This window comes from Spermophilus citellus (genome assembly GCF_964194105.1).
Source record: "Spermophilus citellus genome assembly, chromosome: 3".
NCBI classification, from domain to species: domain Eukaryota; kingdom Metazoa; phylum Chordata; class Mammalia; order Rodentia; family Sciuridae; genus Spermophilus; species Spermophilus citellus.
In genome coordinates this window covers 63,363,991-63,508,169 of record NC_138184.1, presented here as the reverse complement: position 1 = coordinate 63,508,169, position 144,179 = coordinate 63,363,991, and positions in this window count along the sequence as shown.

The following is a 144,179-nucleotide window of genomic DNA, read 5'->3' as shown; positions in this document are numbered from 1 at the left end:
TCAAACACGGTTTGTGCTAGCTTCTTGAAACTTGACACAATAAAGCAGTTTCACGTTCTATCTCTATGTTCTGTTTCCTCTTGATGTAGCCCTAAGCAGTGACTGGGGAGAAACACTTTCATTGAAAGGGGTTGCCAAGCTTCCAAAAATTACGAGTCTCCAGAAATCTCAGCAACTATTTTTTCACCCAAACTGGATGATACTTTCACGTAATGATCTGTACACTAAGCCCACTTGGTTCCCCAAATTTCGTTCTCCTATGTTGAAGCGTTCGTTTCCAGTAACAGTTTGAATTTTGGCGTTTCACTCTGTTTTCTCCTATACTGATAGATGTATTTGGAACTCTAAATCAAACACGGTTTGTGCTAGCTTCTTGAAACTTGACACAATAAAGCAGTTTCAGGTTCTATCTCTAAGTTCTGTTTCCTCTTGATGTAGCCCTAAGCAGTGACTGGGGAGAAACACTTTCATTGAAAGGGGTTGCCAAGCTTCCAAAAATTACGAGTCTCCAGAAATCTCAGCAACTATTTTTTCACCCAAACTGGATGACACTTTCAGGTAATGATCAGTACACTAAGCCCACTTGGTTCCCCAAATTTCGTTCTTCTATGTTGAAGCGTTCGTTTCCAGTAACAGTTTGAATTTTGGCGTTTCACTCTGTTTTCTCCTATACTGAGAGATGTATTTGGAACTCTAAATCAAACATGGTTTGTGCTAGCTTCTTGAAACTTGACACAATAAAGCAGTTTCAGGTTCTATCTCTATGTTCTTTTTCTTCTTGATGTAGCCCTAAGCAGTGACTGGGGAGAAACACTTTCATTGAAAGGGGTTGCCAAGCTTCCAAAAATTACGAGTCTCCAGAAATCTCAGCAACTATTTTTTCACCCAAACTGGATGATACTTTCAGGTAATGATCAGTACACTAAGCCCACTTGGTTCCCCAAATTTCGTTCTTCTATGTTGAAGCGTCCGTTTCCAGTAACAGTTTGAATTTTGGCGTTTCACTCTGTTTTCTCCTATACTGATACATGTATTTGGAACTCTAAATCAAACACGGTTTGTGCTAGCTTCTTGAAACTTGACACAATAAAGCAGTTTCAGGTTCTATCTCTATGTTCTTTTTCTTCTTGATGTAGCCCTAAGCAGTGACTGGGGAGAAACACTTTTATTGAAAGGGGTTGCCAAGCTTCCAAAAATTACGAGTCTCCAGAAATCTCAGCAACTATTTTTTCACCCAAACTGGATGATACTTTCAGGTAATGATCAGTACACTAAGCCCACTTGGTTCCCCAAATTTCGTTCTTCTATGTTGAAGCGTTCGTTTCCAGTAACAGTTTGAATTTTGGCGTTTCACTCTGTTTTCTCCTATACTGATACATGTATTTGGAACTCTAAATCAAACACGGTTTGTGCTAGCTTCTTGAAACTTGACACAATAAAGCAGTTTCAGGTTCTCTCTCTATGTTCTTTTTCCTCTTGATGTAGCCCTAAGCAGTGACTGGGGAGAAACACTTTCATTGAAAGGGGTTGCCAAGCTTCCAAAAATTACGAGTCTCCAGAAATCTCAGCAACTATTTTTTCACCCAAACTGGATGACACTTTCAGGTAATGATCAGTACACTAAGCCCACTTGGTTCCCCAAATTTCGTTCTTCTATGTTGAAGCGTTCGTTTCCAGTAACAGTTTGAATTTTGGCGTTTCACTCTGTTTTCTCCTATACTGAGAGATGTATTTGGAACTCTAAATCAAACACGGTTTGTGCTAGCTTCTTGAAACTTGACACAATAAAGCAGTTTCACGTTCTATCTCTATGTTCTTTTTCCTCTTGATGTAGCCCTAAGCAGTGACTGGGGAGAAACACTTTCATTGAAAGGGGTTGCCAAGCTTCCAAAAATTACGAGTCTCCAGAAATCTCAGCAACTATTTTTTCACCCAAACTGGATGATACTTTCACATAATGATCTGTACACTAAGCCCACTTGGTTCCCCAAATTTCGTTCTCCTATGTTGAAGCGTTCGTTTCCAGTAACAGTTTGAATTTTGGCGTTTCACTCTGTTTTCTCCTATACTGATAGATGTATTTGGAACTCTAAATCAAACACGGTTTGTGCTAGCTTCTTGAAACTTGACACAATAAAGCAGTTTCACGTTCTATCTCTATGTTCTGTTTCCTCTTGATGTAGCCCTAAGCAGTGACTGGGGAGAAACACTTTCATTGAAAGGGGTTGCCAAGCTTCCAAAATTACGAGTCTCCAGAAATATCAGCAACTATTTTTTCACCCAAACTGGATGACACTTTCAGGTATTGATCAGTACACTAAGCCCACTTGGTTCCCCAAATTTCGTTCTTCTATGTTGAAGCGTTCGTTTCCAGTAACAGTTTGAATTTTGGCGTTTCACTCTGTTTTCTCCTATACTGATACATGTATTTGGAACTCTAAATCAAACACGGTTTGTGCTAGCTTCTTGAAACTTGACACAATAAAGCAGTTTCACGTTCTATCTCTATGTTCTGTTTCCTCTTGATGTAGCCCTAAGCAGTGACTGGGGAGAAACACTTTCATTGAAAGGGGTTGCCAAGCTTCCAAAAATTACGAGTCTCCAGAAATCTCAGCAACTATTTTTTCACCCAAACTGGATGACACTTTCAGGTAATGATCAGTACACTAAGCCCACTTGGTTCCCCAAATTTCGTTCTTCTATGTTGAAGCGTTCGTTTCCAGTAACAGTTTGAATTTTGGCGTTTCACTCTGTATTCTCCTATACTGATAGATGTATTTGGAACTCTAAATCAAACACGGTTTGTGCTAGCTTCTTGAAACTTGACACAATAAAGCAGTTTCACGTTCTCTCTCTATGTTCTGTTTCCTCTTGATGTAGCCCTAAGCAGTGACTGGGGAGAAACACTTTCATTGAAAGGGGTTGCCAAGCTTCCAAAAATTACGAGTCTCCAGAAATCTCAGCAACTATTTTTTCACCCAAACTGGATGACACTTTCAGGTAATGATCAGTACACTAAGCCCACTTGGTTCCCCAAATTTCGTTCTTCTATGTTGAAGCGTCCGTTTCCAGTAACAGTTTGAATTTTGGCGTTTCACTCTGTTTTCTCCTATACTGAGAGATGTATTTGGAACTCTAAATCAAACACGGTTTGTGCTAGCTTCTTGAAACTTGACACAATAAAGCAGTTTCAGGTTCTATCTCTACGTTCTTTTTCTTCTTGATGTAGCCCTAAGCAGTGACTGGGGAGAAACACTTTCATTGAAAGGGGTTGCCAAGCTTCCAAAAATTACGAGTCTCCAGAAATCTCAGCAACTATTTTTTCACCCAAACTGGATGATACTTTCAGGTAATGATCAGTACACTAAGACCACTTGGTTCCCCAAATTTCGTTCTTCTATGTTGAAGCGTTCGTTTCCAGTAACAGTTTGAATTTTGGCGTTTCACTCTGTTTTCTCCTATACTGATACATGTATTTGGAACTCTAAATCAAACACGGTTTGTGCTAGCTTCTTGAAACTTGACACAATAAAGCAGTTTCAGGTTCTATCTCTAAGTTCTTTTTCCTCTTGATGTAGCCCTAAGCAGTGACTGGAGAGAAACACTTTCATTGAAACGGGTTGCCAAGCTTCCAAAAATTACGAGTCTCCAGAAATCTCAGCAACTATTTCTTCAGCCAAACTGGGTGACACTTTCAGGTAATGATCAGTACACTAAGCCCACTTGGTTCCCCAAATTTCGTTCTTCTATGTTGAAGCGTTCGTTTCCAGTAACAGATTGAATTTTGGCGTTTCACTCTGTTTTCTCCTATACTGATAGATGAATTTGGAACGCTAAATCAAACACGGTTTGTGCTAGCTTCTTGAAACTTAACACAATAAAGCAGTTTCAGTTCTATCTCTATGTTCTGTTTCCTCTTGATGTAGCCCTAAGCAGTGACTGGGGAGAAACACTTTCATTGAAAGGGGTTGCCAAGCTTCCAAAAATTACGAGTCTCCAGAAATCTCAGCAACTATTTTTTCACCCAAACTGGATGACACTTTCAGGTATTGATCAGTACACTAAGCCCACTTGGTTCCCCAAATTTCGTTCTTCTATGTTGAAGCGTTCGTTTCCAGTAACAGTTTGAATTTTGGCGTTTCACTCTGTTTTCTCCTATACTGATACATGTATTTGGAACTCTAAATCAAACACGGTTTGTGCTAGCTTCTTGAAACTTGACACAATAAAGCAGTTTCACGTTCTATCTCTATGTTCTGTTTCCTCTTGATGTAGCCCTAAGCAGTGACTGAGAAAAACACTTTCATTGAAAGGGGTTGCCAAGCTTCCAAAAATTACGAGTCTCCAGAAATCTCAGCAACTATTTTTTCACCCAAACTGGATGACACTTTCAGGTAATGATCAGTACACTAAGCCCACTTGGTTCCCCAAATTTCGTTCTTCTATGTTGAAGCGTTCGTTTCCAGTAACAGTTTGAATTTTGGCGTTTCACTCTGTTTTCTCCTATACTGAGAGATGTATTTGGAACTCTAAATCAACCACGGTTTGTGCTAGCTTCTTGAAACTTGACACAATAAAGCCGTTTCAGGTTCTATCTCTATGTTCTTTTTCCTCTTGATGTAGCCCTAAGCAGTGACTGGGGAGAAACACTTTCATTGAAAGGGGTTGCCAAGCTTCCAAAAATTACGAGTCTCCAGAAATCTCAGCAACTATTTTTTCACCCAAACTGGATGATACTTTCACATAATGATCTGTACACTAAGCCCACTTGGTTCCCCAAATTTCGTTCTCCTATGTTGAAGCGTTCGTTTCCAGTAACAGTTTGAATTTTGGCGTTTCACTCTGTTTTCTCCTATACTGATAGATGTATTTGGAACTCTAAATCAAACACGGTTTGTGCTAGCTTCTTGAAACTTGACACAATAAAGGAGTTTCACGTTCTATCTCTATGTTCTGTTTCCTCTTGATGTAGCCCTAAGCAGTGACTGGGGAGAAACACTTTAATTGAAAGGGGTTGCCAAGCTTCCAAAAATTACGAGTCTCCAGAAATATCAGCAACTATTTTTTCACCCAAACTGGATGATACTTTCAGGTAATGATCAGTACACTAAGCCCACTTGGTTCCCCAAATTTCGTTCTTCTATGTTGAAGCGTTCGTTTCCAGTAACAGTTTGAATTTTGGCGTTTCACCCTGTTTTCTCCTATACTGATAGATATATTTGGAACTCTAAATCAAACACGGTTTGTGCTAGCTTCTTGAAACTTGACACAATAAAGCAGTTTCAGGTTCTATCTCTAAGTTCTTTTTCCTCTTGATGTAGCCCTAAGCAGTGACTGGGGAGAAACACTTTCATTGAAAGGGGTTGCCAAGCTTCCAAAAATTACGAGTCTCCAGAAATCTCAGCAACTATTTTTTCACCCAAACTGGATGACACTTTCAGGTAATGATCAGTACACTAAGCCCACTTGGTTCCCCAAATTTCGTTCTTCTATGTTGAAGCGTTCGTTTCCAGTAACAGTTTGAATTTTGGCGTTTCACTCTGTTTTCTCCTATACTGAGAGATGTATTTGGAACTCTAAATCAAACACGGTTTGTGCTAGCTTCTTGAAACTTGACAAAATAAAGCAGTTTCACGTTCTATGTCTATGTTCTGTTTCCTCTTGATGTAGCCCTAAGCAGTGACTGGGGAGAAACACTTTCATTGAAAGGGGTTGCCAAGCTTCCAAAAATTACGAGTCTCCAGAAATCTCAGCAACTATTTTTTCACCCAAACTGGATGACACTTTCAGGTATTGATCAGTACACTAAGCCCACTTGGTTCCCCAAATTTCGTTCTTCTATGTTGAAGCGTTCGTTTCCAGTAACAGTTTGAATTTTGGCGTTTCACTCTGTTTTCTCCTATACTGATAGATGTATTTGGAACTCTAAATCAAACACGGTTTGTGCTAGCTTCTTGAAACTTGACACAATAAAGCAGTTTCACGTTCTATCTCTATGTTCTGTTTCCTCTTGATGTAGCCCTAAGCAGTGACTGGGGAGAAACACTTTCATTGAAAGGGGTTGCCAAGCTTCCAAAAATTACGAGTCTCCAGAAATCTCAGCAACTATTTTTTCACCCAAACTGGATGATACTTTCAGGTAATGATCAGTACACTAAGCCCACTTGGTTCCCCAAATTTCGTTCTTCTATGTTGAAGCGTTCGTTTCCAGTAACAGTTTGAATTTTGGCGTTTCACTCTGTATTCTCCTATACTGATAGATGTATTTGGAACTCTAAATCAAACACGGTTTGTGCTAGCTTCTTAAACTTGACACAATAAAGCAGTTTCACGTTCTCTCTCTATGTTCTGTTTCCTCTTGATGTAGCCCTAAGCAGTGACTGGGGAGAAACACTTTCATTGAAAGGGGTTGCCAAGCTTCCAAAAATTACGAGTCTCCAGAAATCTCAGCAACTATTTTTTCACCCAAACTGGATGACACTTTCAGGTAATGATCAGTACACTAAGCCCACTTGGTTCCCCAAATTTCGTTCTTCTATGTTGAAGCGTCCGTTTCCAGTAACAGTTTGAATTTTGGCGTTTCACTCTGTTTTCTCCTATACTGAGAGATGTATTTGGAACTCTAAATCAAACACGGTTTGTGCTAGCTTCTTGAAACTTGACACAATAAAGCAGTTTCAGGTTCTATCTCTATGTTCTTTTTCTTCTTGATGTAGCCCTAAGCAGTGACTGGGGAGAAACACTTTCATTGAAAGGGGTTGCCAAGCTTCCAAAAATTACGAGTCTCCAGAAATCTCAGCAACTATTTTTTCACCCAAACTGGATGACACTTTCAGGTAATGATCAGTACACTAAGCCCACTTGGTTCCCCAAATTTCGTTCTTCTATGTTGAAGCGTCCGTTTCCAGTAACAGTTTGAATTTTGGCGTTTCACTCTGTTTTCTCCTATACTGATACATGTATTTGGAACTCTAAATCAAACACGGTTTGTGCTAGCTTCTTGAAACTTGACACAATAAAGGAGTTTCACGTTCTATCTCTATGTTCTGTTTCCTCTTGATGTAGCCCTAAGCAGTGACTGGGAAAAACACTTTCATTGAAAGGGGTTGCCAAGCTTCCAAAAATTACGAGTCTCCAGAAATCTCAGCAACTATTTTTTCACCCAAACTGGATGACACTTTCAGGTAATGATCAGTACACTAAGCCCACTTGGTTCCCCAAATTTCGTTTTTCTATGTTGAAGCGTTCGTTTCCAGTAACAGTTTGAATTTTGGCGTTTCACTCTGTTTTCTCCTATACTGAGAGATGTATTTGGAACTCTAAATCAAACACGGTTTGTGCTAGCTTCTTGAAACTTGACACAATAAAGCAGTTTCAGGTTCTATCTCTATGTTCTTTTTCCTCTTGATGTAGCCCTAAGCAGTGACTGGGGAGAAACACTTTCATTGAAAGGGGTTGCCAAGCTTCCAAAAATTACGAGTCTCCAGAAATCTCAGCAACTATTTTTTCACCCAAACTGGATGATACTTTCACGTAATGATCTGTACACTAAGCCCACTTGGTTCCCCAAATTTCGTTCTCCTATGTTGAAGCGTTCGTTTCCAGTAACAGTTTGAATTTTGGCGTTTCACTCTGTTTTCTCCTATACTGATAGATGTATTTGAAACTCTAAATCAAACACGGTTTGTGCTAGCTTCTTGAAACTTGACACAATAAAGCAGTTTCACGTTCTATCTCTATGTTCTGTTTCCTCTTGATGTAGCCCTAAGCAGTGACTGGGGAGAAACACTTTCATTGAAAGGGGTTGCCAAGCTTCCAAAAATTACGAGTCTCCAGAAATATCAGCAACTATTTTTTCACCCAAACTGGATGATACTTTCAGGTAATGATCAGTACACTAAGCCCACTTGGTTCCCCAAATTTCGTTCTTCTATGTTGAAGCGTTCGTTTCCAGTAACAGTTTGAATTTTGGCGTTTCACTCTGTTTTCTCCTATACTGATACATGTATTTGGAACTCTAAATCAAACACGGTTTGTGCTAGCTTCTTGAAACTTGACACAATAAAGCAGTTTCACGTTCTATCTCTATGTTCTGTTTCCTCTTGATGTAGCCCTAAGCAGTGACTGAGAAAAACACTTTCATTGAAAGGGGTTGCCAAGCTTCCAAAAATTACGAGTCTCCAGAAATCTCAGCAACTATTTTTTCACCCAAACTGGATGACACTTTCAGGTAATGATCAGTACACTAAGCCCACTTGGTTCCCCAAATTTCGTTCTTCTATGTTGAAGCGTTCGTTTCCAGTAACAGTTTGAATTTTGGCGTTTCACTCTGTTTTCTCCTATACTGAGAGATGTATTTGGAACTCTAAATCAACCACGGTTTGTGCTAGCTTCTTGAAACTTGACACAATAAAGCCGTTTCAGGTTCTATCTCTATGTTCTTTTTCCTCTTGATGTAGCCCTAAGCAGTGACTGGGGAGAAACACTTTCATTGAAAGGGGTTGCCAAGCTTCCAAAAATTACGAGTCTCCAGAAATCTCAGCAACTATTTTTTCACCCAAACTGGATGATACTTTCACATAATGATCTGTACACTAAGCCCACTTGGTTCCCCAAATTTCGTTCTCCTATGTTGAAGCGTTCGTTTCCAGTAACAGTTTGAATTTTGGCGTTTCACTCTGTTTTCTCCTATACTGATAGATGTATTTGGAACTCTAAATCAAACACGGTTTGTGCTAGCTTCTTGAAACTTGACACAATAAAGCAGTTTCACGTTCTATCTCTATGTTCTGTTTCCTCTTGATGTAGCCCTAAGCAGTGACTGGGGAGAAACACTTTAATTGAAAGGGGTTGCCAAGCTTCCAAAAATTACGAGTCTCCAGAAATATCAGCAACTATTTTTTCACCCAAACTGGATGATACTTTCAGGTAATGATCAGTACACTAAGCCCACTTGGTTCCCCAAATTTCGTTCTTCTATGTTGAAGCGTTCGTTTCCAGTAACAGTTTGAATTTTGGCGTTTCACCCTGTTTTCTCCTATACTGATAGATATATTTGGAACTCTAAATCAAACACGGTTTGTGCTAGCTTCTTGAAACTTGACACAATAAAGCAGTTTCAGGTTCTATCTCTAAGTTCTTTTTCCTCTTGATGTAGCCCTAAGCAGTGACTGGGGAGAAACACTTTAATTGAAAGGGGTTGCCAAGCTTCCAAAAATTACGAGTCTCCAGAAATCTCAGCAACTATTTTTTCACCCAAACTGGATGACACTTTCAGGTAATGATCAGTACACTAAGCCCACTTGGTTCCCCAAATTTCGTTCTTCTATGTTGAAGCGTTCGTTTCCAGTAACAGTTTGAATTTTGGCGTTTCACTCTGTTTTCTCCTATACTGAGAGATGTATTTGGAACTCTAAATCAAACACGGTTTGTGCTAGCTTCTTGAAACTTGACAAAATAAAGCAGTTTCACGTTCTATGTCTATGTTCTGTTTCCTCTTGATGTAGCCCTAAGCAGTGACTGGGGAGAAACACTTTCATTGAAAGGGGTTGCCAAGCTTCCAAAAATTACGAGTCTCCAGAAATCTCAGCAACTATTTTTTCACCCAAACTGGATGACACTTTCAGGTATTGATCAGTACACTAAGCCCACTTGGTTCCCCAAATTTCGTTCTTCTATGTTGAAGCGTTCGTTTCCAGTAACAGTTTGAATTTTGGCGTTTCACTCTGTTTTCTCCTATACTGATAGATGTATTTGGAACTCTAAATCAAACACGGTTTGTGCTAGCTTCTTGAAACTTGACACAATAAAGCAGTTTCACGTTCTATCTCTATGTTCTGTTTCCTCTTGATGTAGCCCTAAGCAGTGACTGGGGAGAAACACTTTCATTGAAAGGGGTTGCCAAGCTTCCAAAAATTACGAGTCTCCAGAAATCTCAGCAACTATTTTTTCACCCAAACTGGATGATACTTTCAGGTAATGATCAGTACACTAAGCCCACTTGGTTCCCCAAATTTCGTTCTTCTATGTTGAAGCGTTCGTTTCCAGTAACAGTTTGAATTTTGGCGTTTCACTCTGTATTCTCCTATACTGATAGATGTATTTGGAACTCTAAATCAAACACGGTTTGTGCTAGCTTCTTAAACTTGACACAATAAAGCAGTTTCACGTTCTCTCTCTATGTTCTGTTTCCTCTTGATGTAGCCCTAAGCAGTGACTGGGGAGAAACACTTTCATTGAAAGGGGTTGCCAAGCTTCCAAAAATTACGAGTCTCCAGAAATCTCAGCAACTATTTTTTCACCCAAACTGGATGACACTTTCAGGTAATGATCAGTACACTAAGCCCACTTGGTTCCCCAAATTTCGTTCTTCTATGTTGAAGCGTCCGTTTCCAGTAACAGTTTGAATTTTGGCGTTTCACTCTGTTTTCTCCTATACTGAGAGATGTATTTGGAACTCTAAATCAAACACGGTTTGTGCTAGCTTCTTGAAACTTGACACAATAAAGCAGTTTCAGGTTCTATCTCTATGTTCTTTTTCTTCTTGATGTAGCCCTAAGCAGTGACTGGGGAGAAACACTTTCATTGAAAGGGGTTGCCAAGCTTCCAAAAATTACGAGTCTCCAGAAATCTCAGCAACTATTTTTTCACCCAAACTGGATGACACTTTCAGGTAATGATCAGTACACTAAGCCCACTTGGTTCCCCAAATTTCGTTCTTCTATGTTGAAGCGTCCGTTTCCAGTAACAGTTTGAATTTTGGCGTTTCACTCTGTTTTCTCCTATACTGATACATGTATTTGGAACTCTAAATCAAACACGGTTTGTGCTAGCTTCTTGAAACTTGACACAATAAAGGAGTTTCACGTTCTATCTCTATGTTCTGTTTCCTCTTGATGTAGCCCTAAGCAGTGACTGGGAAAAACACTTTCATTGAAAGGGGTTGCCAAGCTTCCAAAAATTACGAGTCTCCAGAAATCTCAGCAACTATTTTTTCACCCAAACTGGATGACACTTTCAGGTAATGATCAGTACACTAAGCCCACTTGGTTCCCCAAATTTCGTTTTTCTATGTTGAAGCGTTCGTTTCCAGTAACAGTTTGAATTTTGGCGTTTCACTCTGTTTTCTCCTATACTGAGAGATGTATTTGGAACTCTAAATCAAACACGGTTTGTGCTAGCTTCTTGAAACTTGACACAATAAAGCAGTTTCAGGTTCTATCTCTATGTTCTTTTTCCTCTTGATGTAGCCCTAAGCAGTGACTGGGGAGAAACACTTTCATTGAAAGGGGTTGCCAAGCTTCCAAAAATTACGAGTCTCCAGAAATCTCAGCAACTATTTTTTCACCCAAACTGGATGATACTTTCACGTAATGATCTGTACACTAAGCCCACTTGGTTCCCCAAATTTCGTTCTCCTATGTTGAAGCGTTCGTTTCCAGTAACAGTTTGAATTTTGGCGTTTCACTCTGTTTTCTCCTATACTGATAGATGTATTTGAAACTCTAAATCAAACACGGTTTGTGCTAGCTTCTTGAAACTTGACACAATAAAGCAGTTTCACGTTCTATCTCTATGTTCTGTTTCCTCTTGATGTAGCCCTAAGCAGTGACTGGGGAGAAACACTTTCATTGAAAGGGGTTGCCAAGCTTCCAAAAATTACGAGTCTCCAGAAATATCAGCAACTATTTTTTCACCCAAACTGGATGATACTTTCAGGTAATGATCAGTACACTAAGCCCACTTGGTTCCCCAAATTTCGTTCTTCTATGTTGAAGCGTTCGTTTCCAGTAACAGTTTGAATTTTGGCGTTTCACCTTGTTTTCTCCTATACTGATAGATATATTTGGAACTCTAAATCAAACACGGTTTGTGCTAGCTTCTTGAAACTTGACACAATAAAGCAGTTTCAGGTTCTATCTCTAAGTTCTTTTTCCTCTTGATGTAGCCCTAAGCAGTGACTGGGGAGAAACACTTTCATTGAAAGGGGTTGCCAAGCTTCCAAAAATTACGAGTCTCCAGAAATCTCAGCAACTATTTTTTCACCCAAACTGGATGACACTTTCAGGTAATGATCAGTACACTAAGCCCACTTGGTTCCCCAAATTTCGTTCTTCTATGTTGAAGCGTTCGTTTCCAGTAACAGTTTGAATTTTGGCCTTTCACTCTGTTTTCTCCTATACTGAGAGATGTATTTGGAACTCTAAATCAAACACGGTTTGTGCTAGCTTCTTGAAACTTGACACAATAAAGCAGTTTCACGTTCTATCTCTATGTTCTGTTTCCTCTTGATGTAGCCCTAAGCAGTGACTGGGGAGAAACACTTTCATTGAAAGGGGTTGCCAAGCTTCCAAAAATTACGAGTCTCCAGAAATCTCAGCAACTATTTTTTCACCCAAACTGGATGACACTTTCAGGTATTGATCAGTACACTAAGCCCACTTGGTTCCCCAAATTTCGTTCTTCTATGTTGAAGCGTTCGTTTCCAGTAACAGTTTGAATTTTGGCGTTTCACTCTGTTTTCTCCTATACTGATACATGTATTTGGAACTCTAAATCAAACACGGTTTGTGCTAGCTTCTTGAAACTTGACACAATAAAGCAGTTTCATGTTCTATCTCTATGTTCTGTTTCCTCTTGATGTAGCCCTAAGCAGTGACTGGGGAGAAACACTTTCATTGAAAGGGGTTGCCAAGCTTCCAAAAATTACGAGTCTCCAGAAATCTCAGCAACTATTTTTTCACCCAAACTGGATGACACTTTCAGGTAATGATCAGTACACTAAGCCCACTTGGTTCCCCAAATTTCGTTCTTCTATGTTGAAGCGTTCGTTTCCAGTAACAGTTTGAATTTTGGCGTTTCACTCTGTATTCTCCTATACTGATAGATGTATTTGGAACTCTAAATCAAACACGGTTTGTGCTAGCTTCTTGAAACTTGACACAATAAAGCAGTTTCACGTTCTCTCTCTATGTTCTGTTTCCTCTTGATGTAGCCCTAAGCAGTGACTGGGGAGAAACACTTGCATTGAAAGGGGTTGCCAAGCTTCCAAAAATTACGAGTCTCCAGAAATCTCAGCAACTATTTTTTCACCCAAACTGGATGATACTTTCACGTAATGATCTGTACACTAAGCCCACTTGGTTCCCCAAATTTCGTTCTCCTATGTTGAAGCGTTCGTTTCCAGTAACAGTTTGAATTTTGGCGTTTCACTCTGTTTTCTCCTATACTGATAGATGTATTTGGAACTCTAAATCAAACACGGTTTGTGCTAGCTTCTTGAAACTTGACACAATAAAGCAGTTTCACGTTCTATCTCTATGTTCTGTTTCCTCTTGATGTAGCCCTAAGCAGTGACTGGGGAGAAACACTTTCATTGAAAGGGGTTGCCAAGCTTCCAAAAATTACGAGTCTCCAGAAATATCAGCAACTATTTTTTCACACAAACTGGATGACACTTTCCGGTAATGATCAGTACACTAAGCCCACTTGGTTCCCCAAATTTCGTTCTTCTATGTTGAAGCGTTCGTTTCCAGTAACAGTTTGAATTTTGGCGTTTCACCCTGTTTTCTTCTATACTGATAGATATATTTGGAACTCTAAATCAAACACAGTTTGTGCTAGCTTCTTGAAACTTGACACAATAAAGCAGTTTCAGGTTCTATCTCTAAGTTCTTTTTCCTCTTGATGTAGCCCTAAGCAGTGACTGGGGAGAAACACTTTCATTGAAAGGGGTTGCCAAGCTTCCAAAAATTACGAGTCTCCAGAAATCTCAGCAACTATTTTTTCACCCAAACTGGATGACACTTTCAGGTAATGATCAGTACACTAAGCCCACTTGGTTCCCCAAATTTCGTTCTTCTATGTTGAAGCGTTCGTTTCCAGTAACAGTTTGAATTTTGGCGTTTCACTCTGTTTTCTCCTATACTGATAGATGTATTTGGAACTCTAAATCAAACACGGTTTGTGCTAGCTTCTTGAAACTTGACAAAATAAAGCAGTTTCACGTTCTGTCTCTATGTTCTGTTTCCTCTTGATGTAGCCCTAAGCAGTGACTGGGGAGAAACACTTTCATTGAAAGGGGTTGCCAAGCTTCCAAAATTTACGAGTCTCCAGAAATCTCAGCAACTATTTTTTCACCCAAACTGGATCATACTTTCAGGTAATGATCAGTACACTAAGCCCACTTGGTTCCCCAAATTTCGTTCTTCTATGTTGAAGCGTTCGTTTCCAGTAACAGTTTGAATTTTGGCGTTTCACTCTGTTTTCTCCTATACTGATAGATGTATTTGGAACTCTAAATCAAACACGGTTTGTGCTAGCTTCTTGAAACTTGACACAATAAAGCAGTTTCACTTTCTATCTCTATGTTCTGTTTCCTCTTGATGTAGCCCTAAGCAGTGACTGGGGAGAAACACTTTCATTGAAAGGGGTTGCCAAGCTTCCAAAAATTACGTCTCCAGAAATCTCAGCAACTATTTTTTCACCCAAACTGGATGATACTTTCAGGTAATGATCAGTACACTAAGCCCACTTGGTTCCCCAAATTTCGTTCTTCTATGTTGAAGCGTTCGTTTCCAGTAACAGTTTGAATTTTGGCGTTTCACTCTGTGTTCTCCTATACTGAGAGATGTATTTGGAACTCTAATTCAAACACGGTTTTATGCTAGCTTCTTGAAACTTGACACAATAAAGCAGTTTCACGTTCTATCTCTATGTTCTGTTTCCTCTTGATGTAGCCCTAAGCAGTGACTGGGGAGAAACACTTTCATTGAAAGGGGTTGCCAAGCTTCCAAAAATTACGAGTCTCCAGAAATCTCAGCAACTATTTTTTCACCCAAACTGGATGACACTTTCAGGTAATGATCAGTACACTAAGCCCACTTGGTTCGCCAAATTTCGTTCTTCTATGTTGAAGCGTTCGTTTCCAGTAACAGTTTGAATTTTGGCGTTTCACCCTGTTTTCTCCTATACTGATAGATATATTTGGAACTCTAAATCAAACACGGTTTGTGCTAGCTTCTTGAAACTTGACACAATAAAGCAGTTTCAGGTTCTATCTCTAAGTTCTTTTTCCTCTTGATGTAGCCCTAAGCAGTGACTGGGGAGAAACACTTTCATTGAAAGGGGTTGCCAAGCTTCCAAAAATTACGAGTCTCCAGAAATCTCAGCAACTATTTTTTCACCCAAACTGGATGACACTTTCAGGTAATGATCAGTACACTAAGCCCACTTGGTTCCCCAAATTTCGTTCTTCTATGTTGAAGCGTTCGTTTCCAGTAACAGTTTGAATTTTGGCGTTTCACTCTGTTTTCTCCTATACTGATAGATGTATTTGGAACTCTAAATCAAACACGGTTTGTGCTAGCTTCTTGAAACTTGACACAATAAAGCAGTTTCACGTTCTATCTCTATGTTCTGTTTCCTCTTGATGTAGCCCTAAGCAGTGACTGGGGAGAAACACTTTCATTGAAAGGGGTTGCCAAGCTTCCAAAAATTACGAGTCTCCAGAAATATCAGCAACTATTTTTTCACCCAAACTGGATGACACTTTCAGGTAATGATCAGTACACTAAGCCCACTTGGTTCCCCAAATTTCGTTCTTCTATGTTGAAGCGTTCGTTTCCAGTAACAGTTTGAATTTTGGCGTTTCACCCTGTTTTCTTCTATACTGATAGATATATTTGGAACTCTAAATCAAACACGGTTTGTGCTAGCTTCTTGAAACTTGACACAATAAAGCAGTTTCAGGTTCTATCTCTAAGTTCTTTTTCCTCTTGATGTAGCCCTAAGCAGTGACTGGGGAGAAACACTTTCATTGAAAGGGGTTGCCAAGCTTCCAAAAATTACGAGTCTCCAGAAATCTCAGCAATTATTTTTTCACCCAAACTGGATGACACTTTCAGGTAATGATCAGTACACTAAGCCCACTTGGTTCCCCAAATTTCGTTCTTCTATGTTGAAGCGTTCGTTTCCAGTAACAGTTTGAATTTTGGCGTTTCACTCTGTTTTCTCCTATACTGATAGATGTATTTGGAACTCTAAATCAAACACGGTTTGTGCTAGCTTCTTGAAACTTGACAAAATAAAGCAGTTTCACGTTCTATCTCTATGTTCTGTTTCCTCTTGATGTAGCCCTAAGCAGTGACTGGGGAGAAACACTTTCATTGAAAGGGGTTGCCAAGCTTCCAAAATTTACGAGTCTCCAGAAATCTCAGCAACTATTTTTTCACCCAAACTGGATCATACTTTCAGGTAATGATCAGTACACTAAGCCCACTTGGTTCCCCAAATTTCGTTCTTCTATGTTGAAGCGTTCGTTTCCAGTAACAGTTTGAATTTTGGCGTTTCACTCTGTTTTCTCCTATAATGATAGATGTATTTGGAACTCTAAATCAAACACGGTTTGTGCTAGCTTCTTGAAACTTGACACAATAAAGCAGTTTCACTTTCTATCTCTATGTTCTGTTTCCTCTTGATGTAGCCCTAAGCAGTGACTGGGGAGAAACACTTTCATTGAAAGGGGTTGCCAAGCTTCCAAAAATTACGTCTCCAGAAATCTCAGCAACTATTTTTTCACCCAAACTGGATGATACTTTCAGGTAATGATCAGTACACTAAGCCCACTTGGTTCCCCAAATTTCGTTCTTCTATGTTGAAGCGTTCGTTTCCAGTAACAGTTTGAATTTTGGCGTTTCACTCTGTGTTCTCCTATACTGAGAGATGTATTTGGAACTCTAATTCAAACACGGTTTGTGCTAGCTTCTTGAAACTTGACACAATAAAGCAGTTTCACGTTCTATCTCTATGTTCTGTTTCCTCTTGATGTAGCCCTAAGCAGTGACTGGGGAGAAACACTTTCATTGAAAGGGGTTGCCAAGCTTCCAAAAATTACGAGTCTCCAGAAATCTCAGCAACTATTTTTTCACCCAAACTGGATGACACTTTCAGGTAATGATCAGTACACTAAGACCACTTGGTTCGCCAAATTTCGTTCTTCTATGTTGAAGCGTTCGTTTCCAGTAACAGTTTGAATTTTGGCGTTTCACCCTGTTTTCTCCTATACTGATAGATATATTTGGAACTCTAAATCAAACACGGTTTGTGCTAGCTTCTTGAAACTTGACACAATAAAGCAGTTTCAGGTTCTATCTCTAAGTTCTTTTTCCTCTTGATGTAGCCCTAAGCAGTGACTGGGGAGAAACACTTTCATTGAAAGGGGTTGCCAAGCTTCCAAAAATTACGAGTCTCCAGAAATCTCAGCAACTATTTTTTCACCCAAACTGGATGACACTTTCAGGTAATGATCAGTACACTAAGCCCACTTGGTTCCCCAAATTTCGTTCTTCTATGTTGAAGCGTTCGTTTCCAGTAACAGTTTGAATTTTGGCGTTTCACTCTGTTTTCTCCTATACTGATAGATGTATTTGGAACTCTAAATCAAACACGGTTTGTGCTAGCTTCTTGAAACTTGACACAATAAAGCAGTTTCACGTTCTATCTCTATGTTCTGTTTCCTCTTGATGTAGCCCTAAGCAGTGACTGGGGAGAAACACTTTCATTGAAAGGGGTTGCCAAGCTTCCAAAAATTACGAGTCTCCAGAAATATCAGCAACTATTTTTTCACCCAAACTGGATGACACTTTCAGGTAATGATCAGTACACTAAGCCCACTTGGTTCCCCAAATTTCGTTCTTCTATGTTGAAGCGTTCGTTTCCAGTAACAGTTTGAATTTTGGCGTTTCACCCTGTTTTCTTCTATACTGATAGATATATTTGGAACTCTAAATCAAACACGGTTTGTGCTAGCTTCTTGAAACTTGACACAATAAAGTAGTTTCAGGTTCTATCTCTAAGTTCTTTTTCCTCTTGATGTAGCCCTAAGCAGTGACTGGGGAGAAACACTTTCATTGAAAGGGGTTGCCAAGCTTCCAAAAATTACGAGTCTCCAGAAATCTCAGCAACTATTTTTTCACCCAAACTGGATGACACTTTCAGGTAATGATCAGTACACTAAGCCCACTTGGTTCCCCAAATTTCGTTCTTCTATGTTGAAGCGTTCGTTTCCAGTAACAGTTTGAATTTTGGCGTTTCACTCTGTTTTCTCCTATACTGATAGATGTATTTGGAACTCTAAATCAAACACGGTTTGTGCTAGCTTCTTGAAACTTGACAAAATAAAGCAGTTTCACGTTCTATCTCTATGTTCTGTTTCCTCTTGATGTAGCCCTAAGCAGTGACTGGGGAGAAACACTTTCATTGAAAGGGGTTGCCAAGCTTCCAAAATTTACGAGTCTCCAGAAATCTCAGCAACTATTTTTTCACCCAAACTGGATCATACTTTCAGGTAATGATCAGTACACTAAGCCCACTTGGTTCCCCAAATTTCGTTCTTCTATGTTGAAGCGTTCGTTTCCAGTAACAGTTTGAATTTTGGCGTTTCACTCTGTTTTCTCCTATACTGATACATGTATTTGGAACTCTAAATCAAACACGGTTTGTGCTAGCTTCTTGAAACTTGACACAATAAAGCAGTTTCACTTTCTATCTCTATGTTCTGTTTCCTCTTGATGTAGCCCTAAGCAGTGACTGGGGAGAAACACTTTCATTGAAAGGGGTTGCCAAGCTTCCAAAAATTACGTCTCCAGAAATCTCAGCAACTATTTTTTCACCCAAACTGGATGATACTTTCAGGTAATGATCAGTACACTAAGCCCACTTGGTTCCCCAAATTTCGTTCTTCTATGTTGAAGCGTTCGTTTCCAGTAACAGTTTGAATTTTGGCGTTTCACTCTGTGTTCTCCTATACTGAGAGATGTATTTGGAACTCTAATTCAAACACGGTTTGTGCTAGCTTCTTGAAACTTGACACAATAAAGCAGTTTCACGTTCTATCTCTATGTTCTGTTTCCTCTTGATGTAGCCCTAAGCAGTGACTGGGGAGAAACACTTTCATTGAAAGGGGTTGCCAAGCTTCCAAAAATTACGAGTCTCCAGAAATCTCAGCAACTATTTTTTCACCCAAACTGGATGACACTTTCAGGTAATGATCAGTACACTAAGCCCACTTGGTTCCCCAAATTTCGTTCTTCTATGTTGAAGCGTTCGTTTCCAGTAACAGTTTGAATTTTGGCGTTTCACCCTGTTTTCTCCTATACTGATAGATATATTTGGAACTCTAAATCAAACACGGTTTGTGCTAGCTTCTTGAAACTTGACACAATAAAGCAGTTTCAGGTTCTATCTCTAAGTTCTTTTTCCTCTTGATGTAGCCCTAAGCAGTGACTGGGGAGAAACACTTTCATTGAAAGGGGTTGCCAAGCTTCCAAAAATTACGAGTCTCCAGAAATCTCAGCAACTATTTTTTCACCCAAACTGGATGACACTTTCAGGTAATGATCAGTACACTAAGCCCACTTGGTTCCCCAAATTTCGTTCTTCTATGTTGAAGCGTTCGTTTCCAGTAACAGTTTGAATTTTGGCGTTTCACTCTGTTTTCTCCTATACTGATAGATGTATTTGGAACTCTAAATCAAACACGGTTTGTGCTAGCTTCTTGAAACTTGACACAATAAAGCAGTTTCACGTTCTGTCTCTAAGTTCTGTTTCCTCTTGATGTAGCCCTAAGCAGTGACTGGGGAGAAACACTTTCATTGAAAGGGGTTGCCAAGCTTCCAAAAATTACGAGTCTCCAGAAATCTCAGCAACTATTTTTTCACCCAAACTGGATGACACTTTCAGGTAATGATCAGTACACTAAGCCCACTTGGTTCCCCAAATTTCGTTTTTCTATGTTGAAGCGTTCGTTTCCAGTAACAGTTTGAATTTTGGCGTTTCACTCTGTTTTCTCCTATACTGAGAGAAGTATTTGGAACTCTAAATCAAACACGGTTTGTGCTAGCTTCTTGAAACTTGACACAATAAAGCAGTTTCAGGTTCTATCTCTATGTTCTTTTTCCTCTTGATGTAGCCCTAAGCAGTGACTGGGGAGAAACACTTTCATTGAAAGGGGTTGCCAAGCTTCCAAAAATTACGAGTCTCCAGAAATCTCAGCAACTATTTTTTTACCCAAACTGGATGATACTTTCACGTAATGATCTGTACACTAAGACCACTTGGTTCCCCAAATTTCGTTCTCCTATGTTGAAGCGTTCGTTTCCAGTAACAGTTTGAATTTTGGCGTTTCACTCTGTTTTCTCCTATACTGATAGATGTATTTGGAACTCTAAATCAAACACGGTTTGTGCTAGCTTCTTGAAACTTGACACAATAAAGCAGTTTCACGTTCTATCTCTATGTTCTGTTTCCTCTTGATGTAGCCCTAAGCAGTGACTGGGGAGAAACACTTTCATTGAAAGGGGTTGCCAAGCTTCCAAAAATTACGAGTCTCCAGAAATATCAGCAACTATTTTTTCACCCAAACTGGATGACACTTTCAGGTAATGATCAGTACACTAAGCCCACTTGGTTCCCCAAATTTCGTTCTTCTATGTTGAAGCGTTCGTTTCCAGTAACAGTTTGAATTTTGGCGTTTCACCCTGTTTTCTCCTATACTGATAGATATATTTGGAACTCTAAATCAAACACGGTTTGTGCTAGCTTCTTGAAACTTGACACAATAAAGCAGTTTCAGGTTCTATCTCTAAGTTCTTTTTCCTCTTGATGTAGCCCTAAGCAGTGACTGGGGAGAAACACTTTCATTGAAAGGGGTTGCCAAGCTTCCAAAAATTACGAGTCTCCAGAAATCTCAGCAACTATTTCTTCAGCCAAACTGGATGACACTTTCAGGTAATGATCAGTACACTAAGCCCACTTGGTTCCCCAAATTTCGTTCTTCTATGTTGAAGCGTCCGTTTCCAGTAACAGTTTGAATTTTGGCGTTTCACTCTGTTTTCTCCTATACTGAGAGATGTATTTGGAACTCTAAATCAAACACGGTTTGTGCTAGCTTCTTGAAACTTGACACAATAAAGCAGTTTCAGGTTCTATCTCTATGTTCTTTTTCTTCTTGATGTAGCCCTAAGCAGTGACTGGGGAGAAACACTTTCATTGAAAGGGGTTGCCAAGCTTCCAAAAATTACGAGTCTCCAGAAATCTCAGCAACTATTTTTTCACCCAAACTGGATGATACTTTCAGGTAATGATCAGTACACTAAGACCACTTGGTTCCCCAAATTTCGTTCTTCTATGTTGAAGCGTTCGTTTCCAGTAACAGTTTGAATTTTGGCGTTTCACTCTGTTTTCTCCTATACTGATACATGTATTTGGAACTCTAAATCAAACACGGTTTGTGCTAGCTTCTTGAAACTTGACACAATAAAGCAGTTTCACGTTCTATCTCTATGTTCTTTTTCCTCTTGATGTAGCCCTAAGCAGTGACTGGGGAGAAACACTTTCATTGAAAGGGGTTGCCAAGCTTCCAAAAATTACGAGTCTCCAGAAATCTCAGCAACTATTTTTTCACCCAAACTGGATGATACTTTCAGGTAATGATCAGTACACTAAGCCCACTTGGTTCCCCAAATTTCGTTCTCCTATGTTGAAGCGTTCGTTTCCAGTAACAGTTTGAATTTTGGCGTTTCACTCTGTTTTCTCCTATACTGATAGATGTATTTGAAACTCTAAATCAAACACGGTTTGTGCTAGCTTCTTGAAACTTGACACAATAAAGCAGTTTCATGTTCTATCTCTATGTTCTGTTTCCTCTTGATGTAGCCCTAAGCAGTGACTGGGGAGAAACACTTTCATTGAAAGGGGTTGCCAAGCTTCCAAAAATTACGAGTCTCCAGAAATATCAGCAACTATTTTTTCACCCAAACTGGATGATACTTTCAGGTAATGATCAGTACACTAAGCCCACTTGGTTCCCCAAATTTCGTTCTTCTATGTTGAAGCGTTCGTTTCCAGTAACAGTTTGAATTTTGGCGTTTCACCCTGTTTTCTCCTATACTGATAGATATATTTGGAACTCTAAATCAAACACGGTTTGTGCTAGCTTCTTGAAACTTGACACAATAAAGCAGTTTCAGGTTCTATCTCTAAGTTCTTTTTCCTCTTGATGTAGCCCTAAGCAGTGACTGGAGAGAAACACTTTCATTGAAACGGGTTGCCAAGCTTCCAAAAATTACGAGTCTCCAGAAATCTCAGCAACTATTTCTTCAGCCAAACTGGATGACACTTTCAGGTAATGATCAGTACACTAAGCCCACTTGGTTCCCCAAATTTCGTTCTTCTATGTTGAAGCGTTCGTTTCCAGTAACAGTTTGAATTTTGGCGTTTCACTCTGTTTTCTCCTATACTGATAGATGAATTTGGAACGCTAAATCAAACACGGTTTGTGCTAGCTTCTTGAAACTTAACACAATAAAGCAGTTTCAGTTCTATCTCTATGTTCTGTTTCCTCTTGATGTAGCCCTAAGCAGTGACTGGGGAGAAACACTTTCATTGAAAGGGGTTGCCAAGCTTCCAAAAATTACGAGTCTCCAGAAATCTCAGCAACTATTTTTTCACCCAAACTGGATGACACTTTCAGGTATTGATCAGTACACTAAGCCCACTTGGTTCCCCAAATTTCGTTCTTCTATGTTGAAGCGTTCGTTTCCAGTAACAGTTTGAATTTTGGCGTTTCACTCTGTTTTCTCCTATACTGATACATGTATTTGGAACTCTAAATCAAACAAGGTTTGTGCTAGCTTCTTGAAACTTGACACAATAAAGCAGTTTCACGTTCTATCTCTATGTTCTGTTTCCTCTTGATGTAGCCCTAAGCAGTGACGGGGGAGAAACACTTTCATTGAAAGGGGTTGCCAAGCTTCCAAAAATTACGAGTCTCCAGAAATCTCAGCAACTATTTTTTCACCCAAACTGGATGATACTTTCACATAATGATCTGTACACTAAGCCCACTTGGTTCCCCAAATTTCGTTTTTCTATGTTGAAGCGTTCGTTTCCAGTAACAGTTTGAATTTTGGCGTTTCACTCTGTTTTCTCCTATACTGATAGATGTATTTGGAACTCTAAATCAAACACGGTTTGTGCTAGCTTCTTGAAACTTGACACAATAAAGCAGTTTCACGTTCTATCTCTATGTTCTGTTTCCTCTTGATGTAGCCCTAAGCAGTGACTGGGGAGAAACACTTTCATTGAAAGGGGTTGCCAAGCTTCCAAAAATTACGAGTCTCCAGAAATCTCAGCAACTATTTTTTCACCCAAACTGGATGACACTTTCAGGTATTGATCAGTACACTAAGCCCACTTGGTTCCCCAAATTTCGTTCTTCTATGTTGAAGCGTTCGTTTCCAGTAACAGTTTGAATTTTGGCGTTTCACTCTGTTTTCTCCTATACTGATAGATGTATTTGGAACTCTAAATCAAACACGGTTTGTGCTAGCTTCTTGAAACTTGACACAATAAAGCAGTTTCACGTTCTATCTCTATGTTCTGTTTCCTCTTGATGTAGCCCTAAGCAGTGACTGGGGAGAAACACTTTCATTGAAAGGGGTTGCCAAGCTTCCAAAAATTACGAGTCTCCAGAAATCTCAGCAACTATTTTTTCACCCAAACTGGATGACACTTTCAGGTAATGATCAGTACACTAAGCCCACTTGGTTCCCCAAATTTCGTTCTTCTATGTTGAAGCGTTCGTTTCCAGTAACAGTTTGAATTTTGGCGTTTCACTCTGTATTCTCCTATTCTGATAGATGTATTTGGAACTCTAAATCAAACACGGTTTGTGCTAGCTTCTTGAAACTTGACACAATAAAGCAGTTTCACGTTCTCTCTCTATGTTCTGTTTCCTCTTGATGTAGCCCTAAGCAGTGACTGGGGAGAAACACTTTCATTGAAAGGGGTTGCCAAGCTTCCAAAAATTACGAGTCTCCAGAAATCTCAGCAACTATTTTTTCACCCAAACTGGATGACACTTTCAGGTAATGATCAGTACACTAAGCCCACTTGGTTCCCCAAATTTCGTTCTTCTATGTTGAAGCGTCCGTTTCCAGTAACAGTTTGAATTTTGGCGTTTCACTCTGTTTTCTCCTGTACTGAGAGATGTATTTGGAACTCTAAATCAAACACGGTTTGTGCTAGCTTCTTGAAACTTGACACAATAAAGCAGTTTCAGGTTCTATCTCTATGTTCTTTTTCTTCTTGATGTAGCCCTAAGCAGTGACTGGGGAGAAACACTTTCATTGAAAGGGGTTGCCAAGCTTCCAAAAATTACGAGTCTCCAGAAATCTCAACAACTATTTTTTCACCCAAACTGGATGATACTTTCAGGTAATGATCAGTACACTAAGACCACTTGGTTCCCCAAATTTCGTTCTTCTATGTTGAAGCGTTCGTTTCCAGTAACAGTTTGAATTTTGGCGTTTCACTCTGTTTTCTCCTATACTGATACATGTATTTGGAACTCTAAATCAAACACGGTTTGTGCTAGCTTCTTGAAACTTGACACAATAAAGCAGTTTCACGTTCTATCTCTATGTTCTTTTTCCTCTTGATGTAGCCCTAAGCAGTGACTGGGGAGAAACACTTTCATTGAAAGGGGTTGCCAAGCTTCCAAAAATTACGAGTCTCCAGAAATCTCAGCAACTATTTTTTCACCCAAACTGGATGATACTTTCAGGTAATGATCAGTACACTAAGCCCACTTGGTTCCCCAAATTTCGTTCTCCTATGTTGAAGCGTTCGTTTCCAGTAACAGTTTGAATTTTGGCGTTTCACTCTGTTTTCTCCTATACTGATAGTTGTATTTGAAACTCTAAATCAAACACGGTTTGTGCTAGCTTCTTGAAACTTGACACAATAAAGCAGTTTCATGTTCTATCTCTATGTTCTGTTTCCTCTTGATGTAGCCCTAAGCAGTGACTGGGGAGAAACACTTTCATTGAAAGGGGTTGCCAAGCTTCCAAAAATTACGAGTCTCCAGAAATATCAGCAACTATTTTTTCACCCAAACTGGATGATACTTTCAGGTAATGATCAGTACACTAAGCCCACTTGGTTCCCCAAATTTCGTTCTTCTATGTTGAAGCGTTCGTTTCCAGTAACAGTTTGAATTTTGGCGTTTCACCCTGTTTTCTCCTATACTGATAGATATATTTGGAACTCTAAATCAAACACGGTTTGTGCTAGCTTCTTGAAACTTGACACAATAAAGCAGTTTCAGGTTCTATCTCTAAGTTCTTTTTCCTCTTGATGTAGCCCTAAGCAGTGACTGGAGAGAAACACTTTCATTGAAACGGGTTGCCAAGCTTCCAAAAATTACGAGTCTCCAGAAATCTCAGCAACTATTTCTTCAGCCAAACTGGATGACACTTTCAGGTAATGATCAGTACACTAAGCCCACTTGGTTCCCCAAATTTCGTTCTTCTATGTTGAAGCGTTCGTTTCCAGTAACAGTTTGAATTTTGGCGTTTCACTCTGTTTTCTCCTATACTGATAGATGAATTTGGAACGCTAAATCAAACACGGTTTGTGCTAGCTTCTTGAAACTTAACACAATAAAGCAGTTTCAGTTCTATCTCTATGTTCTGTTTCCTCTTGATGTAGCCCTAAGCAGTGACTGGGGAGAAACCCTTTCATTGAAAGGGGTTGCCAAGCTTCCAAAAATTACGAGTCTCCAGAAATCTCAGCAACTATTTTTTCACCCAAACTGGATGACACTTTCAGGTATTGATCAGTACACTAAGCCCACTTGGTTCCCCAAATTTCGTTCTTCTATGTTGAAGCGTTCGTTTCCAGTAACAGTTTGAATTTTGGCGTTTCACTCTGTTTTCTCCTATACTGATACATGTATTTGGAACTCTAAATCAAACACGGTTTGTGCTAGCTTCTTGAAACTTGACACAATAAAGCAGTTTCACGTTCTATCTCTATGTTCTGTTTCCTCTTGATGTAGCCCTAAGCAGTGACTGGGGAGAAACACTTTCATTGAAAGGGGTTGCCAAGCTTCCAAAAATTACGAGTCTCCAGAAATCTCAGCAACTATTTTTTCACCCAAACTGGATGACACTTTCAGGAAATGATCAGTACACTAAGCCCACTTGGTTCCCCAAATTTCGTTCTTGTATGTTGAAGCATTCGTTTCCAGTAACAGTTTGAATTTTGGCGTTTCACTCTGTGTTCTCCTATACTGATAGATGTATTTGGAACTCTAAATCAAACACGGTTTGTGCTAGCTTATTGAAACTTGACACAATAAAGCAGTTTCACGTTCTATCTCCATGTTCTGTTTCCTCTTGATGTAGCTCTAAGCAGTGACTGGGGAGAAACACTTCCATTGAAAGGGGTTGCCAAGCTTCCAAAAATTACGAGTCTCCAGAAATCTCAGCAACTATTTTTTCACCCAAACTGGATGATACTTTCACGTAATGATCTGTACACTACGCCCACTTGGTTCCCCAAATTTCGTTTTTCTATGTTGAAGCGTTCGTTTCCAGTAACAGTTTGAATTTTGGCGTTTCACTCTGTTTTCTCCTATACTGATAGATGTATTTGGAACTCTAAATCAAACACGGTTTGTGCTAGCTTCTTGAAACTTGACACAATAAAGCAGTTTCACGTTCTATCTCTATGTTCTGTTTCCTCTTGATGTAGCCCTAAGCAGTGACTGGGGAGAAACACTTTCATTGAAAGGGGTTGCCAAGCTTCCAAAAATTACGAGTCTCCAGAAATATCAGCAACTATTTTTTCACCCAAACTGGATGATACTTTCAGGTAATGATCAGTACACTAAGCCCACTTGGTTCCCCAAATTTTGTTCTTCTATGTTGAAGCGTTCGTTTCCAGTAACAGTTTGAATTTTGGCGTTTCACCCTGTTTTCTCCTATACTGATAGATATATTTGGAACTCTAAATCAAACACGGTTTGTGCTAGCTTCTTGAAACTTGACAAAATAAAGCAGTTTCAGGTTCTATCTCTAAGTTCTTTTTCCTCTTGATGTAGCCCTAAGCAGTGACTGAGGAGAAACACTTTCATTGAAAGGGGTTGCCAAGCTTCCAAAAATTACGAGTCTCCAGAAATCTCAGCAACTATTTTTTCACCCAAACTGGATGACACTTTCAGGTAATGATCAGTACACTAAGCCCACTTGGTTCCCCAAATTTCGTTCTTCTATGTTGAAGCGTTCGTTTCCAGTAACAGTTCGAATTTTGGCGTTTCACTCTGTTTTCTCCTATACTGATACATGTATTTGGAACTCTAAATCAAACACGGTTTGTGCTAGCTTCTTGAAACTTGACACAATAAAGCAGTTTCACGTTCTATCTCTATGTTCTGTTTCCTCTTGATGTAGCCCTAAGCAGTGACTGGGGAGAAACACTTTCATTGAAAGGGGTTGCCAAGCTTCCAAAAATTACGAGTCTCCAGAAATCTCAGCAACTATTTTTTCACCCAAACTGGATGACACTTTCAGGTAATGATCAGTACACTAAGCCCACTTGGTTCCCCAAATTTCGTTTTTCTATGTTGAAGCGTTCGTTTCCAGTAACAGTTTGAATTTTGGCGTTTCACTCTGTTTTCTCCTATACTGAGAGATGTATTTGGAACTCTAAATCAAACACGGTTTGTGCTAGCTTCTTGAAACTTGACACAATAAAGCAGTTTCACGTTCTATCTCTATGTTCTGTTTCCTCTTGATGTAGCCCTAAGCAGTGACTGGGGAGAAACACTTTCATTGAAAGGGGTTGCCAAGCTTCCAAAAATTACGAGTCTCCAGAAATCTCAGCAACTATTTTTTCACCCAAACTGGATGATACTTTCACGTAATGATCTGTACACTAAGCCCACTTGGTTCCCCAAATTTCGTTCTCCTATGTTGAAGCGTTCGTTTCCAGTAACAGTTTGAATTTTGGCATTTCACTCTGTTTTCTCCTATACTGATAGATGTATTTGGAACTCTAAATCAAACACGGTTTGTGCTAGCTTCTTGAAACTTGACACAATAAAGCAGTTTCAGGTTCTATCTCTAAGTTCTGTTTCCTCTTGATGTAGCCCTAAGCAGTGACTGGGGAGAAACACTTTCATTGAAAGGGGTTGCCAAGCTTCCAAAAATTACGAGTCTCCAGAAATCTCAGCAACTATTTTTTCACCCAAACTGGATGACACTTTCAGGTAATGATCAGTACACTAAGCCCACTTGGTTCCCCAAATTTCGTTCTTCTATGTTGAAGCGTTCGTTTCCAGTAACAGTTTGAATTTTGGCGTTTCACTCTGTTTTCTCCTATACTGAGAGATGTATTTGGAACTCTAAATCAAACATGGTTTGTGCTAGCTTCTTGAAACTTGACACAATAAACCAGTTTCAGGTTCTATCTCTATGTTCTTTTTCTTCTTGATGTAGCCCTAAGCAGTGACTGGGGAGAAACACTTTCATTGAAAGGGGTTGCCAAGCTTCCAAAAATTACGAGTCTCCAGAAATCTCAGCAACTATTTTTTCACCCAAACTGGATGATACTTTCAGGTAATGATCAGTACACTAAGCCCACTTGGTTCCCCAAATTTCGTTCTTCTATGTTGAAGCGTCCGTTTCCAGTAACAGTTTGAATTTTGGCGTTTCACTCTGTTTTCTCCTATACTGATACATGTATTTGGAACTCTAAATCAAACACGGTTTGTGCTAGCTTCTTGAAACTTGACACAATAAAGCAGTTTCAGGTTCTATCTCTATGTTCTTTTTCTTCTTGATGTAGCCCTAAGCAGTGACTGGGGAGAAACACTTTTATTGAAAGGGGTTGCCAAGCTTCCAAAAATTACGAGTCTCCAGAAATCTCAGCAACTATTTTTTCACCCAAACTGGATGATACTTTCAGGTAATGATCAGTACACTAAGCCCACTTGGTTCCCCAAATTTCGTTCTTCTATGTTGAAGCGTTCGTTTCCAGTAACAGTTTGAATTTTGGCGTTTCACTCTGTTTTCTCCTATACTGATACATGTATTTGGAACTCTAAATCAAACACGGTTTGTGCTAGCTTCTTGAAACTTGACACAATAAAGCAGTTTCAGGTTCTCTCTCTATGTTCTTTTTCCTCTTGATGTAGCCCTAAGCAGTGACTGGGGAGAAACACTTTCATTGAAAGGGGTTGCCAAGCTTCCAAAAATTACGAGTCTCCAGAAATCTCAGCAACTATTTTTTCACCCAAACTGGATGACACTTTCAGGTAATGATCAGTACACTAAGCCCACTTGGTTCCCCAAATTTCGTTCTTCTATGTTGAAGCGTTCGTTTCCAGTAACAGTTTGAATTTTGGCGTTTCACTCTGTTTTCTCCTATACTGATACATGTATTTGGAACTCTAAATCAAACACGGTTTGTGCTAGCTTCTTGAAACTTGACACAATAAAGCAGTTTCACGTTCTATCTCTATGTTCTTTTTCCTCTTGATGTAGCCCTAAGCAGTGACTGGGGAGAAACACTTTCATTGAAAGGGGTTGCCAAGCTTCCAAAAATTACGAGTCTCCAGAAATATCAGCAACTATTTTTTCACCCAAACTGGATGACACTTTCAGGTATTGATCAGTACACTAAGCCCACTTGGTTCCCCAAATTTCGTTCTTCTATGTTGAAGCGTTCGTTTCCAGTAACAGTTTGAATTTTGGCGTTTCACTCTGTTTTCTCCTATACTGATAGATGTATTTGGAACTCTAAATCAAACACGGTTTGTGCTAGCTTCTTGAAACTTGACACAATAAAGCAGTTTCACGTTCTCTCTCTATGTTCTGTTTCCTCTTGATGTAGCCCTAAGCAGTGACTGGGGAGAAACACTTTCATTGAAAGGGGTTGCCAAGCTTCCAAAAATTACGAGTCTCCAGAAATCTCAGCAACTATTTTTTCACCCAAACTGGATGACACTTTCAGGTAATGATCAGTACACTAAGCCCACTTGGTTCCCCAAATTTCGTTCTTCTATGTTGAAGCGTCCGTTTCCAGTAACAGTTTGAATTTTGGCGTTTCACTCTGTTTTCTCCTATACTGAGAGATGTATTTGGAACTCTAAATCAAACACGGTTTGTGCTAGCTTCTTGAAACTTGACACAATAAAGCAGTTTCAGGTTCTATCTCTATGTTCTTTTTCTTCTTGATGTAGCCCTAAGCAGTGACTGGGGAGAAACACTTTCATTGAAAGGGGTTGCCAAGCTTCCAAAAATTACGAGTCTCCAGAAATCTCAGCAACTATTTTTTCACCCAAACTGGATGATACTTTCAGGTAATGATCAGTACACTAAGACCACTTGGTTCCCCAAATTTCGTTCTTCTATGTTGAAGCGTTCGTTTCCAGTAACAGTTTGAATTTTGGCGTTTCACTCTGTTTTCTCCTATACTGATACATGTATTTGGAACTCTAAATCAAACACGGTTTGTGCTAGCTTCTTGAAACTTGACACAATAAAGCAGTTTCAGGTTCTATCTCTAAGTTCTTTTTCCTCTTGATGTAGCCCTAAGCAGTGACTGGAGAGAAACACTTTCATTGAAACGGGTTGCCAAGCTTCCAAAAATTACGAGTCTCCAGAAATCTCAGCAACTATTTCTTCAGCCAAACTGGATGACACTTTCAGGTAATGATCAGTACACTAAGCCCACTTGGTTCCCCAAATTTCGTTCTTCTATGTTGAAGCGTTCGTTTCCAGTAACAGATTGAATTTTGGCGTTTCACTCTGTTTTCTCCTATACTGATAGATGAATTTGGAACACTAAATCAAACACGGTTTGTGCTAGCTTCTTGAAACTTAACACAATAAAGCAGTTTCAGTTCTATCTCTATGTTCTGTTTCCTCTTGATGTAGCCCTAAGCAGTGACTGGGGAGAAACACTTTCATTGAAAGGGGTTGCCAAGCTTCCAAAAATTACGAGTCTCCAGAAATCTCAGCAACTATTTTTTCACCCAAACTGGATGACACTTTCAGGTATTGATCAGTACACTAAGCCCACTTGGTTCCCCAAATTTCGTTCTTCTATGTTGAAGCGTTCGTTTCCAGTAACAGTTTGAATTTTGGTGTTTCACTCTGTTTTCTCCTATACTGATACATGTATTTGGAACTCTAAATCAAACACGGTTTGTGCTAGCTTCTTGAAACTTGACACAATAAAGCAGTTTCACGTTCTATCTCTATGTTCTGTTTCCTCTTGATGTAGGCCTAAGCAGTGACTGGGAAAAACACTTTCATTGAAAGGGGTTGCCAAGCTTCCAAAAATTACGAGTCTCCAGAAATCTCAGCAACTATTTTTTCACCCAAACTGGATGACACTTTCAGGTAATGATCAGTACACTAAGCCCACTTGGTTCCCCAAATTTCGTTCTTCTATGTTGAAGCGTTCGTTTCCAGTAACAGTTTGAATTTTGGCGTTTCACTCTGTTTTCTCCTATACTGAGAGATGTATTTGGAACTCTAAATCAAACACGGTTTGTGCTAGCTTCTTGAAACTTGACACAATAAAGCAGTTTCAGGTTCTATCTCTATGTTCTTTTTCCTCTTGATGTAGCCCTAAGCAGTGACTGGGGAGAAACACTTTCATTGAAAGGGGTTGCCAAGCTTCCAAAAATTACGAGTCTCCAGAAATCTCAGCAACTATTTTTTCACCCAAACTGGATGATACTTTCACATAATGATCTGTACACTAAGCCCACTTGGTTCCCCAAATTTCGTTCTCCTATGTTGAAGCGTTCGTTTCCAGTAACAGTTTGAATTTTGGCGTTTCACTCTGTTTTCTCCTATACTGATAGATGTATTTGGAACTCTAAATCAAACACGGTTTGTGCTAGCTTCTTGAAACTTGACACAATAAAGCAGTTTCACGTTCTATCTCTATGTTCTGTTTCCTCTTGATGTAGCCCTAAGCAGTGACTGGGGAGAAACACTTTAATTGAAAGGGGTTGCCAAGCTTCCAAAAATTACGAGTCTCCAGAAATATCAGCAACTATTTTTTCACCCAAACTGGATGATACTTTCAGGTAATGATCAGTACACTAAGCCCACTTGGTTCCCCAAATTTCGTTCTTCTATGTTGAAGCGTTCGTTTCCAGTAACAGTTTGAATTTTGGTGTTTCACCCTGTTTTCTCCTATACTGATAGATATATTTGGAACTCTAAATCAAACACGGTTTGTGCTAGCTTCTTGAAACTTGACACAATAAAGCAGTTTCAGGTTCTATCTCTAAGTTCTTTTTCCTCTTGATGTAGCCCTAAGCAGTGACTGGGGAGAAACACTTTCATTGAAAGGGGTTGCCAAGCTTCCAAAAATTACGAGTCTCCAGAAATCTCAGCAACTATTTTTTCACCCAAACTGGATGACACTTTCAGGTAATGATCAGTACACTAAGCCCACTTGGTTCCCCAAATTTCGTTCTTCTATGTTGAAGCGTTCGTTTCCAGTAACAGTTTGAATTTTGGCGTTTCACTCTGTTTTCTCCTATACTGAGAGATGTATTTGGAACTCTAAATCAAACACGGTTTGTGCTAGCTTCTTGAAACTTGACAAAATAAAGCAGTTTCACGTTCTATGTCTATGTTCTGTTTCCTCTTGATGTAGCCCTAAGCAGTGACTGGGGAGAAACACTTTCATTGAAAGGGGTTGCCAAGCTTCCAAAAATTACGAGTCTCCAGAAATCTCAGCAACTATTTTTTCACCCAAACTGGATGACACTTTCAGGTATTGATCAGTACACTAAGCCCACTTGGTTCCCCAAATTTCGTTCTTCTATGTTGAAGCGTTCGTTTCCAGTAACAGTTTGAATTTTGGCGTTTCACTCTGTTTTCTCCTATACTGATAGATGTATTTGGAACTCTAAATCAAACACGGTTTGTGCTAGCTTCTTGAAACTTGACACAATAAAGCAGTTTCACGTTCTATCTCTATGTTCTGTTTCCTCTTGATGTAGCCCTAAGCAGTGACTGGGGAGAAACACTTTCATTGAAAGGGGTTGCCAAGCTTCCAAAAATTACGAGTCTCCAGAAATCTCAGCAACTATTTTTTCACCCAAACTGGATGACACTTTCAGGTAATGATCAGTACACTAAGCCCACTTGGTTCCCCAAATTTCGTTCTTCTATGTTGAAGCGTTCGTTTCCAGTAACAGTTTGAATTTTGGCGTTTCACTCTGTATTCTCCTATATTGATAGATGTATTTGGAACTCTAAATCAAACACGGTTTGTGCTAGCTTCTTGAAACTTGACACAATAAAGCAGTTTCACGTTCTCTCTCTATGTTCTGTTTCCTCTTGATGTAGCCCTAAGCAGTGACTGGGGAGAAACACTTTCATTGAAAGGGGTTGCCAAGCTTCCAAAAATTACGAGTCTCCAGAAATCTCAGCAACTATTTTTTCACCCAAACTGGATGACACTTTCAGGTAATGATCAGTACACTAAGCCCACTTGGTTCCCCAAATTTCGTTCTTCTATGTTGAAGCGTCCGTTTCCAGTAACAGTTTGAATTTTGGCGTTTCACTCTGTTTTCTCCTATACTGAGAGATGTATTTGGAACTCTAAATCAAACACGGTTTGTGCTAGCTTCTTGAAACTTGACACAATAAAGCAGTTTCAGGTTCTATCTCTATGTTCTTTTTCTTCTTGATGTAGCCCTAAGCAGTGACTGGGGAGAAACACTTTCATTGAAAGGGGTTGCCAAGCTTCCAAAAATTACGAGTCTCCAGAAATCTCAGCAACTATTTTTTCACCCAAACTGGATGATACTTTCAGGTAATGATCAGTACACTAAGCCCACTTGGTTCCCCAAATTTCGTTCTTCTATGTTGAAGCGTCCGTTTCCAGTAACAGTTTGAATTTTGGCGTTTCACTCTGTTTTCTCCTATACTGATACATGTATTTGGAACTCTAAATCAAACACGGTTTGTGCTAGCTTCTTGAAACTTGACACAATAAAGGAGTTTCACGTTCTATCTCTATGTTCTGTTTCCTCTTGATGTAGCCCTAAGCAGTGACTGGGAAAAACACTTTCATTGAAAGGGGTTGCCAAGCTTCCAAAAATTACGAGTCTCCAGAAATCTCAGCAACTATTTTTTCACCCAAACTGGATGACACTTTCAGGTAATGATCAGTACACTAAGCCCACTTGGTTCCCCAAATTTCGTTTTTCTATGTTGAAGCGTTCGTTTCCAGTAACAGTTTGAATTTTGGCGTTTCACTCTGTTTTCTCCTATACTGAGAGATGTATTTGGAACTCTAAATCAAACACGGTTTGTGCTAGCTTCTTGAAACTTGACACAATAAAGCAGTTTCAGGTTCTATCTCTATGTTCTTTTTCCTCTTGATGTAGCCCTAAGCAGTGACTGGGGAGAAACACTTTCATTGAAAGGGGTTGCCAAGCTTCCAAAAATTACGAGTCTCCAGAAATCTCAGCAACTATTTTTTCACCCAAACTGGATGATACTTTCACGTAATGATCTGTACACTAAGCCCACTTGGTTCCCCAAATTTCGTTCTCCTATGTTGAAGCGTTCGTTTCCAGTAACAGTTTGAATTTTGGCGTTTCACTCTGTTTTCTCCTATACTGATAGATGTATTTGGAACTCTAAATCAAACACGGTTTGTGCTAGCTTCTTGAAACTTGACACAATAAAGCAGTTTCACGTTCTATCTCTATGTTCTGTTTCCTCTTGATGTAGCCCTAAGCAGTGACTGGGGAGAAACACTTTCATTGAAACGGGTTGCCAAGCTTCCAAAAATTACGAGTCTCCAGAAATATCAGCAACTATTTTTTCACCCAAACTGGATGATACTTTCAGGTAATGATCAGTACACTAAGCCCACTTGGTTCCCCAAATTTCGTTCTTCTATGTTGAAGCGTTCGTTTCCAGTAACAGTTTGAATTTTGGCGTTTCACCCTGTTTTCTCCTATACTGATAGATATATTTGGAACTCTAAATCAAACACGGTTTGTGCTAGCTTCTTGAAACTTGACACAATAAAGCAGTTTCAGGTTCTATCTCTAAGTTCTTTTTCCTCTTGATGTAGCCCTAAGCAGTGACTGGGGAGAAACACTTTCATTGAAAGGGGTTGCCAAGCTTCCAAAAATTACGAGTCTCCAGAAATCTCAGCAACTATTTTTTCACCCAAACTGGATGACACTTTCAGGTAATGATCAGTACACTAAGCCCACTTGGTTCCCCAAATTTCGTTCTTCTATGTTGAAGCGTTCGTTTCCAGTAACAGTTTGAATTTTGGCGTTTCACTCTGTTTTCTCCTATACTGAGAGATGTATTTGGAACTCTAAATCAAACACGGTTTGTGCTAGCTTCTTGAAACTTGACACAATAAAGCAGTTTCACGTTCTATCTCTATGTTCTGTTTCCTCTTGATGTAGCCCTAAGCAGTGACTGGGGAGAAACACTTTCATTGAAAGGGGTTGCCAAGCTTCCAAAAATTACGAGTCTCCAGAAATCTCAGCAACTATTTTTTCACCCAAACTGGATGACACTTTCAGGTATTGATCAGTACACTAAGCCCACTTGGTTCCCCAAATTTCGTTCTTCTATGTTGAAGCGTTCGTTTCCAGTAACAGTTTGAATTTTGGCGTTTCACTCTGTTTTCTCCTATACTGATACATGTATTTGGAACTCTAAATCAAACACGGTTTGTGCTAGCTTCTTGAAACTTGACACAATAAAGCAGTTTCATGTTCTATCTCTATGTTCTGTTTCCTCTTGATGTAGCCCTAAGCAGTGACTGGGGAGAAACACTTTCATTGAAAGGGGTTGCCAAGCTTCCAAAAATTACGAGTCTCCAGAAATCTCAGCAACTATTTTTTCACCCAAACTGGATGACACTTTCAGGTAATGATCAGTACACTAAGCCCACTTGGTTCCCCAAATTTCGTTCTTCTATGTTGAAGCGTTCGTTTCCAGTAACAGTTTGAATTTTGGCGTTTCACTCTGTATTCTCCTATACTGATAGATGTATTTGGAACTCTAAATCAAACACGGTTTGTGCTAGCTTCTTGAAACTTGACACAATAAAGCAGTTTCACGTTCTCTCTCTATGTTCTGTTTCCTCTTGATGTAGCCCTAAGCAGTGACTGGGGAGAAACACTTGCATTGAAAGGGGTTGCCAAGCTTCCAAAAATTACGAGTCTCCAGAAATCTCAGCAACTATTTTTTCACCCAAACTGGATGATACTTTCACGTAATGATCTGTACACTAAGCCCACTTTGTTCCCCAAATTTCGTTCTCCTATGTTGAAGCGTTCGTTTCCAGTAACAGTTTGAATTTTGGCGTTTCACTCTGTTTTCTCCTATACTGATAGATGTATTTGGAACTCTAAATCAAACACGGTTTGTGCTAGCTTCTTGAAACTTGACACAATAAAGCAGTTTCACGTTCTATCTCTATGTTCTGTTTCCTCTTGATGTAGCCCTAAGCAGTGACTGGGGAGAAACACTTTCATTGAAAGGGGTTGCCAAGCTTCCAAAAATTACGAGTCTCCAGAAATATCAGCAACTATTTTTTCACACAAACTGGATGACACTTTCAGGTAATGATCAGTACACTAAGCCCACTTGGTTCCCCAAATTTCGTTCTTCTATGTTGAAGCGTTCGTTTCCAGTAACAGTTTGAATTTTGGCGTTTCACCCTGTTTTCTTCTATACTGATAGATATATTTGGAACTCTAAATCAAACACAGTTTGTGCTAGCTTCTTGAAACTTGACACAATAAAGCAGTTTCAGGTTCTATCTCTAAGTTCTTTTTCCTCTTGATGTAGCCCTAAGCAGTGACTGGGGAGAAACACTTTCATTGAAAGGGGTTGCCAAGCTTCCAAAAATTACGAGTCTCCAGAAATCTCAGCAACTATTTTTTCACCCAAACTGGATGACACTTTCAGGTAATGATCAGTACACTAAGCCCACTTGGTTCCCCAAATTTCGTTCTTCTATGTTGAAGCGTTCGTTTCCAGTAACAGTTTGAATTTTGGCGTTTCACTCTGTTTTCTCCTATACTGATAGATGTATTTGGAACTCTAAATCAAACACGGTTTGTGCTAGCTTCTTGAAACTTGACAAAATAAAGCAGTTTCACGTTCTGTCTCTATGTTCTGTTTCCTCTTGATGTAGCCCTAAGCAGTGACTGGGGAGAAACACTTTCATTGAAAGGGGTTGCCAAGCTTCCAAAATTTACGAGTGTCCAGAAATCTCAGCAACTATTTTTTCACCCAAACTGGATCATACTTTCAGGTAATGATCAGTACACTAAGCCCACTTGGTTCCCCAAATTTCGTTCTTCTATGTTGAAGCGTTCGTTTCCAGTAACAGTTTGAATTTTGGCGTTTCACTCTGTTTTCTCCTATACTGATAGATGTATTTGGAACTCTAAATCAAACACGGTTTGTGCTAGCTTCTTGAAACTTGACACAATAAAGCAGTTTCACTTTCTATCTCTATGTTCTGTTTCCTCTTGATGTAGCCCTAAGCAGTGACTGGGGAGAAACACTTTCATTGAAAGGGGTTGCCAAGCTTCCAAAAATTACGTCTCCAGAAATCTCAGCAACTATTTTTTCACCCAAACTGGATGATACTTTCAGGTAATGATCAGTACACTAAGCCCACTTGGTTCCCCAAATTTCGTTCTTCTATGTTGAAGCGTTCGTTTCCAGTAACAGTTTGAATTTTGGCGTTTCACTCTGTGTTCTCCTATACTGAGAGATGTATTTGGAACTCTAATTCAAACACGGTTTTATGCTAGCTTCTTGAAACTTGACACAATAAAGCAGTTTCACGTTCTATCTCTATGTTCTGTTTCCTCTTGATGTAGCCCTAAGCAGTGACTGGGGAGAAACACTTTCATTGAAAGGGGTTGCCAAGCTTCCAAAAATTACGAGTCTCCAGAAATCTCAGCAACTATTTTTTCACCCAAACTGGATGACACTTTCAGGTAATGATCAGTACACTAAGCCCACTTGGTTCGCCAAATTTCGTTCTTCTATGTTGAAGCGTTCGTTTCCAGTAACAGTTTGAATTTTGGCGTTTCACCCTGTTTTCTCCTATACTGATAGATATATTTGGAACTCTAAATCAAACACGGTTTGTGCTAGCTTCTTGAAACTTGACACAATAAAGCAGTTTCAGGTTCTATCTCTAAGTTCTTTTTCCTCTTGATGTAGCCCTAAGCAGTGACTGGGGAGAAACACTTTCATTGAAAGGGGTTGCCAAGCTTCCAAAAATTACGAGTCTCCAGAAATCTCAGCAACTATTTTTTCACCCAAACTGGATGACACTTTCAGGTAATGATCAGTACACTAAGCCCACTTGGTTCCCCAAATTTCGTTCTTCTATGTTGAAGCGTTCGTTTCCAGTAACAGTTTGAATTTTGGCGTTTCACTCTGTTTTCTCCTATACTGATAGATGTATTTGGAACTCTAAATCAAACACGGTTTGTGCTAGCTTCTTGAAACTTGACACAATAAAGCAGTTTCACGTTCTATCTCTATGTTCTGTTTCCTCTTGATGTAGCCCTAAGCAGTGACTGGGGAGAAACACTTTCATTGAAAGGGGTTGCCAAGCTTCCAAAAATTACGAGTCTCCAGAAATATCAGCAACTATTTTTTCACCCAAACTGGATGACACTTTCAGGTAATGATCAGTACACTAAGCCCACTTGTTTCCCCAAATTTCGTTCTTCTATGTTGAAGCGTTCGTTTCCAGTAACAGTTTGAATTTTGGCGTTTCACCCTGTTTTCTTCTATACTGATAGATATATTTGGAACTCTAAATCAAACACGGTTTGTGCTAGCTTCTTGAAACTTGACACAATAAAGCAGTTTCAGGTTCTATCTCTAAGTTCTTTTTCCTCTTGATGTAGCCCTAAGCAGTGACTGGGGAGAAACACTTTCATTGAAAGGGGTTGCCAAGCTTCCAAAAATTACGAGTCTCCAGAAATCTCAGCAACTATTTTTTCACCCAAACTGGATGACACTTTCAGGTAATGATCAGTACACTAAGCCCACTTGGTTCCCCAAATTTCGTTCTTCTATGTTGAAGCGTTCGTTTCCAGTAACAGTTTGAATTTTGGCGTTTCACTCTGTTTTCTCCTATACTGATAGATGTATTTGGAACTCTAAATCAAACACGGTTTGTGCTAGCTTCTTGAAACTTGACAAAATAAAGCAGTTTCACGTTCTATCTCTATGTTCTGTTTCCTCTTGATGTAGCCCTAAGCAGTGACTGGGGAGAAACACTTTCATTGAAAGGGGTTGCCAAGCTTCCAAAATTTACGAGTCTCCAGAAATCTCAGCAACTATTTTTTCACCCAAACTGGATCATACTTTCAGGTAATGATCAGTACACTAAGCCCACTTGGTTCCCCAAATTTCGTTCTTCTATGTTGAAGCGTTCGTTTCCAGTAACAGTTTGAATTTTGGCGTTTCACTCTGTTTTCTCCTATAATGATAGATGTATTTGGAACTCTAAATCAAACACGGTTTGTGCTAGCTTCTTGAAACTTGACACAATAAAGCAGTTTCACTTTCTATCTCTATGTTCTGTTTCCTCTTGATGTAGCCCTAAGCAGTGACTGGGGAGAAACACTTTCATTGAAAGGGGTTGCCAAGCTTCCAAAAATTACGTCTCCAGAAATCTCAGCAACTATTTTTTCACCCAAACTGGATGATACTTTCAGGTAATGATCAGTACACTAAGCCCACTTGGTTCCCCAAATTTCGTTCTTCTATGTTGAAGCGTTCGTTTCCAGTAACAGTTTGAATTTTGGCGTTTCACTCTGTGTTCTCCTATACTGAGAGATGTATTTGGAACTCTAATTCAAACACGGTTTGTGCTAGCTTCTTGAAACTTGACACAATAAAGCAGTTTCACGTTCTATCTCTACGTTCTGTTTCCTCTTGATGTAGCCCTAAGCAGTGACTGGGGAGAAACACTTTCATTGAAAGGGGTTGCCAAGCTTCCAAAAATTACGAGTCTCCAGAAATCTCAGCAACTATTTTTTCACCCAAACTGGATGACACTTTCAGGTAATGATCAGTACACTAAGCCCACTTGGTTCGCCAAATTTCGTTCTTCTATGTTGAAGCGTTCGTTTCCAGTAACAGTTTGAATTTTGGCGTTTCACCCTGTTTTCTCCTATACTGATAGATATATTTGGAACTCTAAATCAAACACGGTTTGTGCTAGCTTCTTGAAACTTGACACAATAAAGCAGTTTCAGGTTCTATCTCTAAGTTCTTTTTCCTCTTGATGTAGCCCTAAGCAGTGACTGGGGAGAAACACTTTCATTGAAAGGGGTTGCCAAGCTTCCAAAAATTACGAGTCTCCAGAAATCTCAGCAACTATTTTTTCACCCAAACTGGATGACACTTTCAGGTAATGATCAGTACACTAAGCCCACTTGGTTCCCCAAATTTCGTTCTTCTATGTTGAAGCGTTCGTTTCCAGTAACAGTTTGAATTTTGGCGTTTCACTCTGTTTTCTCCTATACTGATAGATGTATTTGGAACTCTAAATCAAACACGGTTTGTGCTAGCTTCTTGAAACTTGACACAATAAAGCAGTTTCACGTTCTATCTCTGAGTTCTGTTTCCTCTTGATGTAGCCCTAAGCAGTGACTGGGGAGAAACACTTTCATTGAAAGGGGTTGCCAAGCTTCCAAAAATTACGAGTCTCCAGAAATCTCAGCAACTATTTTTTCACCCAAACTGGATGACACTTTCAGGTAATGATCAGTACACTAAGCCCACTTGGTTCCCCAAATTTCGTTTTTCTATGTTGAAGCGTTCGTTTCCAGTAACAGTTTGAATTTTGGCGTTTCACTCTGTTTTCTCCTATACTGAGAGAAGTATTTGGAACTCTAAATCAAACACGGTTTGTGCTAGCTTCTTGAAACTTGACACAATAAAGCAGTTTCAGGTTCTATCTCTATGTTCTTTTTCCTCTTGATGTAGCCCTAAGCAGTGACTGGGGAGAAACACTTTCATTGAAAGGGGTTGCCAAGCTTCCAAAAATTACGAGTCTCCAGAAATCTCAGCAACTATTTTTTTACCCAAACTGGATGATACTTTCACGTAATGATCTGTACACTAAGACCACTTGGTTCCCCAAATTTCGTTCTCCTATGTTGAAGCGTTCGTTTCCAGTAACAGTTTGAATTTTGGCGTTTCACTCTGTTTTCTCCTATACTGATAGATGTATTTGGAACTCTAAATCAAACACGGTTTGTGCTAGCTTCTTGAAACTTGACACAATAAAGCAGTTTCACGTTCTATCTCTATGTTCTGTTTCCTCTTGATGTAGCCCTAAGCAGTGACTGGGGAGAAACACTTTCATTGAAAGGGGTTGCCAAGCTTCCAAAAATTACGAGTCTCCAGAAATATCAGCAACTATTTTTTCACCCAAACTGGATGACACTTTCAGGTAATGATCAGTACACTAAGCCCACTTGGTTCCCCAAATTTCGTTCTTCTATGTTGAAGCGTTCGTTTCCAGTAACAGTTTGAATTTTGGCGTTTCACCCTGTTTTCTCCTATACTGATAGATATATTTGGAACTCTAAATCAAACACGGTTTGTGCTAGCTTCTTGAAACTTGACACAATAAAGCAGTTTCAGGTTCTATCTCTAAGTTCTTTTTCCTCTTGATGTAGCCCTAAGCAGTGACTGGGGAGAAACACTTTCATTGAAAGGGGTTGCCAAGCTTCCAAAAATTACGAGTCTCCAGAAATCTCAGCAACTATTTTTTCACCCAAACTGGATGACACTTTCAGGTAATGATCAGTACACTAAGCCCACTTGGTTCCCCAAATTTCGTTCTTCTATGTTGAAGCGTTCGTTTCCAGTAACAGTTTGAATTTTGGCGTTTCACTCTGTTTTCTCCTATACTGATAGATGTATTTGGAACTCTAAATCAAACACGGTTTGTGCTAGCTTCTTGAAACTTGACACAATAAAGCAGTTTCACGTTCTATCTCTAAGTTCTGTTTCCTCTTGATGTAGCCCTAAGCAGTGACTGGGGAGAAACACTTTCATTGAAAGGGGTTGCCAAGCTTCCAAAAATTACGAGTCTCCAGAAATCTCAGCAACTATTTTTTCACCCAAACTGGATGACACTTTCAGGTAATGATCAGTACACTAAGCCCACTTGGTTCCCCAAATTTCGTTTTTCTATGTTGAAGCGTTCGTTTCCAGTAACAGTTTGAATTTTGGCGTTTCACTCTGTTTTCTCCTATACTGAGAGAAGTATTTGGAACTCTAAATCAAACACGGTTTGTGCTAGCTTCTTGAAACTTGACACAATAAAGCAGTTTCAGGTTCTATCTCTATGTTCTTTTTCCTCTTGATGTAGCCCTAAGCAGTGACTGGGGAGAAACACTTTCATTGAAAGGGGTTGCCAAGCTTCCAAAAATTACGAGTCTCCAGAAATCTCAGCAACTATTTTTTTACCCAAACTGGATGATACTTTCACGTAATGATCTGTACACTAAGACCACTTGGTTCCCCAAATTTCGTTCTCCTATGTTGAAGCGTTCGTTTCCAGTAACAGTTTGAATTTTGGCGTTTCACTCTGTTTTCTCCTATACTGATAGATGTATTTGGAACTCTAAATCAAACACGGTTTGTGCTAGCTTCTTGAAACTTGACACAATAAAGCAGTTTCACGTTCTATCTCTATGTTCTGTTTCCTCTTGATGTAGCCCTAAGCAGTGACTGGGGAGAAACACTTTCATTGAAAGGGGTTGCCAAGCTTCCAAAAATTACGAGTCTCCAGAAATATCAGCAACTATTTTTTCACCCAAACTGGATGACACTTTCAGGTAATGATCAGTACACTAAGCCCACTTGGTTCCCCAAATTTCGTTCTTCTATGTTGAAGCGTTCGTTTCCAGTAACAGTTTGAATTTTGGCGTTTCACCCTGTTTTCTCCTATACTGATAGATATATTTGGAACTCTAAATCAAACACGGTTTGTGCTAGCTTCTTGAAACTTGACACAATAAAGCAGTTTCAGGTTCTATCTCTAAGTTCTTTTTCCTCTTGATGTAGCCCTAAGCAGTGACTGGGGAGAAACACTTTCATTGAAAGGGGTTGCCAAGCTTCCAAAAATTACGAGTCTCCAGAAATCTCAGCAACTATTTTTTCACCCAAACTGGATGACACTTTCAGGTAATGATCAGTACACTAAGCCCACTTGGTTCCCCAAATTTCGTTCTTCTATGTTGAAGCGTTCGTTTTCAGTAACAGTTTGAATATTGGCGTTTCACTCTGTTTTCTCCTATACTGATAGATGTATTTGGAACTCTAAATCAAACACGGTTTGTGCTAGCTTCTTGAAACTTGACAAAATAAAGCAGTTTCACGTTCTATCTCTATGTTCTGTTTCCTCTTGATGTAGCCCTAAGCAGTGACTGGGGAGAAACACTTTCATTGAAAGGGGTTGCCAAGCTTCCAAAATTTACGAGTCTCCAGAAATCTCAGCAACTATTATTTCACCCAAACTGGATGATACTTTCAGGTAATGATCAGTACACTAAGCCCACTTGGTTCCCCAAATTTCGTTCTTCTATGTTGAAGCGTTCGTTTCCAGTAACAGTTTGAATTTTGGCGTTTCACTCTGTTTTCTCCTATACTGATAGATGTATTTGGAACTCTAAATCAAACACGGTTTGTGCTAGCTTCTTGAAACTTGACACAATAAAGCAGTTTCACGTTCTATCTCTATGTTCTGTTTCCTCTTGATGTAGCCCTAAGCAGTGACTGGGGAGAAACACTTTCATTGAAAGGGGTTGCCAAGCTTCCAAAAATTACGAGTCTCCAGAAATATCAGCAACTATTTTTTCACCCAAACTGGATGACACTTTCAGGTAATGATCAGTACACTAAGCCCACTTGGTTCCCCAAATTTCGTTCTTCTATGTTGAAGCGTCCGTTTCCAGTAACAGTTTGAATTTTGGCGTTTCACTCTGTTTTCTCCTATACTGAGAGATGTATTTGGAACTCTAAATCAAACACGGTTTGTGCTAGCTTCTTGAAACTTGACACAATAAAGCAGTTTCAGGTTCTATCTCTATGTTCTTTTTCTTCTTGATGTAGCCCTAAGCAGTGACTGGGGAGAAACACTTTCATTGAAAGGGGTTGCCAAGCTTCCAAAAATTACGAGTCTCCAGAAATCTCAGCAACTATTTTTTCACCCAAACTGGATGATACTTTCAGGTAATGATCAGTACACTAAGCCCACTGGGTTCCCCAAATTTCGTTCTTCTATGTTGAAGCGTTCGTTTCCAGTAACAGTTTGAATTTTGGCGTTTCACTCTGTTTTCTCCTATACTGATACATGTATTTGGAACTCTAAATCAAACACGGTTTGTGCTAGCTTCTTGAAACTTGACACAATAAAGCAGTTTCACGTTCTATCTCTATGTTCTGTTTCCTCTTGATGTAGCCCTAAGCAGTGACTGGGGAGAAACACTTTCATTGAAAGGGGTTGCCAAGCTTCCAAAAATTACGAGTCTCCAGAAATATCAGCAACTATTTTTTCACCCAAACTGGATGACACTTTCAGGTAATGATCAGTACACTAAGCCCACTTGGTTCCCCAAATTTCGTTCTTCTATGTTGAAGCGTTCGTTTCCAGTAACAGTTCGAATTTTGGCGTTTCACTCTGTTTTCTCCTATACTGATACATGTATTTGGAACTCTAAATCAAACACGGTTTGTGCTAGCTTCTTGAAACTTGACACAATAAAGCAGTTTCACGTTCTATCTCTACGTTCTGTTTCCTCTTGATGTAGCCCTAAGCAGTGACTGGGGAGAAACACTTTCATTGAAAGGGGTTGCCAAGCTTCCAAAAATTACGAGTCTCCAGAAATCTCAGCAACTATTTTTTCACCCAAACTGGATGACACTTTCAGGTAATGATCAGTACACTAAGCCCACTTGTTTCCATAAATTTCGTTCTTCTATGTTGAAGCGTTCGTTTCCAGTAACAGTTTGAATTTGGCGTTTCACTCTGTTTTCTCCTATACTGTTACATGTATTTGGAACTCTAAATCTAACACGGTTTGTGCTAGCTTCTTGAAACTTGACACAATAAAGCAGTTTCACGTTCTATCTCTATGTTCTGTTTCCTCTTGATGTAGCCCTAAGCAGTGACTGGGGAGAAACACTTTCATTGAAAGGGGTTGCCAAGCTTCCAAAAATTACGAGTCTCCAGAAATCTCAGCAACTATTTTTTCACCCAAACTGGATTCCACTTTCAGGTAATGATCAGTACACTAAGCCCACTTGGTTCCCCAAATTTCGTTCTTCTATGTTGAAGTGTTCGTTTCCAGTAACAGTTTGAATTTTTGCGTTTCACTCTGTGCTCTCCTATACTGATAGATGTATTTGGAACTCTAAATCAAACACGGTTTGTGCTAGCTTCTTGAAACTTGACACAATAAAGCAGTTTCACGTTCTATCTCTATGTTCTGTTTCCTCTTGATGTAGCCCTAAGCAGTGACTGGGGAGAAACACTTTCATTGAAAGGGGTTGCGAAGCTTCCAAAAATTACGAGTCTCCAGAAATCTCAGCAACTATTTTTTCACCCAAACTGGATGACACATTCAGGTAATGATCAGTACACTAAGCCCACTTGGTTCCCCAAATTTCGTTCTTCTATGTTGAAGCGTCCGTTTCCAGTAACAGTTTGAATTTTGGCGTTTCACTCTGTTTTCTCCTATACTGATAGATGTATTTGGAACTCTAAATCAAACACGGTTTGTGCTAGCTTCTTGAAACTTGACACAATAAAGCAGTTTCACGTTCTATCTCTATGTTCTGTTTCCTCTTAATGTAGCCCTAAGCAGTGACTGGGGAGAAAAACTTTCATTGAAAGGGGTTGCCAAGCTTCCAAAAATTACGAGTCTCCAGAAATCTCAGCAACTATTTTTTCACCCAAACTGGATGATACTTTCAGGTAATGATCAGTACACTAAGCCCACTTGGTTCCCCAAATTTCGTTCTTCTATGTTGAAGCGTTCGTTTCCAGTAACAGTTTGAATTTTGGCGTTTCACCCTGTTTTCTCCTATACTGATAGATGTATTTGGAACTCTAAATCAAACACGGTTTGTGCTAGCTTCTTGAAACTTGACACAATAAAGCAGTTTCAAGTTTTATCTCTATCTTCTTTTTCCTCTTGATGTAGCCCTAAGCAGTGACTGGGGAGAAACACTTTCATTGAAAGGGGTTGCCAAGCTTCCAAAAATTACGAGTCTCCAGAAATCTCAGCAACTATTTTTTCACCCAAACTGGATGACACTTTCAGGTAATGATCAGTACACTAAGCCCACTTGGTTCCCCAAATTTCGTTCTTCTATGTTGAAGTGTTCGTTTCCAGTAACAGTTTGAATTTTGGCGTTTCACTCTGTTTTCTCCTATACTGATACATGTATCTGGAACTCTAAATCAAACATGGTTTGTGCTAGCTTCTTGAAACTTGACACAATAAAGCAGTTTCAGGTTCTATCTCTATGTTCTTTTTCCTCTTGATGTAGCCCTAAGCAGTGACTGTGGAGAAACACTTTCATTGAAAGGGGTTGCCAAGCTTCCAAAAATTACGAGTCTCCAGAAATCTCAGCAACTATTTTTTCACCCAAACTGGATGATACTTTCAGGTAATGATCAGTACACTAAGCCCACTTGGTTCCCCAAATTTTGTTCTTCTATGTTGAAGCGTTCGTTTCCAGTAACAGTTTGAATTTTGGCGTTTCACTCGGTTTTCTCCTATACTGATAGATGTATTTGGAACTCTAAATCAAACACGGTTTGTGCTAGCTTCTTGAAACTTGACACAATAAAGCAGTTTCACGTTCTATCTCTATGTTCTGTTTCCTCTTGATGTAGCCCTAAGCAGTGACTGGGGAGAAACACTTTCATTGAAAGGGGTTGCCAAGCTTCCAAAATTTACGAGTCTCCAGAAATCTCAGCAACTATTTTTTCACCCAAACTGGATGATACTTTCAGGTAATGATCAGTACACTAAGCCCACTTGGTTCCCCAAATTTCGTTCTTCTATATTGAAGAGTTCGTTTCCAGTAACAGTTTGAATTTTGGCGTTTCACTCTGTGTTCTCCTATACTGATAGATGTATTTGGAACTCTAAATCAAACACGGTTTGTGCTAGCTTCTTGAAACTTGAAACAATAAAGCAGTTTCACGTTCTATCTCTATGTTCTGTTTCCTTTTGATGTAGCCCTAAGCAGTGACTGGGGAGAAACACTTTCATTGAAAGGGGTTGCCAAGCTTCCAAAAATACGAGTCTCCAGAAATCTCAGCAACTATTTTTTCACCCAAACTGGATGACACTTTCAGGTAATGATCAGTACACTAAGCCCACTTGGTTCCCCAAATTTCGTTCTTCTATGTTGAAGCGTCCGTTTCCAGTAACAGTTTGAATTTTGGCGTTTCACTCTGTTTTCTCCTATACTGATAGATGTATTTGGAACTCTAAATCAAACATGGTTTGTGCTAGCTTCTTGAAACTTGACACAATAAAGCAGTTTCAGGTTCTATCTTTATGTTCATTTTCCTCTTTATGTAGCCCTAAGCAGTGACTGGGGAGAAACACTTTCATTGAAAGGGGTTGCCAAGCTTCCAAAAATTACGAGTCTCCAGAAATCTCAGCAACTATTTTTTCACCCAAACTGGATGATACTTTCAGGTAATGATCAGTACACAAAGCCCACTTGGTTCCCCAAATTTCGTTCTTCTATGTTGAAGCGTTCGTTTCCAGTAACAGTTTGAATTTTGGCGTTTCACTCTGTTTTCTCCTATACTGATAGATGTATTTGGAACTCTAAATCAAACAAGGTTTGTGCTAGCTTCTTGGAACTTGACACAATAAAGCAGTTTCATGTTCTATCTCTATGTTCTGTTTCCTCTTGATGTAGCCCTAAGCAGTGACTGGGGAGAAACACTTACATTGAAAGGGTTTGCCAAGCTTCCAAAAATTACGAGTCTCCAGAAATCTCAGCAACTATTTTTTCACCCAATCTGGATGACACATTCAGGTAATGATCAGTAAACTAAGCCCACTTGGTTCCCCAAATTTCGTTCTTCTATGTTGAAGCGTTCGTTTCCAGTAACAGTTTGAATTTTGGCGTTTCACTCTGTTTTCTCCGATAATGATAGATGTATTTGGAACTCTAAATCAAACACAGTTTGTGCTAGCTTCTTGAAACTTGACACAATAAAGCAGTTTCACGTTCTATCTCTATGTTCTGTTTCCTCTTGATGTAACCCTCAGCAGTGACTGGGGAGAAACACTTTCATTGATAGGGGTTGCCAAGCTTCCAAAAATTACGAGTCTCCAGAAATCTCAGCAACTATTTTTTCACCCAAACTGGATGACACTTTCAGGTAATGATCAGTACACTAAGCCCACTTGGTTCCCCAAATTTCGTTCTTCTATGTTGAAGTGTTCGTTTCCAGTAACAGTTTGAATTTTGGCGTTTCACTCTGTTTTCTCCTATACTGATACATGTATCTGGAACTCTAAATCAAACATGGTTTGTGCTAGCTTCTTGAAACTTGACACAATAAAGCAGTTTCAGGTTCTATCTCTATGTTCTTTTTCCTCTTGAAGTAGCCCTAAGTAGTGACTGTGGAGAAACACTTTCATTGAAAGGGGTTGCCAAGCTTCCAAAAATTACGAGTCTCCAGAAATCTCAGCAACTATTTTTTCACCCAAACTGGATGATACTTTCAGGTAATGATCAGTACACTAAGCCCACTTGGTTCCCCAAATTTTGTTCTTCTATGTTGAAGCGTTCGTTTCCAGTAACAGTTTGAATTTTGGCGTTTCACTCGGTTTTCTCCTATACTGATAGATGTATTTGGAACTCTAAATCAAACAAGGTTTGTGCTAGCTTCTTGGAACTTGACACAATAAAGCAGTTTCATGTTCTATCTCTATGTTCTGTTTCCTCTTGATGTAGCCCTAAGCAGTGACTGCGGAGAAACACTTACATTGAAAGGGTTTGCCAAGCTTCCAAAAATTACGAGTCTCCAGAAATCTCAGCAACTATTTTTTCACCCAATCTGGATGACACATTCAGGTAATGATCAGTACACTAAGCCCACTTGGTTCCCCAAATTTCGTTCTTCTATGTTGAAGCGTTCGTTTCCAGTAACAGTTTGAATTTTGGCGTTTCACTCTGTTTTCTCCTATACTGATAGATGTATTTGGAACTCTAAATCAAACACAGTTTGTGCTAGCTTCTTGAAACTTGACACAATAAAGCAGTTTCACGTTCTATCTCTATGTTCTGTTTCCTCTTGATGTAACCCTCAGCAGTGACTGGGGAGAAACACTTTCATTGATAGGGGTTGCCAAGCTTCCAAAAATTACGAGTCTCCAGAAATCTCAGCAACTATTTTTTCACCCAAACTGGATGACACTTTCAGGTAATGATCAGTACACTAAGCCCACTTGGTTCCCCAAATTTCGTTCTTCTATGTTGAAGCGTTCGTTTCCAGTAACAGTTTGAATTTTGGCGTTTCACCCTGTTTTCTCCTATACTGATAGATGTATTTGGAACTCTAAATCAAACACGGTTTGTGCTAGCTTCTTGAAACTTGACACAATAAAGCAGTTTCAAGTTTTATCTCTATCTTCTTTTTCCTCTTGATGTAGCCCTAAGCAGTGACTGGGGAGAAACAGTTTCATTGAAAGGGGTTGCCAAGCTTCCAAAAATTACGAGTCTCCAGAAATCTCAGCAACTATTTTTTCACCCAAACTGGATGACACTTTCAGGTAATGATCAGTACACTAAGCCCACTTGGTTCCCCAAATTTCGTTCTTCTATGTTGAAGTGTTCGTTTCCAGTAACAGTTTGAATTTTGGCGTTTCACTCTGTTTTCTCCTATACTGATACATGTATCTGGAACTCTAAATCAAACATGGTTTGTGCTAGCTTCTTGAAACTTGACACAATAAAGCAGTTTCAGGTTCTATCTCTATGTTCTTTTTCCTCTTGATGTAGCCCTAAGCAGTGACTGTGGAGAAACACTTTCATTGAAAGGGGTTGCCAAGCTTCCAAAAATTACGAGTCTCCAGAAATCTCAGCAACTATTTTTTCACCCAAACTGGATGATACTTTCAGGTAATGATCAGTACACTAAGCCCACTTGGTTCCCCAAATTTTGTTCTTCTATGTTGAAGTGTTCGTTTCCAGTAACAGTTTGAATTTTGGCGTTTCACTCGGTTTTCTCCTATACTGATAGATGTATTTGGAACTCTAAATCAAACACGGTTTGTGCTAGCTTCTTGAAACTTGACACAATAAAGCAGTTTCACGTTCTATCTCTATGTTCTGTTTCCTCTTGATGTAGCCCTAAGCAGTGACTGGGGAGAAACACTTTCATTGAAAGGGGTTGCCAAGCTTCCAAAATTTACGAGTCTCCAGAAATCTCAGCAACTATTTTTTCACCCAAACTGGATGATACTTTCAGGTAATGATCAGTACACTAAGCCCACTTGTTTCCCCAAATTTCGTTCTTCTATATTGAAGAGTTCGTTTCCAGTAACAGTTTGAATTTTGGCGTTTCACTCTGTGTTCTCCTATACTGATAGATGTATTTGGAACTCTAAATCAAACACGGTTTGTGCTAGCTTCTTGAAACTTGAAACAATAAAGCAGTTTCACGTTCTATCTCTATGTTCTGTTTCCTTTTGATGTAGCCCTAAGCAGTGACTGGGGAGAAACACTTTCATTGAAAGGGGTTGCCAAGCTTCCAAAAATACGAGTCTCCAGAAATCTCAGCAACTATTTTTTCACCCAAACTGGATGACACTTTCAGGTAATGATCAGTACACTAAGCCCACTTGGTTCCCCAAATTTCGTTCTTCTATGTTGAAGCGTCCGTTTCCAGTAACAGTTTGAATTTTGGCGTTTCACTCTGTTTTCTCCTATACTGATAGATGTATTTGGAACTCTAAATCAAACACAGTTTGTGCTAGCTTCTTGAAACTTGACACAATAAAGCAGTTTCACGTTCTGTCTCTATGTTCTGTTTCCTCTTGATGTAGCCCTAAGCAGTGACTGGGGAGAAACACTTTCATTGATAGGGGTTGCCAAGCTTCCAAAAATTACGAGTCTCCAGAAATCTCAGCAACTATTTTTTCACCCAAACTGGATGACACTTTCAGGTAATGATCAGTACACTAAGCCCACTTGGTTCCCCAAATTTCGTTCTTCTATGTTGAAGCGTTCGTTTCCAGTAACAGTTTGAATTTTGGCGTTTCACCCTGTTTTCTCCTATACTGATAGATGTATTTGGAACTCTAAATCAAACACGGTTTGTGCTAGCTTCTTGAAACTTGACACAATAAAGCAGTTTCAAGTTTTATCTCTATCTTCTTTTTCCTCTTGATGTAGCCCTAAGCAGTGACTGGGGAGAAACAGTTTCATTGAAAGGGGTTGCCAAGCTTCCAAAAATTACGAGTCTCCAGAAATCTCAGCAACTATTTTTTCACCCAAACTGGATGACACTTTCAGGTAATGATCAGTACACTAAGCCCACTTGGTTCCCCAAATTTCGTTCTTCTATGTTGAAGTGTTCGTTTCCAGTAACAGTTTGAATTTTGGCGTTTCACTCTGTTTTCTCCTATACTGATACATGTATCTGGAACTCTAAATCAAACATGGTTTGTGCTAGCTTCTTGAAACTTGACACAATAAAGCAGTTTCAGGTTCTATCTCTATGTTCTTTTTCCTCTTGATGTAGCCCTAAGCAGTGACTGTGGAGAAACACTTTCATTGAAAGGGGTTGCCAAGCTTCCAAAAATTACGAGTCTCCAGAAATCTCAGCAACTATTTTTACACCCAAACTGGATGATACTTTCAGGTAATGATCAGTACACTAAGCCCACTTGGTTCCCCAAATTTTGTTCTTCTATGTTGAAGCGTTCGTTTCCAGTAACAGTTTGAATTTTGGCGTTTCACTCGGTTTTCTCCTATACTGATAGATGTATTTGGAACTCTAAATCAAACAAGGTTTGTGCTAGCTTCTTGGAACTTGACACAATAAAGCAGTTTCATGTTCTATCTCTATGTTCTGTTTCCTCTTGATGTAGCCCTAAGCAGTGACTGCGGAGAAACACTTACATTGAAAGGGTTTGCCAAGATTCCAAAAATTACGAGTCTCCAGAAATCTCAGCAACTATTTTTTCACCCAATCTGGATGACACATTCAGGTAATGATCAGTACACTAAGCCCACTTGGTTCCCCAAATTTCGTTCTTCTATGTTGAAGCGTCCGTTTCCAGTAAATGTTTGAATTTTGGCGTTTCACTCTGTTTTCTCCTATACTGATAGATGTATTTGGAACTCTAAATCAAACACAGTTTGTGCTAGCTTCTTGAAACTTGACACAATAAAGCAGTTTCACATTCTGTCTCTATGTTCTGTTTCCTCTTGATGTAGCCCTAAGCAGTGACTGGGGAGAAACACTTTCATTGATAGGGGTTGCCAAGCTTCCAAAAATTACGAGTCTCCAGAAATCTCAGCAACTATTTTTTCACCCAAACTGGATGACACTTTCAGGTAATGATCAGTACACTAAGCCCACTTGGTTCCCCAAATTTCGTTCTTCTATGTTGAAGCGTTCGTTTCCAGTAACAGTTTGAATTTTGGCGTTTCACCCTGTTTTCTCCTATACTGATAGATGTATTTGGAACTCTAAATCAAACACGGTTTGTGCTAGCTTCTTGAAACTTGACACAATAAAGCAGTTTCAAGTTTTATCTCTATCTTCTTTTTCCTCTTGATGTAGCCCTAAGCAGTGACTGGGGAGAAACAGTTTCATTGAAAGGGGTTGCCAAGCTTCCAAAAATTACGAGTCTCCAGAAATCTCAGCAACTATTTTTTCACCCAAACTGGATGACACTTTCAGGTAATGATCAGTACACTAAGCCCACTTGGTTCCCCAAATTTCGTTCTTCTATGTTGAAGTGTTCGTTTCCAGTAACAGTTTGAATTTTGGCGTTTCACTCTGTTTTCTCCTATACTGATACATGTATCTGGAACTCTAAATCAAACATGGTTTGTGCTAGCTTCTTGAAACTTGACACAATAAAGCAGTTTCAGGTTCTATCTCTATGTTCTTTTTCCTCTTGATGTAGCCCTAAGCAGTGACTGTGGAAAAACACTTTCATTGAAAGGGGTTGCCAAGCTTCCAAAAATTACGAGTCTCCAGAAATCTCAGCAACTATTTTTACACCCAAACTGGATGATACTTTCAGGTAATGATCAGTACACTAAGCCCACTTGGTTCCCCAAATTTTGTTCTTCTATGTTGAAGCGTTCGTTTCCAGTAACAGTTTGAATTTTGGCGTTTCACTCGGTTTTCTCCTATACTGATAGATGTATTTGGAACTCTAAATCAAACAAGGTTTGTGCTAGCTTCTTGGAACTTGACACAATAAAGCAGTTTCATGTTCTATCTCTATGTTCTGTTTCCTCTTGATGTAGCCCTAAGCAGTGACTGCGGAGAAACACTTACATTGAAAGGGTTTGCCAAGATTCCAAAAATTACGAGTCTCCAGAAATCTCAGCAACTATTTTTTCACCCAATCTGGATGACACATTCAGGTAATGATCAGTACACTAAGCCCACTTGGTTCCCCAAATTTCGTTCTTCTATGTTGAAGCGTCCGTTTCCAGTAAATGTTTGAATTTTGGCGTTTCACTCTGTTTTCTCCTATACTGATAGATGTATTTGGAACTCTAAATCAAACACAGTTTGTGCTAGCTTCTTGAAACTTGACACAATAAAGCAGTTTCACATTCTGTCTCTATGTTCTGTTTCCTCTTGATGTAGCCCTAAGCAGTGACTGGGGAGAAACACTTTCATTGATAGGGGTTGCCAAGCTTCCAAAAATTACGAGTCTCCAGAAATCTCAGCAACTATTTTTTCACCCAAACTGGATGACACTTTCAGGTAATGATCAGTACACTAAGCCCACTTGGTTCCCCAAATTTCGTTCTTCTATGTTGAAGCGTTCGTTTCCAGTAACAGTTTGAATTTTGGCGTTTCACCCTGTTTTCTCCTATACTGATAGATGTATTTGGAACTCTAAATCAAACACGGTTTGTGCTAGCTTCTTGAAACTTGACACAATAAAGCAGTTTCAAGTTTTATCTCTATCTTCTTTTTCCTCTTGATGTAGCCCTAAGCAGTGACTGGGGAGAAACAGTTTCATTGAAAGGGGTTGCCAAGCTTCCAAAAATTACGAGTCTCCAGAAATCTCAGCAACTATTTTTTCACCCAAACTGGATGACACTTTCAGGTAATGATCAGTACACTAAGCCCACTTGGTTCCCCAAATTTCGTTCTTCTATGTTGAAGTGTTCGTTTCCAGTAACAGTTTGAATTTTGGCGTTTCACTCTGTTTTCTCCTATACTGATACATGTATCTGGAACTCTAAATCAAACATGGTTTGTGCTAGCTTCTTGAAACTTGACACAATAAAGCAGTTTCAGGTTCTATCTCTATGTTCTTTTTCCTCTTGATGTAGCCCTAAGCAGTGACTGTGGAGAAACACTTTCATTGAAAGGGGTTGCCAAGCTTCCAAAAATTACGAGTCTCCAGAAATCTCAGCAACTATTTTTACACCCAAACTGGATGATACTTTCAGGTAATGATCAGTACACTAAGCCCACTTGGTTCCCCAAATTTTGTTCTTCTATGTTGAAGCGTTCGTTTCCAGTAACAGTTTGAATTTTGGCGTTTCACTCGGTTTTCTCCTATACTGATAGATGTATTTGGAACTCTAAATCAAACAAGGTTTGTGCTAGCTTCTTGGAACTTGACACAATAAAGCAGTTTCATGTTCTATCTCTATGTTCTGTTTCCTCTTGATGTAGCCCTAAGCAGTGACTGCGGAGAAACACTTACATTGAAAGGGTTTGCCAAGATTCCAAAAATTACGAGTCTCCAGAAATCTCAGCAACTATTTTTTCACCCAATCTGGATGACACATTCAGGTAATGATCAGTACACTAAGCCCACTTGGTTCCCCAAATTTCGTTCTTCTATGTTGAAGCGTTCGTTTCCAGTAACAGTTTGAATTTTGGCGTTTCACTCTGTTTTCTCCTATACTGATAGATGTATTTGGAACTCTAAATCAAACACAGTTTGTGCTAGCTTCTTGAAACTTGACACAATAAAGCAGTTTCACGTTCTATCTCTATGTTCTGTTTCCTCTTGATGTAACCCTCAGCAGTGACTGGGGAGAAACACTTTCATTGATAGGGGTTGCCAAGCTTCCAAAAATTACGAGTCTCCAGAAATCTCAGCAACTATTTTTTCACCCAAACTGGATGACACTTTCAGGTAATGATCAGTACACTAAGCCCACTTGGTTCCCCAAATTTCGTTCTTCTATGTTGAAGCGTTCGTTTCCAGTAACAGTTTGAATTTTGGCGTTTCACCCTGTTTTCTCCTATACTGATAGATGTATTTGGAACTCTAAATCAAACACGGTTTGTGCTAGCTTCTTGAAACTTGACACAATAAAGCAGTTTCAAGTTTTATCTCTATCTTCTTTTTCCTCTTGATGTAGCCCTAAGCAGTGACTGGGGAGAAACAGTTTCATTGAAAGGGGTTGCCAAGCTTCCAAAAATTACGAGTCTCCAGAAATCTCAGCAACTATTTTTTCACCCAAACTGGATGACACTTTCAGGTAATGATCAGTACACTAAGCCCACTTGGTTCCCCAAATTTTGTTCTTCTATGTTGAAGCGTTCGTTTCCAGTAACAGTTTGAATTTTGGCGTTTCACTCGGTTTTCTCCTATACTGATAGATGTATTTGGAACTCTAAATCAAACAAGGTTTTTGCTAGCTTCTTGGAACTTGACACAATAAAGCAGTTTCATGTTCTATCTCTATGTTCTGTTTCCTCTTGATGTAGCCCTAAGCAGTGACTGCGGAGAAACACTTACATTGAAAGGGTTTGCCAAGCTTCCAAAAATTACGAGTCTCCAGAAATCTCAGCAACTATTTTTTCACCCAATCTGGATGACACATTCAGGTAATGATCAGTACACTAAGCCCACTTGGTTCCCCAAATTTCGTTCTTCTATGTTGAAGCGTTCGTTTCCAGTAACAGTTTGAATTTTGGCGTTTCACTCTGTTTTCTCCTATACTGATAGATGTATTTGGAACTCTAAATCAAACACAGTTTGTGCTAGCTTCTTGAAACTTGACACAATAAAGCAGTTTCACGTTCTATCTCTATGTTCTGTTTCCTCTTGATGTAACCCTCAGCAGTGACTGGGGAGAAACACTTTCATTGATAGGGGTTGCCAAGCTTCCAAAAATTACGAGTCTCCAGAAATCTCAGCAACTATTTTTTCACCCAAACTGGATGACACTTTCAGGTAATGATCAGTACACTAAGCCCACTTGGTTCCCCAAATTTCGTTCTTCTATGTTGAAGCGTTCGTTTCCAGTAACAGTTTGAATTTTGGCGTTTCACCCTGTTTTCTCCTATACTGATAGATGTATTTGGAACTCTAAATCAAACACGGTTTGTGCTAGCTTCTTGAAACTTGACACAATAAAGCAGTTTCAAGTTTTATCTCTATCTTCTTTTTCCTCTTGATGTAGCCCTAAGCAGTGACTGGGGAGAAACAGTTTCATTGAAAGGGGTTGCCAAGCTTCCAAAAATTACGAGTCTCCAGAAATCTCAGCAACTATTTTTTCACCCAAACTGGATGACACTTTCAGGTAATGATCAGTACACTAAGCCCACTTGGTTCCCCAAATTTCGTTCTTCTATGTTGAAGTGTTCGTTTCCAGTAACAGTTTGAATTTTGGCGTTTCACTCTGTTTTCTCCTATACTGATACATGTATCTGGAACTCTAAATCAAACATGGTTTGTGCTAGCTTCTTGAAACTTGACACAATAAAGCAGTTTCAGGTTCTATCTCTATGTTCTTTTTCCTCTTGATGTAGCCCTAAGCAGTGACTGTGGAGAAACACTTTCATTGAAAGGGGTTGCCAAGCTTCCAAAAATTACGAGTCTCCAGAAATCTCAGCAACTATTTTTTCACCCAAACTGGATGATACTTTCAGGTAATGATCAGTACACTAAGCCCACTTGGTTCCCCAAATTTTGTTCTTCTATGTTGAAGCGTTCGTTTCCAGTAACAGTTTGAATTTTGGCGTTTCACTCGGTTTTCTCCTATACTGATAGATGTATTTGGAACTCTAAATCAAACACGGTTTGTGCTAGCTTCTTGAAACTTGACACAATAAAGCAGTTTCACGTTCTATCTCTATGTTCTGTTTCCTCTTGATGTAGCCCTAAGCAGTGACTGGGGAGAAACACTTTCATTGAAAGGGGTTGCCAAGCTTCCAAAATTTACGAGTCTCCAGAAATCTCAGCAACTATTTTTTCACCCAAACTGGATGATACTTTCAGGTAATGATCAGTACACTAAGCCCACTTGGTTCCCCAAATTTCGTTCTTCTATATTGAAGAGTTCGTTTCCAGTAACAGTTTGAATTTTGGCGTTTCACTCTGTGTTCTCCTATACTGATAGATGTATTTGGAACTCTAAATCAAACACGGTTTGTGCTAGCTTCTTGAAACTTGAAACAATAAAGCAGTTTCACGTTCTATCTCTATGTTCTGTTTCCTTTTGATGTAGCCCTAAGCAGTGACTGGGGAGAAACACTTTCATTGAAAGGGGTTGCCAAGCTTCCAAAAATACGAGTCTCCAGAAATCTCAGCAACTATTTTTTCACCCAAACTGGATGACACTTTCAGGTAATGATCAGTACACTAAGCCCACTTGGTTCCCCAAATTTCATTCTTCTATGTTGAAGCGTCCGTTTCCAGTAACAGTTTGAATTTTGGCGTTTCACTCTGTTTTCTCCTATACTGATAGATGTATTTGGAACTCTAAATCAAACATGGTTTGTGCTATCTTCTTGAAACATGACACAATAAAGCAGTTTCAGGTTCTATCTCTATGTTCATTTTCCTCTTTATGTAGCCCTAAGCAGTGACTGGGGAGAAACACTTTCATTGAAAGGGGTTGCCAAGCTTCCAAAAATTTCGAGTCTCCAGAAATCTCAGCAACTATTTTTTCACCCAAACTGGATGATACTTTCAGGTAATGATCAGTACACTAAGCCCACTTGGTTCCCCAAATTTTGTTCTTCTATGTTGAAGCGTTCGTTTCCAGTAACAGTTTGAATTTTGGCGTTTCACTCGGTTTTCTCCTATACTGATAGATGTATTTGGAACTCTAAATCAAACAAGGTTTGTGCTAGCTTCTTGGAACTTGACACAATAAAGCAGTTTCATGTTCTATCTCTATGTTCTGTTTCCTCTTGATGTAGCCCTAAGCAGTGACTGCGGAGAAACACTTACATTGAAAGGGTTTGCCAAGCTTCCAAAAATTACGAGTCTCCAGAAATCACAGCAACTATTTTTTCACCCAATCTGGATGACACATTCAGGTAATGATCAGTACACTAAGCCCACTTGGTTCCCCAAATTTCGTTCTTCTATGTTGAAGCGTTCGTTTCCAGTAACAGTTTGAATTTTGGCGTTTCACTCTGTTTTCTCCTATACTGATAGATGTATTTGGAACTCTAAATCAAACACAGTTTGTGCTAGCTTCTTGAAACTTGACACAATAAAGCAGTTTCACGTTCTGTCTCTATGTTCTGTTTCCTCTTGATGTAGCCCTAAGCAGTGACTGGGGAGAAACACTTTCATTGATAGGGGTTGCCAAGCTTCCAAAAATTACGAGTCTCCAGAAATCTCAGCAACTATTTTTTCACCCAAACTGGATGACACTTTCAGGTAATGATCAGTACACTAAGCCCACTTGGTTCCCCAAATTTCGTTCTTCTATGTTGAAGCGTTCGTTTCCAGTAACAGTTTGAATTTTGGCGTTTCACCCTGTTTTCTCCTATACTGATAGATGTATTTGGAACTCTAAATCAAACACGGTTTGTGCTAGCTTCTTGAAACTTGACACAATAAAGCAGTTTCAAGTTTTATCTCTATCTTCTTTTTCCTCTTGATGTAGCCCTAAGCAGTGACTGGGGAGAAACAGTTTCATTGAAAGGGGTTGCCAAGCTTCCAAAAATTACGAGTCTCCAGAAATCTCAGCAACTATTTTTTCACCCAAACTGGATGACACTTTCAGGTAATGATCAGTACACTAAGCCCACTTGGTTCCCCAAATTTCGTTCTTCTATGTTGAAGTGTTCGTTTCCAGTAACAGTTTGAATTTTGGCGTTTCACTCTGTTTTCTCCTATACTGATACATGTATCTGGAACTCTAAATCAAACATGGTTTGTGCTAGCTTCTTGAAACTTGACACAATAAAGCAGTTTCAGGTTCTATCTCTATGTTCTTTTTCCTCTTGATGTAGCCCTAAGCAGTGACTGTGGAGAAACACTTTCATTGAAAGGGGTTGCCAAGCTTCCAAAAATTACGAGTCTCCAGAAATCTCAGCAACTATTTTTACACCCAAACTGGATGATACTTTCAGGTAATGATCAGTACACTAAGCCCACTTGTTTCCCCAAATTTTGTTCTTCTATGTTGAAGCGTTCGTTTCCAGTAACAGTTTGAATTTTGGCGTTTCACTCGGTTTTCTCCTATACTGATAGATGTATTTGGAACTCTAAATCAAACAAGGTTTGTGCTAGCTTCTTGGAACTTGACACAATAAAGCAGTTTCATGTTCTATCTCTATGTTCTGTTTCCTCTTGATGTAGCCCTAAGCAGTGACTGCGGAGAAACACTTACATTGAAAGGGTTTGCCAAGATTCCAAAAATTACGAGTCTCCAGAAATCTCAGCAACTATTTTTTCACCCAATCTGGATGACACATTCAGGTAATGATCAGTACACTAAGCCCACTTGGTTCCCCAAATTTCGTTCTTCTATGTTGAAGCGTTCGTTTCCAGTAACAGTTTGAATTTTGGCGTTTCACTCTGTTTTCTCCTATACTGATAGATGTATTTGGAACTCTAAATCAAACACAGTTTGTGCTAGCTTCTTGAAACTTGACACAATAAAGCAGTTTCACGTTCTGTCTCTATGTTCTGTTTCCTCTTGATGTAGCCCTAAGCAGTGACTGGGGAGAAACACTTTCATTGATAGGGGTTGCCAAGCTTCCAAAAATTACGAGTCTCCAGAAATCTCAGCAACTATTTTTTCACCCAAACTGGATGACACTTTCAGGTAATGATCAGTACACTAAGCCCACTTGGTTCCCCAAATTTCGTTCTTCTATGTTGAAGCGTTCGTTTCCAGTAACAGTTTGAATTTTGGCGTTTCACCCTGTTTTCTCCTATACTGATAGATGTATTTGGAACTCTAAATCAAACACGGTTTGTGCTAGCTTCTTGAAACTTGACACAATAAAGCAGTTTCAAGTTTTATCTCTATCTTCTTTTTCCTCTTGATGTAGCCCTAAGCAGTGACTGGGGAGAAACAGTTTCATTGAAAGGGGTTGCCAAGCTTCCAAAAATTACGAGTCTCCAGAAATCTCAGCAACTATTTTTTCACCCAAACTGGATGACACTTTCAGGTAATGATCAGTACACTAAGCCCACTTGGTTCCCCAAATTTCGTTCTTCTATGTTGAAGTGTTCGTTTCCAGTAACAGTTTGAATTTTGGCGTTTCACTCTGTTTTCTCCTATACTGATACATGTATCTGGAACTCTAAATCAAACATGGTTTGTGCTAGCTTCTTGAAACTTGACACAATAAAGCAGTTTCAGGTTCTATCTCTATGTTCTTTTTCCTCTTGATGTAGCCCTAAGCAGTGACTGTGGAGAAACACTTTCATTGAAAGGGGTTGCCAAGCTTCCAAAAATTACGAGTCTCCAGAAATCTCAGCAACTATTTTTACACCCAAACTGGATGATACTTTCAGGTAATGATCAGTACACTAAGCCCACTTGTTTCCCCAAATTTTGTTCTTCTATGTTGAAGCGTTCGTTTCCAGTAACAGTTTGAATTTTGGCGTTTCACTCGGTTTTCTCCTATACTGATAGATGTATTTGGAACTCTAAATCAAACAAGGTTTGTGCTAGCTTCTTGGAACTTGACACAATAAAGCAGTTTCATGTTCTATCTCTATGTTCTGTTTCCTCTTGATGTAGCCCTAAGCAGTGACTGCGGAGAAACACTTACATTGAAAGGGTTTGCCAAGATTCCAAAAATTACGAGTCTCCAGAAATCTCAGCAACTATTTTTTCACCCAATCTGGATGACACATTCAGGTAATGATCAGTACACTAAGCCCACTTGGTTCCCCAAATTTCGTTCTTCTATGTTGAAGCGTCCGTTTCCAGTAAATGTTTGAATTTTGGCGTTTCACTCTGTTTTCTCCTATACTGATAGATGTATTTGGAACTCTAAATCAAACACAGTTTGTGCTAGCTTCTTGAAACTTGACACAATAAAGCAGTTTCACGTTCTATCTCTATGTTCTGTTTCCTCTTGATGTAACCCTCAGCAGTGACTGGGGAGAAACACTTTCATTGATAGGGGTTGCCAAGCTTCCAAAAATTACGAGTCTCCAGAAATCTCAGCAACTATTTTTCACCCAAACTGGATGACACTTTCAGGTAATGATCAGTACACTAAGCCCACTTGGTTCCCCAAATTTCGTTCTTCTATGTTGAAGCGTTCGTTTCCAGTAACAGTTTGAATTTTGGCGTTTCACCCTGTTTTCTCCTATACTGATAGATGTATTTGGAACTCTAAATCAAACACGGTTTGTGCTAGCTTCTTGAAACTTGACACAATAAAGCAGTTTCAAGTTTTATCTCTATCTTCTTTTTCCTCTTGATGTAGCCCTAAGCAGTGACTGGGGAGAAACAGTTTAATTGAAAGGGGTTGCCAAGCTTCCAAAAATTACGAGTCTCCAGAAATCTCAGCAACTATTTTTTCACCCAAACTGGATGACACTTTCAGGTAATGATCAGTACACTAAGCCCACTTGGTTCCCCAAATTTCGTTCTTCTATGTTGAAGTGTTCGTTTCCAGTAACAGTTTGAATTTTGGCGTTTCACTCTGTTTTCTCCTATACTGATACATGTATCTGGAACTCTAAATCAAACATGGTTTGTGCTAGCTTCTTGAAACTTGACACAATAAAGCAGTTTCAGGTTCTATCTCTATGTTCTTTTTCCTCTTGATGTAGCCCTAAGCAGTGACTGTGGAGAAACACTTTCATTGAAAGGGGTTGCCAAGCTTCCAAAAATTACGAGTCTCCAGAAATCTCAGCAACTATTTTTTCACCCAAACTGGATGATACTTTCAGGTAATGATCAGTACACTAAGCCCACTTGGTTCCCCAAATTTTGTTCTTCTATGTTGAAGCGTTCGTTTCCAGTAACAGTTTGAATTTTGGCGTTTCACTCGGTTTTCTCCTATACTGATAGATGTATCTGGAACTCTAAATCAAACACGGTTTGTGCTAGCTTCTTGAAACTTGACACAATAAAGCAGTTTCACGTTCTATCTCTATGTTCTGTTTCCTCTTGATGTAGCCCTAAGCAGTGACTGGGGAGAAACACTTTCATTGAAAGGGGTTGCCAAGCTTCCAAAATTTACGAGTCTCCAGAAATCTCAGCAACTATTTTTTCACCCAAACTGGATGATACTTTCAGGTAATGATCAGTACACTAAGCCGACTTGGTTCCCCAAATTTCGTTCTTCTATATTGAAGAGTTCGTTTCCAGTAACAGTTTGAATTTTGGCGTTTCACTCTGTGTTCTCCTATACTGATAGATGTATTTGGAACTCTAAATCAAACACGGTTTGTGCTAGCTTCTTGAAACTTGAAACAATAAAGCAGTTTCACGTTCTATCTCTATGTTCTGTTTCCTTTTGATGTAGCCCTAAGCAGTGACTGGGGAGAAACACTTTCATTGAAAGGGGTTGCCAAGCTTCCAAAAATTACGAGTCTCCAGAAATCTCAGCAACTATTTTTTCACCCAAACTGGATGACACTTTCAGGTAATGATCAGTACACTAAGCCCACTTGGTTCCCCAAATTTCGTTCTTCTATGTTGAAGCGTCCGTTTCCAGTAACAGTTTGAATTTTGGCGTTTCACTCTGTTTTCTCCTATACTGATAGATGTATTTGGAACTCTAAATCAAACATGGTTTGTGCTATCTTCTTGAAACTTGACACAATAAAGCAGTTTCAGGTTCTATCTCTATGTTCATTTTCCTCTTTATGTAGCCCTAAGCAGTGACTGGGGAGAAACACTTTCATTGAAAGGGGTTGCCAAGCTTCCAAAAATTTCGAGTCTCCAGAAATCTCAGCAACTATTTTTTCACCCAAACTGGATGATACTTTCAGGTAATGATCAGTACACTAAGCCCACTTGGTTCCCCAAATTTTGTTCTTCTATGTTGAAGCGTTCGTTTCCAGTAACAGTTTGAATTTTGGCGTTTCACTCGGTTTTCTCCTATACTGATAGATGTATTTGGAACTCTAAATCAAACAAGGTTTGTGCTAGCTTCTTGGAACTTGACACAATAAAGCAGTTTCATGTTCTATCTCTATGTTCTGTTTCCTCTTGATGTAGCCCTAAGCAGTGACTGCGGAGAAACACTTACATTGAAAGGGTTTGCCAAGCTTCCAAAAATTACGAGTCTCCAGAAATCACAGCAACTATTTTTTCACCCAATCTGGATGACACATTCAGGTAATGATCAGTACACTAAGCCCACTTGGTTCCCCAAATTTCGTTCTTCTATGTTGAAGCGTTCGTTTCCAGTAACAGTTTGAATTTTGGCGTTTCACTCTGTTTTCTCCTATACTGATAGATGTATTTGGAACTCTAAATCAAACACAGTTTGTGCTAGCTTCTTGAAACTTGACACAATAAAGCAGTTTCACGTTCTATCTGTATGTTCTGTTTCCTCTTGATGTAACCCTCAGCAGTGACTGGGGAGAAACACTTTCATTGATAGGGGTTGCCAAGCTTCCAAAAATTACGAGTCTCCAGAAATCTCAGCAACTATTTTTTCACCCAAACTGGATGACACTTTCAGGTAATGATCAGTACACTAAGCCCACTTGGTTCCCCAAATTTCGTTCTTCTATGTTGAAGCGTTCGTTTCCAGTAACAGTTTGAATTTTGGCGTTTCACCCTGTTTTCTCCTATACTGATAGATGTATTTGGAACTCTAAATCAAACACGGTTTGTGCTAGCTTCTTGAAACTTGACACAATAAAGCAGTTTCAAGTTTTATCTCTATCTTCTTTTTCCTCTTGATGTAGCCCTAAGCAGTGACTGGGGAGAAACAGTTTCATTGAAAGGGGTTGCCAAGCTTCCAAAAATTACGAGTCTCCAGAAATCTCAGCAACTATTTTTTCACCCAAACTGGATGATACTTTCAGGTAATGATCAGTACACTAAGCCCACTTGGTTCCCCAAATTTTGTTCTTCTATGTTGAAGCGTTCGTTTCCAGTAACAGTTTGAATTTTGGCGTTTCACTCGGTTTTCTCCTATACTGATAGATGTATTTGGAACTCTAAATCAAACACGGTTTGTGCTAGCTTCTTGAAACTTGACACAATAAAGCAGTTTCACGTTCTATCTCTATGTTCTGTTTCCTCTTGATGTAGCCCTAAGCAGTGACTGGGGAGAAACACTTTCATTGAAAGGGGTTGCCAAGCTTCCAAAATTTACGAGTCTCCAGAAATCTCAGCAACTATTTTTTCACCCAAACTGGATGATACTTTCAGGTAATGATCAGTACACTAAGCCCACTTGGTTCCCCAAATTTCGTTCTTCTATATTGAAGAGTTCGTTTCCAGTAACAGTTTGAATTTTGGAGTTTCACTCTGTGTTCTCCTATACTGATAGATGTATTTGGAACTCTAAATCAAACACGGTTTGTGCTAGCTTCTTGAAACTTGAAACAATAAAGCAGTTTCACGTTCTATCTCTATGTTCTGTTTCCTTTTGATGTAGCCCTAAGCAGTGACTGGGGAGAAACACTTTCATTGAAAGGGGTTGCCAAGCTTCCAAAAATACGAGTCTCCAGAAATCTCAGCAACTATTTTTTCACCCAAACTGGATGACACTTTCAGGTAATGATCAGTACACTAAGCCCACTTGGTTCCCCAAATTTCGTTCTTCTATGTTGAAGCGTTCGTTTCCAGTAACAGTTTGAATTTTGGCGTTTCACTCTGTTTTCTCCTATACTGATAGATGTATTTGGAACTCTAAATCAAACAAGGTTTGTGCTAGCTTCTTGGAACTTGACACAATAAAGCAGTTTCAGGTTCTATCTCTATGTTCTGTTTCCTCTTGATGTAGCCCTAAGCAGTGACTGCGGAGAAACACTTACATTGAAAGGGTTTGCCAAGCTTCCAAAAATTACGAGTCTCCAGAAATCTCAGCAACTATTTTTTCACCCAATCTGGATGACACATTCAGGTAATGATCAGTACACTAAGCCCACTTGGTTCCCCAAATTTCGTTCTTCTATGTTGAAGTGTTCGTTTCCAGTAACAGTTTGAATTTTGGCGTGTCACTCTGTTTTCTCCTATACTGATAGATGTATTTGGAACTCTAAATCAAACACAGTTTGTGCTAGCTTCTTGAAACTTGACACAATAAAGCAGTTTCACGTTCTGTCTCTATGTTCTGTTTCCTCTTCATGTAACCCTCAGCAGTGACTGGGGAGAAACACTTTCATTGATAGGGGTTGCCAAGCTTCCAAAAATTACGAGTCTCCAGAAATCTCAGCAACTATTTTTTCACCCAAACTGGATGACACTTTCAGGTAATGATCAGTACACTAAGCCCACTTGGTTCCCCAAATTTCGTTCTTCTATGTTGAAGCGTTCGTTTCCAGTAACAGTTTGAATTTTGGCGTTTCACCCTGTTTTCTCCTATACTGATAGATGTATTTGGAACTCTAAATCAAACACGGTTTGTGCTAGCTTCTTGAAACTTGACACAATAAAGCAGTTTCAAGTTTTATCTCTATCTTCTTTTTCCTCTTGATGTAGCCCTAAGCAGTGACTGGGGAGAAACAGTTTCATTGAAAGGGGTTGCCAAGCTTCCAAAAATTACGAGTCTCCAGAAATCTCAGCAACTATTTTTTCACCCAAACTGGATGACACTTTCAGGTAATGATCAGTACACTAAGCCCACTTGGTTCCCCAAATTTCGTTCTTCTATGTTGAAGTGTTCGTTTCCAGTAACAGTTTGAATTTTGGCGTTTCACTCTGTTTTCTCCTATACTGATACATGTATCTGGAACTCTAAATCAAACATGGTTTGTGCTAGCTTCTTGAACCTTGACACAATAAAGCAGTTTCAGGTTCTATCTCTATGTTCTGTTTCCTCTTGATGTAGCCCTAAGCAGTGACTGTGGAGAAACACTTTCATTGAAAGGGGTTGCCAAGCTTCCAAAAATTACGAGTCTCCAGAAATCTCAGCAACTATTTTTTCACCCAAACTGGATGATACTTTCAGGTAATGATCAGTACACTAAGCCCACTTGGTTCCCCAAATTTTGTTCTTCTATGTTGAAGCGTTCGTTTCCAGTAACAGTTTGAATTTTGGCGTTTCACTCTGTGTTCTCCTATACTGATAGATGTATTTGGAACTCTAAATCAAACACGGTTTTGCTAGCTTCTTGAAACTTGAAACAATAAAGCAGTTTCTCGTTCTATCTCTATGTTCTGTTTCCTTTTGATGTAGCCCTAAGCAGTGACTGGGGAGAAACACTTTCATTGAAAGGGGTTGCCAAGCTTCCAAAAATACGAGTCTCCAGAAATCTCAGCAACTATTTTTTCACCCAAACTGGATGACACTTTCAGGTAATGATCAGTACACTAAGCCCACTTGGTTCCCCAAATTTCGTTCTTCTATGTTGAAGCGTCCGTTTCCAGTAACAGTTTGAATTTTGGCGTTTCACTCTGTTTTCTCCTATACTGATAGATGTATTTGGAACTCTAAATCAAATATGGTTTGTGCTAGCTTCTTGAAACGTGACACAATAAAGCAGTTTCAGGTTCTATCTCTATGTTCATTTTCCTCTTTATGTAGCCCTAAGCAGTGACTGGGGAGAAACACTTTCATTGAAAGGGGTTGCCAAGCTTCCAAAAATTTCGAATCTCCAGAAATCTCAGCAACTATTTTTTCACCCAAACTGGATGATACTTTCAGGTAATGATCAGTACACTAAGCCCACTTGGTTCCCCAAATTTCGTTCTTCTATGTTGAAGCGTTCGTTTCCAGTAACAGTTTGAATTTTGGCGTTTCACTCTGTTTTCTCCTATACTGATAGATGTATTTGGAACTCTAAATCAAACAAGGTTTGTGCTAGCTTCTTGGAACTTGACACAATAAAGCAGTTTCAGGTTCTATCTCTATGTTCTGTTTCCTCTTGATGTAGCCCTAAGCAGTGACTGCAGAGAAACACTTACATTGAAAGGGTTTGCCAAGCTTCCAAAAATTACGAGTCTCCAGAAATCTCAGCAACTATTTTTTCACCCAATCTGGATGACACATTCAGGTAATGATCAGTACACTAAGCCCACTTGGTTCCCCAAATTTCGTTCTTCTATGTTGAAGCGTTCGTTTCCAGTAACAGTTTGAATTTTGGCGTTTCACTCTGTTTTCTCCTATACTGATAGATGTATTTGGAACTCTAAATCAAACACAGTTTGTGCTAGCTTCTTGAAACTTGACACAATAAAGCAGTTTCACGTTCTATCTCTATGTTCTGTTTCCTCTTGATGTAACCCTCAGCAGTGACTGGGGAGAAACACTTTCATTGATAGGGGTTGCCAAGCTTCCAAAAATTACGAGTCTCCAGAAATCTCAGCAACTATTTTTTCACCCAAACTGGATGACACTTTCAGGTAATGATCAGTACACTAAGCCCACTTGGTTCCCCAAATTTCGTTCTTCTATGTTGAAGCGTTCGTTTCCAGTAACAGTTTGAATTTTGGCGTTTCACTCTGTTTTCTCCTATACTGATAGATGTATTTGGAACTCTAAATCAAACACGGTTTGTGCTAGCTTCTTGAAACTTGACACAATAAACCAGTTTCATGTTCTATCTCTATGTTCTGTTTCCTCTTGATGTAGCCCTAAGCAGTGACTAAGGAGAAACACTTTCATTGAAAGGGGTTGCCAAGCTTCCAAAAATTACGAGTCTCCAGAAATCTCAGCAACTATTTTTTCACCCAAACTTGATGACACTTTTAGGTAATGATCAGTACACTAAGCCCACTTGGTTCCCCAAATTTCGTTCTTCTATATTGAAGCGTTCGTTTCCAGTAACAGTTAGAATTTTGGCGTTTCACTCTGTGTTCTCCTACACTGATAGATGTATTTGGAACTCTAAATCAAACACAGTTTGTGCTAGCTTCTTGAAACTTGACACAATAAAGCAGTTTCACGTTCTATCTCTATGTTCTGTTTCCTCTTGATGTTGCCCTAAGCAGTGACTGGGGAGAAACACTTTCATTGAAAGGGGTTGCCAAGCTTCCAAAAATTACGAGTCTCCAGAAATCTCAGCAACTATTTTTTCACCCAACCTGGATGACACTTTCAGGTAATGATCAGTACACTAAGCCCACTTGGTTCCCCAAATTTCGTTCTTCTATGTTGAAGCGTTCGTTTCCAGTAACAGTTTGAATTTTGGCGTTTCACTCTGTATTCTCCTATACTGATAGATGTATTTGGAACTCTAAATCAAACACGGTTTGTGCTAGCTTCTTGAAACTTGACACAATAAATCAGTTTCACGTTCTATCTCTATGTTCTGTTTCCTCTTGATGTAGCCCTAAGCAGTGACTGGGGAGAAACACTTTCATTGAAAGGGGTTGCCAAGCTTCCAAAAATTACGAGTCTCCAGAAATCTCAGCAACTATTTTTTCCCCCAAACTGGATGATACTTTCAGGTAATGATCAGTACACTAAACCCACTTGGTTCCCCAAATTTCGTTCTTATATATTGAAGCGTTCGTTTCCAGTAACAGTTTGAATTTTGGCGTTTCACTCTGTTTTCTCCTATACTGATAGATGTATTTGGAACTCTAAATCAAACACGGTTTGTGCTAGCTTCTTGAAACTTGACACAATAAAGCAGTTTCACGTTCTATCTCTATGTTCTGTTTCCTCTTGATGTAGCCCTAAGCAGTGACTGGGGAGAAACACTTTCATTGAAAGGGGTTGTCAAGCTTCCAAAAATTACGAGTCTCCAGAAATCTCAGCAACTATTTTTTCACCCAAACTGGATGATACTTTCAGGTAGGGATCAGTACACTAAGCCCACTTGGTTCCCCAAATTTCGTTCTTCTATGTTGAAGCGTTCGTTTCCAGTAACAGTTTGAATTTTGGCGTTTCACTCTGTTTTCTCCTATACTGATAGATGTATTTGGAACTCTAAATCAAACACGGTTTGTGCTAGCTTCTTGAAACTTGACACAATAAAGCAGTTTCGGGTTCTATCTCTATGTTCTTTTTCCTCTTGATGTTGCCCTAAGCAGTGACTGGGGAGAAACACTTTCATTGAAAGGGGTTGCCAAGCTTCCAAAAATTAGGAGTCTCCAGAAATCTCAGCAACTATTTTTTCACCCAACCTGGATGACACTTTCAGGTAATGATCAGTACACTAAGCCCACTTGGTTCCCCAAATTTCGTTCTTCTATGTTGAAGCGTTCGTTTCCAGTCACAGTTTGAATTTTGGCGTTTCACTCTGTTTTCTCCTATACTGATAGATGTATTTGGAACTCTAAATCAAACACGGTTTGTGCTAGCTTCTTGAAACTTAACACAATAAAGCAGTTTCACGTTCTATCTCTATGTTCTGTTTCCTCTTGATGTAGCCCTAAGCAGTGACTGGGGAGAAACACTTTCATTGAAAGTGGTTGCCAAGCTTCCAAAAATTACGAGTCTCCAGAAATCTCAGCAACTATTTTTTCACCCAAACTGGATGATACTTTCAGGTAATGATCAGTACACTAAGCCCACTTGGTTTCCCAAATTTCGTTCTTCTATGTTGAAGCGTTCGTTTCCAGTAACAGTTTGAATTTTGGCGTTTCACTCTGTTTTCTCCTATACTGATAGATGTATTTGGAACTCTAAATCAAACACGGTTTGTGCTAGCTTCTTGAAACTTGACACAATAAAGCAGTTTCACGTTCTATCTGTATGTTCTGTTTCCTCTTGATGTAACCCTCAGCAGTGACTGGGGAAAAACACTTTCATTGAAAGGGGTTGCCAAGCTTCCAAAAATTACGAGTCTCCAGAAATCTCAGCAACTATTTTTTCACCCAAACTTGATGACACTTTCAGGTAATGATCAGTACACTAAGCCCACTTGGTTCCCCAAATTTCGTTCTTCTATTTTGAAGCGTTCGTTTCCAGTAACAGTTTGAATTTTGGCGTTTCACTCTGTTTTCTCCTACACTGATAGATGTATTTGGAACTCTAAATCAAACACGGTTTGTGCTAGCTTCTTGAAACTTGACAAAATAAAGCAGTTTCACGTTCTATCTCTATGTTCTGTTTCCTCTTGATGTAACCCTCAGCAGTGACTGGGGAGAAACACTTTCATTGAAAGGGGTTGCCAAGCTTCCAAAAATTACGAGTCTCCAGAAATCTCAGCAAATATTTTTTCCCCCAAACTGGATGATACTTTCAGGTAATGATCAGTACACTAAGCCCACTTGGTTCCCCAAATTTCCTTCTTATATATTGAAGCGTTCGTTTCCAGTAACAGTTTGAATTTTGGTGTTTCACTCTGTTTTCTCCTATACTGATAGATGTATTTGGAACTCTAAATCAAACACGGTTTGTGCTAGCTTCTTGAAACTTGACACAATAAAGCAGTTTCACGTTCTCTCTCTATGTTCTGTTTCCTCTTGATGTAGCCCTAAGCAGTGACTGGGGAGAAACACTTTCATTGAAAGGGGTTGCCAAGCTTCCAAAAATTACGAGTCTCCAGTAATCTCAGCAACTATTTTTTCACCCAAACTTGATGACACTTTCAGGTAATGATCAGTACACTAAGCCCACTTGGTTCCCCAAATTTCGTTCTTCTATGTTGAAGCGTCCGTTTCCAGTAACAGTTTGAATTTTGGCGTTTCACTCTGTTTTCTCCTATACTGATAGATGTATTTGGAACTCTAAATCAAACACGGTTTGTGCTAGCTTCTTGAAACTTGACACAATAAAGCAGTTTCATGTTCTATATCTATGTTCTGTTTCCTCTTGATGTTGCCCTAAGCAGTGACTGGGGAGAAACACTTTCATTGAAAGGGGTTGCCAAGCTTCCAAAAATTACGAGTCTCCAGAAATCTCAGCAACTATTTTTTCACCCAACCTGGATGACACTTTCAGGTAATGATCAGTACACTAAGCCCACTTGGTTCCCCAAATTTCGTTCTTCTATGTTGAAGCGTTCGTTTCCAGTCACAGTTTGAATTTTGGCGTTTCACTCTGTTTTCTCCTATACTGATAGATGTATTTGGAACTCTAAATCAAACACGGTTTGTGCTAGCTTCTTGAAACTTGACACAATAAAGCAGTTTCATGTTCTATATCTATGTTCTGTTTCCTCTTGATGTTGCCCTAAGCAGTGACTGGGGAGAAACACTTTCATTGAAAGGGGTTGCCAAGCTTCCAAAAATTACGAGTCTCCAGAAATCTCAGCAACTATTTTTTCACCCAACCTGGATGACACTTTCAGGTAATGATCAGTACACTAAGCCCACTTGGTTCCCCAAATTTCGTTCTTCTATGTTGAAGCGTTCGTTTCCAGTCACAGTTTGAATTTTGGCGTTTCACTCTGTTTTCTCCTATACTGATAGATGTATTTGGAACTCTAAATCAAACAAGGTTTGTGCTAGCTTCTTGGAACTTGACACAATAAAGCAGTTTCATGTTCTATCTCTATGTTCTGTTTCCTCTTGATGTAGCCCTAAGCAGTGACTGCGGAGAAACACTTACATTGAAAGGGTTTGCCAAGCTTCCAAAAATTACGAGTCTCCAGAAATCACAGCAACTATTTTTTCACCCAATCTGGATGACACATTCAGGTAATGATCAGTACACTAAGCCCACTTGGTTCCCCAAATTTCGTTCTTCTATGTTGAAGCATTCGTTTCCAGTAACAGTTTGAATTTTGGCGTTTCACTCTGTTTTCTCCTATACTGATAGATGTATTTGGAACTCTAAATCAAACACGGTTTGTGCTAGCTTCTTGAAACTTGACACAATAAAGCAGTTTCACGTTCTATCTCTATGTTCTGTTTCCTCTTGATGTAACCCTCAGCAGTGACTGGGGAGAAACACTTTCATTTATAGGGGTTGCCAAGCTTCCAAAAATTACGAGTCTCCAGAAATCTCAGCAACTATTTTTTCACCCAAACTGGATGACACTTTCAGGTAATGATCAGTACACTAAGCCCACTTGGTTCCCCAAATTTCGTTCTTCTATGTTGAAGCGTTCGTTTCCAGTAACAGTTTGAATTTTGGCGTTTCACTCTGTTTTCTCCTATACTGATAGATGTATTTGGAACTCTAAATCAAACACGGTTTGTGCTAGCTTCTTGAAACTTGACACAATAAAGCAGTTTCAAGTTTTATCTCTATCTTCTTTTTCCTCTTGATGTAGCCCTAAGCAGTGACTGGGGAGAAACAGTTTCATTGAAAGGGGTTGCCAAGCTTCCAAAAATTACGAGTCTCCAGAAATCTCAGCAACTATTTTTTCACCCAAACTGGATGACACTTTCAGGTAATGATCAGTACACTAAGCCCACTTGGTTCCCCAAATTTCGTTCTTCTATGTTGAAGTGTTCGTTTCCAGTAACAGTTTGAATTTTGGCGTTTCACTCTGTTTTCTCCTATACTGATACATGTATCTGGAACTCTAAATCAAACATGGTTTGTGCTAGCTTCTTGAAACTTGACACAATAAAGCAGTTTCAGGTTCTATCTCTATGTTCTTTTTCCTCTTGATGTAGCCCTAAGCAGTGACTGTGGAGAAACACTTTCATTGAAAGGGGTTGCCAAGCTTCCAAAAATTACGAGTCTCCAGAAATCTCAGCAACTATTTTTTCACCCAAACTGGATGATACTTTCAGGTAATGATCAGTACACTAAGCCCACTTGGTTCCCCAAATTTTGTTCTTCTATGTTGAAGCGTTCGTTTCCAGTAACAGTTTGAATTTTGGCGTTTCACTCGGTTTTCTCCTATACTGATAGATGTATTTGGAACTCTAAATCAAACACGGTTTGTGCTAGCTTCTTGAAACTTGACACAATAAAGCAGTTTCATGTTCTATATCTATGTTCTGTTTCCTCTTGATGTTGCCCTAAGCAGTGACTGGGGAGAAACACTTTCATTGAAAGGGGTTGCCAAGCTTCCAAAAATTACGAGTCTCCAGAAATCTCAGCAACTATTTTTTCACCCAACCTGGATGACACTTTCAGGTAATGATCAGTACACTAAGCCCACTTGGTTCCCCAAATTTCGTTCTTCTATGTTGAAGCGTTCGTTTCCAGTCACAGTTTGAATTTTGGCGTTTCACTCTGTTTTCTCCTATACTGATAGATGTATTTGGAACTCTAAATCAAACACGGTTTGTGCTAGCTTCTTGAAACTTGACACAATAAAGCAGTTTCATGTTCTATATCTATGTTCTGTTTCCTCTTGATGTTGCCCTAAGCAGTGACTGGGGAGAAACACTTTCATTGAAAGGGGTTGCCAAGCTTCCAAAAATTACGAGTCTCCAGAAATCTCAGCAACTATTTTTTCACCCAACCTGGATGACACTTTCAGGTAATGATCAGTACACTAAGCCCACTTGGTTCCCCAAATTTCGTTCTTCTATGTTGAAGCGTTCGTTTCCAGTCACAGTTTGAATTTTGGCGTTTCACTCTGTTTTCTCCTATACTGATAGATGTATTTGGAACTCTAAATCAAACAAGGTTTGTGCTAGCTTCTTGGAACTTGACACAATAAAGCAGTTTCATGTTCTATCTCTATGTTCTGTTTCTCTTGATGTAGCCCTAAGCAGTGACTGCGGAGAAACACTTACATTGAAAGGGTTTGCCAAGCTTCCAAAAATTACGAGTCTCCAGAAATCACAGCAACTATTTTTTCACCCAATCTGGATGACACATTCAGGTAATGATCAGTACACTAAGCCCACTTGGTTCCCCAAATTTCGTTCTTCTATGTTGAAGCGTTCGTTTCCAGTAACAGTTTGAATTTTGGCGTTTCACTCTGTTTTCTCCTATACTGATAGATGTATTTGGAACTCTAAATCAAACACGGTTTGTGCTAGCTTCTTGAAACTTGACACAATAAAGCAGTTTCACGTTCTATCTCTATGTTCTGTTTCCTCTTGATGTAACCCTCAGCAGTGACTGGGGAGAAACACTTTCATTTATAGGGGTTGCCAAGCTTCCAAAAATTACGAGTCTCCAGAAATCTCAGCAACTATTTTTTCACCCAAACTGGATGACACTTTCAGGTAATGATCAGTACACTAAGCCCACTTGGTTCCCCAAATTTCGTTCTTCTATGTTGAAGCGTTCGTTTCCAGTAACAGTTTGAATTTTGGCGTTTCACTCTGTTTTCTCCTATACTGATAGATGTATTTGGAACTCTAAATCAAACACGGTTTGTGCTAGCTTCTTGAAACTTGACACAATAAAGCAGTTTCAAGTTTTATCTCTATCTTCTTTTTCCTCTTGATGTAGCCCTAAGCAGTGACTGGGGAGAAACAGTTTCATTGAAAGGGGTTGCCAAGCTTCCAAAAATTACGAGTCTCCAGAAATCTCAGCAACTATTTTTTCACCCAAACTGGATGACACTTTCAGGTAATGATCAGTACACTAAGCCCACTTGGTTCCCCAAATTTCGTTCTTCTATGTTGAAGTGTTCGTTTCCAGTAACAGTTTGAATTTTGGCGTTTCACTCTGTTTTCTCCTATACTGATACATGTATCTGGAACTCTAAATCAAACATGGTTTGTGCTAGCTTCTTGAAACTTGACACAATAAAGCAGTTTCAGGTTCTATCTCTATGTTCTTTTTCCTCTTGATGTAGCCCTAAGCAGTGACTGTGGAGAAACACTTTCATTGAAAGGGGTTGCCAAGCTTCCAAAAATTACGAGTCTCCAGAAATCTCAGCAACTATTTTTTCACCCAAACTGGATGATACTTTCAGGTAATGATCAGTACACTAAGCCCACTTGGTTCCCCAAATTTTGTTCTTCTATGTTGAAGCGTTCGTTTCCAGTAACAGTTTGAATTTTGGCGTTTCACTCGGTTTTCTCCTATACTGATAGATGTATTTGGAACTCTAAATCAAACACGGTTTGTGCTAGCTTCTTGAAACTTGACACAATAAAGCAGTTTCATGTTCTATATCTATGTTCTGTTTCCTCTTGATGTTGCCCTAAGCAGTGACTGGGGAGAAACACTTTCATTGAAAGGGGTTGCCAAGCTTCCAAAAATTACGAGTCTCCAGAAATCTCAGCAACTATTTTTTCACCCAACCTGGATGACACTTTCAGGTAATGATCAGTACACTAAGCCCACTTGGTTCCCCAAATTTCGTTCTTCTATGTTGAAGCGTTCGTTTCCAGTCACAGTTTGAATTTTGGCGTTTCACTCTGTTTTCTCCTATACTGATAGATGTATTTGGAACTCTAAATCAAACACGGTTTGTGCTAGCTTCTTGAAACTTGACACAATAAAGCAGTTTCATGTTCTATATCTATGTTCTGTTTCCTCTTGATGTTGCCCTAAGCAGTGACTGGGGAGAAACACTTTCATTGAAAGGGGTTGCCAAGCTTCCAAAAATTACGAGTCTCCAGAAATCTCAGCAACTATTTTTTCACCCAACCTGGATGACACTTTCAGGTAATGATCAGTACACTAAGCCCACTTGGTTCCCCAAATTTCGTTCTTCTATGTTGAAGCGTTCGTTTCCAGTCACAGTTTGAATTTTGGCGTTTCACTCTGTTTTCTCCTATACTGATAGATGTATTTGGAACTCTAAATCAAACAAGGTTTGTGCTAGCTTCTTGGAACTTGACACAATAAAGCAGTTTCATGTTCTATCTCTATGTTCTGTTTCCTCTTGATGTAGCCCTAAGCAGTGACTGCGGAGAAACACTTACATTGAAAGGGTTTGCCAAGCTTCCAAAAATTACGAGTCTCCAGAAATCACAGCAACTATTTTTTCACCCAATCTGGATGACACATTCAGGTAATGATCAGTACACTAAGCCCACTTGGTTCCCCAAATTTCGTTCTTCTATGTTGAAGCGTTCGTTTCCAGTAACAGTTTGAATTTTGGCGTTTCACTCTGTTTTCTCCTATACTGATAGATGTATTTGGAACTCTAAATCAAACACGGTTTGTGCTAGCTTCTTGAAACTTGACACAATAAAGCAGTTTCACGTTCTATCTCTATGTTCTGTTTCCTCTTGATGTAACCCTCAGCAGTGACTGGGGAGAAACACTTTCATTTATAGGGGTTGCCAAGCTTCCAAAAATTACGAGTCTCCAGAAATCTCAGCAACTATTTTTTCACCCAAACTGGATGACACTTTCAGGTAATGATCAGTACACTAAGCCCACTTGGTTCCCCAAATTTCGTTCTTCTATGTTGAAGCGTTCGTTTCCAGTAACAGTTTGAATTTTGGCGTTTCACTCTGTTTTCTCCTATACTGATAGATGTATTTGGAACTCTAAATCAAACACGGTTTGTGCTAGCTTCTTGAAACTTGACACAATAAAGCAGTTTCAAGTTTTATCTCTATCTTCTTTTTCCTCTTGATGTAGCCCTAAGCAGTGACTGGGGAGAAACAGTTTCATTGAAAGGGGTTGCCAAGCTTCCAAAAATTACGAGTCTCCAGAAATCTCAGCAACTATTTTTTCACCCAAACTGGATGACACTTTCAGGTAATGATCAGTACACTAAGCCCACTTGGTTCCCCAAATTTCGTTCTTCTATGTTGAAGTGTTCGTTTCCAGTAACAGTTTGAATTTTGGCGTTTCACTCTGTTTTCTCCTATACTGATACATGTATCTGGAACTCTAAATCAAACATGGTTTGTGCTAGCTTCTTGAAACTTGACACAATAAAGCAGTTTCAGGTTCTATCTCTATGTTCTTTTTCCTCTTGATGTAGCCCTAAGCAGTGACTGTGGAGAAACACTTTCATTGAAAGGGGTTGCCAAGCTTCCAAAAATTACGAGTCTCCAGAAATCTCAGCAACTATTTTTTCACCCAAACTGGATGATACTTTCAGGTAATGATCAGTACACTAAGCCCACTTGGTTCCCCAAATTTTGTTCTTCTATGTTGAAGCGTTCGTTTCCAGTAACAGTTTGAATTTTGGCGTTTCACTCGGTTTTCTCCTATACTGATAGATGTATTTGGAACTCTAAATCAAACACGGTTTGTGCTAGCTTCTTGAAACTTGACACAATAAAGCAGTTTCACGTTCTATCTCTATGTTCTGTTTCCTCTTGATGTAGCCCTAAGCAGTGACTGGGGAGAAACACTTTCATTGAAAGGGGTTGCCAAGCTTCCAAAATTTACGAGTCTCCAGAAATCTCAGCAACTATTGTTTCACCCAAACTGGATGATACATTCAGGTAATGATCAGTACACTAAGCCCACTTCGTTCCCCAAATTTCGTTCTTCTATATTGAAGAGTTCGTTTCCAGTAACAGTTTGAATTTTGGAGTTTCACTCTGTGTTCTCCTATACTGATAGATGTATTTGGAACTCTAAATCAAACACAGTTTGTGCTAGCTTCTTGAAACTTGAAACAATAAAGCAGTTTCACGTTCTATCTCTATGTTCTGTTTCCTTTTGATGTAGCCCTAAGCAGTGACTGGGGAGAAACAGTTTCATTGAAAGGGGTTGCCAAGCTTCCAAAAATACGAGTCTCCAGAAATCTCAGCAACTATTTTTTCACCCAAACTGGATGACACTTTCAGGTAATGATCAGTACACTAAGCCCACTTGGTTCCCCAAATTTCGTTCTTCTATGTTGAAGCGTCCGTTTCCAGTAACAGTTTGAATTTTGGCGTTTCACTCTGTTTTCTCCTATACTGATAGATGTATTTGGAACTCTAAATCAAACATGGTTTGTGCTATCTTCTTGAAACTTGACACAATAAAGCAGTTTCAGGTTCTATCTCTATGTTCATTTTCCTCTTTATGTAGCCCTAAGCAGTGACTGGGGAGAAACACTTTCATTGAAAGGGGTTGCCAAGCTTCCAAAAATTTCGAGTCTCCAGAAATCTCAGCAACTATTTTTTCACCCAAACTGGATGACACTTTCAGGTAATGATCAGTACACTAAGCCCACTTGGTTCCCCAAATTTCGTTCTTCTATGTTGAAGCGTTCGTTTCCAGTAACAGTTTGAATTTTGGCGTTTCACTCTGTTTTCTCCTATACTGATAGATGTATTTGGAACTCTAAATCAAACAAGGTTTGTGCTAGCTTCTTGGAACTTGACACAATAAAGCAGTTTCATGTTCTATCTCTATGTTCTGTTTCCTCTTGATGTAGCCCTAAGCAGTGACTGCGGAGAAACACTTACATTGAAAGGGTTTGCCAAGCTTCCAAAAATTACGAGTCTCCAGAAATCTCAGCAACTATTTTTTCACCCAATCTGGATGACACATTCAGGTAATGATCAGTACACTAAGCCCACTTGGTTCCCCAAATTTCGTTCTTCTATGTTGAAGTGTTCGTTTCCAGTAACAGTTTGAATTTTGGCGTGTCACTCTGTTTTCTCCTATACTGATAGATGTATTTGGAACTCTAAATCAAACACAGTTTGTGCTAGCTTCTTGAAACTTGACACAATAAAGCAGTTTCACGTTCTATCTCTATGTTCTGTTTCCTCTTGATGTAACCCTCAGCAGTGACTGGGGAGAAACACTTTCATTGATAGGGGTTGCCAAGCTTCCAAAAATTACGAGTCTCCAGAAATCTCAGCAACTATTTTTTCACCCAAACTGGATGACACTTTCAGGTAATGATCAGTACACTAAGCCCACTTGGTTCCCCAAATTTCGTTCTTCTATGTTGAAGCGTTCGTTTCCAGTAACAGTTTGAATTTTGGCGTTTCACCCTGTTTTCTCCTATACTGATAGATGTATTTGGAACTCTAAATCAAACACGGTTTGTGCTAGCTTCTTGAAACTTGACACAATAAAGCAGTTTCAAGTTTTATCTCTATCTTCTTTTTCCTCTTGATGTAGCCCTAAGCAGTGACTGGGGAGAAACAGTTTCATTGAAAGGGGTTGCCAAGCTTCCAAAAATTACGAGTCTCCAGAAATCTCAGCAACTATTTTTTCACCCAAACTGGATGACACTTTCAGGTAATGATCAGTACACTAAGCCCACTTGGTTCCCCAAATTTCGTTCTTCTATGTTGAAGTGTTCGTTTCCAGTAACAGTTTGAATTTTGGCGTTTCACTCTGTTTTCTCCTATACTGATACATGTATCTGGAACTCTAAATCAAACATGGTTTGTGCTAGCTTCTTGAACCTTGACACAATAAAGCAGTTTCAGGTTCTATCTCTATGTTCTTTTTCCTCTTGATGTAGCCCTAAGCAGTGACTGTGGAGAAACACTTTCATTGAAAGGGGTTGCCAAGCTTCCAAAAATTACGAGTCTCCAGAAATCTCAGCAACTATTTTTTCACCCAAACTGGATGATACTTTCAGGTAATGATCAGTACACTAAGCCCACTTGGTTCCCCAAATTTTGTTCTTCTATGTTGAAGCGTTCGTTTCCAGTAACAGTTTGAATTTTGGCGTTTCACTCTGTGTTCTCCTATATTGATAGATGTATTTGGAACTCTAAATCAAACACGGTTTGTGCTAGCTTCTTGAAACTTGAAACAATAAAGCAGTTTCTCGTTCTATCTCTATGTTCTGTTTCCTTTTGATGTAGCCCTAAGCAGTGACTGGGGAGAAACACTTTCATTGAAAGGGGTTGCCAAGCTTCCAAAAATACGAGTCTCCAGAAATCTCAGCAACTATTTTTTCACCCAAACTGGATGACACTTTCAGGTAATGATCAGTACACTAAGCCCACTTGGTTCCCCAAATTTCGTTCTTCTATGTTGAAGCGTCCGTTTCCAGTAACAGTTTGAATTTTGGCGTTTCACTCTGTTTTCTCCTATACTGATAGATGTATTTGGAACTCTAAATCAAACATGGTTTGTGCTAGCTTCTTGAAACGTGACACAATAAAGCAGTTTCAGGTTCTATCTCTATGTTCATTTTCCTCTTTATGTAGCCCTAAGCAGTGACTGGGGAGAAACACTTTCATTGAAAGGGGTTGCCAAGCTTCCAAAAATTTCGAGTCTCCAGAAATCTCAGCAACTATTTTTTCACCCAAACTGGATGATACTTTCAGGTAATGATCAGTACACTAAGCCCACTTGGTTCCCCAAATTTCGTTCTTCTATGTTGAAGCGTTCGTTTCCAGTAACAGTTTGAATTTTGGCGTTTCACTCTGTTTTCTCCTATACTGATAGATGTATTTGGAACTCTAAATCAAACAAGGTTTGTGCTAGCTTCTTGGAACTTGACACAATAAAGCAGTTTCAGGTTCTATCTCTATGTTCTGTTTCCTCTTGATGTAGCCCTAAGCTGTGACTGCAGAGAAACACTTACATTGAAAGGGTTTGCCAAGCTTCCAAAAATTACGAGTCTCCAGAAATCTCAGCAACTATTTTTTCACCCAATCTGGATGACACATTCAGGTAATGATCAGTACACTAAGCCCACTTGGTTCCCCAAATTTCGTTCTTCTATATTGAAGCGTTCGTTTCCAGTAACAGTTTGAATTTTGGCGTTTCACTCTGTTTTCTCCTATACTGATAGATGTATTTGGAACTCTAAATCAAACACAGTTTGTGCTAGCTTCTTGAAACTTGACACAATAAAGCAGTTTCACGTTCTATCTCTATGTTCTGTTTCCTCTTGATGTAACCCTCAGCAGTGACTGGGGAGAAACACTTTCATTGATAGGGGTTGCCAAGCTTCCAAAAATTACGAGTCTCCAGAAATCTCAGCAACTATTTTTTCACCCAAACTGGATGACACTTTCAGGTAATGATCAGTACACTAAGCCCACTTGGTTCCCCAAATTTCGTTCTTCTATGTTGAAGCGTTCGTTTCCAGTAACAGTTTGAATTTTGGCGTTTCACTCTGTTTTCTCCTATACTGATAGATGTATTTGGAACTCTAAATCAAACATGGTTTGTGCTAGCTTCTTGAAACTTGACACAATAAACCAGTTTCATGTTCTATCTCTATGTTCTGTTTCCTCTTGATGTAGCCCTAAGCAGTGACTGGGGAGAAACACTTTCATTGAAAGGGGTTGCCAAGCTTCCAAAAATTACGAGTCTCCAGAAATCTCAGCAACTATTTTTTCACCCAAACTTGATGACACTTTTAGGTAATGATCAGTACACTAAGCCCACTTGGTTCCCCAAATTTCGTTCTTCTATATTGAAGCGTTCGTTTCCAGTAACAGTTAGAATTTTGGCGTTTCACTCTGTGTTCTCCTACACTGATAGATGTATTTGGAACTCTAAATCAAACACAGTTTGTGCTAGCTTCTTGAAACTTGACACAATAAAGCAGTTTCACGTTCTATCTCTATGTTCTGTTTCCTCTTGATGTTGCCCTAAGCAGTGACTGGGGAGAAACACTTTCATTGAAAGGGGTTGCCAAGCTTCCAAAAATTACGAGTCTCCAGAAATCTCAGCAACTATTTTTTCACCCAACCTGGATGACACTTTCAGGTAATGATCAGTACACTAAGCCCACTTGGTTCCCCAAATTTCGTTCTTCTATGTTGAAGCGTTCGTTTCCAGTAACAGTTTGAATTTTGGCGTTTCACTCTGTATTCTCCTATACTGATAGATGTATTTGGAACTCTAAATCAAACACGGTTTGTGCTAGCTTCTTGAAACTTGACACAATAAATCAGTTTCACGTTCTATCTCTATGTTCTGTTTCCTCTTGATGTAGCCCTAAGCAGTGACTGGGGAGAAACACTTTCATTGAAAGGGGTTGCCAAGCTTCCAAAAATTACGAGTCTCCAGAAATCTCAGCAACTATTTTTTCCCCCAAACTGGATGATACTTTCAGGTAATGATCAGTACACTAAACCCACTTGGTTCCCCAAATTTCGTTCTTATATATTGAAGCGTTCGTTTCCAGTAACAGTTTGAATTTTGGCGTTTCACTCTGTTTTCTCCTATACTGATAGATGTATTTGGAACTCTAAATCAAACACGGTTTGTGCTAGCTTCTTGAAACTTGACACAATAAAGCAGTTTCACGTTCTATCTCTATGTTCTGTTTCCTCTTGATGTAGCCCTAAGCAGTGACTGGGGAGAAACACTTTCATTGAAAGGGGTTGCCAAGCTTCCAAAAATTACGAGTCTCCAGAAATCTCAGCAACTATTTTTTCACCCAAACTGGATGATACTTTCAGGTAGGGATCAGTACACTAAGCCCACTTGGTTCCCCAAATTTCGTTCTTCTATGTTGAAGCGTTCGTTTCCAGTAACAGTTTGAATTTTGGCGTTTCACTCTGTTTTCTCCTATACTGATAGATGTATTTGGAACTCTAAATCAAACACGGTTTGTGCTAGCTTCTTGAAACTTGACACAATAAAGCAGTTTCAGGTTCTATCTCTATGTTCTTTTTCCTCTTGATGTTGCCCTAAGCAGTGACTGGGGAGAAACACTTTCATTGAAAGGGGTTGCCAAGCTTCCAAAAATTACGAGTCTCCAGAAATCTCAGCAACTATTTTTTCACCCAACCTGGATGACACTTTCAGGTAATGATCAGTACACTAAGCCCACTTGGTTCCCCAAATTTCGTTCTTCTATGTTGAAGCGTTCGTTTCCAGTCACAGTTTGAATTTTGGCGTTTCACTCTGTTTTCTCCTATACTGATAGATGTATTTGGAACTCTAAATCAAACACGGTTTGTGCTAGCTTCTTGAAACTTAACACAATAAAGCAGTTTCACGTTCTATCTCTATGTTCTGTTTCCTCTTGATGTAGCCCTAAGCAGTGACTGGGGAGAAACACTTTCATTGAAAGGGGTTGCCAAGCTTCCAAAAATTACGAGTCTCCAGAAATCTCAGCAACTATTTTTTCACCCAAACTGGATGATACTTTCAGGTAATGATCAGTACACTAAGCCCACTTGGTTTCCCAAATTTCGTTCTTCTATGTTGAAGCGTTCGTTTCCAGTAACAGTTTGAATTTTGGCGTTTCACTCTGTTTTCTCCTATACTGATAGATGTATTTGGAACTCTAAATCAAACACGGTTTGTGCTAGCTTCTTGAAACTTGAGACAATAAAGCAGTTTCACGTTCTATCTGTATGTTCTGTTTCCTCTTGATGTAACCCTCAGCAGTGACTGGGGAAAAACACTTTCATTGAAAGGGGTTGCCAAGCTTCCAAAAATTACGAGTCTCCAGAAATCTCAGCAACTATTTTTTCACCCAAACTGGATGATACTTTCAGGTAATGATCAGTACACTAAGCCCACTTTGTTCCCCAAATTTCGTTCTTCTATGTTGAAGCGTTCATTTCCAGTAACAGTTTGAATTTTGGCGTTTCACTCTGTTTTCTCCTATACTGATAGATGTATTTGGAACTCTAAATCAAACACGGTTTGCGCTAGCTTCTTGAAACTTGACACAATAAAGCAGTTTCACGTTCTATCTCTATGTTCTGTTTCCTCTTGATGTAGCCCTAAGCAGTGACTGGGGAGAAACACTTTCATTGAAAGGGGTTGCCAAGCTTCCAAAAATTACGAGTCTCCAGAAATCTAAGGAGCTATTTTTTCACCCAAACTGGATGACACTTTCAGGTAATGATCAGTACACTAAGCCCACTTGGTTCCCCAAATTTCGTTCTTCTATGTTGAAGCGTTCGTTTCCAGTAACAGTTTGAATTTTGGCGTTTCACTCTGTTTTCTCCTATACTGATAGATGTATTTGGAACTCTAAATCAAACACGGTTTGTGCTAGCTTCTTGAAACTTGACACAATAAAGCAGTTTCACGTTCTATCTCTATGTTCTGTTTCCTCTTGATGTAACCCTCAGCAGTGACTGGGGAGAAACACTTTCATTGAAAGGGGTTGCCAAGCTTCCAAAAATTACGAGTCTCCAGAAATCTCAGCAACTATTTTTTGACCCAAACTGGATGATACTTTCAGGTAATGATCAGTACTCTAAGCCCACTTGGTTCCCCAAATTTCGTTCTTCTATGTTGAAGCGTTCGTTTCCAGTAACAGTTTGAATTTTGGCGTTTCACTCTGTTTTCTCCTATACTGATAGATGTATTTGGAACTCTAAATCAAACACGGTTTGTGCTAGCTTCTTGAAACTTGACACAATAAAGCAGTTTCACGTTCTATCTCTATGTTCTGTTTCCTCTTGATGTAACCCTCAGCAGTGACTGGGGAGAAACACTTTCATTGAAAGGGGTTGCCAAGCTTCCAAAAATTACGAGTCTCCAGAAATCTCAGCAACTATTTTTTCACCTAAACTGGATGATACTTTCAGGTAATGATCAGTACACTAAGCCCACTTGGTTCCCCAAATTTCGTTCTTCTATGTTGAAGCGTTCGTTTCCAGTAACAGTTTGAATTTTGGCGTTTCACTCTGTTTTCTCCTATACTGATAGATGTATTTGGAACTCTAAATCAAGCACAGTTTGTGCTAGCTTCTTGAAACTTGACACAATAAAGCAGTTTCACGTTCTATCTCTATGTTCTGTTTCCTCTTGATGTAGCCCTAAGCAGTGACTGGGGAGAAACACTTATATTGCAAGGGGTTGCCAAGCTTCCAAAATTTACGAGTCTCCAGAAATCTCAGCAACTATTTTTTCACCCAAACTGGATGATACTTTCAGGTAATGATCAGTACACTAAGCCCACTTTGTTCCCCAAATTTCGTTCTTCTATGTTGAAGCGTTCGTTTCCAGTAACAGTTTGAATTTTGGCGTTTCACTCTGTTTTCTCCTATACTGATAGATGTATTTGGAACTCTAAATCAAACACGGTTTGCGCTAGCTTTTTGAAACTTGACACAATAAAGCAGTTTCACGTTCTATCTCTATGTTCTGTTTCCTCTTGGTGTAGCCCTAAGCAGTGACTGGGGAGAAACACTTTCATTGAAAGGGGTTGCCAAGCTTCCAAAAATTACGAGTCTCTAGAAATCTAAGGAACTATTTTTTCACCCAAACTGGATGACACTTTCAGGTAATGATCAGTACACTAAGCCCACTTGGTTCCCCAAATTTCGTTCTTCTATGTTGAAGCGTTCGTTTCCAGTAACAGTTTGAATTTTGGCGTTTCACTCTGTTTTCTCCTATACTGACATATGTATTTGGAACTCTAAATCAAACACGGTTTGTGCTAGCTTTTTGAAACTTGACACAATAAAGCAGTTTCACGTTCTATCTCTATGTTCTGTTTCCTCTTGATGTAGCCCTAAGCAGTGACTGGGGAGAAACACTTTCATTGAAAGGGGTTGCCAAGCTTCCAAAAATTACGAGTCTCCAGAAATTTCAGCAACTATTTTTTCACCCAAACTGGATGATACTTTCAGGTAATGATCAGTACACTAAGCCCACTTGGTTCCCCAAATTTCGTTCTTCTATGTTGAAGCGTTCGTTTCCAGTAACAGTTTGTATTTTGGCGTTTCACTCTGTTTTCTCCTATACTGATAGATGTATTTGGAACTCTAAATCAAACACAGTTTGTGCTACCTTCTTGAAACTTGACACAATAAAGCAGTTTCACGTTCTATCTCTATGTTCTGTTTCCTCTTGATGTAACCCTCAGCAGTGACTGGGGAGAAACACTTTCATTGAAAGGGGTTGCCAAGCTTCCAAAAATTACGAGTCTCCAGAAATCTCAGCAACTATTTTTTCACCCAAACTGGATGATACTTTCAGGTAATGATCAGTACACTAAGCCCACTTGGTTTCCCAAATTTTGTTCTTCTATGTTGAAGCGTTCGTTTCCAGTAACAGTTTGAATTTTGGCATTTCACTCTGTTTTCTCCTATACTGATAGATGTATTTGGAACTCTAAATCAAACACAGTTTGTGCTAGCTTCTTGAAACTTGACACAATAAAGCAGTTTCACGTTCTATCTCTATGTTCTGTTTCCTCTTGATGTAGCCCTAAGCAGTGACTGGGGAGAAACACTTTCATTGCAAGGGGTTGCCAAGCTTCCAAAATTTACGAGTCTCCAGAAATCTCAGCAACTATTTTTTCACCCAAACTGGATGATACTTTCAGGTAATGATCAGGACAATAAGCCCACTTGGTTCCCCAAATTTCGTTCTTCTATGTTGAAGCGTTCGTTTCCAGTAACAGTTTGAATTTTGGCGTTTCACTCTGTTTTCTCCTATACTGATAGATGTATTTGGAACTCTAAATCAAACACGGTTTGTGCTAGCTTCTTGAAACTTGACACAATAAAGCAGTTTCAGGTTCTCTCTCTATGTTCTTTTTCCTCTTGATGTAGCCCTAAGCAGTGACTGGGGAGAAACACTTTCATTGAAAGGCGTTGCCAAGCTTCCAAAAATTACGAGTCTCCAGAAATCTCAGCAACTATTTTTTCACCCAAACTGGATGATACTTTCAGGTAATGATCAGTACACTAAGCCCACTTGGTTCCCCAAATTTCGTTCTTCTATGTTGAAGCGTTCGTTTCCAGTAACAGTTTGAATTTTGGCGTTTCACTCTGTTTTCTCCTATACTGATAGATGTATTTGGAACTCTAAATCAAACACGGTTTGTGCTAGCTTCTTGAAACTTGACACAATATAGCAGTTTCACGTTCTATCTCTATGTTCTGTTTCCTCTTGATGTAGCCCTAAGCAGTGACTGGGGAGAAACACTTTCATTGAAAGGGGTTGCCAAGCTTCCAAAAATTACGAGTCTCCAGAAATCTCAGCAACTATTTTTTCACCCAAACTGGATGATACTTTCAGGTAATGATCAGTACACTAAGCCCACTTGGTTTCCCAAATTTCGTTCTTCTATGTTGAAGCGTTCGTTTCCAGTAACAGTTTGAATTTTGGCGTTTCACTCTGTTTTCTCCTATACTGATAGATGTATTTGGAACTCTAAATCAAACACGGTTTGTGCTAGCTACTTGAAACTTGACACAATAAAGCAGTTTCAGGTTCTATCTCTATGTTCTTTTTCCTCTTGGTGTAGCCCTAAGCAGTGACTGGGGAGAAAAACTTTCATTGAAAGGGGTTGCCAAGCTTCCAAAAATTACGAGTCTCCAGAAATATCAGCAACTATTTTTTCACCCAAACTGGATGATACTTTCAGGTAATGATCAGTACACTAAGCCCACTTGGTTCCCCAAATTTCGTTCTTCTATGTTGAAGCGTCCGTTTCCAGTAACAGTTTGAATTTGGCGTTTCACTCTGTTTTCTCCTATACTGAGAGATGTATTTGGAACTCTAAATCAAACACGGTTTGTGCTAGCTTCTTGAAACTTGACACAATAAAGCAGTTTCACGTTCTATCTCTATGTTCTTTTTCCTCTTGATGTATCCCTAAGCAGTGACTGGGGAGAAACACTTTCATTGAAAGGGGTTGCCAAGCTTCCAAAAATTACGATCTCCAGAAATCTCAGCAACTATTTTTTCACCCAAACTTGATGACACTTTTAGGTAATGATCAGTACACTAAGCCCACTTGGTTCCCCAAATTTCGTTCTTCTATATTGACGCGTTCGTTTCCAGTAACAGTTTGAATTTTGGCGTTTCACTCTGTGTTCTCCTACACTGATAGATGTATTTGGAACTCTAAATCAAACACAGTTTGTGCTAGCTTCTTGAAACTTGACACAATAAAGCAGTTTCACGTTCTATCTCTACGTTCTGTTTCCTCTTGATGTTGCCCTAAGCAGTGACTGGGGAGAAACACTTTCATTGAAAGGGGTTGCCAAGCTTCCAAAAATTACGAGTCTCCAGAAATCTCAGCAACTATTTTTTCACCCAAACTGAATGACACTTTCAGGTAATGATCAGTACACTAAGCCCACTTGGTTCCCCAAATTTCGTTCTTCTATGTTGAAGCGTTCGTTTCCAGTCACAGTTTGAATTTTGACGTTTCACTCTGTTTTCTCCTATACTGATAGATGTATTTGGAACTCTAAATCAAACACGGTTTGTGCTAGCTTCTTGAAACTTGACACAATAAAGCAGTTTCAGGTTCTATCTCTATGTTCTTTTTCCTCTTGATGTAGCCCTAAGCAGTGACTGGGGAGAAACACTTTCATTGAAAGGGGTTGCCAAGCTTCCAAAAATTACGAGTCTCCAGAAATTTCAGCAACTATTTTTTCACACAAACTTGATGACACTTTCAGGTAATGATCAGTACACTAAGCCCACTTGGTTCCCCAAATTTCGTTCTTCTATATTGAAGAGTTCGTTTCCAGTAACAGTTTGAATTTTGGAGTTTCACTCTGTGTTCTCCTATACTGATAGATGTATTTGGAACTCTAAATCAAACACAGTTTGTGCTAGCTTCTTGAAACTTGACACAATAAAGCAGTTTCACGTTCTATCTCTATGTTCTGTTTCCTCTTGATGTAACCCTCAGCAGTGACTGGGGAGAAACACTTTCATTGAAAGGGGTTGCCAAGCTTCCAAAAATTACGAGTCTCCAGAAATTTCAGCAACTATTTTTTCACCCAAACTGGATGATACTTTCAGGTAATGATCAGTACACTAAGCCCACTTGGTTCCCCAAATTTCGTTCTTCTATGTTGAAGCGTTCGTTTCCAGTAACAGTTTGAATTTTGGCGTTTCACTCTGTTTTCTCCTATACTGATAGATGTATTTGGAACTCTAAATCAAGCACAGTTTGTGCTAGCTTCTTGAAACTTGACACAATAAAGCAGTTTCACGTTCTATCTCTATGTTCTGTTTCCTCTTGATGTAACCCTCAGCAGTGACTGGGGAGAAACACTTTCATTGAAAGGGGTTGCCAAGCTTCCAAAAATTACGAGTCTCCAGAAATTTCAGCAACTATTTTTTCACCTAAACTGGATGATACTTTCAGGTAATGATCAGTACACTAAGCCCACTTGGTTCCCCAAATTTCGTTCTTCTATGTTGAAGCGTTCGTTTCCAGTAACAGTTTGAATTTTGGCGTTTCACTCTGTTTTCTCCTATACTGATAGATGTATTTGGAACTCTAAATCAAGCACAGTTTGTGCTAGCTTCTTGAAACTTGACACAATAAAGCAGTTTCACGTTCTATCTCTATGTTCTGTTTCCTCTTGATGTAGCCCTAAGCAGTGACTGGGGAGAAACACTTATATTGCAAGGGGTTGCCAAGCTTCCAAAATTTACGAGTCTCCAGAAATCTCAGCAACTATTTTTTCACCCAAACTGGATGATACTTTCAGGTAATGATCAGTACACTAAGCCCACTTTGTTCCCCAAATTTCGTTCTTCTATGTTGAAGCGTTCGTTTCCAGTAACAGTTTGAATTTTGGCGTTTCACTCTGTTTTCTCCTATACTGATAGATGTATTTGGAACTCTAAATCAAACACGGTTTGCGCTAGCTTTTTGAAACTTGACACAATAAAGCAGTTTCACGTTCTATCTCTATGTTCTGTTTCCTCTTGGTGTAGCCCTAAGCAGTGACTGGGGAGAAACACTTTCATTGAAAGGGGTTGCCAAGCTTCCAAAAATTACGAGTCTCTAGAAATCTAAGGAACTATTTTTTCACCCAAACTGGATGACACTTTCAGGTAATGATCAGTACACTAAGCCCACTTGGTTCCCCAAATTTCGTTCTTCTATGTTGAAGCGTTCGTTTCCAGTAACAGTTTGAATTTTGGCGTTTCACTCTGTTTTCTCCTATACTGACATATGTATTTGGAACTCTAAATCAAACACGGTTTGTGCTAGCTTTTTGAAACTTGACACAATAAAGCAGTTTCACGTTCTATCTCTATGTTCTGTTTCCTCTTGATGTAACCCTCAGCAGTGACTGGGGAGAAACACTTTCATTGAAAGGGGTTGCCAAGCTTCCAAAAATTACGAGTCTCCAGAAATTTCAGCAACTATTTTTTCACCCAAACTGGATGATACTTTCAGGTAATGATCAGTACACTAAGCCCACTTGGTTCCCCAAATTTCGTTCTTCTATGTTGAAGCGTTCGTTTCCAGTAACAGTTTGTATTTTGGCGTTTCACTCTGTTTTCTCCTATACTGATAGATGTATTTGGAACTCTAAATCAAACACAGTTTGTGCTACCTTCTTGAAACTTGACACAATAAAGCAGTTTCACGTTCTATCTCTATGTTCTGTTTCCTCTTGATGTAACCCTCAGCAGTGACTGGGGAGAAACACTTTCATTGAAAGGGGTTGCCAAGCTTCCAAAAATTACGAGTCTCCAGAAATCTCAGCAACTATTTTTTCACCCAAACTGGATGATACTTTCAGGTAATGATCAGTACACTAAGCCCACTTGGTTTCCCAAATTTCGTTCTTCTATGTTGAAGCGTTCGTTTCCAGTAACAGTTTGAATTTTGGCATTTCACTCTGTTTTCTCCTATACTGATAGATGTATTTGGAACTCTAAATCAAACACAGTTTGTGCTAGCTTCTTGAAACTTGACACAATAAAGCAGTTTCACGTTCTATCTCTATGTTCTGTTTCCTCTTGATGTAGCCCTAAGCAGTGACTGGGGAGAAACACTTTCATTGCAAGGGGTTGCCAAGCTTCCAAAATTTACGAGTCTCCAGAAATCTCAGCAACTATTTTTTCACCCAAACTGGATGATACTTTCAGGTAATGATCAGGACAATAAGCCCACTTGGTTCCCCAAATTTCGTTCTTCTATGTTGAAGCGTTCGTTTCCAGTAACAGTTTGAATTTTGGCGTTTCACTCTGTTTTCTCCTATACTGATAGATGTATTTGGAACTCTAAATCAAACACGGTTTGTGCTAGCTTCTTGAAACTTGACACAATAAAGCAGTTTCAGGTTCTCTCTCTATGTTCTTTTTCCTCTTGATGTAGCCCTAAGCAGTGACTGGGGAGAAACACTTTCATTGAAAGGCGTTGCCAAGCTTCCAAAAATTACGAGTCTCCAGAAATCTCAGCAACTATTTTTTCACCCAAACTGGATGATACTTTCAGGTAATGATCAGTACACTAAGCCCACTTGGTTCCCCAAATTTCGTTCTTCTATGTTGAAGCGTTCGTTTCCAGTAACAGTTTGAATTTTGGCGTTTCACTCTGTTTTCTCCTATAGTGATAGATGTATTTGGAACTCTAAATCAAACACGGTTTGTGCTAGCTTCTTGAAACTTGACACAATATAGCAGTTTCACGTTCTATCTCTATGTTCTGTTTCCTCTTGATGTAGCCCTAAGCAGTGACTGGGGAGAAACACTTTCATTGAAAGGGGTTGCCAAGCTTCCAAAAATTACGAGTCTCCAGAAATCTCAGCAACTATTTTTTCACCCAAACTGGATGATACTTTCAGGTAATGATCAGTACACTAAGCCCACTTGGTTTCCCAAATTTCGTTCTTCTATGTTGAAGCGTTCGTTTCCAGTAACAGTTTGAATTTTGGCGTTTCACTCTGTTTTCTCCTATACTGATAGATGTATTTGGAACTCTAAATCAAACACGGTTTGTGCTAGCTACTTGAAACTTGACACAATAAAGCAGTTTCAGGTTCTATCTCTATGTTCTTTTTCCTCTTGGTGTAGCCCTAAGCAGTGACTGGGGAGAAAAACTTTCATTGAAAGGGGTTGCCAAGCTTCCAAAAATTACGAGTCTCCAGAAATATCAGCAACTATTTTTTCACCCAAACTGGATGATACTTTCAGGTAATGATCAGTACACTAAGCCCACTTGGTTCCCCAAATTTCGTTCTTCTATGTTGAAGCGTCCGTTTCCAGTAACAGTTTGAATTTGGCGTTTCACTCTGTTTTCTCCTATACTGAGAGATGTATTTGGAACTCTAAATCAAACACGGTTTGTGCTAGCTTCTTGAAACTTGACACAATAAAGCAGTTTCACGTTCTATCTCTATGTTCTTTTTCCTCTTGATGTATCCCTAAGCAGTGACTGGGGAGAAACACTTTCATTGAAAGGGGTTGCCAAGCTTCCAAAAATTACGAGTCTCCAGAAATCTCAGCAACTATTTTTTCACCCAAACTTGATGACACTTTTAGGTAATGATCAGTACACTAAGCCCACTTGGTTCCCCAAATTTCGTTCTTCTATATTGACGCGTTCGTTTCCAGTAACAGTTTGAATTTTGGCGTTTCACTCTGTGTTCTCCTACACTGATAGATGTATTTGGAACTCTAAATCAAACACAGTTTGTGCTAGCTTCTTGAAACTTGACACAATAAAGCAGTTTCACGTTCTATCTCTACGTTCTGTTTCCTCTTGATGTTGCCCTAAGCAGTGACTGGGGAGAAACACTTTCATTGAAAGGGGTTGCCAAGCTTCCAAAAATTACGAGTCTCCAGAAATCTCAGCAACTATTTTTTCACCCAAACTGAATGACACTTTCAGGTAATGATCAGTACACTAAGCCCACTTGGTTCCCCAAATTTCGTTCTTCTATGTTGAAGCGTTCGTTTCCAGTCACAGTTTGAATTTTGACGTTTCACTCTGTTTTCTCCTATACTGATAGATGTATTTGGAACTCTAAATCAAACACGGTTTGTGCTAGCTTCTTGAAACTTGACACAATAAAGCAGTTTCAGGTTCTATCTCTATGTTCTTTTTCCTCTTGATGTAGCCCTAAGCAGTGACTGGGGAGAAACACTTTCATTGAAAGGGGTTGCCAAGCTTCCAAAAATTACGAGTCTCCAGAAATCTCAGCAACTATTTTTTCACCCAAACTGGATGACACTTTCAGGTAATGATCAGTACACTAAGCCCACTTGGTTCCCCAAATTTCGTTCTTCTATGTTGAAGCGTTCGTTTCCAGTAACAGTTTGAATTTTGGCGTTTCACTCTGTTTTCTCCTATACTGATAGATGTATTTGGAACTCTAAATCAAACACGGTTTGTGCTAGCTTCTTGAAACTTGACACAATAAAGCAGTTTCACGTTCTATCTCTATGTTCTGTTTCCTCTTGATGTAGCCCTAAGCAGTGACTGGGAAGAAACACTTTCATTGAAAGGGGTTGCCAAGCTTCCAAAAATTACGAGTCTCCAGAAATCTCAGCAACTATTTTTTCACCCAAACTGATGACACATTCAGGTAATGATCAGTACACTAAGCCCACTTGGTTCCCCAAATTTCGTTCTTCTATGTTGAAGCGTTCGTTTCCAGTAACAGTTTGAATTTTGGCGTTTCACTCTGTTTTCTCCTATACTGATAGATGTATTTGGAACTCTAAATCAAACACGGTTTGTGCTAGCTTCTTGAAACTTGACACAATAAAGCAGTTTCAGGTTCTATCTCTATGTTCTTTTTCCTCTTGGTGTAGCCCTAAGCAGTGACTGGGGAGAAACACTTTCATAGAAAGGGGTTGCCAAGCTTCCAAAAATTACGAGTCTCCAGAAATCTCAGCAACTATTTTTTCACCCAAACTGGATGACACTTTCAGGTAATGATCAGTACACTAAGCCCACTTGGTTCCCCAAATTTCGTTCTTCTATGTTGAAGCGTCCGTTTCCAGTAACAGTTTGAATTTTGGCGTTTCACTCTGTTTTCTCCTATACTGATAGATGTATTTGGAACTCTAAATCAAACACGGTTTGTGCTAGCTTCTTGAAACTTGACACAATAAAGCAGTTTCACGTTCTATCTCTATGTTCTGTTTCCTCTTTTTGTAGCCCTAAGCAGTGACTGGGGAGAAACACTTTCATTGAAAGGGGTTGCCAAGCTTCCAAAAATTACGAGTCTCCAGAAATCTCAGCAACTATTTTTTCACCCAAACTGGATGATACTTTCAGGTAATGATCAGTACACTAAGCCCACTTGGTTCCTCAAATTTCGTTCTTCTATGTTGAAGCGTCCGTTTCCAGTAACAGTTTGAATTTTGGCGTTTCACTCTGTTTTCTCCTATACTGAGAGATGTATTTGGAACTCTAAATCAAACACGGTTTGTGCTAGCTTCTTGAAACTTGACACAATAAAGCAGTTTCGCATTCTATCTCTATGTTCTGTTTCCTCTTGGTGTAGCCCTAAGCAGTGACTGGGGAGAAACACTTTCATTGAAAGGGGTTGCCAAGCTTCCAAAAATTACGAGTCTCCAGAAATCTCAGCAAATATTTTTTCACCCAAACTTGATGACACTTTCAGGTAATGATCAGTACACTAAGCCCACTTGGTTCCCCAAATTTTGTTCTTCTATGTTGAAGCGTTCGTTTCCAGTCACAGTTTGAATTTTGGCGTTTCACTCTGTTTTCTCCTATACTGATAGATGTATTTGGAACTCTAAATCAAACACGGTTTGTGCTAGCTTCTTGAAACTTGACACAATAAAGCAGTTTCACGTTCTATCTCTATGTTCTGTTTCCTCTTGATGTAGCCCTAAGCAGTGACTGGGGAGAAACACTTTCATTGAAAGGGGTTGCCAAGCTTCCAAAAATTACGAGTCTCCAGAAATCTCAGCAACTATTTTTTCACCCAAACTTGATGACACTTTTAGGTAATGATAAGTACACTAAGCCCACTTGGTTCCCCAAATTTCGTTCTTCTATGTTGAAGCGTCCTTTTCCAGTAACAGTTTGAATTTTGGCGTTTCACTCTCTGTTCTCCTACACTGATAGATGTATTTGGAACTCTAAATCAAACACAGTTTGTGCTAGCTTCATGAAACTTGACACAATAAAGCAGTTTCACGTTCTATCTCTATGTTCTGTTTCCTCTTGATGTTGCCCTAAGCAGTGACTGGGGAGAAACACTTTCATTGAAAGGGGTTGCCAAGCTTCCAAAAATTACGAGTCTCCAGAAATCTCAGCAACTATTTTTTCACCCAAATTGGATGACACTTTCAGGTAATGATCAGTACACTAAACCCACTTGGTTCCCCAAATTTCGTTCTTCTATGTTGAAGCGTTCATTTCCAGTAACAGTTTGAATTTTGGCGTTTCACTCTGTTTTCACCTATACTGATAAATGTATTTGGAACTCTAAATCAAACACGGTTTGTGCTAGCTTCTTGAAACTTGACACAATAAAGCAGTTTCACGTTCTATCTCTATGTTCTGTTTCCTCTTGATGTAGCCCTAAGCAGTGACTGGGAAGAAACACTTTCATTGAAAGGGGTTGCCAAGCTTCCAAAAATTACGAGTCTCCAGAAATCTCAGCAACTATTTTTTGACCCAAACTGGATGATACTTTCAGGTAATGATCAGTACTCTAAGCCCACTTGGTTCCCCAAATTTCGTTCTTCTATGTTGAAGCGTTCGTTTCCAGTAACAGTTTGAATTTTGGCGTTTCACTCTGTTTTCTCCTATACTGACATATGTATTTGGAACTCTAAATCAAACACGGTTTGTGCTAGCTTTTTGAAACTTGACACAATAAAGCAGTTTCACGTTCTATCTCTATGTTCTGTTTCCTCTTGATGTAACCCTCAGCAGTGACTGGGGAGAAACACTTTCATTGAAAGGGGTTGCCAAGCTTCCAAAAATTACGAGTCTCCAGAAATTTCAGCAACTATTTTTTCACCCAAACTGGATGATACTTTCAGGTAATGATCAGTACACTAAGCCCACTTGGTTCCCCAAATTTCGTTCTTCTATGTTGAAGCGTTCGTTTCCAGTAACAGTTTGTATTTTGGCGTTTCACTCTGTTTTCTCCTATACTGATAGATGTATTTGGAACTCTAAATCAAACACAGTTTGTGCTACCTTCTTGAAACTTGACACAATAAAGCAGTTTCACGTTCTATCTCTATGTTCTGTTTCCTCTTGATGTAACCCTCAGCAGTGACTGGGGAGAAACACTTTCATTGAAAGGGGTTGCCAAGCTTCCAAAAATTACGAGTCTCCAGAAATCTCAGCAACTATTTTTTCACCCAAACTGGATGATACTTTCAGGTAATGATCAGTACACTAAGCCCACTTGGTTTCCCAAATTTCGTTCTTCTATGTTGAAGCGTTCGTTTCCAGTAACAGTTTGAATTTTGGCATTTCACTCTGTTTTCTCCTATACTGATAGATGTATTTGGAACTCTAAATCAAACACAGTTTGTGCTAGCTTCTTGAAACTTGACACAATAAAGCAGTTTCACGTTCTATCTCTATGTTCTGTTTCCTCTTGATGTAGCCCTAAGCAGTGACTGGGGAGAAACACTTTCATTGCAAGGGGTTGCCAAGCTTCCAAAATTTACGAGTCTCCAGAAATCTCAGCAACTATTTTTTCACCCAAACTGGATGATACTTTCAGGTAATGATCAGGACAATAAGCCCACTTGGTTCCCCAAATTTCGTTCTTCTATGTTGAAGCGTTCGTTTCCAGTAACAGTTTGAATTTTGGCGTTTCACTCTGTTTTCTCCTATACTGATAGATGTATTTGGAACTCTAAATCAAACACGGTTTGTGCTAGCTTCTTGAAACTTGACACAATAAAGCAGTTTCAGGTTCTCTCTCTATGTTCTTTTTCCTCTTGATGTAGCCCTAAGCAGTGACTGGGGAGAAACACTTTCATTGAAAGGCGTTGCCAAGCTTCCAAAAATTACGAGTCTCCAGAAATCTCAGCAACTATTTTTTCACCCAAACTGGATGATACTTTCAGGTAATGATCAGTACACTAAGCCCACTTGGTTCCCCAAATTTCGTTCTTCTATGTTGAAGCGTTCGTTTCCAGTAACAGTTTGAATTTTGGCGTTTCACTCTGTTTTCTCCTATACTGATAGATGTATTTGGAACTCTAAATCAAACACGGTTTGTGCTAGCTTCTTGAAACTTGACACAATATAGCAGTTTCACGTTCTATCTCTATGTTCTGTTTCCTCTTGATGTAGCCCTAAGCAGTGACTGGGGAGAAACACTTTCATTGAAAGGGGTTGCCAAGCTTCCAAAAATTACGAGTCTCCAGAAATCTCAGCAACTATTTTTTCACCCAAACTGGATGATACTTTCAGGTAATGATCAGTACACTAAGCCCACTTGGTTTCCCAAATTTCGTTCTTCTATGTTGAAGCGTTCGTTTCCAGTAACAGTTTGAATTTTGGCGTTTCACTCTGTTTTCTCCTATACTGATAGATGTATTTGGAACTCTAAATCAAACACGGTTTGTGCTAGCTACTTGAAACTTGACACAATAAAGCAGTTTCAGGTTCTATCTCTATGTTCTTTTTCCTCTTGGTGTAGCCCTAAGCAGTGACTGGGGAGAAAAACTTTCATTGAAAGGGGTTGCCAAGCTTCCAAAAATTACGAGTCTCCAGAAATATCAGCAACTATTTTTTCACCCAAACTGGATGATACTTTCAGGTAATGATCAGTACACTAAGCCCACTTGGTTCCCCAAATTTCGTTCTTCTATGTTGAAGCGTCCGTTTCCAGTAACAGTTTGAATTTGGCGTTTCACTCTGTTTTCTCCTATACTGAGAGATGTATTTGGAACTCTAAATCAAACACGGTTTGTGCTAGCTTCTTGAAACTTGACACAATAAAGCAGTTTCACGTTCTATCTCTATGTTCTTTTTCCTCTTGATGTAGCCCTAAGCAGTGACTGGGGAGAAACACTTTCATTGAAAGGGGTTGCCAAGCTTCCAAAAATTACGAGTCTCCAGAAATTTCAGCAACTATTTTTCACACAAACTTGATGACACTTTCAGGTAATGATCAGTACACTAAGCCCACTTGGTTCCCCAAATTTCGTTCTTCTATGTTGAAGCGTTCGTTTCCAGTAACAGTTTGAATTCTGTCGTTTCACTCTGTGTTCTCCTACACTGATAGATGTATTTGGAACTCTAAATCAAACAAGGTTTGTGCTAGCTTCTTGAAACTAGACACAATAAAGCAGTTTCACGTTCTATCTCTATGTTCTGTGTCCTCTTGATGTAGCCCTAAGCAGTGACTGGGGAGAAACACTTTCATTGAAAGGGGTTGCCAAGCTTCCAAAAATTACGAGTCTCCAGAAATCTCAGCAACTATTTTTTCACCCAAACTGGATGACACTTTCAGGTAATGATCAGTACACTAAGCCCACTTGGTTCCCCAAATTTCGTTCTTCTATGTTGAAGCGTTCGTTTCCAGTAACAGTTTGAATTTTGGCGTTTCACTCTGTTTTCTCCTATACTGATAGATGTATTTGGAACTCTAAATCAAACACGGTTTGTGCTAGCTTCGAGAAACTAGACACAATAAAGCAGTTTCACGTTCTATCTCTATGTTCTGTTTCCTCTTGATGTAGCCCTAAGCAGTGACTGGGAAGAAACACTTTCATTGAAAGGGGTTGCCAAGCTTCCAAAAATTACGAGTCTCCAGAAATCTCAGCAACTATTTTTTCACCCAAACTGATGACACATTCAGGTAATGATCAGTACACTAAGCCCACTTGGTTCCCCAAATTTCGTTCTTCTATGTTGAAGCGTTCGTTTCCAGTAACAGTTTGAATTTTGGCGTTTCACTCTGTTTTCTCCTATACTGATAGATGTATTTGGAACTCTAAATCAAACACGGTTTGTGCTAGCTTCTTGAAACTTGACACAATAAAGCAGTTTCAGGTTCTATCTCTATGTTCTTTTTCCTCTTGGTGTAGCCCTAAGCAGTGACTGGGGAGAAACACTTTCATAGAAAGGGGTTGCCAAGCTTCCAAAAATTACGAGTCTCCAGAAATCTCAGCAACTATTTTTTCACCCAAACTGGATGACACTTTCAGGTAATGATCAGTACACTAAGCCCACTTGGTTCCCCAAATTTCGTTCTTCTATGTTGAAGCGTCCGTTTCCAGTAACAGTTTGAATTTTGGCGTTTCACTCTGTTTTCTCCTATACTGATAGATGTATTTGGAACTCTAAATCAAACACGGTTTGTGCTAGCTTCTTGAAACTTGACACAATAAAGCAGTTTCACGTTCTATCTCTATGTTCTGTTTCCTCTTTTTGTAGCCCTAAGCAGTGACTGGGGAGAAACACTTTCATTGAAAGGGGTTGCCAAGCTTCCAAAAATTACGAGTCTCCAGAAATCTCAGCAACTATTTTTTCACCCAAACTGGATGATACTTTCAGGTAATGATCAGTACACTAAGCCCACTTGGTTCCTCAAATTTCGTTCTTCTATGTTGAAGCGTCCGTTTCCAGTAACAGTTTGAATTTTGGCGTTTCACTCTGTTTTCTCCTATACTGAGAGATGTATTTGGAACTCTAAATCAAACACGGTTTGTGCTAGCTTCTTGAAACTTGACACAATAAAGCAGTTTCGCATTCTATCTCTATGTTCTGTTTCCTCTTGGTGTAGCCCTAAGCAGTGACTGTGGAGAAACACTTTCATTGAAAGGGGTTGCCAAGCTTCCAAAAATTACGAGTCTCCAGAAATCTCAGCAAATATTTTTTCACCCAAACTTGATGACACTTTCAGGTAATGATCAGTACACTAAGCCCACTTGGTTCCCCAAATTTTGTTCTTCTATGTTGAAGCGTTCGTTTCCAGTCACAGTTTGAATTTTGGCGTTTCACTCTGTTTTCTCCTATACTGATAGATGTATTTGGAACTCTAAATCAAACACGGTTTGTGCTAGCTTCTTGAAACTTGACACAATAAAGCAGTTTCACGTTCTATCTCTATGTTCTGTTTCCTCTTGATGTAGCCCTAAGCAGTGACTGGGGAGAAACACTTTCATTGAAAGGGGTTGCCAAGCTTCCAAAAATTACGAGTCTCCAGAAATCTCAGCAACTATTTTTTCACCCAAACTTGATGACACTTTTAGGTAATGATAAGTACACTAAGCCCACTTGGTTCCCCAAATTTCGTTCTTCTATGTTGAAGCGTCCTTTTCCAGTAACAGTTTGAATTTTGGCGTTTCACTCTCTGTTCTCCTACACTGATAGATGTATTTGGAACTCTAAATCAAACACAGTTTGTGCTAGCTTCATGAAACTTGACACAATAAAGCAGTTTCACATTCTATCTCTATGTTCTGTTTCCTCTTGATGTTGCCCTAAGCAGTGACTGGGGAGAAACACTTTCATTGAAAGGGGTTGCCAAGCTTCCAAAAATTACGAGTCTCCAGAAATCTCAGCAACTATTTTTTCACCCAAATTGGATGACACTTTCAGGTAATGATCAGTACACTAAACCCACTTGGTTCCCCAAATTTCGTTCTTCTATGTTGAAGCGTTCATTTCCAGTAACAGTTTGAATTTTGGCGTTTCACTCTGTTTTCACCTATACTGATAAATGTATTTGGAACTCTAAATCAAACACGGTTTGTGCTAGCTTCTTGAAACTTGACACAATAAAGCAGTTTCACGTTCTATCTCTATGTTCTGTTTCCTCTTGATGTAGCCCTAAGCAGTGACTGGGAAGAAACACTTTCATTGAAAGGGGTTGCCAAGCTTCCAAAAATTACGAGTCTCCAGAAATCTCAGCAACTATTTTTTGACCCAAACTGGATGATACTTTCAGGTAATGATCAGTACTCTAAGCCCACTTGGTTCCCCAAATTTCGTTCTTCTTTGTTGAAGCGTTCGTTTCCAGTAACAGTTTGAATTTTGGCGTTTCACTCTGTTTTCTCCTATACTGACATATGTATTTGGAACTCTAAATCAAACACGGTTTGTGCTAGCTTTTTGAAACTTGACACAATAAAGCAGTTTCACGTTCTATCTCTATGTTCTGTTTCCTCTTGATGTAACCCTCAGCAGTGACTGGGGAGAAACACTTTCATTGAAAGGGGTTGCCAAGCTTCCAAAAATTACGAGTCTCCAGAAATTTCAGCAACTATTTTTTCACCCAAACTGGATGATACTTTCAGGTAATGATCAGTACACTAAGCCCACTTGGTTCCCCAAATTTCGTTCTTCTATGTTGAAGCGTTCGTTTCCAGTAACAGTTTGTATTTTGGCGTTTCACTCTGTTTTCTCCTATACTGATAGATGTATTTGGAACTCTAAATCAAACACAGTTTGTGCTACCTTCTTGAAACTTGACACAATAAAGCAGTTTCACGTTCTATCTCTATGTTCTGTTTCCTCTTGATGTAACCCTCAGCAGTGACTGGGGAGAAACACTTTCATTGAAAGGGGTTGCCAAGCTTCCAAAAATTACGAGTCTCCAGAAATCTCAGCAACTATTTTTTCACCCAAACTGGATGATACTTTCAGGTAATGATCAGTACACTAAGCCCACTTGGTTTCCCAAATTTCGTTCTTCTATGTTGAAGCGTTCGTTTCCAGTAACAGTTTGAATTTTGGCATTTCACTCTGTTTTCTCCTATACTGATAGATGTATTTGGAACTCTAAATCAAACACAGTTTGTGCTAGCTTCTTGAAACTTGACACAATAAAGCAGTTTCACGTTCTATCTCTATGTTCTGTTTCCTCTTGATGTAGCCCTAAGCAGTGACTGGGGAGAAACACTTTCATTGCAAGGGGTTGCCAAGCTTCCAAAATTTACGAGTCTCCAGAAATCTCAGCAACTATTTTTTCACCCAAACTGGATGATACTTTCAGGTAATGATCAGGACAATAAGCCCACTTGGTTCCCCAAATTTCGTTCTTCTATGTTGAAGCGTTCGTTTCCAGTAACAGTTTGAATTTTGGCGTTTCACTCTGTTTTCTCCTATACTGATAGATGTATTTGGAACTCTAAATCAAACACGGTTTGTGCTAGCTTCTTGAAACTTGACACAATAAAGCAGTTTCAGGTTCTCTCTCTATGTTCTTTTTCCTCTTGATGTAGCCCTAAGCAGTGACTGGGGAGAAACACTTTCATTGAAAGGCGTTGCCAAGCTTCCAAAAATTACGCGTCTCCAGAAATCTCAGCAACTATTTTTTCACCCAAACTGGATGATACTTTCAGGTAATGATCAGTACACTAAGCCCACTTGGTTCCCCAAATTTCGTTCTTCTATGTTGAAGCGTTCGTTTCCAGTAACAGTTTGAATTTTGGCGTTTCACTCTGTTTTCTCCTATACTGATAGATGTATTTGGAACTCTAAATCAAACACGGTTTGTGCTAGCTTCTTGAAACTTGACACAATATAGCAGTTTCACGTTCTATCTCTATGTTCTGTTTCCTCTTGATGTAGCCCTAAGCAGTGACTGGGGAGAAACACTTTCATTGAAAGGGGTTGCCAAGCTTCCAAAAATTACGAGTCTCCAGAAATCTCAGCAACTATTTTTTCACCCAAACTGGATGATACTTTCAGGTAATGATCAGTACACTAAGCCCACTTGGTTTCCCAAATTTCGTTCTTCTATGTTGAAGCGTTCGTTTCCAGTAACAGTTTGAATTTTGGCGTTTCACTCTGTTTTCTCCTATACTGATAGATGTATTTGGAACTCTAAATCAAACACGGTTTGTGCTAGCTACTTGAAACTTGACACAATAAAGCAGTTTCAGGTTCTATCTCTATGTTCTTTTTCCTCTTGGTGTAGCCCTAAGCAGTGACTGGGGAGAAAAACTTTCATTGAAAGGGGTTGCCAAGCTTCCAAAAATTACGAGTCTCCAGAAATATCAGCAACTATTTTTTCACCCAAACTGGATGATACTTTCAGGTAATGATCAGTACACTAAGCCCACTTGGTTCCCCAAATTTCGTTCTTCTATGTTGAAGCGTCCGTTTCCAGTAACAGTTTGAATTTGGCGTTTCACTCTGTTTTCTCCTATACTGAGAGATGTATTTGGAACTCTAAATCAAACACGGTTTGTGCTAGCTTCTTGAAACTTGACACAATAAAGCAGTTTCACGTTCTATCTCTATGTTCTTTTTCCTCTTGATGTAGCCCTAAGCAGTGACTGGGGAGAAACACTTTCATTGAAAGGGGTTGCCAAGCTTCCAAAAATTACGAGTCTCCAGAAATTTCAGCAACTATTTTTCACACAAACTTGATGACACTTTCAGGTAATGATCAGTACACTAAGCCCACTTGGTTCCCCAAATTTCGTTCTTCTATGTTGAAGCGTTCGTTTCCAGTAACAGTTTGAATTCTGTCATTTCACTCTGTGTTCTCCTACACTGATAGATGTATTTGGAACTCTAAATCAAACAAGGTTTGTGCTAGCTTCTTGAAACTAGACACAATAAAGCAGTTTCACGTTCTATCTCTATGTTCTTTTTCCTCTTGGTGTAGCCCTAAGCAGTGACTGGGGAGAAAAACTTTCATTGAAAGGGGTTGCCAAGCTTCCAAAAATTACGAGTCTCCAGAAATATCAGCAACTATTTTTTCACCCAAACTGGATGATACTTTCAGGTAATGATCAGTACACTAAGCCCACTTGGTTCCCCAAATTTCGTTCTTCTATGTTGAAGCGTCCGTTTCCAGTAACAGTTTGAATTTGGCGTTTCACTCTGTTTTCTCCTATACTGAGAGATGTATTTGGAACTCTAAATCAAACACGGTTTGTGCTAGCTTCTTGAAACTTGACACAATAAAGCAGTTTCACGTTCTATCTCTATGTTCTTTTTCCTCTTGATGTAGCCCTAAGCAGTGACTGGGGAGAAACACTTTCATTGAAAGGGGTTGCCAAGCTTCCAAAAATTACGAGTCTCCAGAAATTTCAGCAACTATTTTTCACACAAACTTGATGACACTTTCAGGTAATGATCAGTACACTAAGCCCACTTGGTTCCCCAAATTTCGTTCTTCTATGTTGAAGCGTTCGTTTCCAGTAACAGTTTGAATTCTGTCGTTTCACTCTGTGTTCTCCTACACTGATAGATGTATTTGGAACTCTAAATCAAACAAGGTTTGTGCTAGCTTCTTGAAACTAGACACAATAAAGCAGTTTCACGTTCTATCTCTATGTTCTGTGTCCTCTTGATGTAGCCCTAAGCAGTGACTGGGGAGAAACACTTTCATTGAAAGGGGTTGCCAAGCTTCCAAAAATTACGAGTCTCCAGAAATCTCAGCAACTATTTTTTCACCCAAACTGGATGACACTTTCAGGTAATGATCAGTACACTAAGCCCACTTGGTTCCCCAAATTTCGTTCTTCTATGTTGAAGCGTTCGTTTCCAGTAACAGTTTGAATTTTGGCGTTTCACTCTGTTTTCTCCTATACTGATAGATGTATTTGGAACTCTAAATCAAACACGGTTTGTGCTAGCTTCTTGAAACTTGACACAATAAAGCAGTTTCACGTTCTATCTCTATGTTCTGTTTCCTCTTGATGTAGCCCTAAGCAGTGACTGGGAAGAAACACTTTCATTGAAAGGGGTTGCCAAGCTTCCAAAAATTACGAGTCTCCAGAAATCTCAGCAACTATTTTTTCACCCAAACTGATGACACATTCAGGTAATGATCAGTACACTAAGCCCACTTGGTTCCCCAAATTTCGTTCTTCTATGTTGAAGCGTTCGTTTCCAGTAACAGTTTGAATTTTGGCGTTTCACTCTGTTTTCTCCTATACTGATAGATGTATTTGGAACTCTAAATCAAACACGGTTTGTGCTAGCTTCTTGAAACTTGACACAATAAAGCAGTTTCAGGTTCTATCTCTATGTTCTTTTTCCTCTTGGTGTAGCCCTAAGCAGTGACTGGGGAGAAACACTTTCATAGAAAGGGGTTGCCAAGCTTCCAAAAATTACGAGTCTCCAGAAATCTCAGCAACTATTTTTTCACCCAAACTGGATGACACTTTCAGGTAATGATCAGTACACTAAGCCCACTTGGTTCCCCAAATTTCGTTCTTCTATGTTGAAGCGTCCGTTTCCAGTAACAGTTTGAATTTTGGCGTTTCACTCTGTTTTCTCCTATACTGATAGATGTATTTGGAACTCTAAATCAAACACGGTTTGTGCTAGCTTCTTGAAACTTGACACAATAAAGCAGTTTCACGTTCTATCTCTATGTTCTGTTTCCTCTTTTTGTAGCCCTAAGCAGTGACTGGGGAGAAACACTTTCATTGAAAGGGGTTGCCAAGCTTCCAAAAATTACGAGTCTCCAGAAATCTCAGCAACTATTTTTTCACCCAAACTGGATGATACTTTCAGGTAATGATCAGTACACTAAGCCCACTTGGTTCCTCAAATTTCGTTCTTCTATGTTGAAGCGTCCGTTTCCAGTAACAGTTTGAATTTTGGCGTTTCACTCTGTTTTCTCCTATACTGAGAGATGTATTTGGAACTCTAAATCAAACACGGTTTGTGCTAGCTTCTTGAAACTTGACACAATAAAGCAGTTTCGCATTCTATCTCTATGTTCTGTTTCCTCTTGGTGTAGCCCTAAGCAGTGACTGGGGAGAAACACTTTCATTGAAAGGGGTTGCCAAGCTTCCAAAAATTACGAGTCTCCAGAAATCTCAGCAAATATTTTTTCACCCAAACTTGATGACACTTTCAGGTAATGATTAGTACACTAAGCCCACTTGGTTCCCCAAATTTTGTTCTTCTATGTTGAAGCGTTCGTTTCCAGTCACAGTTTGAATTTTGGCGTTTCACTCTGTTTTCTCCTATACTGATAGATGTATTTGGAACTCTAAATCAAACACGGTTTGTGCTAGCTTCTTGAAACTTGACACAATAAAGCAGTTTCACGTTCTATCTCTATGTTCTGTTTCCTCTTGATGTAACCCTCAGCAGTGACTGGGGAGAAACACTTTCATTGAAAGGGGTTGCCAAGCTTCCAAAAATTACGAGTCTCCAGAAATCTCAGCAACTATTTTTTCACCTAAACTGGATGATACTTTCAGGTAATGATCAGTACACTAAGCCCACTTGGTTCCCCAAATTTCGTTCTTCTATGTTGAAGCGTTCGTTTCCAGTAACAGTTTGAATTTTGGCGTTTCACTCTGTTTTCTCCTATACTGATAGATGTATTTGGAACTCTAAATCAAGCACAGTTTGTGCTAGCTTCTTGAAACTTGACACAATAAAGCAGTTTCACGTTCTATCTCTATGTTCTGTTTCCTCTTGATGTAGCCCTAAGCAGTGACTGGGGAGAAACACTTATATTGCAAGGGGTTGCCAAGCTTCCAAAATTTACGAGTCTCCAGAAATCTCAGCAACTATTTTTTCACCCAAACTGGATGATACTTTCAGGTAATGATCAGTACACTAAGCCCACTTTGTTCCCCAAATTTCGTTCTTCTATGTTGAAGCGTTCGTTTCCAGTAACAGTTTGAATTTTGGCGTTTCACTCTGTTTTCTCCTATACTGATAGATGTATTTGGAACTCTAAATCAAACACGGTTTGCGCTAGCTTCTTGAAACTTGACACAATAAAGCAGTTTCACGTTCTATCTCTATGTTCTGTTTCCTCTTGGTGTAGCCCTAAGCAGTGACTGGGGAGAAACACTTTCATTGAAAGGGGTTGCCAAGCTTCCAAAAATTACGAGTCTCTAGAAATCTAAGGAACTATTTTTTCACCCAAACTGGATGACACTTTCAGGTAATGATCAGTACACTAACCCACTTGGTTCCCCAAATTTCGTTCTTCTATGTTGAAGCGTTCGTTTCCAGTAACAGTTTGAATTTTGGCGTTTCACTCTGTTTTCTCCTATACTGACATATGTATTTGGAACTCTAAATCAAACACGGTTTGTGCTAGCTTTTTGAAACTTGACACAATAAAGCAGTTTCACGTTCTATCTCTATGTTCTGTTTCCTCTTGATGTAACCCTCAGCAGTGACTGGGGAGAAACACTTTCATTGAAAGGGGTTGCCAAGCTTCCAAAAATTACGAGTCTCCAGAAATTTCAGCAACTATTTTTTCACCCAAACTGGATGATACTTTCAGGTAATGATCAGTACACTAAGCCCACTTGGTTCTCCAAATTTCGTTCTTCTATGTTGAAGCGTTCGTTTCCAGTAACAGTTTGTATTTTGGCGTTTCACTCTGTTTTCTCCTATACTGATAGATGTATTTGGAACTCTAAATCAAACACAGTTTGTGCTACCTTCTTGAAACTTGACACAATAAAGCAGTTTCACGTTCTATCTCTATGTTCTGTTTCCTCTTGATGTAACCCTCAGCAGTGACTGGGGAGAAACACTTTCATTGAAAGGGGTTGCCAAGCTTCCAAAAATTACGAGTCTCCAGAAATCTCAGCAACTATTTTTTCACCCAAACTGGATGATACTTTCAGGTAATGATCAGTACACTAAGCCCACTTGGTTTCCCAAATTTCGTTCTTCTATGTTGAAGCGTTCGTTTCCAGTAACAGTTTGAATTTTGGCATTTCACTCTGTTTTCTCCTATACTGATAGATGTATTTGGAACTCTAAATCAAACACAGTTTGTGCTAGCTTCTTGAAACTTGACACAATAAAGCAGTTTCACGTTCTATCTCTATGTTCTGTTTCCTCTTGATGTAGCCCTAAGCAGTGACTGGGGAGAAACACTTTCATTGCAAGGGGTTGCCAAGCTTCCAAAATTTACGAGTCTCCAGAAATCTCAGCAACTATTTTTTCACCCAAACTGGATGATACTTTCAGGTAATGATCAGGACAATAAGCCCACTTGGTTCCCCAAATTTCGTTCTTCTATGTTGAAGCGTTCGTTTCCAGTAACAGTTTGAATTTTGGCGTTTCACTCTGTTTTCTCCTATACTGATAGATGTATTTGGAACTCTAAATCAAACACGGTTTGTGCTAGCTTCTTGAAACTTGACACAATAAAGCAGTTTCAGGTTCTCTCTCTATGTTCTTTTTCCTCTTGATGTAGCCCTAAGCAGTGACTGGGGAGAAACACTTTCATTGAAAGGGGTTGCCAAGCTTCCAAAAATTACGAGTCTCCAGAAATCTCAGCAACTATTTTTTCACCCAAACTGGATGACACTTTCAGGTAATGATCAGTACACTAAGCCCACTTGGTTCCCCAAATTTCGTTCTTCTATGTTGAAGCGTTCGTTTCCAGTAACAGTTTGAATTTTGGCGTTTCACTCTGTTTTCTCCTATACTGATAGATGTATTTGGAACTCTAAATCAAACATGGTTTGTGCTAGCTTCTTGAAACTTGACACAATAAAGCAGTTTCACGTTCTATCTCTATGTTCGGTTTCCTCTTGATGTAACCCTCAGCACTGACTGGGGAGAAACACTTTCATTGAAAGGGGTTGACAAGCTTCCAAAAATTACGAGTCTCCAGAAATCTCAGCAACTATTTTTTCACCCAAACTGGATGACACTTTCAGGTAATGATCAGTACACTAAGCCCACTTGGTTCCCCAAATTTCATTCTTCTATGTTGAAGCGTTCGTTTCCAGTAACAGTTTGAATTTTGGCGTTTCACTCTGTTTTCTCCTATACTGATAGATGTATTTGGAACTCTAAATCAAACACGGTTTGTGCTAGCTTCTTGAAACTTGACACAATAAAGCAGTTTCAGGTTCTATCTCTATGTTCTTTTTCCTCTTGATGTAGCCCTAAGCAGTGACGGGGAGAAACACTTTCATTGAAAGGGGTTGCCAAGCTTCCAAAAATTACGAGTCTCCAGAAATCTCAGCAACTATTTTTTCACCCAAACTGGATGATACTTTCAGGTAATGATCAGTACACTAAGCCCACTTGGTTCCCCAAATTTCGTTCTTCTATGTTGAAGCGTTCGTTTCCAGTAACAGTTTGAATTTTGGCGTTTCACTCTGTGTTCTCCTACACTGATAGATGTATTTGGAACTCTAAATCAAACACGGTTTGTGCTAGCTTCTTGAAACTAGACACAATAAAGCAGTTTCACGTTCTATCTCTATGTTCTGTTTCCTCTTGATGTAGCCCTAAGCAGTGACTGGGGAGAAACACTTTCATTGAAAGGGGTTGCCAAGCTTCCAAAAATTACGAGTCTCCAGAAATCTCAGCAACTATTTTTTCACCCAAACTTGATGACACCTTCAGGTAATGATCAGTACACTAAGCCCACTTGGTTCCCCAAATTTCGTTCTTCTATATTGAAGCGTTCGTTTCCAGTAACAGTTTGAATTTTGGCGTTTCACTCTGTGTTCTCCTACACTGATAGATGTATTTGGAACTCTAAATCAAACACGGTTTGTGCTAGCTTCTTGAAACTAGATACAATAAAGCAGTTTCACGTTCTATCTCTATGTTCTGTTTCCTCTTGATGTAGCCCTAAGCAGTGACTGGGGAGAAACACTTTCATTGAAAGGGGTTGCCAAGCTTCCAAAAATTACGAGTCTCCAGAAATCTCAGCAACTATTTTTTCACCCAAACTGGATGACACTTTCAGGTAATGATCAGTACACTAAGCCCACTTGGTTCCCCAAATTTCGTTCTTCTATGTTGAAGCGTTCGTTTCCAGTAACAGTTTGAATTTTGGCGTTTCACTCTGTTTTCTCCTATACTGATAGATGTATTTGGAACTCTAAATAAAACACGGTTTGTGCTAGCTTCTTGAAAGTAGACACAATAAAGCAGTTTCATGTTCTATCTCTATGTTCTGTTTCCTCTTGATGTATCCCTAAGCAGTGACTGGGGAGAAACACTTTCATTGAAAGGGGTTGCCAAGCTTCCAAAAATTACGAGTCTCCAGAAATCTCAGCAACTATTTTTTCACCCAAACTGGATGACACTTTCAGGTAATGATCAGTACACTAAGCCCACTTGGTTCCCCAAATTTCGTTCTTCTATGTTGAAGCGTCCATTTCCAGTAACAGTTTGAATTTTGGCGTTTCACTCTGTTTTCTCCTATACTGAGAGATGTATTTGGAACTCTAAATCAAACACGGTTTGTGCTAGCTTCTTGAAACTTGACACAATAAAGCAGTTTCATGTTCTATCTCTATGTTCTGTTTCCTCTTGATGTAACCCTCAGCAGTGACTCGGGAGAAACACTTTCATTGAAAGGGGTTGCCAAGCTTCCAAAAATTACCAGTCTCCAGAAATCTCAGCAACTATTTTTTCACCCAAACTTGATGACACTTTCAGGTAATGATCAGTACACTAAGCCCACTTGGTTCCCCAAATTTCGTTCTTCTATATTGAAGCGTTCGTTTCCAGTAACAGTTTGAATTTTGGCGTTTCACTCTGTGTTCTCCTACACTGATAGATGTATTTGGAACTCTAAATCAAACACGGTTTGTGCTAGCTTCTTGAAACTTGACACAATAAAGCAGTTTCACGTTCTATCTCTATGTTCTGTTTCCTCTTGATGTAGCCCTAAGCAGTGACTGGGGAGAAACACTTTCATTGAAAGGGGTTGCCAAGCTTCCAAAAATTACGAGTCTCCAGAAATCTCAGCAACTATTTTTTCACCCAAACTGGATGACACTTTCAGGTAATGATCAGTACACTAAGCCCACTTGGTTCCCCAAATTTCGTTCTTCTATGTTGAAGCGTTCGTTTCCAGTAACAGTTTGAATTTTGGCGTTTCACTCTGTTTTCTCCTATACTGATAGATGTATTTGGAACTCTAAATCAAACACAGTTTGTGCTAGCTTCTTGAAACTTGACACAATAAAGCAGTTTCAGGTTCTATCTCTATGTTCTTTTTCCTCTTGATGTAGCCCTAAGAAGTGACTGAGGAGAAACACTTTCATTGAAAGGGGTTGCCAAACTTACAAAAATTACGAGTCTCCAGAAATCTCAGCAACTATTTTTTCACCCAAACTGGATGATACTTTCAGGTAATGATCAGTACACTAAGCCCACTTGGTTCCCCAAATTTCATTCTTCTATGTTGAAGCGTTCGTTTCCAGTAACAGTTTGAATTTTGGCGTTTCACTCTGTTTTCTCCTATACTGATAGATGTATTTGGAACTCTAAATCAAACATGGTTTGTGCTAGCTTCTTGAAACTTGACACAATAAAGCAGTTTCACGTTCTATCTCTATGTTCTTTTTCCTCTTGATGTAGCCCTAAGCAGTGAATGGGGAGAAACACTTTCATTGAAAGGCGTTGCCAAGCTTCCAAAAATTACGAGTCTCCAGAAATCTCAGCAACTATTTTTTCACCCAAACTGGATGATACTTTCAGGTAATGATCAGTACACTAAGCCCACTTGGTTCCCCAAATTTCGTTCTTCTATGTTGAAGTGTTCGTTTCCAGTAACAGTTTGAATTTTGGCGTTTCACTCTGTTTTCTCCTATACTGATAGATGTATTTGGAACTCTAAATCAAACACGGTTTGTGCTAGCTTCTTGAAACTTGACACAATAAAGCAGTTTAACGTTCTATCTCTATGTTCTTTTTCCTCTTGATGTAGCCCTAAGCAGTGACTGGGGAGAAACACTTTCATTGAAAGGGGTTGCCAAGCTTCCAAAAATTACGAGTCTCCAGAAATCTCAGCAACTATTTTTTCACCCAAACTTGATGACACTTTCAGGTAATGATCAGTACACTAAGCCCACTTGGTTCCCCAAATTTCGTTCTTCTATGTTGAAGCGTTCGTTTCCAGTAACAGTTTGAATTTTGGCGTTTCACTCTGTTTTCTCCTATACTGATAGATGTATTTGGAACTCTAAATCAAACACGGTTTGTGCTAGCTTCTTGAAACTTGACACAATAAAGCAGTTTCAGGTTCTATCTCTATGTTCTTTTTCCTCTTGATGTAGCCCTAAGAAGTGACTGAGGAGAAACACTTTCATTGAAAGGGGTTGCCAAACTTACAAAAATTACGAGTCTCCAGAAATCTCAGCAACTATTTTTTCACCCAAACTGGATGATACTTTCAGGTAATGATCAGTACACTAAGCCCACTTGGTTCCCCAAATTTCATTCTTCTATGTTGAAGCGTTCGTTTCCAGTAACAGTTTGAATTTTGGCGTTTCACTCTGTTTTCTCCTATACTGATAGATGTATTTGGAACTCTAAATCAAACACGGTTTGTGCTAGCTTCTTGAAACTTGACACAATAAAGCAGTTTCACGTTCTATCTCTATGTTCTTTTTCCTCTTGATGTAGCCCTAAGCAGTGACTGGGGAGAAACACTTTCATTGAAAGGGGTTGCCAAGCTTCCAAAAATTACGAGTCTCCAGAAATCTCAGCAACTATTTTTTCACCCAAACTGGATGACACTTTCAGGTAATGATCAGTACACTAAGCCCACTTGGTTCCCCAAATTTCGTTCTTCTATGTTGAAGCGTTCGTTTCCAGTAACAGTTTGAATTTTGGCGTTTCACTCTGTTTTCTCCTATACTGAGAGATGTATTTGGAACTCTAAATCAAACACGGTTTGTGCTAGCTTCTTGAAACTTGACACAATAAAGCAGTTTCACGTTCTATCTCTATGTTCTGTTTCCTCTTGATGTAGCCCTAAGCAGTGACTGGGGAGAAACACTTTCATTGAAAGGGGTTGCCAAGCTTCCAAAAATTACGAGTCTCCAGAAATCTCAGCAACTATTTTTTCACCCAAACTGGATAACACTTTCAGGTAATGATCAGTACACTAAGCCCACTTGGTTCCACAAATTTCGTTCTTCTATGTTGAAGCGTTCGTTTCCAGTAACAGTTTGAATTTTGGCGTTTCACTCTGTTTTCTCCTATACTGATAGATGTATTTGGAACTCTAAATCAAACACGGTTTGTGCTAGCTTTTTGAAACTTGACACAATAAAGCAGTTTCACGTTCTATCTCTATGTTCTGTTTCCTCTTGATGTAGCCCTAAGCAGTGACTGGGGAGAAACACTTTCATTGAAAGGGGTTTCCAAGCTTCCAAAAATTACGAGTCTCCAGAAATCTCAGCAACTATTTTTTCACCCAAACTGGATGATACTTTCAGGTAATGATCAGTACACTAAGCCCACTTGGTTCCCCAAATTTCGTTCTTTTATGTTGAAGTGTTCGTTTCCAGTAACAGTTTGAATTTTGGCGTTTCACTCTGTTTTCTCCTATACTGATACATGTATTTGGAACTCTAAATCAAACACAGTTTGTGAAAGCTTCTTGAAACTTGACACAATAAAGCAGTTTCATGTTCTATCTCTATGTTCTGTTTCCTCTTGATGTAGCCCTAAGCAGTGACTGGGGAGAAACACTTACATTGCCCGGGGTTGCCAAGCTTCCAAAAATTACGAGTCTCCAGAAATCTCAGCAACTATTTTTTCACCCAAACTGGATGATACTTTCAGGTAATGATCAGTACACTAAGCCCACTTGGTTCCCCAAATTTCGTTCTTCTATGTTGAAGCGTTCGTTTCCAGTAACAGTTTGAATTTTGGCGTTTCACTCTGTTTTCTCCTATACTGATAGATGTATTTGGAACTCTAAATCAAACACGGTTTGTGCTAGCTTCTTGAAACTTGACACAATAAAGCAGTTTCACGTTCTATCTCTATGTTCTTTTTCCTCTTGATGTAGCCCTAAGCAGTGAATGGGGAGAAACACTTTCATTGAAAGGCGTTGCCAAGCTTCCAAAAATTACGAGTCTCCAGAAATCTCAGCAACTATTTTTTCACCCAAACTGGATGATACTTTCAGGTAATGTTCAGTACACTAAGCCCACTTGGTTCCCCAAATTTCGTTCTTCTATGTTGAAGCGTTCGTTTCCAGTAACAGTTTGAATTCTGGCGTTTCACTCTGTTTCCTCCTATACTGATAGATGTATTTGGAACTCTAAATCAAACACGGTTTGTGCTAGCTTCTTGAAACTTGACACAATAAAGCAGTTTAACGTTCTATCTCTATGTTCTTTTTCCTCTTGATGTAGCCCTAAGCAGTGACTGGGGAGAAACACTTTCATTGAAAGGGGTTGCCAAGCTTCCAAAAATTACGAGTCTCCAGAAATCTCAGCAACTATTTTTTCACCCAAACTTGATGACACTTTCAGGTAATGATCAGTACACTAAGCCCACTTGGTTCCCCAAATTTCGTTCTTCTATGTTGAAGCGTTCGTTTCCAGTAACAGTTTGAATTTTGGCGTTTCACTCTGTTTTCTCCTATACTGATAGATGTATTTGGAACTCTAAATCAAACATGGTTTGTGCTAGCTTCTTGAAACTTGACACAATAAAGCAGTTTCACGTTCTATCTCTATGTTCTTTTTCCTCTTGATGTAGCCCTAAGCAGTGACTGGGGAGAAACACTTTCATTGAAAGGGGTTGCCAAGCTTCCAAAAATTACGAGTCTCCAGAAATCTCAGCAACTATTTTTTCACCCAAACTGGATGACACTTTCAGGTAATGATCAGTACACTAAGCCCACTTGGTTCCCCAAATTTCGTTCTTCTATGTTGAAGCGTTCGTTTCCAGTAACAGTTTGAATTTTGGCGTTTCACTCTGTTTTCTCCTATACTGATAGATGTATTTGGAACTCTAAATCAAACACGGTTTGTGCTAGCTACTTGAAACTTGACACAATAAAGCAGTTTCAGGTTCTATCTCTATGTTCTTTTTCCTCTTGGTGTAGCCCTAAGCAGTGACTGGGGAGAAAAACTTTCATTGAAAGGGGTTGCCAAGCTTCCAAAAATTACGAGTCTCCAGAAATATCAGCAACTATTTTTTCACCCAAACTGGATGATACTTTCAGGTAATGATCAGTACACTAAGCCCACTTGGTTCCCCAAATTTCGTTCTTCTATGTTGAAGCGTCCGTTTCCAGTAACAGTTTGAATTTGGCGTTTCACTCTGTTTTCTCCTATACTGAGAGATGTATTTGGAACTCTAAATCAAACACGGTTTGTGCTAGCTTCTTGAAACTTGACACAATAAAGCAGTTTCACGTTCTATCTCTATGTTCTTTTTCCTCTTGATGTAGCCCTAAGCAGTGACTGGGGAGAAACACTTTCATTGAAAGGGGTTGCCAAGCTTCCAAAAATTACGAGTCTCCAGAAATTTCAGCAACTATTTTTCACACAAACTTGATGACACTTTCAGGTAATGATCAGTACACTAAGCCCACTTGGTTCCCCAAATTTCGTTCTTCTATGTTGAAGCGTTCGTTTCCAGTAACAGTTTGAATTCTGTCATTTCACTCTGTGTTCTCCTACACTGATAGATGTATTTGGAACTCTAAATCAAACAAGGTTTGTGCTAGCTTCTTGAAACTAGACACAATAAAGCAGTTTCACGTTCTATCTCTATGTTCTTTTTCCTCTTGGTGTAGCCCTAAGCAGTGACTGGGGAGAAAAACTTTCATTGAAAGGGGTTGCCAAGCTTCCAAAAATTACGAGTCTCCAGAAATATCAGCAACTATTTTTTCACCCAAACTGGATGATACTTTCAGGTAATGATCAGTACACTAAGCCCACTTGGTTCCCCAAATTTCGTTCTTCTATGTTGAAGCGTCCGTTTCCAGTAACAGTTTGAATTTGGCGTTTCACTCTGTTTTCTCCTATACTGAGAGATGTATTTGGAACTCTAAATCAAACACGGTTTGTGCTAGCTTCTTGAAACTTGACACAATAAAGCAGTTTCACGTTCTATCTCTATGTTCTTTTTCCTCTTGATGTAGCCCTAAGCAGTGACTGGGGAGAAACACTTTCATTGAAAGGGGTTGCCAAGCTTCCAAAAATTACGAGTCTCCAGAAATTTCAGCAACTATTTTTCACACAAACTTGATGACACTTTCAGGTAATGATCAGTACACTAAGCCCACTTGGTTCCCCAAATTTCGTTCTTCTATGTTGAAGCGTTCGTTTCCAGTAACAGTTTGAATTCTGTCGTTTCACTCTGTGTTCTCCTACACTGATAGATGTATTTGGAACTCTAAATCAAACAAGGTTTGTGCTAGCTTCTTGAAACTAGACACAATAAAGCAGTTTCACGTTCTATCTCTATGTTCTGTGTCCTCTTGATGTAGCCCTAAGCAGTGACTGGGGAGAAACACTTTCATTGAAAGGGGTTGCCAAGCTTCCAAAAATTACGAGTCTCCAGAAATCTCAGCAACTATTTTTTCACCCAAACTGGATGACACTTTCAGGTAATGATCAGTACACTAAGCCCACTTGGTTCCCCAAATTTCGTTCTTCTATGTTGAAGCGTTCGTTTCCAGTAACAGTTTGAATTTTGGCGTTTCACTCTGTTTTCTCCTATACTGATAGATGTATTTGGAACTCTAAATCAAACACGGTTTGTGCTAGCTTCTTGAAACTTGACACAATAAAGCAGTTTCACGTTCTATCTCTATGTTCTGTTTCCTCTTGATGTAGCCCTAAGCAGTGACTGGGAAGAAACACTTTCATTGAAAGGGGTTGCCAAGCTTCCAAAAATTACGAGTCTCCAGAAATCTCAGCAACTATTTTTTCACCCAAACTGATGACACATTCAGGTAATGATCAGTACACTAAGCCCACTTGGTTCCCCAAATTTCGTTCTTCTATGTTGAAGCGTTCGTTTCCAGTAACAGTTTGAATTTTGGCGTTTCACTCTGTTTTCTCCTATACTGATAGATGTATTTGGAACTCTAAATCAAACACGGTTTGTGCTAGCTTCTTGAAACTTGACACAATAAAGCAGTTTCAGGTTCTATCTCTATGTTCTTTTTCCTCTTGGTGTAGCCCTAAGCAGTGACTGGGGAGAAACACTTTCATAGAAAGGGGTTGCCAAGCTTCCAAAAATTACGAGTCTCCAGAAATCTCAGCAACTATTTTTTCACCCAAACTGGATGACACTTTCAGGTAATGATCAGTACACTAAGCCCACTTGGTTCCCCAAATTTCGTTCTTCTATGTTGAAGCGTCCGTTTCCAGTAACAGTTTGAATTTTGGCGTTTCACTCTGTTTTCTCCTATACTGATAGATGTATTTGGAACTCTAAATCAAACACGGTTTGTGCTAGCTTCTTGAAACTTGACACAATAAAGCAGTTTCACGTTCTATCTCTATGTTCTGTTTCCTCTTTTTGTAGCCCTAAGCAGTGACTGGGGAGAAACACTTTCATTGAAAGGGGTTGCCAAGCTTCCAAAAATTACGAGTCTCCAGAAATCTCAGCAACTATTTTTTCACCCAAACTGGATGATACTTTCAGGTAATGATCAGTACACTAAGCCCACTTGGTTCCTCAAATTTCGTTCTTCTATGTTGAAGCGTCCGTTTCCAGTAACAGTTTGAATTTTGGCGTTTCACTCTGTTTTCTCCTATACTGAGAGATGTATTTGGAACTCTAAATCAAACACGGTTTGTGCTAGCTTCTTGAAACTTGACACAATAAAGCAGTTTCGCATTCTATCTCTATGTTCTGTTTCCTCTTGGTGTAGCCCTAAGCAGTGACTGGGGAGAAACACTTTCATTGAAAGGGGTTGCCAAGCTTCCAAAAATTACGAGTCTCCAGAAATCTCAGCAAATATTTTTTCACCCAAACTTGATGACACTTTCAGGTAATGATCAGTACACTAAGCCCACTTGGTTCCCCAAATTTTGTTCTTCTATGTTGAAGCGTTCGTTTCCAGTCACAGTTTGAATTTTGGCGTTTCACTCTGTTTTCTCCTATACTGATAGATGTATTTGGAACTCTAAATCAAACACGGTTTGTGCTAGCTTCTTGAAACTTGACACAATAAAGCAGTTTCACGTTCTATCTCTATGTTCTGTTTCCTCTTGATGTAACCCTCAGCAGTGACTGGGGAGAAACACTTTCATTGAAAGGGGTTGCCAAGCTTCCAAAAATTACGAGTCTCCAGAAATCTCAGCAACTATTTTTTCACCTAAACTGGATGATACTTTCAGGTAATGATCAGTACACTAAGCCCACTTGGTTCCCCAAATTTCGTTCTTCTATGTTGAAGCGTTCGTTTCCAGTAACAGTTTGAATTTTGGCGTTTCACTCTGTTTTCTCCTATACTGATAGATGTATTTGGAACTCTAAATCAAGCACAGTTTGTGCTAGCTTCTTGAAACTTGACACAATAAAGCAGTTTCACGTTCTATCTCTATGTTCTGTTTCCTCTTGATGTAGCCCTAAGCAGTGACTGGGGAGAAACACTTATATTGCAAGGGGTTGCCAAGCTTCCAAAATTTACGAGTCTCCAGAAATCTCAGCAACTATTTTTTCACCCAAACTGGATGATACTTTCAGGTAATGATCAGTACACTAAGCCCACTTTGTTCCCCAAATTTCGTTCTTCTATGTTGAAGCGTTCGTTTCCAGTAACAGTTTGAATTTTGGCGTTTCACTCTGTTTTCTCCTATACTGATAGATGTATTTGGAACTCTAAATCAAACACGGTTTGCGCTAGCTTCTTGAAACTTGACACAATAAAGCAGTTTCACGTTCTATCTCTATGTTCTGTTTCCTCTTGGTGTAGCCCTAAGCAGTGACTGGGGAGAAACACTTTCATTGAAAGGGGTTGCCAAGCTTCCAAAAATTACGAGTCTCTAGAAATCTAAGGAACTATTTTTTCACCCAAACTGGATGACACTTTCAGGTAATGATCAGTACACTAACCCACTTGGTTCCCCAAATTTCGTTCTTCTATGTTGAAGCGTTCGTTTCCAGTAACAGTTTGAATTTTGGCGTTTCACTCTGTTTTCTCCTATACTGACATATGTATTTGGAACTCTAAATCAAACACGGTTTGTGCTAGCTTTTTGAAACTTGACACAATAAAGCAGTTTCACGTTCTATCTCTATGTTCTGTTTCCTCTTGATGTAACCCTCAGCAGTGACTGGGGAGAAACACTTTCATTGAAAGGGGTTGCCAAGCTTCCAAAAATTACGAGTCTCCAGAAATTTCAGCAACTATTTTTTCACCCAAACTGGATGATACTTTCAGGTAATGATCAGTACACTAAGCCCACTTGGTTCTCCAAATTTCGTTCTTCTATGTTGAAGCGTTCGTTTCCAGTAACAGTTTGTATTTTGGCGTTTCACTCTGTTTTCTCCTATACTGATAGATGTATTTGGAACTCTAAATCAAACACAGTTTGTGCTACCTTCTTGAAACTTGACACAATAAAGCAGTTTCACGTTCTATCTCTATGTTCTGTTTCCTCTTGATGTAACCCTCAGCAGTGACTGGGGAGAAACACTTTCATTGAAAGGGGTTGCCAAGCTTCCAAAAATTACGAGTCTCCAGAAATCTCAGCAACTATTTTTTCACCCAAACTGGATGATACTTTCAGGTAATGATCAGTACACTAAGCCCACTTGGTTTCCCAAATTTCGTTCTTCTATGTTGAAGCGTTCGTTTCCAGTAACAGTTTGAATTTTGGCATTTCACTCTGTTTTCTCCTATACTGATAGATGTATTTGGAACTCTAAATCAAACACAGTTTGTGCTAGCTTCTTGAAACTTGACACAATAAAGCAGTTTCACGTTCTATCTCTATGTTCTGTTTCCTCTTGATGTAGCCCTAAGCAGTGACTGGGGAGAAACACTTTCATTGCAAGGGGTTGCCAAGCTTCCAAAATTTACGAGTCTCCAGAAATCTCAGCAACTATTTTTTCACCCAAACTGGATGATACTTTCAGGTAATGATCAGGACAATAAGCCCACTTGGTTCCCCAAATTTCGTTCTTCTATGTTGAAGCGTTCGTTTCCAGTAACAGTTTGAATTTTGGCGTTTCACTCTGTTTTCTCCTATACTGATAGATGTATTTGGAACTCTAAATCAAACACGGTTTGTGCTAGCTTCTTGAAACTTGACACAATAAAGCAGTTTCAGGTTCTCTCTCTATGTTCTTTTTCCTCTTGATGTAGCCCTAAGCAGTGACTGGGGAGAAACACTTTCATTGAAAGGCGTTGCCAAGCTTCCAAAAATTACGAGTCTCCAGAAATCTCAGCAACTATTTTTTCACCCAAACTGGATGATACTTTCAGGTAATGATCAGTACACTAAGCCCACTTGGTTCCCCAAATTTCGTTCTTCTATGTTGAAGCGTTCGTTTCCAGTAACAGTTTGAATTTTGGCGTTTCACTCTGTTTTCTCCTATACTGATAGATGTATTTGGAACTCTAAATCAAACACGGTTTGTGCTAGCTTCTTGAAACTTGACACAATATAGCAGTTTCACGTTCTATCTCTATGTTCTGTTTCCTCTTGATGTAGCCCTAAGCAGTGACTGGGGAGAAACACTTTCATTGAAAGGGGTTGCCAAGCTTCCAAAAATTACGAGTCTCCAGAAATCTCAGCAACTATTTTTTCACCCAAACTGGATGATACTTTCAGGTAATGATCAGTACACTAAGCCCACTTGGTTTCCCAAATTTTGTTCTTCTATGTTGAAGCGTTCGTTTCCAGTAACAGTTTGAATTTTGGCGTTTCACTCTGTTTTCTCCTATACTGATAGATGTATTTGGAACTCTAAATCAAACACGGTTTGTGCTAGCTACTTGAAACTTGACACAATAAAGCAGTTTCAGGTTCTATCTCTATGTTCTTTTTCCTCTTGGTGTAGCCCTAAGCAGTGACTGGGGAGAAAAACTTTCATTGAAAGGGGTTGCCAAGCTTCCAAAAATTACGAGTCTCCAGAAATATCAGCAACTATTTTTTCACCCAAACTGGATGATACTTTCAGGTAATGATCAGTACACTAAGCCCACTTGGTTCCCCAAATTTCGTTCTTCTATGTTGAAGCGTCCGTTTCCAGTAACAGTTTGAATTTGGCGTTTCACTCTGTTTTCTCCTATACTGAGAGATGTATTTGGAACTCTAAATCAAACACGGTTTGTGCTAGCTTCTTGAAACTTGACACAATAAAGCAGTTTCACGTTCTATCTCTATGTTCTTTTTCCTCTTGATGTATCCCTAAGCAGTGACTGGGGAGAAACACTTTCATTGAAAGGGGTTGCCAAGCTTCCAAAAATTACGAGTCTCCAGAAATCTCAGCAACTATTTTTTCACCCAAACTTGATGACACTTTTAGGTAATGATCAGTACACTAAGCCCACTTGGTTCCCCAAATTTCGTTCTTCTATATTGACGCGTTCGTTTCCAGTAACAGTTTGAATTTTGGCGTTTCACTCTGTGTTCTCCTACACTGATAGATGTATTTGGAACTCTAAATCAAACACAGTTTGTGCTAGCTTCTTGAAACTTGACACAATAAAGCAGTTTCACGTTCTATCTCTACGTTCTGTTTCCTCTTGATGTTGCCCTAAGCAGTGACTGGGGAGAAACACTTTCATTGAAAGGGGTTGCCAAGCTTCCAAAAATTACGAGTCTCCAGAAATCTCAGCAACTATTTTTTCACCCAAACTGAATGACACTTTCAGGTAATGATCAGTACACTAAGCCCACTTGGTTCCCCAAATTTCGTTCTTCTATGTTGAAGCGTTCGTTTCCAGTCACAGTTTGAATTTTGACGTTTCACTCTGTTTTCTCCTATACTGATAGATGTATTTGGAACTCTAAATCAAACACGGTTTGTGCTAGCTTCTTGAAACTTGACACAATAAAGCAGTTTCAGGTTCTATCTCTATGTTCTTTTTCCTCTTGATGTAGCCCTAAGCAGTGACTGGGGAGAAACACTTTCATTGAAAGGGGTTGCCAAGCTTCCAAAAATTACGAGTCTCCAGAAATTTCAGCAACTATTTTTTCACACAAACTTGATGACACTTTCAGGTAATGATCAGTACACTAAGCCCACTTGGTTCCCCAAATTTCGTTCTTCTATGTTGAAGCGTTCGTTTCCAGTAACAGTTTGAATTCTGTCGTTTCACTCTGTGTTCTCCTACACTGATAGATGTATTTGGAACTCTAAATCAAACAAGGTTTGTGCTAGCTTCTTGAAACTAGACACAATAAAGCAGTTTCACGTTCTATCTCTATGTTCTGTGTCCTCTTGATGTAGCCCTAAGCAGTGACTGGGGAGAAACACTTTCATTGAAAGGGGTTGCCAAGCTTCCAAAAATTACGAGTCTCCAGAAATCTCAGCAACTATTTTTTCACCCAAACTGGATGACACTTTCAGGTAATGATCAGTACACTAAGCCCACTTGGTTCCCCAAATTTCGTTCTTCTATGTTGAAGCGTCCGTTTCCAGTAACAGTTTGAATTTTGGCGTTTCACTCTGTTTTCTCCTATACTGATAGATGTATTTGGAACTCTAAATCAAACACGGTTTGTGCTAGCTTCTTGAAACTTGACACAATAAAGCAGTTTCACGTTCTATCTCTATGTTCTGTTTCCTCTTTTTGTAGCCCTAAGCAGTGACTGGGGAGAAACACTTTCATTGAAAGGGGTTGCCAAGCTTCCAAAAATTACGAGTCTCCAGAAATCTCAGCAACTATTTTTTCACCCAAACTGGATGATACTTTCAGGTAATGATCAGTACACTAAGCCCACTTGGTTCCTCAAATTTCGTTCTTCTATGTTGAAGCGTCCGTTTCCAGTAACAGTTTGAATTTTGGCGTTTCACTCTGTTTTCTCCTATACTGAGAGATGTATTTGGAACTCTAAATCAAACACGGTTTGTGCTAGCTTCTTGAAACTTGACACAATAAAGCAGTTTCGCATTCTATCTCTATGTTCTGTTTCCTCTTGGTGTAGCCCTAAGCAGTGACTGGGGAGAAACACTTTCATTGAAAGGGGTTGCCAAGCTTCCAAAAATTACGAGTCTCCAGAAATCTCAGCAAATATTTTTTCACCCAAACTTGATGACACTTTCAGGTAATGATCAGTACACTAAGCCCACTTGGTTCCCCAAATTTTGTTCTTCTATGTTGAAGCGTTCGTTTCCAGTCACAGTTTGAATTTTGGCGTTTCACTCTGTTTTCTCCTATACTGATAGATGTATTTGGAACTCTAAATCAAACACGGTTTGTGCTAGCTTCTTGAAACTTGACACAATAAAGCAGTTTTACGTTCTATCTCTATGTTCTGTTTCCTCTTGATGTAGCCCTAAGCAGTGACTGGGGAGAAACACTTTCATTGAAAGGGGTTGCCAAGCTTCCAAAAATTACGAGTCTCCAGAAATCTCAGCAACTATTTTTTCACCCAAACTTGATGACACTTTTAGGTAATGATAAGTACACTAAGCCCACTTGGTTCCCCAAATTTCGTTCTTCTATGTTGAAGCGTCCTTTTCCAGTAACAGTTTGAATTTTGGCGTTTCACTCTCTGTTCTCCTACACTGATAGATGTATTTGGAACTCTAAATCAAACACAGTTTGTGCTAGCTTCATGAAACTTGACACAATAAAGCAGTTTCACGTTCTATCTCTATGTTCTGTTTCCTCTTGATGTTGCCCTAAGCAGTGACTGGGGAGAAACACTTTCATTGAAAGGGGTTGCCAAGCTTCCAAAAATTACGAGTCTCCAGAAATCTCAGCAACTATTTTTTCACCCAAATTGGATGACACTTTCAGGTAATGATCAGTACACTAAACCCACTTGGTTCCCCAAATTTCGTTCTTCTATGTTGAAGCGTTCATTTCCAGTAACAGTTTGAATTTTGGCGTTTCACTCTGTTTTCACCTATACTGATAAATGTATTTGGAACTCTAAATCAAACACGGTTTGTGCTAGCTTCTTGAAACTTGACACAATAAAGCAGTTTCAGGTTCTATCTCTATGTTCTGTATCCTCTTGATGTAGCCCTAAGCAGTGACTGGGGAGAAACACTTTCATTGAAAGGGGTTGCCAAGCTTCCAAAAATTACGAGTCTCCAGAAATCTCAGCAACAATTTTTTCACCCAAACTTGATGACACTTTCAGGTAATGATCAGTACACTAAGCCCACTTGGTTCCCCAAATTTCGTTCTTCTATATTGAAGCGTTCGTTTCCAGTAACAGTTTGAATTTTGGCGTTTCACTCTGTGTTCTCCTACACTGATAGATGTATTTGGAACTCTAAATCAAACACAGTTTGTGAAAGCTTCTTGAAACTTGACACAATAAAGCAGTTTCACGTTCTATCTCTATGTTCTGTTTCCTCTTGATGTAGCCCTAAGCAGTGACTGGGGAGAAACACTTTCATTGAAAGGGGTTGCCAAGCTTCCAAAAATTACGAGTCTCCAGAAATCTCAGCAACTATTTTTTCACCCAAACTGGATGACACTTTCAGGTAATGATCAGTACACTAAGCCCACTTGGTTCCCCAAATTTCGTTCTTCTATGTTGAAGCGTTCGTTTCCAGTAACAGTTTGAATTTTGGCGTTTCACTCTGTTTTCTCCTATACTGATAGATGTATTTGGAACTGTAAATCAAACACGGTTTGTGCTAGCTTCTTGAAACTTGACACAATAAAGCAGTTTCACGTTCTATCTCTATGTTCTGTTTCCTCTTGATGTAGCCCTAAGCAGTGACTGGGAAGAAACACTTTCATTGAAAGGGGTTGCCAAGCTTCCAAAAATTACGAGTCTCCAGAAATCTCAGCAACTATTTTTTCACCCAAACTTGATGACACTTTCAGGTAATGATCAGTACACTAAGCCCACTTGGTTCCCCAAATTTCGTTCTTCTATGTTGAAGCGTTCGTTTCCAGTAACAGTTTGAATTTTGGCGTTTCACTCTGTTTTCTCCTATACTGATAGATGTATTTGGAACTCTAAATCAAACACGGTTTGTGCTAGCTTCTTGAAACTTGACACAATAAAGCAGTTTCACGTTCTTTCTCTATGTTCTGTTTCCTCTTGATGTAGCCCTAAGCAGTGACTGGGGAGAAACACTTTCATTGAAAGGGGTTGCCAAGCTTCCAAAAATTACGAAACTCCAGAAATCTCAGCAACTATTTTTTCACCCAAACTAGATGACACTTTCAGGTAATGATCAGTACACTAAGCCCACTTGGTTCCCCAAATTTCGTTCTTCTATGTTGAAGCGTTCGTTTCCAGTAACAGTTTGAATTTTGGCGTTTCACTCTGTTTTCTCCTATACTGATAGATGTATTTGGAACTGTAAATCAAACACGGTTTCTGCTAGCTTCTTGAAACTTGACACAATAAAGCAGTTTCACGTTCTATCTCTATGTTCTTTTTCCTCTTGATGTAGCCCTAAGCAGTGACTGGGGAGAAACACTTTCATTGAAAGGGGTTGCCAAGCTTCCAAAAATTACGAGTCTCCAGAAATCTCAGCAACTATTTTTTCACCCAAACTTGATGACACTTTTAGGTAATGATAAGTACACTAAGCCCACTTGGTTCCCCAAATTTCGTTCTTCTATGTTGAAGCGTCCTTTTCCAGTAACAGTTTGAATTTTGGCGTTTCACTCTGTGTTCTCCTACACTGATAGATGTATTTGGAACTCTAAATCAAACACAGTTTGTGCTAGCTTCTTGAAACTTGACACAATAAAGCAGTTTCACGTTCTATCTCTATCTTCTGTTTCCTCTTGATGTTGCCCTAAGCAGTGACTGGGGAGAAACACTTTCATTGAAAGGGGTTGCCAAGCTTCCAAAAATTACGAGTCTCCAGAAATCTCAGCAACTATTTTTTCACCCAAACTGGATGACACTTTCAGGTAATGATCAGTACACTAAACCCACTTGGTTCCCCAAATTTCGTTCTTCTATGTTGAAGCGTTCCTTTTCCAGTAACAGTTTGAATTTTGGCGTTTCACTCTGTTTTCACCTATACTGATAAATGTATTTGGAACTCTAAATCAAACACGGTTTGTGCTAGCTTCTTGAAACTTGACACAATAAAGCAGTTTCACGTTCTATCTCTATGTCCTGTTTCCTCTTGATGTAGCCCTAAGCAGTGACTGGGGAGAAACACTTTCATTGAAAGGGGTTGCCAAGCTTCCAAAAATTACGAGTCTCCAGAAATCTCAGCAACTATTTTTTCACCCAAACTGGATGATACTTTCAGGTAATGATCAGTACAATAAGCCCACTTGGTTTCCCAAATTTCGTTCTTCTATGTTGAAGCGTTCGTTTCCAGTAACAGTTTGAATTTTGGCGTTTCACTCTGTTTTCTCCTATACTGATAGATGTATTTGCAACTCTAAATCAAACATGGTTTGTGCTAGCTTCTTGAAACTTGACACAATAAAGCAGTTTCAGGTTCTATCTCTATGTTCTTTTTCCTCTTGGTGTAGCCCTAAGCAGTGACTGGGGAGAAACACTTTCATAGAAAGGGGTTGCCAAGCTTCCAAAAATTACGAGTCTCCAGAAATCTCAGCAACTATTTTTTCACCCAAACTGGATGACACTTTCAGGTAATGATCAGTGCACTAAGCCCACTTGGTTCCCCAAATTTCGTTCTTCTATGTTGAAGCGTCCGTTTCCAGTAACAGTTTGAATTTTGGCGTTTCACTCTGTTTTCTCCTATACTGATAGATGTATTTGGAACTCTAAATCAAACACGGTTTGTGCTAGCTTCTTGAAACTTGACACAATAAAGCAGTTTCACGTTCTATCTCTATGTTCTGTTTCCTCTTGATGTAGCCCTAAGCAGTGACTGGGGAGAAACACTTTCATTGAAAGGGGTTGCCAAGCTTCCAAAAATTACGAGTCTCCAGAAATCTCAGCAACTATTTTTTCACCCAAACTGGATGATACTTTCAGGTAATGATCAGTACACTAAGCCCACTTGGTTCCCCAAATTTCGTTCTTCTATGTTGAAGCGTTCGTTTCCAGTAACAGTTTGAATTTTGGCATTTCACTCTGTTTTCTCCTATACTGATAGATGTATTTGCAACTCTAAATCAAACACGGTTTGTGCTAGCTTCTTGAAACTTGACACAATAAAGCAGTTTCAGGTTCTATCTCTATGTTCTTTTTCCTCTTGGTGTAGCCCTAAGCAGTGACTGGGGAGAAACACTTTCATAGAAAGGGGTTGCCAAGCTTCCAAAAATTACGAGTCTCCAGAAATCTCAGCAACTATTTTTTCACCCAAACTGGATGACACTTTCAGGTAATGATCAGTACACTAAGCCCACTTGGTTCCCCAAATTTCGTTCTTCTATGTTGAAGCGTCCGTTTCCAGTAACAGTTTGAATTTTGGCGTTTCACTCTGTTTTCTCCTATACTGATAGAAGTATTTGGAACTCTAAATCAAACACGGTTTGTGCTAGCTACTTGAAACTCGACACAATAAAGCAGTTTCACGTTCTATCTCTATGTTCTGTTTCCTCTTGATGTAGCCCTAAGCAGTGACTGGGGAGAAACACTTTCATTGAAAGGGGTTGCCAAGCTTCCAAAAATTACGAGTCTCCAGAAATCTCAGCAACTATTTTTTCACCCAAACTGGATGATACTTTCAGGTAATGATCAGTACACTAAGCCCACTTGGTTCCCCAAATTTCGTTCTTCTATGTTGAAGCGTCCGTTTCCAGTAACAGTTTGAATTTTGGCGTTTCACTCTGTTTTCTCCTATACTGAGAGATGTATTTGGAAACCTAAATCAAACACGGTTTGTGCTAGCTTCTTGAAACTTGACACAATAAAGCAGTTTCACGTTCTATCTCTATGTTCTGTTTCCTCGTGATGTAGCCCTAAGCAGTGACTGGGGAGAAACACTTTCATTGAAAGGGGTTGCCAAGCTTCCAAAAATTACGAGTCTCCAGAAATCTCAGCAACAATTTTTTCACCCAAACTGGATGATACTTTCAGGTAATGATCAGTACACTAAGCCCACTTGGTTCCCCAAATTTCGTTCTTCTATGTTGAAGTGTTCGTTTCCAGTAACAGTTTGAATTTTGGCGTTTCACTCTGTTTTCTCCTATACTGACATATGTATTTGGAACTCTAAATCAAACACAGTTTGTGAAAGCTTCTTGAAACTTGACACAATAAAGCAGTTTCATGTTCTATCTCTATGTTCTGTATCCTCTTGATGTAGCCCTAAGCAGTGACTGGGGAGAAACACTTTCATTGAAAGGGTTTGCCAAGCTTCCAAAAATTACGAGTCTCCAGAAATCTCAGCAACTATTTCTTCAGCCAAACTGGATGACACTTTCAGGTAATGATCAGTACACTAAGCCCACTTGGTTCCCCAAATTTCGAAATTTTATGTTGAAGCGTTCATTTCCAGTAACAGTTTGAATTTGGGCGTTTTACTCTGTTTTCTCCTATACTGATAGATGTATTTGGAACTCTAAATCAAACACGGTTTGTGCTAGCTTCTTGAAACTTGACACAATAAAGGAGTTTCACGTTCTATCTCTATGTTCTGTTTCCTCTTGATGTAACCCTCAACAGTGACTAGGGAGAAGCACTTTCATTGAAAGTGGTTGCCAAGCTTCCAAAAATTACGAGTCTCCAGAAATCTCAGCAAATATTTTTTCACCCAAAGAGGATGATACTTTCAGGTAAAGATCAGTACACTAAGCCCACTTGGTTCCCCAAATTTCATTCTGATATGTTGAAGTGTTCGTTTCCAGTAACACTTTGAATTTGGCGTTTCACTCTGTTTTCTCCTATACTGATAGATGTATTTGGAACTCTAAATCAAACACGGTTTGTGCTAGCTTCTTGAAACTTGACATAATAAAGCAGTTTCACGTTCTATCTCTATGTTCTGTTTCCTCTTGATGTAACCCTCAACAGTGACTGGGGAGAAGCACTTTCATTGAAAGTGGTTGCCTAGCTTCCAAAAATTACGAGTCTCCAGAATTCTCAGCAACTATTTTTTCACCTAAACTGGATGATACTTTCAGGTAAAGATCAGTACACTAAGCTCACTTGGTTCCCCAAATTTCGTTCTTCTATGTTGAAGCGTTCGTTTCCAGTAACAGTTTGAATTTTGGCGTTTCACTCTGTTTTCTCCTATACTATTAGATGTATTTGGAACTCTAAATCAAACACAGTTTGTGCTAGCTTCTTGAAACTTGACACAATAAAGCAGTTTCACGTTCTATCTCTATGTTCTGTTTCCTCTTGATGTAGCCCTAAGCAGTGACTGGGGAGAAACACTTTCATTGAAAGGGGTTGCCAAGCTTCCAAAAATTACGAGTCTCCAGAAATCTCAGCAACTATTTTTTCACCCAAACTGGATGACACTTTCAGGTAATGATCAATACACTAAGCCCACTTGGTTCCCCAAATTTCGTTCTTCTATGCTGAAGCGTTCGTTTCCAGTAACAGTTTGAATTTTGGCGTTTCACTCTGTTTTCTCCTATACTGATAGATGTATTTGGAACTCTAAATCAAACACGGTTTGTGCTAGCTTCTTGAAACTTGACACAATAAAGCAGTTTCACGTTCTCTCTCTATGTTCTGTTTCCTCTTGATGTAGCCCTAAGCAGTGACTGGGGAGAAACACTTTCATTGAAAGGGGTTGCCAAGCTTCCAAAAATTACGAGTCTCCAGAAATCTCAGCAACTATTTTGTCACCCAAACTGGATGAAACTTTCAGGTCATGATGAGTACACTAAGCCCACTTGGTTCCCCAAATTTCGTTCTTCTATGTTGAAGCGTTCGTTTCCAGTAACAGTTTGAATTTTGGCGTTTCACTCTGTTTTCTCCTATACTGATAGATGTATTTGGAACTCTAAATCAAACACGGTTTGTGCTAGCTTCTTGAAACTTGACACAATAAAGCACTTTCACGTTTTTTCTCTATGTTCTGTTTCCTTTTGGTGTAGCCCTAAGCAGTGACTGGGGAGAAACACTTTCATTGAAAGGGGTTGCCAAGCTTCCAAAAATTACGAGTCTCCAGAAATCTCAGCAACTATTTCTTCAGCCAAACTAGATGACACTTTCAGGTAATGATCAGTACACTAAGCCCACTTGGTTCCCCAAATTTCGAAATTTTATGTTGAAGTGTTCATTTCCAGTAACAGTTTGAATTTTGGCGTTTCACTCTCTTTTCTCCTATACTGATAGATGTATTTGGAACTCTAAATCAAACACGGTTTGTGCTAGCTTCTTGAAACTTGACACAATAAAGCAGTTTCACGTTCTATCTCTATGTTCTGTTTCCTCTTGATGTAGCCCTAAGCAGTGACTGGGGAGAAACACTTTCATTGAAAGGGGTTGCCAAGCTTCCAAAAATTACGAGTCTCCAGGAATCTCAGCAACTATTTTTTCACCCAAACTGGATGATACTTTCAGGTAATGATCAGTACAGTAAGCCCACTTGGTTCCCCAAATTTCGTTCTTCTATGTTGAAGCGTTCGTTTCCAGTAACAGTTTGAATTTTGGCGTTTCACTCTGTTTTCTCCTATACTGATAGATATATTTGGAACTCTAAATCAAACACGGTTTGTGCTAGCTTCTTGAAACTTGACACAATAAAGCACTTTCACGTTTTTTCTCTATGTTCTGTTTCCTTTTGATGTAGCCCTAAGCAGTGACTGGGGATAAACACTTTCATTGAAAGGGGTTGCCAAGCTTCCAAAAATTACGAGTCTCCAGAAATCTCAGCAACTGTTTCTTCAGCCAAACTGGATGACACTTTCAGGTAATGATCAGTACACTAAGCCCACTTGGTTCCCCAAATTTCGAAATTTTATGTTGAAGTGTTCATTTCCAGTAACAGTTTGAATTTTGGCGTTTCACTCTATTTTCTCCTATACTGATAGATGTATTTGGAACTCTAAATCAAACACGGTTTGTGCTAGCTTCTTGAAACTTGACACAATAAAGCACTTTCACGTTCTATCTCTATGTTCTGTTTCCTCTTGATGTAGCCCTAAGCAGTGACTGGGGAGAAACACTTTCATTGAATGGGGTTGCCAAGCTTCCAAAAATTACGAGTCTCCAGAAATCTAAGCAACTATTTTTTCATCCAAACTGGATGATACTTTCAGGTAATGATCAGTACACTAAGCCCACTTGGTTCCCCAAATTTTGTTCTTCTATGTTGAAGCGTTCATTTCCAGTAACAGTTTGAATTTTGGTGTTTCACTCTGTTTTCTCCTATACTGATAGATGTATTTGGAACTCTAAATCAAACACGGTTTGTGCTAGCTTCTTGAAACTTGACACAATAAAGCAGTTTCACGTTCTATCTCTAAGTTCTGTTTCCTCTTGATGTAGCCCTAAGCAGTGACTGGGGAGAAACACTTTCATTGAAAGGGGTTGCCAAGCTTCCAAAAATTACGAGTCTCCAGAAATCTCAGCAACTATTTTTTCACCCAAACTGGATGACACTTTCAGGTAATGATCAGTACACTAAGCCCACTTGGTTCCCCAAATTTCGTTCTTCTATGTTGAAGCGTTCGTTTCCAGTAACAGTTTGAATTTTGGCGTTTCACTCTGTTCTCTCCTATACTGATAGATGTATTTGGAACTCTAAATCAAACACGGTTTGTGCTAGCTTCTTGAAACTTGACACGATAAAGCAGTTTCACGTTCTATCTCTATGTTCTGTTTCCTCTTGATGTAACCCTCAACAGTGACTGGGGAGAAGCACTTTCATTGAAAGTGGTTGCCAAGCTTCCAAAAATTACGAGTCTCCAGAAATCTCAGCAACTATTTTTTCACCCAAACTGGATGATACTTTCAGGTAAAGATCAGTACACTAAGCCCACTTGGTTCCCCAAATTTCGTTCTTCTATGTTGAAGCGTTCGTTTCCAGTAACAGTTTGAATTTTGGCGTTTCACTCTGTTTTCTCCTATACTGATAGATGTATTTGGAACTCTAAATCAAACACGGTTTGTGCTAGCTTCTTTAAACTTGACACAATAAAGCAGTTTCACGTTCTTTCTCTATGTCCTGTTTCCTCTTGATGTAGCCCTAAGCAGTGACTGGGGAGAAACACTTTCATTGAAAGGGGTTGCCAAGCTTCCAAAAATTACCAGTCTCCAGAAATCTCAGCAACTATTTTTTCACCCAAACTGGATGATACTTTCAGGTAATGATCAGTACACTAAGCCCACTTGGTTCCCCAAATTTCGTTCTTCTATGTTGAAGCGTTCGTTTCCAGTAACAGTTTGAATTTTGGCGTTTCACTCTGTTTTCTCCTATACTGATAGATGTATTTGGAACTCTAAATCAAACACGGTTTGTGCTAGCTTCTTGAAACTTGACACAATAAAGCAGTTTCACGTTCTTTCTCTATGTTCTGTTTCCTTTTGATGTAGCCCTAAGCAGTGACTGGGGAGAAACACTTTCATTGAAAGGGGTTGCCAAGCTTCCAAAAATTACGAGTCTCCAGAAATCTCAGCAACTATTTCTTCAGCCAAACTGGATGACACTTTCAGGTAATGATCAGTACACTAAGCCCACTTGGTTCTCCAAATTTCGAAATTTTATGTTGAAGCGTTCATTTCCAGTAACAGTTTGAATTTTGGCGTTTCACTCTCTTTTCTCCTATACTGATAGATATATTTGGAACTCTAAATCAAACACGGTTTGTGCTAGCTTCTTGAAACTTGACACAATAAAGCAGTTTCACGTTCTATCTCTATGTTCTGTTTCCTCTTGATGTAGCCCTAAGCAGTGACTGGGGAGAAACACTTTCATTGAAAGGGGTTGCCAAGCTTCCAAAAATTACGAGTCTCCAGGAATCTCAGCAACTATTTTTTCACCCAAACTGGATGATACTTTCAGGTAATGATCAGTACACTAAGCCCACTTGGTTCCCCAAATTTCCTTCTTCTATGTTGAAGCGTTCCTTTCCAGTAACAGTTTGAATTTTGGCGTTTCACTCTGTTTTCTCCTATACTGATAGATGTATTGGGAACTCTAAATCAAACACGGTTTGTGCTAGCTTCTTGAAACTTGACACAATAAAGCAGTTTCACGTTCTATCTCTATGTTCTGTTTCCTCTTGATGTAACCCTCAACAGTGACTGGGGAGAAGCACTTTCATTGAAAGTGGTTGCCAAGCTTCCAAAAATTACGAGTCTCCAGAAATCTCAGCAACTATTTTTTCACCCAAACTGGATGATACTTTCAGGTAATGATCAGTACACTAAGCCCACTTGGTTCCCCAAATTTCGTTCTTCTATGTTGAAGCGTTCGTTTCCAGTAACAGTTTGAATTTTGGCGTTTCACTCTGTTTTCTCCTATACTGATAGATGTATTTGGAACTCTAAATCAAACACGGTTTGTGCTAGCTTCTTGAAACTTGACACAATAAAGCAGTTTCACGTTCTATCTCTATGTTCTGTTTCCTCTTGATGTAACCCTCAACAGTAACTGGGGAGAAGCACTTTCATTGAAAGTGGTTGCCAAGCTTCCAAAAATTACGAGTCTCCAGAAATCTCAGCAACTATTTTTTCACCCAAACTGGATGATACTTTCAGGTAAAGATCAGTACACTAAGCCCACTTGGTTCCCCAAATTTCGTTCTTCTATGTTGAAGCGTTCGTTTCCAGTAACAGTTTGAATTTTGGCGTTTCACTCTGTTTTCTCCTATACTGATAGATGTATTTGGAACTCTAAATCAAACACGGTTTGTGCTAGCTTCTTGAAACTTGACACAATAAAGCAGTTTCACGTTCTATCTCTATGTTCTGTTTCCTCTTGATGTAACCCTCAACAGTGACTGGGGAGAAGCACTTTCATTGAAAGTGGTTGCCAAGCTTCCAAAAATTACGAGTCTCCAGAAATCTCAGCAACTATTTTTTCACCCAAACTGGATGATACTTTCAGGTAATGATCAGTACACTAAGCCCACTTGGTTCCCCAAATTTCGTTCTTCTATGTTGAAGCGTTCGTTTCTAGTAACAGTTTGAATTTTGGCGTTTCACTCTGTTTTCTCCTATACTGATAGATGTATTTGGAACTCTAAATCAAACACGGTTTGTGCTAGCTTCTTGAAACTTGACAAAATAAAGCAGTTTCACGTTCTATCTCTATGTTCTGTTTCCTCTTGATGTAACCCTCAACAGTGACTGGGGAGAAGCACTTTCATTGAAAGTGGTTGCCTAGCTTCCAAAAATTACGAGTCTCCAGAATTCTCAGCAACTATTTTTTCACCTAAACTGGATGATACTTTCAGGTAAAGATCAGTACACTAAGCCCACTTGGTTCCCCAAATTTCGTTCTTCTATGTTGAAGCGTTCGTTTCCAGTAACAGTTTGAATTTTGGCGTTTCACTCTGTTTTCTCCTATACTGATACATGTATTTGGAACTCTAAATCAAACACAGTTTGTGCTAGCTTCTTGAAACTTGACACAATAAAGCAGTTTCACGTTCTATCTCTATGTTCTGTTTCCTCTTGATGTAGCCCTAAGCAGTGATTGGGGAGAAACACTTTCATTGAAAGGGGTTTCCAAGCTTCCAAAAATTACGAGTCTCCAGAAATCTCAGCAACTATTTTTTCACCCAAACTGGATGACACTTTCAGGTAATGATCAATACACTAAGCCCACTTGGTTCCCCAAATTTCGTTCTTCTATGCTGAAGCGTTCGTTTCCAGTAACAGTTTGAATTTTGGCGTTTCACTCTGTTTTCTCCTATACTGATAGATGTATTTGGAACTCTAAATCAAACACGGTTTGTGCTAGCTTCTTGAAACTTGACACAATAAAGCAGTTTCACGTTCTTTCTCTATGTTCTGTTTCCTCTTGATGTAGCCCTAAGCAGTGACTGGGGAGAAACACTTTCATTGAAAGGGGTTGCCAAGCTTCCAAAAATTACGAGTCTCCAGAAATCTCAGCAACTATTTCTTCAGCCAAACTGGATGACACTTTCAGGTAATGATCAGTACACTAAGCCCACTTGGTTCCCCAAATTTCGAAATTTTATGTTGAAGCGTTCATTTCCAGTAACAGTTTGAATTTTGGCGTTTCACTCTCTTTTCTCCTATACTGATAGATGTATTTGGAACTCTAAATCAAACACGGTTTGTGCTAGCTTCTTGAAACTTGACACAATAAAGCAGTTTCACGTTCTATCTCTATGTTCTGTTTCCTCTTGATGTAGCCCTAAGCAGTGACTGGGGAGAAACACTTTCATTGAAAGGGGTTGCCAAGCTTCCAAAAATTACGAGTCTCCAGGAATCTCAGCAACTATTTTTTCACCCAAACTGGATGATACTTTCAGGTAATGATCAGTACAGTAAGCCCACTTGGTTCCCCAAATTTCGTTCTTCTATGTTGAAGCGTTCGTTTCCAGTAACAGTTTGAATTTTGGCGTTTCACTCTGTTTTCTCCTATACTGATAGATGTATTTGGAACTCTAAATCAAACACGGTTTGTGCTAGCTTCTTGAAACTTGACACAATAAAGCAGTTTCACGTTTTTTCTCTATGTTCTGTTTCCTTTTGATGTAGCCCTAAGCAGTGACTGGGGAGAAACACTTTCATTGAAAGGGGTTGCCAAGCTTCCAAAAATTACGAGTCTCCAGAAATCTCAGCAACTGTTTCTTCAGTTAAACTGGATGACACTTTCAGGTAATGATCAGTACACTAAGCCCACTTGGTTCCCCAAATTTCGAAATTTTATGTTGAAGCGTTCATTTCCAGTAACAGTTTGAATTTTGGCGTTTCACTCTATTTTCTCCTATACTGATAGATGTATTTGGAACTCTAAATCAAACACGGTTTGTGCTAGCTTCTTGAAATTTGACACAATAAAGCAGTTTCACGTTCTATCTCTATGTTCTGTTTCCTCTTGATGTAGCCCTAAGCAGTGACTGGGGAGAAACACTTTCATTGAAAGGGGTTGCCAAGCTTCCAAAAATTACGAGTCTCCAGAAATCTCAGCAACTGTTTCTTCAGTTAAACTGGATGACACTTTCAGGTAAAGATCAGTACACTAAGCCCACTTGGTTCCCCAAATTTCGTTCTTCTATGTTGAAGCGTTCGTTTCCAGTAACAGTTTGAATTTTGGCGTTTCACTCTGTTTTCTCCTATACTGATAGATGTATTTGGAACTCTAAATCAAACACGGTTTGTGCTAGCTACTTGAAACTTGACACAATAAAGCAGTTTCACGTTCTATCTCTATGTTCTGTTTCCTCTTGATGTAGCCCTAAGCAGTGACTGGGGAGAAACACTTTCATTGAAAGGGGTTGCCAAGCTTCCAAAAATTACGAGTCTCCAGAAATCTCAGCAACTATTTTTTCACCCAAACTGGATGACACTTTCAGGTAATGATCAATACACTAAGCCCACTTGGTTCCCCAAATTTCGTTCTTCTATGCTGAAGCGTTCGTTTCCAGTAACAGTTTGAATTTTGGCGTTTCACTCTGTTTTCTCCTATACTGATAGATGTATTTGGAACTCTAAATCAAACACGGTTTGTGCTAGCTTCTTGAAACTTGACACAATAAAGCAGTTTCACGTTCTTTCTCTATGTTCTGTTTCCTCTTGATGTAGCCCTAAGCAGTGACTGGGGAGAAACACTTTCATTGAAAGGGGTTGCCAAGCTTCCAAAAATTACGAGTCTCCAGAAATCTCAGCAACTATTTTTTCACCCAAACTGGATGAAACTTTCAGGTCATGATGAGTACACTAAGCCCACTTGGTTCCCCAAATTTCGTTCTTCTATGTTGAAGCGTTCGTTTCCAGTAACAGTTTGAATTTTGGCGTTTCACTCTGTTTTCTCCTATACTGATAGATGTATTTGGAACTCTAAATCAAACACGGTTTGTGCTAGCTTCTTGAAACTTGACACAATAAAGCACTTTCACGTTTTTTCTCTATGTTCTGTTTCCTTTTGGTGTAGCCCTAAGCAGTGACTGGGGAGAAACACTTTCATTGAAAGGGGTTGCCAAGCTTCCAAAAATTACGAGTCTCCAGAAATCTCAGCAACTATTTCTTCAGCCAAACTGGATGACACTTTCAGGTAATGATCAGTACACTAAGCCCACTTGGTTCCCCAAATTTCGAAATTTTATGTTGAAGCGTTCATTTCCAGTAACAGTTTGAATTTTGGCGTTTCACTCTCTTTTCTCCTATACTGATAGATGTATTTGGAACTCTAAATCAAACACGGTTTGTGCTAGCTTCTTGAAACTTGACACAATAAAGCAGTTTCACGTTCTATCTCTATGTTCTGTTTCCTCTTGATGTAGCCCTAAGCAGTGAATGGGGAGAAACACTTTCATTGAAAGGGGTTGCCAAGCTTCCAAAAATTACGAGTCTCCAGGAATCTCAGCAACTATTTTTTCACCCAAACTGGATGATACTTTCAGGTAATGATCAGTACAGTAAGCCCACTTGGTTCCCCAAATTTCGTTCTTCTATGTTGAAGCGTTCGTTTCTAGTAACAGTTTGAATTTTGGCGTTTCACTCTGTTTTCTCCTATACTGATAGATGTATTTGGAACTCTAAATCAAACACGGTTTGTGCTAGCTTCTTGAAACTTGACAAAATAAAGCAGTTTCACGTTCTATCTCTATGTTCTGTTTCCTCTTGATGTAACCCTCAACAGTGACTGGGGAGAAGCACTTTCATTGAAAGTGGTTGCCTAGCTTCCAAAAATTACGAGTCTCCAGAATTCTCAGCAACTATTTTTTCACCTAAACTGGATGATACTTTCAGGTAAAGATCAGTACACTAAGCCCACTTGGTTCCCCAAATTTCGTTCTTCTATGTTGAAGCGTTCGTTTCCAGTAACAGTTTGAATTTTGGCGTTTCACTCTGTTTTCTCCTATACTGATACATGTATTTGGAACTCTAAATCAAACACAGTTTGTGCTAGCTTCTTGAAACTTGACACAATAAAGCAGTTTCACGTTCTATCTCTATGTTCTGTTTCCTCTTGATGTAGCCCTAAGCAGTGACTGGGGAGAAACACTTTCATTGAAAGGGGTTGCCAAGCTTCCAAAAATTACGAGTCTCCAGGAATCTCAGCAACTATTTTTTCACCCAAACTGGATGATACTTTCAGGTAATGATCAGTACAGTAAGCCCACTTGGTTCCCCAAATTTCGTTCTTCTATGTTGAAGCGTTCGTTTCCAGTAACAGTTTGAATTTTGGCGTTTCACTCTGTTTTCTCCTATACTGATAGATGTATTTGGAACTCTAAATCAAACACGGTTTGTGCTAGCTTCTTGAAACTTGACACAATAAAGCACTTTCACGTTCTATCTCTATGTTCTGTTTCCTCTTGCTGTAGCCCTAAGCAGTGACTGGGGATAAACACTTTCATTGAAAGGGGTTGCCAAGCTTCCAAAAATTACGAGTCTCCAGAAATCTCTGCAACTGTTTCTTCAGCCAAACTGGATGACACTTTCAGGTAATGATCAGTACACTAAGCCCACTTGGTTCCCCAAATTTCGAAATTTTATGTTGAAGCGTTCATTTCCAGTAACAGTTTGAATTTTGGCGTTTCACTCTATTTTCTCCTATACTGATAGATGTATTTGGAACTCTAAATCAAACACGGTTTGTGCTAGCTTCTTGAAACTTGACACAATAAAGCAGTTTCACGTTCTATCTCTATGTTCTGTTTCCTCTTGATGTAGCCCTAAGCAGTGACTGGGGAGAAACACTTTCATTGAAAGGGGTTGCCAAGCTTCCAAAAATTACGAGTCTCCAGGAATCTCAGCAACTATTTTTTCACCCAAACTGGATGATACTTTCAGGTAAAGATCAGTACACTAAGCCCACTTGGTTCCCCAAATTTCGATCTTCTATGTTGAAGCGTTCGTTTCCAGTAACAGTTTGAATTTTGGCGTTTCACTCTGTTTTCTCCTATACTGATAGATGTATTTGGAACTCTAAATCAAACACGGTTTGTGCTAGCTACTTGAAACTTGACACAATAAAGCAGTTTCATGTTCTATCTCTATGTTCTGTTTCCTCTTGATGTAGCCCTAAGCAGTGACTGGGGAGAAACACTTTCATTGAAAGGGGTTGCCAAGCTTCCAAAAATTACGAGTCTCCAGAAATCTCAGCAACTATTTTTTCACCCAAACTGGATGACACTTTCAGGTAATGATCAATACACTAAGCCCACTTGGTTCCCCAAATTTCGTTCTTCTATGCTGAAGCGTTCGTTTCCAGTAACAGTTTGAATTTTGGCGTTTCACTCTGTTTTCTCCTATACTGATAGATGTATTTGGAACTCTAAATCAAACACGGTTTGTGCTAGCTTCTTGAAACTTGACACAATAAAGCACTTTCACGTTCTATCTCTATGTTCTGTTTCCTCTTGATGTAGCCCTAAGCAGTGACTGGGGAGAAACACTTTCATTGAAAGGGGTTGCCAAGCTTCCAAAAATTACGAGTCTCCAGGAATCTCAGCAACTATTTTTTCACCCAAACTGGATGAAACTTTCAGGTAATGATGAGTACACTAAGCCAACTTGGTTCCCCAAATTTCGTTCTTCTATGTTGAAGCGTTCGTTTCCAGTAACAGTTTGAATTTTGGCGTTTCACTCTGTTTTCTCCTATACTGATAGATGTATTTGGAACTCTAAATCAAACATGGTTTGTGCTAGCTTCTTGAAACTTGACACAATAAAGCAGTTTCACGTTCTATCTCTATGTTCTGTTTCCTCTTGATGTAGCCCTAAGCAGTGACTGGGGAGAAACACTTTCATAAAAAGGGGTTGCCAAGCTTCCAAAAATTACGAGTCTCCAGAAATCTCAGCAACTATTTTTTCACCCAAACTGGATGATACTTTCAGGTAATGATCAGTACACTAAGCCCACTTGGTTCCCCAAATTTCCTTCTTCTATGTTGAAGCGTTCGTTTACAGTAACAGTTTCAATTTTGGCGTTTCACTCTGTTTTCTCCTATACTGATAGATGTATTTGGAACTCTAAATCAAACACGGTTTGTGCTAGCTTCTTGAAACTTGACACAATAAAGTAGTTTCACTTTCTATCTCTATGTTCTGTTTCCTCTTGATGTAGCCCTAAGCAGTGACTGGGGAGAAACACTTTCATTGAAAGGGGTTGCCAAGCTTCCAAAAATTACGAGTCTCCAGAAATCTCAGCAACTATTTTTTCACCCAAACTGGATGACACTTTCAGGTAATGATCAGTACACTAAGCCCACTTGGTTCCCCAAATTTCGTTCTTCTATGCTGAAGCGTTCGTTCCAGTAACAGTTTGAATTTTGGCGTTTCACTCTGTTTTCTCCTATACTGATAGATGTATTTGGAACTCTAAATCAAACACGGTTTGTGCTAGCTTCTTGAAACTTGACACAATAAAGCAGTTTCATGTTCTTTCTCTATGTTCTGTTTCCTTTTGATGTAGCCCTAAGCAGTGACTGGGGAGAAACACTTTCATTGAAAGGGGTTGCCAAGCTTCCAAAAATTACGAGTCTCCAGAAATCTCAGCAACTATTTTTTCACCCAAACTGGATGACACTTTCAGGTAATGATCAGTACACTAAGCCCACTTGGTTCCCCAAATTTCGATCTTCTATGTTGAAGCGTTCGTTTCCAGTAACAGTTTGAATTTGGGCGTTTTACTCTGTTTTCTCCTATACTGATAGATGTATTTGGAACTCTAAATCAAACACGGTTTGTGCTAGCTTCTTGAAACTTGACACAATAAAGGAGTTTCACGTTCTATCTCTATGTTCTGTTTCCTCTTGATGTAACCCTCAACAGTGACTGGGGAGAAGCACTTTCATTGAAAGTGGTTGTCAAGCTTCCAAAAATTACGAGTCTCCAGAAATCTCAGCAACTATTTTTTCACCCAAACTTGATGACACTTTCAGGTAAAGATCAGTACACTAAGCCCACTTGGTTCCCCAAATTTCGTTCTTCTATGTTGAAGCGTTCGTTTCCAGTAACAGTTTGAATTTTTGCGTTTCACTCTGTTTTCTCCTATACTGATAGATGTATTTGGAACTCTAAATCAAACACGGTTTGTGCTAGCTTCTTGAAACTTGACACAATAAAGCAGTTTCATGTTCTATCTCTATGTTCTGTTTCCTCTTGATGTAGCCCTAAGCAGTGACTGGGAGAAACACTTTCATAAAAAGGGGTTGCCAAGCTTCCAAAAATTACGAGTCTCCAGAAATCTCAGCAACTATTTTTTCACCCAAACTGGATGATACTTTCAGGTAATGATCAGTACACTAAGCCCACTTGGTTCCCCAAATTTCCTTCTTCTATGTTGAAGCGTTCGTTTACAGTAACAGTTTCAATTTTGGCGTTTCACTCTGTTTTCTCCTATACTGATAGATGTATTTGGAACTCTAAATCAAACACGGTTTGTGCTAGCTTCTTGAAACTTGACACAATAAAGCAGTTTCACTTTCTATCTCTATGTTCTGTTTCCTCTTGATGTAGCCCTAAGCAGTGACTGGGGAGAAACACTTTCATTGAAAGGGGTTGCCAAGCTTCCAAAAATTACGAGTCTCCAGAAATCTCAGCAACTATTTTTTCACCCAAACTGGATGACACTTTCAGGTAATGATCAGTACACTAAGCCCACTTGGTTCCCCAAATTTCGTTCTTCTATGCTGAAGCGTTCGTTCCAGTAACAGTTTGAATTTTGGCGTTTCACTCTGTTTTCTCCTATACTGATAGATGTATTTGGAACTCTAAATCAAACACGGTTTGTGCTAGCTTCTTGAAACTTGACACAATAAAGCAGTTTCACGTTCTTTCTCTATGTTCTGTTTCCTTTTGATGTAGCCCTAAGCAGTGACTGGGGAGAAACACTTTCATTGAAAGGGGTTGCCAAGCTTCCAAAAATTACGAGTCTCCAGAAATCTCAGCAACTATTTCTTCAGCCAAACTGGATGACACTTTCAGGTAATGATCAGTACACTAAGCCCACTTGGTTCCCCAAATTTCGAAATTTTATGTTGAAGCGTTCATTTCCAGTAACAGTTTGAATTTGGGCGTTTTACTCTGTTTTCTCCTATACTGATAGATGTATTTGGAACTCTAAATCAAACACGGTTTGTGCTAGCTTCTTGAAACTTGACACAATAAAGGAGTTTCACGTTCTATCTCTATGTTCTGTTTCCTCTTGATGTAACCCTCAACAGTGACTAGGGAGAAGCACTTTCATTGAAAGTGGTTGCCAAGCTTCCAAAAATTACGAGTCTCCAGAAATCTCAGCAAATATTTTTTCACCCAAACAGGATGATACTTTCAGGTAAAGATCAGTACACTAAGCCCACTTGGTTCCCCAAATTTCATTCTGATATGTTGAAGTGTTCGTTTCCAGTAACACTTTGAATTTGGCGTTTCACTCTGTTTTCTCCTATACTGATAGATGTATTTGGAACTCTAAATCAAACACGGTTTGTGCTAGCTTCTTGAAACTTGACACAATAAAGCAGTTTCACGTTCTTTCTCTATGTTCTGTTTCCTCTTGATGTAGCCCTAAGCCATGACTGGGGAGAAACACTTTCATTGAAAGGGGTTGCCAAGCTTCCAAAAATTACGAGTCTCCAGAAATCTCAGCAACTATTTTTTCACCCAAACTGGATGATACTTTCAGGTAATGATCAGTACACTAAGCCCACTTGGTTCCCCAAATTTCGTTCTTCTATGTTGAAGCGTTCGTTTCCAGTAACAGTTTGAATTTTGGCGTTTCACTCTGTTTTCTCCTATACTGATAGATGTATTTAGAACTCTAAATCAAACACGGTTTGTGCTAGCTTCTTGAAACTAGACACAATAAAGCAGTTTCATGTTCTATCTCTATGTTCTGTTTCCTCTTGATGTAACCCTCAACAGTGACTGGGGAGAAGCACTTTCATTGAAAGTGGTTGCCAAGCTTCCAAAAATTACGAGTCTCCAGAAATCTCAGCAACTATTTTTTCACCCAAACTGGATGATACTTTCAGGTAAAGATCAGTACACTAAGCCCACTTGGTTCCCCAAATTTCGTTCTTCTATGTTGAAGCGTTCGTTTCCAGTAACAGTTTGAATTTTGGCGTTTCACTCTGTTTTCTCCTATACTGATAGATGTATTTGGAACTCTAAATCAAACACGTTTTGTGCTAGCTTCTTGAAACTTGACACAATAAAGCAGTTTCACGTTCTATCTCTATGTTCTGTTTCCTCTTGATGTAGCCCTAAGCAGTGACTGGGGAGAAACACTTTCATTAAATGGGGTTGCCAAGCTTCCAAAAATTACGAGTCTCCAGAAATCTAAGCAACTATTTTTTCATCCAAAGTGGATGATACTTTCAGGTAATGATCAGTACACTAAGCACACTTGGTTCCCCAAATTTTGTTCTTCTATGTTGAAGCGTTCGTTTCCAGTAACAGTTTGAATTTTGGCGTTTCACTCTGTTTTCTCCTATACTGATAGATGTATTTGGAACTCTAAATCAAACACGGTTTGTGCTAGCTTCTTGAAACTTGACACAATAAAGCAGTTTCACGTTCTTTCTCTATGTACTGTTTCCTTTTGATGTAGCCCTAAGCAGTGACTGGGGAGAAACACTTTCATTGAAAGGGGTTGCCAAGCTTCCAAAAATTACGAGTCTCCAGAAATCTCAGCAACTATTTTTTCACCCAAACTGGATGAAACTTTCAGGTAATGATCAGTACACTAAGCCCACTTGGTTCCCCAAATTTCGTTCTTCTATGTTGAAGCGTTCGTTTCCAGTAACAGTTTGAATTTTGGCGTTTCACTCTGTTTTCTCCTATACTGATAGATGTATTTGGAACTCTAAATCAAACACGGTTTGTGCTAGCTTCTTGAAACTTGACACAATAAAGCAGTTTCACGTTCTATCTCTATGTTCTATTTCCTCTTGATGTAGCCCTAAGCAGTGACTGGGGAGAAACACTTTCATAAAAAGGGGTTGCCAAGCTTCCAAAAATTACGAGTCTCCAGAAATCTCAGCAACTATTTCTTCAGCCAAACTGGATGACAGTTTCAGGTAATGATCAGTACACTAAGCCCACTTGGTTCCCCAAATTTCGTTCTTCTATGTTGAAGCGTTCGTTTCCAGTAACAGTTTGAATTTTGGCGTTTCACTCTGTTTTCTCCTATACTGATAGATGTATTTGGAACTCTAAATCAAACACGGTTTGTGCTAGCTTCTTGAAATTTGACACAATAAAGCATTTTCACGTTCTATCTCTATGTTCTGTTTCCTCTTGATGTAGCCCTAAGCAGTGACTGGGGAGAAACACTTTCATTAAATGGGGTTGCCAAGCTTCCAAAAATTACGAGTCTCCAGAAATCTAAGCAACTATTTTTTCATCCAAAGTGGATGATACTTTCAGGTAATGATCAGTACACTAAGCACACTTGGTTCCCCAAATTTTGTTCTTCTATGTTGAAGCGTTCGTTTCCAGTAACAGTTTGAATTTTGGCGTTTCACTCTGTTTTCTCCTATACTGATAGATGTATTTGGAACTCTAAATCAAACACGGTTTGTGCTAGCTTCTTGAAACTTGACACAATAAAGCAGTTTCACGTTCTTTCTCTATGTACTGTTTCCTTTTGATGTAGCCTTAGCAGT